General features: G+C 45.7%; 3 protein-coding genes across 3 annotated transcripts; all 3 read right to left on the bottom strand.

The window, feature by feature from the left end:
* Positions 1–9,679: 9,679 nt before the first annotated feature.
* On the bottom strand, positions 9,680–58,681 carry chsy1 (chondroitin sulfate synthase 1). The gene is made up of 3 exons (XM_036544021.1): positions 58,027–58,681; positions 54,736–55,231; positions 9,680–11,349 (listed from the first exon to the last, which is right to left on the bottom strand). Exons 1-3 carry the CDS (start codon positions 58,332–58,334, stop codon positions 9,754–9,756), a joined length of 2,400 nt encoding a protein of 799 aa, XP_036399914.1. The 5' UTR covers positions 58,335–58,681; the 3' UTR covers positions 9,680–9,753.
* Positions 58,682–60,692: 2,011 nt separating this feature from the next.
* On the bottom strand, positions 60,693–65,685 carry snrpa1 (small nuclear ribonucleoprotein polypeptide A'). The gene is made up of 9 exons (XM_036543800.1): positions 65,511–65,685; positions 65,170–65,317; positions 64,894–64,972; positions 64,150–64,196; positions 63,965–64,067; positions 63,502–63,581; positions 63,064–63,139; positions 62,819–62,912; positions 60,693–62,177 (listed from the first exon to the last, which is right to left on the bottom strand). Exons 1-9 carry the CDS (start codon positions 65,590–65,592, stop codon positions 61,936–61,938), a joined length of 951 nt encoding a protein of 316 aa, XP_036399693.1. The 5' UTR covers positions 65,593–65,685; the 3' UTR covers positions 60,693–61,935.
* An 8,287-nt stretch (positions 65,686–73,972) lies between these two features.
* pcsk6 (proprotein convertase subtilisin/kexin type 6) lies at positions 73,973–112,662 on the bottom strand. The gene is made up of 21 exons (XM_036543400.1): positions 112,001–112,662; positions 109,603–109,707; positions 107,764–107,874; positions 104,927–105,070; positions 104,491–104,567; positions 102,530–102,618; positions 99,329–99,501; positions 98,625–98,837; positions 97,402–97,502; positions 95,488–95,591; positions 94,649–94,766; positions 88,858–89,046; positions 86,383–86,519; positions 85,665–85,844; positions 85,247–85,349; positions 84,276–84,472; positions 83,467–83,554; positions 82,071–82,174; positions 81,228–81,357; positions 77,290–77,402; positions 73,973–74,527 (listed from the first exon to the last, which is right to left on the bottom strand). Exons 1-21 carry the CDS (start codon positions 112,157–112,159, stop codon positions 74,430–74,432), a joined length of 2,733 nt encoding a protein of 910 aa, XP_036399293.1. The 5' UTR covers positions 112,160–112,662; the 3' UTR covers positions 73,973–74,429.
* Between the last annotated feature and the right edge of the window lie 1,852 nt (positions 112,663–114,514).

The raw sequence follows: 114,514 nt of genomic DNA, 5'->3' as shown, positions 1-114,514 counted from the left end.
GAGATCGTAAGTCAAGAGCTTTCAAATGTGGTAGTAATTGCAAACCAAACACTTTTGTATTCATGCATTGACCAAAATTCCACAAGCCTGGGTGAATCTGACTGCAAGTCCATCTGCCTCCAGACGTTTCCGGTTTTGGGCTCTCTCTGCGTTGGGCAGATGACTGTGGCTTTGTCTCTCCATGCTGTCATGAAATTAAAATTTGCCTAAAAGTGGTTTAATAAATGGCTATGGTAAAAAGGAGGGAGTTTGTTTGTTATTCCTGCTTCTTGCAAAAACGACGTGTGCCCTGTGTCAGCTTTCAGGGTTGCACGCCAGAGAGGCAACCTGGCCGCCACACCCTCTTTTCTTTTAACTTTGGCTTATAAACAGTGGCTTCCCCAAGACTTGCTACCAAAACAGAGAAAAACAAAGAGGGAGAATAAATATTACGATTTTCGCTCTCACTGGAAAAGACCCGTAAAACAGATTCGACTTGTATGCCGAAGACAGACTTTTCAAGCTGGAGTTTGAGTTCTCCTACAGTGAGTAAATTGCAGTGATGCTCTGTAACATGGCGCATAGATGCTAGGTTACGAGGGCTTCTGATGTTGGCTTGACAGGCCCCTGAACATTCTCTCCACCCTGCGTCGGGCCCTAGGAACAGTGGCTCTACTCAGCTTCTGAACACGAAGACCTCTGTTCACAGATCGCGCAGAGAGATCAAGTTAAGCCCTGTAGCTGAAAGACAATATGCAGGACAACACAATAAGATACGCTTAATCAAAACTGTATCAAAGGATGCTAAATGGCATCCGGAGATATGTGCTGATATTAGTTAGTGGAGGAATGAGCATTAAATGGAATTAATTGAGGCACAGAGGACAATATGCAGCATCATCACAAATGCCCTGCTTTCTGTCACATGATTCTGCTGCAGCACACAGAAACTCGGAGATTAGTGTACGTGAAATCTAGGAGGGTTTCAAAAAGAAACAAACAACAATCTCTTAACTTTGCCTTTTCCTCGGGCCTGGAACAAAGGCTCTGTTGTTCAGTGGCGCTGCATGTGGTTTAATGTCTTAGGGAGATTTGGCCTGCTGCACCGTTCATGTGGGCAAAACTCTGTCGATGTTGATGGGCTGAAAATCGTGTATCTGGCAACCCGCGGAACACTCACAACATCAATTATTCCCTCAAGTTCTTGTGCATTGCCGACAACGCAGTGGGAGAGGATGTAAGTTCTAATTGGTGTTTATCTGCCATCTTGTACTTGGGAAAGGCTATAGCTTGGTAAGGCAATTATTTAACCCCTTTATGGGTAGAAAACAAGGTAACACTGAAATCAGTAATGATTAAGATGTTCAGCGTAAAAAAGCCATTGATTCAGAGATGTTTTTCTTCTCTGAAAGGCTTAACTATTCTGATGTATTATGGACAATTGTGTCAAATTCTTAGAAACAGGTTAAAGGTTAAGCTAATCCTTTACTTTGAGAAAGTTTAAATAGTACATATAAATGTACAAACTAAGACATCAAAGGAATGTTACTAAAATCCTTTGAAGATTATGCTGCTAATATTTTAAATCTAAAGACTGCATGCATAGGTCTTGAAGTGAAAAGCTTGGCATAACATATACACATAACACAGTATGGCATAATGTATAACAAGCAAGTAATGAAGGAAGATATTTTATGTCTGAGAGAAGTAAATGCTTCTGTTTTGGAACTATTACCAATATTCATGGGAAAATGGGGGTGGTAAACAGTACAGCTAACAACCAAAAAGTTGCTGGGTTTAGGGGGGTGTTGAAGTCCCAGTGGGAAAACCACAGATTGAAGCCTCTCAGTGGTAAAAGAGAAGGACTGGGGGAAAATGCCCTGAAAAAAATCTTCCTTTCTAGGGACATACTTGTGCATCGAACTTCATGTCAAACAGAAATTGGGATAAGTGCCAACCCTATAAACCACCCAGTGAAAAGGAGTGGAAAAAAAACGTGTTATTCTGTATTAAGGGAGATGGAAGCCAACTCGCAAGAGATAAACAAATAATTGACAAGCATTTGTTGACGTGGATAAAACCACTGGAGTAAAACTGAGTGCAGGGAAAGGACTTTGGACGGGGGCTATCGGTGTGGCTCCTTACTTTTTTTCCCCAAGCTGTCTCTTTTATATATGGCCTTACTTGTCGTTACCTAATAAGAACGCCACATATGCGGTCATTCCTCCTTGTGTCCCTGCTCAGAAACCAGAGCAAGCACAAATATTGGAACAAAGTGTACCGTTAAGCAGCATGCGGGCCATGTGGTCCCCATATGACAGCAGTGGACCAAGTGAAGTTTCGCTCTCTCCAAGTGGAGGGGAGCAGCTCTGAGCGACCTCAGAGGATGACGAAGGCCACAGGCTCCGTGCTGGTCCCACAGGTGGTTGCGGAGAGCATATTTCCACGGGTTGTTTCGAAAGGAGGCACCGCTCTGTCCACGGAGAGAGGGGCACGACCCCCCTCCCCCCAATCCCCGCAGGAAGCTGGAGGAAGGCTTTCCAGTTCACCCCCAAGGGCTGGCAACGGTTTCCCCTAATCAGAACCTCGTGCGGCCGATGGAGAGGAGAGGGGGACTCTTTTATTCGCCTGGAGTGGAGGGGCTCCAGCACAGCGTGTGCACGGGGGAAGGTTCCAGTCCTTAGGCAGCCATATTTAATAACAAAACAATAACAACGTGGAATGACTATCAGCATCCATGACTAAAACAGCAAACTAACTGGCCACTGTACTGCAGTCATCTGCCTGGTATTATGATTGATATTTGTTTTTATTATTATTTTACTGTTATAATTTTTTTGTTTTCGCATGGAAAGAAGCATACTTATGAAGAGCTACAGGAACAGGGGTGTAGGTACATAATGGAATTAGCCATTTTATCACTAGCATGGATCTTGGATTGCTAAAAACAATACCTTGTGTTCAGCTCCCACCGAGACAGGCATTTCCACCGAAACCGCTGCATCAGGGAAAAAGCAGGGCCACGTGATTTCATGGAGGCCCACATCTTGATATAGCGATGACTTCAATTAAGCTTGTACAGGGGAATAGTGGATTTTTTTAATGCAGTCAAGGTTCAGGGCTAAATTCTGTGCAAGCTGTTTCCATTTGCCGTAATGTGCATTTAGGCAAGTTATTTGCACTGTCAACCTTCTCAAAAGCGCCAAGGACTAGCACTTTCGTATAGCTCACTAACTTTCATTGTTGTGCACATTAATGCCTGCTCTCATTAGGAACGTGAGAAAAAAATTGTAAATCGGCTTTTATAAAGTCACATAAATTCATGCTAATGGAAACATTGCTAGTGATAAATCATCAAGCTGGAAAAAAAACACCACCAACAGTACATGGCTCAAGAAGCCTTGCAGGAAGTGGTGGCAGTGAGAGTTTGGTTATTCATCATTGCACCTGGCCATGGTGTACTTTGCCCAACACTGGTTGCCCAACAACGAGGACGGGATGATCCTGGTCTCGGCTGGTTTGGTACAGAGGGTGGGGTTATGAATGGTGAAGCCCGCCACTTATAGATGCCAGCTGGTTGCCTCTCTAATTTTTGCTGTTGTCAGAAAGAGGAAAGAGGGGGGGCTTTCGCCATCAGTGCACACTTGAGAAAGACGACATTATGCAAACGCCAAAACGAGTAAATACCGTGCCTTTCTGTGTCTGTCCCACAGCGGTTAGGGCTCGAAGGAGGGGAGGAGTGCGAGAGAGAGGAGGTGTGTTGCCCCATCTCCTTAGACACCGTTTCTGAGGGGGGCAGAGAGAGAGAGAGAGAGAGAGACCCTTTCTCCTAGGGGCCAGCCCTGAAGACTTTGAAAACGAAGGTCCCTGCATTCAATTATCGAGCGGTTTGTGCAAATTCGCAACAGATCATGGAGAAGAATGCGCAGATTGTCATGGCTGCTTCTTCGTTTATTAATGCATTTGTTGTTTTGTCAAACGGAGAAAGGCCCCCCTCAGCTTTGTTTGCACTGGTTTAGCAATTTGCTCAAGTTTAGATACGGTGGTGTTGCGTAAGTCCCCACAGAAGTTTTGTTCCTGACTTTTTAATGAAGGGAATGATGTATTGCTGACAAATAAATCTGTATAAACTTTAGTGCCATTACTATCAAGTGAGAGAAAAACAACACCTAAGGCAGACTCTCAAAGTTCCTTTCAGCATGGCACTTTGTGGCCTCTCTGGCACTGGGACGACACTCACGTTCTACACAGGAAAGGCAGACTGCTTTTGAATGGATCTTTTCAAAGGGACGGGGAGGGATGTCGCTGAAAGCAGAGTGTCTCGTTAGACTTATGAAACCCAGATGATGCCAGAGAGCTGTTTCCCATTAAATCCCATTGTGCCTTTTTAGCAAAGGAGTTATGGGACCCAGCCGCGATTAATAATTTGGTATTGTCCTGGTTTGAGGTCCCACGGCCTGCCAGCTCTGTTCTCGTAAACACGCTCCTCTCGCCCCGTTGGTCTTTTTCTTCGAAAACTGCAGGAATTAATTACGCATTACCTGCGGCCTCGAGTCCTAAGAGGGTCAATGAATTGCAGGGCCGGGCAGAAGGTGCCGCTGTGAAAAGCGAGCTGTCAACTTCTAATAGTTCTGCTGGATTCCTGCTCTAGGACGTGCTGTCTTGCACCGCTGTGGCAGACGGGCTGGTGAGAGCAGGCAGAGTAAGCTCTCCAAGAATGCCAGCACCCGGGAAGGGAACAGTCGTGTCCTTGTAATGAGAGCGCAGACCAGGCAAACGGTGCTTTGGTTCCTTGTTAACACGTGGAGAGGACAGTTACAGTTGGTTAAAGTTACCACACATGTTACTCATTGAGGTTCTACTGGTCTTACTTGAAGCAATAAAGCATGTCTCAAGCAGTGTTTGCGGAAGTGGTCTAACCTTTGACCGCTGAGACGCAACTCCACATTGTCATGCACAGCATCTTTTTTTGAAGAGCATTGTGTCTGTCAGCTGTAGATGGAAATGCTACAGGGAATGGCCTACTCTATGCTACCAATTGGTTTAACTACCGTAAACCAATCATATTTTTGGGACAGCTGCTTTCCATTTCCATCGGGGTGGGGGAGATTTTTCCTGGGTGAATGAAGTGGGGTCAGCTTAAGCTGTGGGTGGTGGTGTGGGGGGATTGTGGGTTTAATGAGGTCCCGTGCCTAACAAATGCATTGATCCTGTCTGCTGTCTGACAGGGAGGAGGCAAAGATGATCTGATACTCGGGAAATCCAGGAAACCCATAAAATGGAAATTAGGAAACAACTGGCATCTTGTTTCAAGGTAACAGTCAACAGTCCAGAGGAACATATGGAAAAGGTTTGAAAAGGGAAACAATGAAAGCATTTTGGTGCCCTTGGCTTTTCAATCATTTTAACGGGAAAAATCTGAATGTTTTATATTAATATATTATGTATTTATAATGTAATATATAAGCAATAATGTTATCCCAAATTGTGCTGACCACAAGTAGAAAAGGCTGCTACCGGTCCCGAACCTCGGTTTTTGTCATTAAGAGGCTTGCCAGGTTTTGTAAGGATCCCCTTTCAACAGCTTATACTTTTCTGTAGCACTGTGGCTTATGTGGCAGCATTACCTTTGTGTACCTCATATTGAATCATTTTTATTATAACGAGATCTGAAATATTTTTTAAACCTAAACCAGTGTTGTTTTTCATTATAACTACAGTGGTTTTGTACTGCACCAAGTCATGGCTACCAATATCAGAAACAAATTTGTATACAGGAAATAGGCTGAATCAGGTGATCCTGCATTAAGCTGGCCTGATTTTTTTATCATGGAAAACAATCAAAAACGTTTCAGATTATTCTCAAATAAATGCAAGTTCTCTTCCTCCCCCTATTTGTAGCTCAAGGGCTGCCGCAGAGCCTGTCATCTCCAACAGCCACAGAAAGCACAGGGCTTTGACTCGCACTGTATGAACCCTGTCAACAATACCAGCTAATGCCTCTCTAAACGCTCTCTGTTTTCCCATGCCTAATTTCAAGAAAGAAGATTCCCTTTGTATCCTTTGTGCTGCTGGTAGACAAGCTGACTGCAAACTGGACTGTTCAAATTAGCGTCTGGGGGAAGCATTATTACAGAGCTCCCTCCTACCTGAAAAGCAGTAATTGACTGAGGAAAAGGGAGATTTACCTTATGGATCTATTCTTTCCTACAAAGGCATAATAATTATAGGGAGCTGGCTTGCCGCCAAGACTGATTAATTGCACAGAAGATCATTTAATCAAAATGTGTTCCTGCTAATACAATAAGCAACATTTACACTCTTTGCAAACGGCATGTGTAAAATCTGAGCTGTTGACCAGTTTTAAGAGCGCTTGATTACTGACATGTGTGACTGTTGCTGGTGCTAATTAAAATAAAAGGAGGGGGGGTGTTAGGCCCACATGCTTTCAGTTACACTTCTGGAGGAAACCAAGGGAGAGCGAGGAGCATATTCATATGCATGAAAGGGGATTCCCTGATGTCGCTCCACATATGGAGTCAACCGAGTGACATCACCGTGAGATCTAACGAATCCAGCGAATGCCGCACTGAGCGGGGAAATGCAGAACGAGAAGCTGGAGCAAGCTTACTGAGGAGCTCAACGGCAGTTCTGTCTCTGCGCCAGAGGATTTGGGGTAAGAGCCGCTACCAGCAGGGGGGTTCCCAATTCAGATCTGTCTTTCTGGCGTGCACATGGCAAGACAGCATGGAAAACTCCCCCCCCCACCCCCCGCCGAAAGGGCAATAAATAAGAGACCTCTTAAAGTGCCAGCACCAGGGCAACAGTAGTCCCGTTTCCGCCTTGAGGACCGCGGGTGAAGCCCTGCACCCAAGCTTTTTTTTTTTTTTTACTACTACAATAAGAAAAGCCATAAAGTAAAGAATAACTCACAGGCCTGTGTGTGCCCTGTGCCGTGACACGAAACTGCTAAAAAAAGCCCTGCCTTCTGGGCAGCCGAGCGGAGGGGACAGCGCACCAGGAGAGAACCCTGCGCCCTTTGGGAGGGGGCCACCTCGGTTACTGCCAGTGTGACTTTCTGATCAGGGTCCCCAAAAATAGCAAATAAATGCCATGACATTCACAGAAAGATCAATTCCTTGCCATTCAGTGTCTGTTGGACTGATGATGACAGATTCAAGACGGTGCAAGCCTTGAGGGAGAAATGCCCACGGAATACAGATAAGCTTCCTGAATTCTTGCGGCCACATGTACTGTAGCTCCACTGTAAAAGATGTGCCATTGCATTCCTACTCCTGGGGCCCTGGTATGTTCTCAAATCACTAGTTTATGCTGAAAGCTTGCTTTCTATTCTTTTTCTGGAGAGACTTCTACATTGCTACACACAAGTAATTAGTTGATCATTCATACCCAGGTGTTGTTTTGAGTAGGGGTTGACCGATTATCGGCCTGGCTGATTATCGGATCCGATATTCAGCATTTTTATGATTATCGGAATCACAATCTTATGATCTATTTCTATGATGACAAGCATGCCCAGTTTCCAAGTTACACTGAAAGTGCCTGAATAATGCACTTTGTTGCAGTGATATACAGTTAACTATAATGAGATAAGAGTTTATTTATGTAGCAATAGCTATATCTTTGAGTAACATTGGTTCCAGTGCAACTAGAACTTATTTTAGCTACCATCTTGCGAACGTAATATTACTCGCCTGTATGAGTTGGTGTTTTTACATGTTATAGGTGGCCGATGGTCATGACGTAAGCTAATGTCGAGTCTTTTAGAGCTAACTTGGATGTGATAGCGAACGTCAACAAGTTCATTAGTTGATCCATATTTTAGCCAGCTGACTAGCAAAAAAATTGATAGGCTATAACATTAAGTTTTACTAGTTTTATTTCTTTTTACTTTATTTACTTTATAAGACTTTGGGGAGATATTTTGTTTGTTTATTTATTCATTTATTAATTAAAATTTTCAGCTAACTTTATAAGAAATGCTGCTGGGAGCTCCCTGCACTTTTTGTTTTAAGATGATGTTGAAAAGTTCTCTTTTAATTAAACATATGCTTAAATGCATTTCAAGGAAGTTTTGTGTTGGAGTTTGTATTGTTCTAAATTTTGACACCAAGATTGTCAATTTTACCGCACATGTATAGTGGTTCCAAATATCGGCTGTCAGTCTCCTTGATTACTAATAATCGGTATCGGCCCTGAAAAAACCATATTGGTCGACCCCTAATTTTGAAGGACCTTATTAACTGTCAGCTGTTAAACTGATGGCAGCTTCTGCAGAACACAAAGTTTGTTCTGAAAATACCCTGTAAACGCATTCCTTACAATGGGTAGGTTATGGGTAGGAATAATGAAATGCAAAACGAGTATTCAGCACAAACAGATCACCACAAAGTGTGTAATAAACATTTTTTTCATTTATTTCTTAAATATAAAACCTTTTTCCCAGTTGGACAGGGCTGAAAGAGGACAGCAACATTGAAAGCCCCGGAGATAAGACTGTTGTGGGAGAGCCGTCCGCTTACCCCAGTGTTAGGTAATGACGAAACTCTTACTAAAACCTTCCTCGGAGAAATTTTAGTGATTACGCGACAGCGAGGTGGCTACTTAGTCACGCCCTGGGGTGCACTGGAGGGCTTTCAGAATAGAATCTTGTGGGGGGAGGGTTATCAATTAGTCTGAAACACCAGGCATTAACACTCTCTCCCACATGTGCTCTCCCAAGACTGTACAGCATAGCGCTCATTGCTCCTTCTCTACAGTACAGGTCACGTCATGCCTACACCTCCTCAACACAAGAAAAGACACATACGCACACAATACCTCAAGCAACTGTGCAAAAACTCTTTGGTAATCCAAATAATTTTCAAAATAAAAAATAAAAAATAAAAAAAAAACAAAATACTATCCAGAACTGTGAGATGGTTATACAATCCTTCTAATATACATAATCCGACAATCTGATAACTGATAAAAACATGAATGGATGTTCAATAAATTAGACAGCTGAAATGAATCGCAGACATCAGATCCAGCAGGATTTGTTCAAGGAAGAAAACAGATGAAATTCTACCTACAAAATAAACAACAATCCAAAAAAAACAAAAAAAAAACAAACCAAAACAGTGTTGTTCAGCATTATTAAAAAACATGTAAAAACGAACATGACAAATCAATAGCAAATCTATGGCCCACGATGACGGTTTAGATTGATTTTTGTTCTGAGACGTCAGCCTTTCCATTTGACGCCGCATGTTCGCGCTCCCTCCTGTAAACATTCACAAATTAAAATACGTTTTATCCCAATACCGCTGCTGGAAATCTGAGGCTCGCGTGAACGACAGTGTGGGTCTTGCTTTAATCTAGGACCTTATCTGTGCACTTCACCCAGTCCCAGCCTTACCCTCCACTCCCCCTCATACCGCAGTCTATGCAATACAGAACGGTCATGACTTAGTTCATAAAATAGATTTCCAAAGCTTTATTTTGTTATTCTTCCCATTCTTAGGCTCGCCCTAATGAATGACATGTTTGTTCTTTATTATTATTATTGTTATTTTTTTTATCTTTATGACATCATTTCAAAACCTTGCATTTCAGAAAGTCCAACAAATGCTTTGTGTCTTAAAAAAGTATTTCCAAAATATTTCTGCAATGTCTTTTTCTTTGTTTTTGTTTCTTTTTTTGTAAAAAATAAATTAGGTAGTTAAAAAAAGAACACCGATATGCAGTCGGTCAGGTTACGGTCTTGCTGGTTCATTCTGTCCTCATTGATCCGTTATTGCTACCGCTGATTTTTCGGAAGCCATGGTCATTCTTTTCAAGCCACAGTTCAGCCAGCTGCTGTGTCGACCCATGTGACGAGGCCTTGGACCCCAGGCACATTTTGTACTGTTTCGGATCGAGGTTGGGGTCACATATGACGGGGTGATGAACGTGCACTATGCCAGTGTCTGTGCTTCTGAACAGTCTGATCCCTGATTGGACAAATTTGTTAAAGAGGTCCACGTCCTCCAGGCCCCAGCCCTGGATGGAGACGTCGAACCCTCCGGCTCGGACCAGGTCGCCTTTGTATACGCAGACGATGCCGAAGCCGTAGTGTCTCCACAACCCCGTTTTGGAGGTGAACACGTAGTGGTTGTCGCTGGGGACCTTCCCGGCGTAGACAACCTTGGGGTCGTACTGGCTGAAGATGATGGGGAAGTATGTCTGCTCGCCCAGTATCGTGTTGCCCCTACACCTCTTCAAGAAGTCGGCTGTAAACAGTAAGTCAACGTCACAGTAGAAAAGCAAGGAGTCGTTGGAGAAGCGGGAGGAGCCGACTTCCAGGGCCAGCGCCCGGGAGAAGGAGCCCGACACGGGCTGGATCTCCATCTCCGCCCGGGGGTACTTCATGTGGTACTCCCTCATCAGCTCCGTCTGCTTCACGCGCTCCGTGTTGTTGTCCGTGCTGAAGAGCAAGATCAGCAGCTTGACGTTCTGGTTGGGGATGAGGCAGACCTTCTCAAAGTTGGCCATGAAGCGCACGAAGATGTCGTAGCGGCCCGACAGCGGCACCAGGATGTTGATCCTCTTCTCCTTGGGCTCCTTGGCGTCGGCGCCCGCGCTGCTCAGTTTGAAGGGCACCAGCATCTTGAGGGAGTTGGAGAGGAAGGAGAGCGAGTCCGAGTCCTGGTTGATCCTGGCAGCCAGCTCCGCCGCGTCCATCTCCTCCTCCTCCCGGAACTGGATCCGGCTGAAGGTCTGCTGCAGGTAGGCGTGCCTCCTCACCGGCACCGTCATGGTCTTGCCCTTGTGCTTCTTGTACAGCAGGAGCAGGTCCAGTACGTACTCCGCCCCGTACATGGGGTTGACCCGGCGGTAGCCGTACTGGATCTCCTTGAAGTCGATGACGCGGCCCCGCGTCTTGGCGTTGGCGTTGATCATCTCCATCACTTGCATGATGATGTCGTCCAGCGCCACCCGCTGCGAGGAGTCGATGCCGCGCCGCGGCGGCTGCCCGTCGGCCGCCGAGAAGATGTACTTCCCCGTGAGGAACTCCCACTCCAGCACGTCCTCCCGCTGGTGCGGGTGGAAGCGCATGAAGGAGGGCGCCACGCCCAGCTGCAGGTCCTCCTTGCGCACCTCGGCGCTGCTGTAGCGGCTCATCTGCACGATCTCGCGGTGCAGCTGCACGGTGCGGTGCCGCAGCTCGGCGATCTTGCGGCTCAGCATGTAGCTGTGCAGCCGGTACTGATAGGGCGGGTTCTTGTTGGGGTGCAGCGTGATGGCGCGGTGGATCTTGCTGTTGTGGAGGTCGCGGATGTAGCCCTTCTTGTTGGGCTCGTAGTTCTCATAGAACAGCTGTTGCATCTGAAGAAGAAAAAAAAAAAAAAAAGGAAGACACACTTGTTACTGGACTGCGAACGAAGTTCCATCTGGTTTTATTAGGATCGTGAATTTACGATCTAGGGTTGTCCCTGAAAAATTACTTCCTGCTTGGTTTGTTTGTGACATAAATCATCAACAAATAAATCCCCATAAAACATCCCACCCCTTCTGACACAACCACCATAAAATGATTTTGTCACAGTAAATATATTAATTCATTCCATAAAATTATTCCATCGCCTTAAGATACAGTTCATGCCCCACTACCCCCTTCGCATAAAGTCAACAGTGCTCTGTTGTAACAGGCCTGGCCTTTCCAACCCATCAGGAGTATCAAAACACCCAACAGAGATGCTGTTTATCGCGGGTGCTGCACATTCTCCGTACTGTTCCTTATAATGGGTTCAAGGGACAAACTGTTGCGAGTACCGTGAAAAAGGCCAAATATTGACGAGGATTCAAGTCTTTGGTGGGGAGTGTTTACTCTAAACCTGTTGGAAGTTTTAAAAACCTAATGTTCCCCAAGTCGCTGGGGGACCGAATGTTTAAACTGTGGTACAGCTGTTACGGCCTCCATTGGCAGCAATTCAACCGTGGCCAAGAAGGAGGGTTTTGTGCTGTTGACTTCTAATGAAGAAATTATTAGAGAGCCAGAAGTCTATTTGCAAAAGATGGTTAAGTTTTAAAAAAGGCCAATTTGAGAGGACAGTTTTGGAATGCGGCCACCGGTCCGTTCTCCCCGGGGGGAGAAGGCAGCACACAGAAATGGACAGCGGGAGCAAAGAGCCAGAGCTGGAAAGTGAAACGCAAATTTGTGTACAGTCACAGGAACTGAGCAACTCTAGTTTTCCATCACTGGACACACGTCTCTGCACATATGAGTGGGCAAACGACCAACACACACAGGACCCTCTCCCTGATCAATGGCAGGCTTGAGTCAAAGTGTGCTTTAGCAGTCAAGAAAGGTCACTGTTACTTCCATCAGGACTGGGAGCATTGACACTGCTGCCTTTGGTAGCACTCTATTATACTGTTATTGTACTCAGTATCCTCTACAAAGCAGCTACTGCTATAGGCTACAATAAAAATACATACAGCTTTCTTTGGGTTATTTGAATATTACAAAGGGTCTACTAATTGTTGAACATAAAATGCTAGAAGAACTATTCATTTCTTGTGGGTGCAAATTTTAAACTTCTTGCGTACCATGCCCTGTGCTATGTGGGACTCATAAAAGACAATTATTCAGTAAAGATCTTTCTGGTTGATTATTGTCACGGCTATGTTGAATTATTCACAGTGATCTCATTGCAGCAGTTTGTGACAAACACATTAGATCACATTACTTCCAAAGGGAACCAACAAGTTTCTTTTGGCTTGAAGGGGCGTGCAGTTCACCCGGATTAAAACTGAGTTAAGGGAAGCTATTTACAGGGACCTATCTACAATACACACTCTGGTCCAAAGCAAACACCCAGTGTTGCTATGAAGGAGGCCAGGACAGTGGCTCAGGACGCATAAATACACTCCAGAAAACTCAAACAGCAGTGAAACTTGTCTGTATAAATGATAGAGCATTTTGAGTGAAGGGCAGTGTGGGCTAGTGCAGAAGAGCTCTGATAGACCTACTCACTGCTCCTCACTCTTTCTCTTGGTGCTATTCTTAACCTCAATCTTACTGCTACTGCTATTCCTACTCTCCCTCCTGCTGCTACTCTTATTCCTGCTTTCACAGCCTAGGTAGGTCGTAGCACTACTCTTCCTCATGCTGCTGCTCCTACTCTTCCTCCTCCTCTTCCTCCTGCCACTGCTCTTCTTTTACCCACAACATTGGATGGCCGCAGTGACTCGGTGCAGGGTGTGGCTAGTTACAGCTTGCTCCGCCCGTCTGGCTGAGGTGTTGTACTGCAGTGGCTTTCAAAGCCGAGCACAGCCCTGCTGCTTTAACACAATGCCAGGGCTCAGGGTCCTGTCTTCCCTAGAGCGTTCTTCTCCAGCTGTGAAACGGCACCGAAATCGACAGCCGCCCCGGACGTGCTCCCTACTTTCCCGATGACCGCTCCATCATTAGTGCTCCAGTAATTGTCTGACCTTTGACTGCCTCTCTTTAATTGCCAGTTATAACTCATTATACCAATTTTTTTTACAGCTGTTAACCTGGCCACTGTGTTCGCCTCGCTTTGATCTGATGACCCCCTAGAGTGTCTTATTAAAAAAGGCTTAAGTGCAGAACAATGAATTTAGCCCTGTGTCTGAGCAGGAACTCTTCACATGTTGGCTGCTCTCCACAGAAACACCTGTTGGCTCCATTCATTGATTAAGGGACACCTTCGTTGGAAAAGGCCGTGGCACAAAATGGGTTAAATCTGATCTAGATCAAGTACCTGTGTATGAGATCACATAGAAATGACACAGGATCTTATCCAATATTGTATTGAGCAAATGTGGATGTGAAATACAAAAGTACAGCTCCTGTGAAGCAACTCATAGTAGGGCCCCTGGTCTCCACACTTTGCACAAAAGTAGTTCATGAGTTCATGAAGATTTGAGTCTCTACCATCCACCTTGCTGGAGAAGAATGGTCTTATTTCATCGGTTGCTTAGTGACTGCACGGCTGAGTTATGGGAGCAAATAACAACAATTTATTCACATACAGTGGTAAATTGCCAATATACCCAGGGCAAATGGACCAATACTGTACTCCCTTACTTTGCTATGCCACGCAAATGGAGTCAATTCACTTGACATCAAAACACCCCACCCACCCCGCCAGGTAAACCGAGCCTCACAGTCCTGTGTTACATTACAGAGCAGATGTTTCTTAAAGGTGGATGTCGACACAGCAACCTAAATCTTCCCATGAATCAAAGGGCTGCAGCACAGGGTTTCCATTAGTGCTCTGATAAGACGGCCCTCCAAAGCCCGACAGCCTAAACAAATTACGACAGGACAGAAAGATTTAATGTAAGAGGATAACAGATGGGGCAATAGACTTTAGTAAACAATCAGACCGGTCTGTTTAATGTCAGCGCTAATGAGGGTTTTTCACTGGAGTCGTCTGGGGAGGGGGAAAATCTGTGATAAAAGTCGAGAGTGCGACCAATGGGAGACAAAAGGGCCGTGCCCTTTTCTAATTACAGAGGACATGTTTACACGTTCGTGCTCTCAAGTAAAATTAGATCGGGGCCACAGAAAGGTACACCCCAGAGCTGTTTACATATGACTACTGGTGGGGCGAGTCTCTTTGCCGCGGCGACGCAGCGTTGAGCTTGACGTGCCGCTCGTGAAGGAGCAGAGGGCGAACAGGAGAGTGCGGGGGGTGGGGGGCTGGGGGGATGGGGGGAGTCGGAGGGACAGGGCGTTCAGTCAAGATGTGCGTAGGCGTCGCAGCTGTGACAAACTGCGCTCAGTAATCAAGTACTTCTCTGGAATTACATCAGCCCCCGTGTACGGTGTGTGAAAGTGAAAAAGAACAGCAAAAGAAAACACCCCCTGGCAACACTCAGATGTGGGCTGGATGCGTGTGCACCAGTCAGAGCAAGAAGCCTTGGAATGTGTCCATGAGACCTCTATCCATCGGTACTGGTTATTCCAGTTTGGAAATGGTGAACACACTAACCGCAGATACCTGTGCGTGGGGAGAGACTGATACCTTTGTGCCGCAATATGCGTTTCAGCATCGCCTGGAAAATTACAAACTTTCGGAAAACAAAAGAAATACAGTTGCCTTCGATGTATTTTGACACAGCTCCACTCCACTCAATACTTTAAATGTTTTATGAAACTGAAATGATCTGGTTGAAACCGAATCTTTGAATTTGAACTTGAATCTTGAATTCCGAAAGCTTTAATTTTTACACTTGGGCATAAATGTTTTTTTTTTGTATATGTTATAAAATGTAATATACATAAAAGTGTATATAAAATGTAGCCTTAAATACACTTGCTGTGTCTGAAATGGCTGCCCACTAGCGAGAGGAAGCAAATTATCAATGAGGAAGGAGAGTGATCTGCTCGCGAGGATGCCAGGTTACATCAGCAGCTCTGTGGTTGTCTGCTGGCTTAGCCGACCGGCCCGGCGGTGTGCGCGGCGACGCCTGCCAGCTCCGTTTCACACTGAGGTGGCTTTGTGCTTGCCCCCCCCCCCCCCCCCCCCCTCACTGTTCAGCCACTTATTTTTAAGGCTAATTGAAAGGACACAATCACCTGTGTGTGAACACCGCTCTCGCTCCTGACGGAGTCGCACCTGTCGGGGGACTGCGGCGGCGCGCCAAAGCACCCGCTCCCTCGTAATGCCACGCTGTCGAAAGCTAATCCTGTTATCGGGCGCGCCTCCGCCCCTCGGCTGCGCCTCTGACCGAGCCGGCTCTGTGCTGTGGGGTTACAGCACCGATGTGCCCGCCTCGCAGAGCAGGTAAAAATAATACAGGGGATAATACAGGTTTATTCTGCTCGCCGCCACCGCATTCGGCTCTTTCGTTAAGAGAGGGATGGCACTGTGTGTGTGTGTGTGTGTGTGTGAGAGACTGTGAGAAAGAGACAGCAGTGCCCAGTGCCATTTCCCACTGCTGAGTCAACACCAGTCTTCTCGTAGACTGTGCCATACATCAGTAGACTGAGAATAGAGAAGGAGAGTTTGGGGGAGAGCAGCAAGGAGAAGAGTTTGGGCCACAGAATGGAAGGAAAGAGTTTGGGAGAGAGCAGAGACGGGGAGAGTCTGGCCGAGAGTGGAGCGAGAGAGAGAATGGGGGAGAGCAGACGAGAGGACAGTTTGGGCCACAGAAGACAAGGAAAGTTTGGTGGAGAGTGGGGAAGGAGGTAGTGTGAGGAATGTTTGAGTGAAGAAGTGTGGAGCAAAAGAGCAGTGAGGAAGAATGTGGGGATGGCGTGGTGAGGGAGAGAGGGGGAGGGAGAGAGGGAGCGTTGAGGGAAGGCACGGAGGGAGAGTTTAATCTGGTACACAATGCTGAGTCTCTGCAGCGATGTGCTCCATACAAATCTAATTGGAAACGCTATTATGTTGATCTAATTGGCTCTTTTGTAGCCGAATTTGGTCTGTCCAAACTGATTTTCTCCCCCTCCTCACGCGAGCGCGACCGCTGGGCAGCGGATCTGCGCTCGTCCGGGATTAGAACCCTGAGAAGGAAGTGGCAGATCACAGAATTCATCGGAATTGCTGCTTCTGGGAGAGCGCGGCAGCCTGGGCAAGCACCGCCTCACAGATTTATGGCCAAGCTGCAGAAAATTTCACCTGAACTCAGTGTTGAGATGCGGGATACAACTTCATTAGTTTCGTTGCCCGAGGCAGGAAGACATAATGAGCTGCAATCCGTTTGCTTATGAACAATACCCGGGTGTGCTGGTTGTCCATGTGAATGCAGCACAGGGTACGGCAGTGTCCACTGAACGGAACAGTGACTGCATTTTCACAGACAAACCTGTTCTCAGCCCAAGATTTCCTGCACAGCGTAAGACAGGAACTCTCTTCCCCACCCCAAACGATGGCCCGCTGCCATCCCTATTAAAAGCTGTCATTCTGTAAGATCACAGGAGCATTTTATAAACTACATATTTTCTCGCACACTCAACAAGTCGGCCTGAGAAGGAACATATGGTGTCGTCTGTGAAGTTTCTTAATTCATGGCAAGATGTGAACTCAGCTGGAAATAATTCATCTCCCAGTTTGGTTTGGAAACTGGAGCGCTCCTGGTGTTCAACAAATGCGGTGGCTTCTTTGGTGTTCTGCTGCGTTCTGCTGTGTCACACCTCTGATGGGAAGGGACATGCCCAGCTCCTGTTTTTCTTTGTATCGGCAGACTCAGTGCGACGAATGAGAGTGAGGGAATGTTAATGAGAGTCAGGGCTTGAACAGTGTTATGCTCACTAGTGTTATGGTCTGGGAGTGTTGTTAGTCTGGTCTGACACTCATTCAACTTGAGTGGATTCACCTCTGTTCTTTTGTGCTGAAAGTTGCTCTGGATTCATCTGCTAAATGAATGTAATGTAATGAGAGTATATTAATGACTGTGATCCCGGAGGGCTATGGTTCAGGTTGACTATGGCTAGGGGTTTTGGGGGCGGGGGCATGCACAGGCTTAGATTTAAGCATGACTCTGTCCCACACAGCAACAAAAGTGGTTAATGACCACTCCCATATCCTGTAGGTTTACAAACACAGCTACCAGCAGAAAGTTGCCTACTAACAAGCTTCTTCACGATTTACCTGCCAAACCTCATCTTTCAAAACTCAAACCCCATAAATTTCAGCCGCCTTGAAATGTTCTGACCTCATACCATCTAGAGCGTTACCGGACCTGCCCCTTGAATACAGCCCATACCTCTGAGATTTTCCCAGGAGAGAAGAGGTCGGCTTGGACATGTATGTTTATGACTAATTCACGCCTCTGGAAAGAGTAAGACGTTGCCTAAACACGCTATCAAAATAAAATGACTTCCTCACCACCTCACCTCATGTCCAAGCACTCTGAGGAAACAGTCGGACAGGGAGCGTTCATGAGAGCGTGACTTCAACTGTTGATCATGTTACACACACAAAAAAAATCAAGACTCAAAAAGCATGCGAGTGAATGGTACCACCCTGTTACTTAATGCTGGTAGATGAGGGGGGGCACATATGCACAGGGTCCTTTTGGGGACCAGCTCTTCCATAGGCTGACAGCTGAGAAGGCAAAACTCATTCTGTTTTACAATTAGGAGTTGCTGTTTCCCTTGAATAGCTTCTCCAGCATCTAATGTATTATTTTGTCACAAAAGTGTCAGAATTAGGCTCAGCAGAGGAGCTGATACCTTTGTGGTTGAAAAAGTTCCTGGGTGTAACAATGATGAATGTTCCTTTAAGTAAAGCATACATGCAAATGAGCAGCCGACAGACGATGCTCAAATTCAGGATATTAAAAGAGAACAGAGCAGGATATTAAAACTGAGGTTACACTGCAAGCAATAATACACTCAGTAGACCTCCAAGACACCTGAAAAAGCTCCCACCTAAACAGCATGGCTCACTACCCTGTGTGTTAACAGCCATGATTCATTGCAATCAAAAGGAGGAAAAGAAAACCTGATGGCTCTGTACTGTACTGTGTGAGTGGGGCAGTCCCTACTGTTCTGCATGTCTAGGCTTGTTATGGTTAGCTTGTGTGCTAGTTTAGAGGGCACCCAGGACCTGTCACTGAAAACAGTTACTAAGCCTCCAATTATCAATTTCACATTTATACTGGAGTCTGAAATTACGGTTAATCATTTCAGAAAAAAAGTGTATAGAAAAAGACTCCCTGGGAACATTTTTAGATGGAATTATGACACGCACACCAAGCAAACGGCCCACACATTGATAAACGCCAGGTCCATTTAAGCATGTTTGCCAAGCTTTTAAAATACTCACTGGGTCACACTGGGTGTTTTTCACAAGGATCCAGATCCAATTTTAACCCATGAGACTACACGACATGGAAAAGGATCCGTGCTGAGATTTAAGCTGAAAGTGCTCCTGTTCAGAAACGTTCTGAGCGTTTTATCTGCGAGTTTCGTGTCACTTCCTCTTCGGGAATATGATTATTTTTCAGGTGATTGCCAAAGGAAGTAAAGCACCGGGGGCGGACAGCTGCAGTATAGGAGTGTACCATCCTGGCACAGAGCGAGGCCTGGGCTTGTCTAGACCCATTTCTGTTCAGCTCTCTAAAATTGAAAAAGGGAAATTTCACTGTGAACCAGTCATGCGTGGACCAGATTCCCACAAAACACAGGGATCATCTAACTGGCTGTACTCCGCACAGACGTTCAGCTCATCAGGAGCGAAGGCCGTCGCTGCTGTCCCAGGTTCCACCTGTACCATGTGACTCGGATGGTTCGTCCAGCTCTGGCTGTGGGTAAATTAGCTGGGCACGCAAAACGGATTTAGCTGCCAATGTCTGGGTTTTAATTGGACTACACGGAGCCTCAATCTCTAAGACTAATCCCTCAGCCGTCCCTTTGTCGCTAAACTGGGCCACTTCATCCCCAGGTGGGTTTGGTTACCTTTTAATCAACTCAGCACAGAAGGCCCCAGAGAGAAGAGCGACTTTTAAATGAAAAGCTAACGATAACACCGTCAGTCACGGCAGACGCCGACATCCGATATCGACACCCGTGACCATCTGTGGGGCCTTTAAACAGGTACATGTTCGTCAGCTTCTCCTTTTCTCCCTTGAGTCAGTTAAAGCAACAAGGAAAGAAATTTGTCCCCAAAACCTATCACGGAACTTAAATACCTGGTTGTGAGCATTGATTAGCCATCTCTCCTCTTTAATTAAACATGGAAGCACTGATTAAAAGCAAGAAAAAAGGACAGGGCACCAGACGTCAATGGCCAAGATGGGGTGCTGTGAACCCATGGCATTTAATAATGTTGACGGAGTACTGTTCATGGCAGCAAAAGCCAATAGGAACTGTAGTCTGATGAGCTAAAAAAGCTCTGAAAAGACATAAAGAGAGTTCAGGGTCAGGGAGAATCAAAAGCTACATGGAGGACAGACAGATGGACAGATGATTGCTCCTGAAGAGTCCACCCGTCTTCCGATTCCCCGGACAGAGTGGTAATGGCTGTGAAAAGGAGATCCTGGATTGTCCAGCGGAGACAGGTAAAGGAGCCACTCACGCAGGTGCACTCAGCTGCAGGTACACCCAGTCAGGCATACTAATAACAGGCCTCGTCTGGCACTGCTGCCGTGTGTGAAATCATCTCCCATCACCAGGCCTCGATCACCAGGGCGCAGAGCCCAAAAGGAAAGCGGACATTTTTTATACGTCCATTACTGAAAAGATGAATGAATGAAAACAATAAATCCATCTGTGTTCTGAACCAGACGGCTCATTTAATTCCAGGCAATTTCTCAAGTGAGTAACAGAGGTGGGGCTGACAGTCAACAGCTACATGCAAAGTGCGAGAACAAATGCCCCCGCAGGAGGACTTAAACAAAACACCTAGTGACTCATCTCTTCACAAGGATTTTCCTTTGACTTCAAGTAAGAGTTACAAAGAAAAGGGCCATTTTCAAAAAAAAAAAAAAAAAAAATTGCATCAGTCGATCAGCAAATCGACAGAGTGGAATATTCCATTATTTCAGGGTGCTGTGATAACGTCTCCACGCCCGGCCTGCTGAGTGATCGCACATGCGACCGCAAGCGTGTGGTAACAGGCAGGGCCCATATGCACACGCTGTGTGAAAACCACAGCTGACGCACTCAAAGCCAGAGGACAGACGGAGCAGCGCGGCTCCCCCTTTTCCTGGGACACGTCCTCCCCTGGCCACACCCAGGCGGCCGCAGGGTGGGGCCGCGTGACAGAGGGAGAGAGCGAGTGATCCGCCCGGCCGCCCGGCCCAGCCCTGCCCGGTTCTGGCGCCACCTTGGCCGCTTCAGGCTTCTGTTGCCGTTTCCTGTCCAGCCGCTTTTGGCAAACGGCAAAGACTTGGTTCATTCAATACAGAAAATAAAACGGGGAGCAATATTCAAATCTTCCATCTCACGCCACCACTTCTTTTTGGTGCATTAGTCAGAAGCATATGGTAAACCAATTAACCAGCTGCACATAGACCCTCCGCTTTCCCAGAGAAAGCTTTGGATAAGCAATGGCAACAATATAGCCAAGTAGTGAAGTGCTTAGTCAGGGATACTCCATCCAAGAACCATAAAAAGGCACAATCTAATGGATTATGGTGAGATTCTGAAAGTCTTCATTGACATGGAATATTGAAATCCATTTATTTAACAAACACCCTATCCAAGGCAGCTTAACTAGCTAACATTTTATATATTACCAATTTATGTATCTGGTATGTACTGAGGCCCCCTGGTTGCACCCCCACTTCTTAAACATTCCTCCACACGGCTGACGAATTAGCCAATCCTTTTCTCGCTTTCACAAATATACATTTGAACTATGCTGGCAGGTACTGTAGCTCTATGCTGACATGCAGGTAATGGAGGATCAGCCACAAAAGACATGGGAGGAAGACTAATAATAAATATAAATCTGGTTCCGTGACTGCACACATCCCCTGGGGCCTTAAAGGGGAATTCCAGTAAACATCTCTAATTCCATCAGATTTCTGACACATGTCGGCATTTACATAATTTATAAAGTCACGCCACGCATGCCAGGAAAGGAAGCAGCTTGCATCTGAGACGATACAGATCACTAGCAGTCTACGTAAACTGATGGTGCCAAGACAGAGACACGAGATAGATAGACAGGTAGATATATCTGGTCACCACAGTTCATTGTATTTCCAGGAAAGGACTTCACACACATCCACAGGCATCATAAATCACAGGAAAGATGTGTTTGGTAGGGTTTAACTTGAATGTGGAGACTGAAGTACACTTTTGTTCAGCAGCTAACAGGCAAGCTGAAGAGGACCTGCAGACAGGGTAGCGGACCAGCTGTTCCCCTGGCTCCCAGTCGCAGGTGTGTGGACACTGCTGACTGTCACCTCGCTGGAGAACAGGGGCTGAGCCACTCAAACGCCTACTCCAACAGCCCACTCTCCTCAGCTTAGAGAGCACTGCAGTGCCCTCCACTCAGACACAAAACCCACACAAAGAGTGCTGGTGTTTTTAAGCTTTGAAAAAAAAAAAGGCACCACCATACAGTAGAAAAAAACCCAAGCCAGCAATATCAGATTCCTGCTCCAGTCTAGCCAGATGAACAGGCACCAAATGGCCAGAAAGCCAAAGCAGCTTCTCTGCCTTGAGGTACAGGTTCATCAGTTTTTCCCTGAGCTGTGGAGTCAGATCCATTATCTTTATTTACTTACCCACATTATTACTTGAAATATTACATTAATGCTGATCATAAAATAGGAATTATATGTTTAATTCCAATAGGGGCCTACAGCAATTACAGCACAGACATTCTAATCCATAATCCCAGTGCTCTCTTTTTTCCATTTCAGGGCAAAACTGCTGCGTAAGCTTCCTTAAAACAGAGACACTACACACTGGCTTCAGCAAAGGGGCTTTTGTCTTGGTGCAATTACTTCGAAATGATCATTTTAAGGTCTTTAATAAAGTCGGAATCAATTCTGGAGGGATGTGCTGAAAGCAACCGTCTGCAGGCCCCGGTGTTGGATTTCTGACCTTGGCAGTGCGGCGGCGGCCAGCGGAGGCTGCCAGAGATGGGACAGTAAATCTAATGGGCTGAAAAACCGCCACTTCGGAAAAATCTGAGAAGCCCGTTGGAAATTCCGTTTAGGTCAGCCTATGGACGGCATGGCTCGGCGGACGGAGGGACACGGGGCGCGGAACGGCGGCGGTGACGGGCCGGCCTCGCCGAGGCGCGGGCGTCGGGGGGCCCCCGGACCTCCTGCGTGCGCCGTGGCTTGCAGGCAGTCTTAGCGGAAGAGCGGGAGCTCATTAATCACAGGGCTTATACGTTTCGCGGGGCTTAATAACACGGGTCCTCACTTTAATCACCGCCTGTTGATATATTCCTCCGCGCAGCCGAAACTTTCCATCCTTAAACGTTTGAGGAAAGAGGGCCCGAGTCTCTCTTTCTCTCCCCGTAGGTTTGCTGCACAGGAAGCTCGAGGAAGGCTCTCGCCGCAGGAGCCCGATTATTTCGGGAACGCCGCGAGTGAAATGACAGCGGCTTCTGCAAATGGAATGAGGCATAACTCGCCGCTGAGGATTGAAAACCGATAGGCGCCACACGCGCGACAAAGGGTTCTTCCAAAGGCCGCTCGAGTCATGACTTGACATAATCGCTTCCGTGCCATTTGATGCAATGCCAAACACCTCAGCCGAAAGGCCAAGTCATTAAAAAAAACAAAGCAAAGCCGTCACTTCAACTTCAAAGCTTCTCACTGAAACACTTAGTGCTACATTTGGATGGGGGCCAGTATGGGAAGCATAAGGATGAGCATGCAACATGCATGTGCCTTTGCACTAGAGCCTAGAGACAAGCAACTCAGCTGGAACACAAAGGCATTAGTGAAGGCTCATCTGTTTGTGTTTAATAAAAAAAAAAACTACACAAGTAATCCAAATAACAAATCATCCACATAATGATTGAAGGGGGTGAGGGCTGGCATTACTGCATATGAAGGCCGTAAAGTATGCTTAAGACGACAAAAAGCAACAGAGATAAAAGACAGAGGCATTTTTAGCATTGCTAGCTGCAGAATCCATATACCAGTCCAACCACTTGTCACTGTTATCTGACACTCCTGTGTTATGACATACTTATGGAGGGGGGAAGAAAACAAAGTCATTCAACAGGAGCTGTCTTTCTCAATGTCATGCGCTGTAGGGGAGCTATTAAGTTCACAACCGCAACAAAAGGGCTAAACAAAAGTGACTGAATGAAGAAGTGGTTATGAAAGCGACCGCGGTACATCGTGTGCCTCTCTCCTTCCTCTGTGGCTCTGCGGAGACAAAGCCATTCCATCTGCAATGGATTTAACACGCCGATGCTAATACACTCCCGTCACCAATATCCAAAATCCTGCCAAGCAAAAAAATGCCGCGTTTTTAAAAAACCGAATCGAGGACGCCTGTTCACACTTTGAAGATGGCAGATGAAAGTCTCAAAGCCTGAGTGTGCACGCTGCCAATGACAAGGGCTGTTAAATTGTGCCTACGGATTTCAGCTTAAAAATTTAAAAAAGTTGCGAATCAAAGGAGATATTTAAAAAAGAAGCACACCTTTGAGTTACTCAATCAGAGAATAATACAGAATCACCACCAGACAGCTTGAGAGGGAGGGGAGAGTGTGTTTGTTTTTAGAACTTTAAAGGTGATTTAAGAGCTGTCACAAAGGAGATATACAGAATGAAAAAATTAAAGAAAAACCATAAGCTCATAAAAAAAAAAAATTCAAACAAAACAAAACAATAAACAGTTTAATACAGTAAGCATGTCACAGCAGGTAGAGAGTGGGGGAGTGTGTGGGAGACAGAGACGGAGGGACTGAAAGAGACAGAAAGGAAGTGTGTGAGACAGACACAGAGGGAGTGTGTGAGAGAGTAAGAAAGACAAAAAGAGAAAGGGTCGGAAAGAAAAAGAGGCAGAGAAAGGGAGAGTGTATGTAAGAGACAAAGAGAGAGGGAGTGTGTGTGTGTGTGTGTGTGTGAGAGAGAAAGAACATATGTGTGTGTCAGATAGGGAAAGTGCATGTGTCAAAGAGAGGGAGTGTGTGTATGTGTGTGTGTGTGTGCGTGTGTGTGTGTGTGTGTGTGAGAGAGAAAGAACATATGTGTGTGTCAGATAGGGAAAGTGCATGTGTCAAAGAGAGGGAGTGTGTGTGTGTGTGTGTGTGTGTGTGTGTGTGTGTGTGTGTGTGTGTGTGTGTGTGTGCGCATTTGTGTGTATGAGAGAGACAGAGAGAGAGAGAGAGAGAGAGAGAAAGATAGTGAGGGAGAGTGTATGATAGCAAGAACAAGAGTGAAACAGACAGTGAGAAGGAGAATATGTGAGAGAGAGAAACAGAGAGAGAGTACACAAACTCCCCATGATCCTCTGCTTTGGTAGCGCTCTGACCAAACTCGGCAACACTGCGGCAGTGAGGCGAGGTGAGGCTTCTGTGAGCGCTGCACACGCTCCGCTCTGCCTCTCAGGAAGCAGATGTCTGAGGCAGCTGAGAGGGGCGGCAGCAAGCCGCCACCACGCCGCGCTGCGACAGAGCTGCTGCTCTGACCGCACCGCCAGGGTCTGACGCGTTTCGGCGCCTCCCCGAAGGAGGCTACGCCGCGGTGCATCTGCGTCACGCGGGGACGGCTGAGCTGCTGGGACGCTCGTCCCCAGCTGGGACCAGAAGGCGCAATCAAAGAGACCAGACCGACGCTGCCACATCGCCTGCATAATCCCCGAGCCTGCAGGGGCACTGAGCACAGCAACATTAAAGTGAAACTAAAAGGCTCAGTGACGGGAAACCCTGCCATTAATACAGTACAGTGGGGCAAACATGCTGGACACAGGAGCCTACCATGAGAACTGTGTGTGTATGCTGCTTATATAGAACAGCAGAAAAGCACATGTGACATGACATTATGGCCTTCGCAGAGGAAGATGAGATGATAGCTTCAGGTCATATCTGGGGTGAGAAGACATGTGGCTTCAGTCAGAGTGACAACCATCCACTAGTGGTGGGGGGGGGGGTATTCACATCGCCACAGACAACCTCGGTTTCCAAAGCCCATGAGAAAAATGTGTAGTCTGCGCTGTGCCTTTCACCCTCCCGCCGCTCTGCAACTTTCTGCTAGCAGCTCGGAAAAAAAAGTCAGCTCTGACAGCTTTCCGTGACTACGAGTAAAAAGCAGACAAACATACGAATGCCAAATTAAAGGTTGGGGCTGGAGTCCCATCAGCTTGACTCCGCCGAGGCCTGGCGGTTGAGGCCCGCACAAAACGGCATTGTTCCGGAGGAGAGAGGAGCGAAAGCTCTGAAGACTCCTCCATTATTGTGACAAACGAAGTACAGTGAATCGCATGTCAGAAGCTTCCAAGGAAAGTTTGCCGTCTTACGCCTCTGCCAAAGGGGCCTGGCAGCAGAACAGAGAGATCCTCAACAGGCTCCCTCTCCGCCCTTCTCTCTAAAAATACACCCGGGGACAGACAGGCTTGTCCAGGCTCCGGGAGGAAGAGGCGCACCAACCGGGCGTGCGGGCCTCCAGAGTTTTTCCACTGCAGATGGCGCGCTGTCCTGCCAGCGCCACAACCAGCCGGCGCCGGCGACAAGTGTCCCCCCTCTGAAGAGCTCAGGTGCGGACCTGCTGCACACTGTCTGAGGCGCTAATGAGCGCCTTTCCCCACACACGCGGCAAGCCCGCACGCCCACCATTACTCACACGCTGACAACACTGTTTGGATTCAGGATATTGGCATGTTAGCTGATGTCAGACATGTGTTGGACCCGTTTCACAGAACCGTGGTTGCAGATGTAATCTTTTTTTTCCCTCTTGATAGGAAGGATGTTTCACATGTGCAGAGTATACATTATAACATGATACTTTCTGCGCTTGAGAACAGATTTAAGATCAGTGCGCCCACCAGCAGTTTTAACCTAAACCATTGCGTGTAACATTTTCATTCTGATCTAGGATCAGTTGCTAAAGGAAGAAAATACTCACATCAAATCCCTGTAAATCCACATTCAATTGTTGCTTTATCTGTCTGGGGCTGTTGTCATTTGTGAAAACAAACACACAGAGATACTGATTATATCTACATGAATGTAACAGCATGCGCAACCTAGATAATTCTCCTTTTATGTCCAATAATGGATTATTAGGGAAACAAAACGAAATCTGTAATAAAACCTCAGCCAATATTTTAATAATATCTAGTTGTCTTCTTATTGTTTTTAATGAGTACTTAATTACCCTTGCCTGTCCACTTTTTTTGAATTAGTGGAAACCCTAATCCATAGGGGATCACAAACTTTATCTGCAGCCGTGAGCAAACAAAGTGGCCAAGTGCACACGCAGACACCGTTTATCTGATAGCGTGCACCCGCAATGTCAGCATGACACAATCAGAGAGCATGAATAACTGTGTGCTTTGTTTCAGGCCTGCAGCAATCGTAGAAGGTAAATATGAAATTAGTGCCAATGTTCGATCAAGTGTGATTTAAAAAGAACTGACTGCATGGCAGGCTGCACTCTCAGGCATGGTGTAATTATTTCCAATGGCAAGTAGAAGGTAGGAACTGACAAGTCAGCGATTACTGTCTGTCTGGGTTCCGAAAAGGGCGTAACCGGTGAGGAAAATGCGCCCTGCTTCAAGTGCAAAGGCCAAAATTGAAAACCTCTTTAAAACAAAAGTAAACTTGCCGATATTGGTTTGATTTTTTTTTTTCCCTTTTATTGACAATGGTAATTACGCCCTTGCGGCTGGGAGCGGAATACTTGCGGAATCCTGGTGGTCCGAAGCTCTAGAATTAGGGAGTCCCGCCCTCGGAAGCTGAAGGAGGAGGGAGAGGAGCGGAGATGTGGGTGCGCTGATCCCTGCAGTCGGGTTTATACTTAACTTAAAATTACCGAAAGTGAAAGAAAAACACGGCACCCAGCGCAGACAGAACCTGTAATCATTTCTGCAGCTCGGGCCTAAACAATGCTATATCTGATACTTCCACCCTTGACTCGATTTTACTGTCCCTCACAGCCCTTACAGTCCAAACCTGGAAAGAAGGGCTTTAATTACAGGGACGCCGGAGCGGAGAACATTTGAAACGGAGTCTCCAGCTGTTGCCGTTTCTCACCTTCTAATCCTGAACCGAGCTACCCTGGAGCTCATGGCCACATTGTGAAGTCTAGGGTTTTGCCTCGTGTTCGCAGTCGTAACAGCCCAGCACGTCTCCCAAACCTAGACTTAGCCACGACAATTCGTTTATGAGCGTTTTCCATACCAGAATCGTGTACTACTGGGTTTCCCAATCCTGCTGATTGGAAGTCACCGGGTATGCATGCTTTCTTTCCACCAGAGACCGCAATCAACTGGGTCTGATTGAGTCATTACCTGAACACTGCCTTTCATTTGACAACTCTTCATTTAATTTAAGTAACCTCCTTAACAATGTGTCTTTGGAGGTATACTTATATAGTATACATATGTTATGCTGATACAAAAATGAAGCTGTTTATTCAACAAAGTTCTGTTACAATCTATCCTTCAAGAACATTTATTTAAGATCGTCTCAGACTGAATTAGCTGTTCAATTAATTGTCATACAATGATAATTAATTATTCTTACCAATAATGGATGCCTATCCCAACTGCTATTTCGTTAAGTTGAATGTATAGAAATAGTGCTGTATAGGGCTGAAATGTATAGACATAACTTACAGAATCACCCAAGTATTTTCTAAAACCCATGACTCATGACTTATTTGGCAACTCAGCTATAATGAAGACCAGAACACAGGGCAGGGTTCAAGGATCAGGTTCAGCAAATGCTGGCGAGAAGCATTAACCAAGGTGGGAATCTATTAGGAGCCTTACAAATCCACAGGCCTGCCAATTTTGGGAGAGATCTATGGATTGGTGAAGCCGCTAATGGATTCCCACCCTGGTCAGCTGGAAAGCGACAGGACATAAACTGCACCATGCAGAGTGATCAGGCATGAAGGGAAAAAGTCACATGGTAAAAGCTGTGAGGGACAACATTACCTGCCATGAAATGCAACCTTGTGTTCCACGCCCGTTGGTGTGGATAGCATGTGAGAAGAGGGAGGAGAGGACAGCAAGGGAAAATAAGGAGAAAGAGCTTCATGCTTTGCTGTGAGTGTTCCCCAGGGGAGAGATCTCTCAACTGCACAGAGTGAGGGGAACACTGCAGAAAGATGATTAAGCATTGTTCTCAAAACATACAAATCAATGCAGGCGGCCATTGACTTAAGGTCCCTGACACGGGCATGGAAAAAGCCAACAAGACAGAGTGCAACGGAGTGGTCAGGAAAAACAAGGTCAGCCCCCGAAAGCACTGACCTGGAGTCAGTGGAGCAACACCTAACGACCTGTTAGAGGTCAAAAAAATCCTCCGGGCTGGCGAGAGAAAACAGACATTATCTCGAATTCAGGGGCACAAGCTGAGCAGATCTTAAACAACATGGTTAGAAAAGTGTTTTTCCCAGAGTTTCTGTGTGGCTCGGTGCAGCTACAGCCTTAGATGAAACTGGAATCCGAGCTCTCTCAAGTTAACACCTTAGGCTATGACTGTTTTAATCAAAACACTAAAGCTCTTTCAATAAGGTCAACAGCTTGTATAGAATATATAGGGCATTCAATACATGTACATTCTGTCCATGGGTTCCCGTCCTTAAACTACACAAAAACGCCACAAGACGTCTTTTGTGACTTAAGATCAAAAATATCAAGAGGGTATTTCATTGGACATTGTGTCACTATATTTGCTTAGCAGATGTCCTTAACCAGCACAGCTTACATAGCTTACATTTCTACATATTAGCCATTTATGCATCTGGGTTGCTCGCTGCACCAGTTCAAGGGCCTTGCTAAAGGGTCCAATGGCAGTCCTCCAACCGGACTACGAACATCCAGGAACTTTTTAGTAACAAATCTGCCTTCTTAGCTGCTGTGCTACAGAGTCACTCATTAAGATCGTTATTTCACATTATCTGACAGGGCACGCTTTTTTAACACGGTTAAACTAACCAATTTTAACTTTATGCCACCTCAGCGGCAAGGTCCATGGCTTGTAATGTGAAAGTCTCTGTCCAAAAAACCGTGGGAGAAAGCTGGAATCTGGACCAGTCATACACCTCTGTACGATCCATTAACTGGCTCCAGGCCAGGAGGCAGCAAAACACAACCATGTGTCACAATCAATACAGGGGCCAATGAGAGGACAGCTTCTTTACAAATTCCAGACAGGCGATTGGCTGCATCAACCATGCACCAATGGCCCGCATATATAAATAGCTCACATATATCTTATGCACTGTCTCTTTCAAATGGTTATCTTGTCGAGAAATACAATACAAGTTTATCCCCGCAATGGGAAGGATGGCCTCATGAGTGCCACATATGAAGGCGTTTATGTCTAGAATAATAGATTTAATTTATGGGAAAGCCAGAAATAAAAGCTTTTATAAAGTTTATCGGCCAAGTAAATGAGTCCCGCTTTTGCCTGGATGAGAAAGTATTTTCATAATGCAGGAAGTGAGAGATGCAGCCCAGGCATCGATCAGTCTCTTTCATCTCCGCACCATGAAAAGCCCCGCTGAAGTACTGCAGGCAGCTTTGCCCCGATTCCCCATTCGTTCATATGCGGGGAGGGAGGGTAGCGGTTCCCCCGGTGGAGTGGAAGGCTCACAGCACGCATTCATTAGGAGCCGTGAAACTCCCTCACCTTTCCCTCTGAGTCAATTATACGCCGTTTGACAGCCCCCCGTCTTATTCCACTGATTACCTCAAAATAAATAAATAAAACGGGACAGAAAGCCTCGCAGTCAGAATACCGGCGCCTCTGCGAGGAAAAGAAACTGCCGGGGAGATAAACCCGCTCCGCTTGGTGACCTTTGGGATAATTTCCAAAAGGCCAGCTCAATCAGCTTAGCGGTTTAGCCCCGTGGATGAAATGTGCGCCAATTTACACCACGCAAGGTTCAAAGGTCATCTCTGAGTGCTCTAAGTGGACGGAGGACCATGGGGGGGGGGTGGTGTTCAGAAAGGCACGATCGTGACTTTAGAAGATCTTCTGTTTTAAATGGCGGGGTCCACGAGCGGAACGAGCTCTGACTCGACTCGGGCCTGGAGAACAGACCGGTCCCTGTTTGATCCCGCCGAGTAAATGAGGAGGTGACACGGGTACAGAAATGGCCGCAAGCCCGCAACAAGGTCCAGATGTCACAGCTCCGCACGGCAGCAAAGATTGTACTTCTCTAGCGTCTTCTGTATCCAAGCCTGTCAGCCCTGTTCGGCAGTTTAACAGCAGCAATTATGGCAGGTACGCATGGACACAAACCCGTGAAAGCCTGGCACACTGGCCGCGACCCAACAACATCCGCAGACAGCGGCTTCCGTTCAACCTTTCCAGGAAACGGGGTCAGCGGTGTGAACAGGCCACTGAAATAGGATTTGCAAATCTATCCAACGCACACTTAAAAAAAAAGCATGCATGGCTTCACACACACACACACACACACACACACACATAAATACATACACACAAACGCACACACGAACGCACACACGAACGCACACAAATGGACAGGCGTTGGTAATGACCGTTATTAGCAGCAACGAGGCCAGTAATTAAAGTGCCACGCCAGTTCTGGCATCAGCGGTGCTGCCGATGCCAGAGTCAGGAGAAATTATTTGAAAAGATGGTTTTTCATCTATTAGCTAAGCTTGTGTTAGCGGTAATGATGCTGCCCGCTGTTGGAGCACCTGATTGAAAGCTACGGGAGCTCAACAACCCCTGTGAAGTCTAATTAGTTGTTTACCCCGTCTGGGTTGAGGCCGAGCTGCACGGGGTGAAATGGCGCTTCACATGGTGCGGCCGGTGAACGTCCAGCAGCAGCGTTAGCGCCCACCTTAATAAGCCCAATTATTTTTTGCGGACTTAATCCTTCGGAAAGGTTGCGAATAAAACTGCTATATCACAGAGATGCACAGAGTTTTGGTGAGGGGTGGGGTCAATGCTGGGTGCATGGCATGAGAGGGAGGTGGTCTTGAGAAAACCCCTCCCTTCTTCCGCACACAGTAAAAAGCCTTCCACATCTGAATTCAACATACTGGTCAAATGAACTGTGTTAAAACCTTAAGAAATCCATCTGTGAAACTGGCCACATTCACTAAATTAAGGCGGCACTGAAAACGCCCTCTGATAAAATCCGTAACTTCCCTTCACTTCTAAGCAAACTGCGTGTAAACAAAGAAATACTTACTGGGCTCATTAGCGCTTGGAAGTGAGCTGGACGCCAATATGCATCGACAGATCATTAAATACCGCCAATTACACAAAAAGCTCAGGGAAAGCAAACGTTCTGCTTCAAAGACCTGATGCTGTTTTTAATTTGGGAGGTGACTGCAAGCGCGGCCACATCAGCAACACCCAGAAAGACAATTATGACGTTCCATGACAATCCACGCTAGTAAAACCAAATTCACAGACTGTAAAACGAATGTCATGGCAAAGCGGGTTTCATGCCAGAAAATGTACAACACACACAGTGAACCAGCACACAGGACACACACACACACACACACACACACACACACACACACACACACCAGCATGTCTGAACCACTGCAATAAAATTCAGTGCCTTTTGCTTTACCGAAATCTCGATTTAGTCCTGACATTTAAAGGCGTCAGAAATGCTATTACCTCTCTCTGTCTGTCTGATGTTCAGAATGATTCCCCTGTACCTGCAGTAATAAATGTTTGGATGTGGCCTCAGATGTAGCAACATGTCTTAGCTTCCTGTCATAAAGCAGGCGTCTGGGTTCCATAAATGTCAAAAGTGATATCACAAGCTTTCTAGCTGTAAATGAATCAAATTCATTTGAACAATTCAGGTAGAGAATGTACAATTGTAGGCCCCTGCAGTGGACTAAATCAAGTAAAAAGAGATATTCTGGTTTGTAGAACAGAGCTGTCACTTCTCTTTCTGACAGTCTGCCACGACTGCACTCTAATGTTTTTTTTTTTTTTTTTTTTTTTTTTTTTAAGAAAACCATAATTCAAGGAATAGTGCTGGATTAACGGAAGACAGCTCTCTGTCCATTGGTCAATCCTTTGGAAATGCTTTCCTTTGACATGTTGGTAGCCTGCTGTAGGTAGCTTAGAGCCATGCGGCTATTTCATCGGTCTGTCAGAGACAGCTCACTTGTTGCATCTCACTCACTGACCGGTGGCTTGGTCATCATGTTTGGCTAATCTCCTTCAAAAAAGGCTGTTTCATGCCGTCCACATATGAGTAGGGGCTATGCATTCAACTAGAGGACAAAGTATTTTAATAACAACACGCTGTTATGCGCAAGAAAACGGCAACTAAAAAAAAAAAAAAAAGAAATGTGCTTGTATTGTAGTGGAGGAGGTGAAAAGAAAAACACACAAAATTAAGAGACAGATAGATGGTAGGGTAGATCAAAGAACTAGCAAAAAACTAACAGTGTTTTCCCAATTCACTTTTTAATTTTTTGTACAATTTATTCTAGCCTTTTGTTAATTGCTGGTGCTATAGTAAAACAGCCAATTCCAACTTGCTGAAAAAATGAAACAATATGCTTCTCTTATGCCATCCAGCAAGGCAATACTATAGAGAAAAGGTAACACAGTATGTGAGAAAATAAAGAACCATTCCATCTCCACTTACGCTATGCAGTTAGGACTCAGAAAACCGATGAGTGGCATGGCTGCCAAATACACACACACACACACACACACACATCTATATATATATATATATATATATATATATATATATATATTTATATAAATTAATAGCAGTAACTCGACACCAAAACCTAAATATCCTCCTGACTCAATAGTTCGTAGCCTTCCCTGTGCTTGTAGGCAGTCAAAGGTGTCACGTTTCACTTAGCAAAGTGATTTATGTTCGACCAGATTTATGACAGTTCCTTGGTATTTCCAAAGAATGTGGAGTCTAAAAATGGGCGATCGGGTGGAAGGGCGAAAACACGCACCATTTTTAAACAGTAACTGAAATATAATTGACACATAAATCACACAGTGGCATCAAAAGCCGTGCTGCAGTAAGATTTAAGAAGATTATAAGCTGCCAGGGTTCCCAAAATGCATCTCTCGACTCAAAAATACACCGCCGTAAACAGACGTTGATGGCGAAAATCAAGGATTAATTACAGGGAGAGCAGCCATTCCTTTTGATGTAGAGGCAGATGCACGTTTAGACTCAGTGCAGAGCATTTAAATAGTTTTTTAACCAAATAAAAACACATTTGATGAGCCACTCTTAACCATACTGTGCAGAGCAGTCACACAGCGGTAACGGGAGGGTGCTAACCTCCTTTCTGGGTAAAGTAGTGCGGTTGTGCCCTCCAGCAAGGTACTTAACCTGAACTGCCTCAGTAAATATCAAGCCATATAAAGGGAGACCAGGTCAGATGGTAGATATGCAAGACTTGCCTGGATGAGAAGCAGAACAGAGGAAAAACAGTTCTTATTGATTTTGATCTATACGGTGGCTTTGTATCAACTGCTTCACATCAGTACACATATTGAAGAGTTTCATGGTAATTGTTCATTTTTCAAAAAAAAAACTATGTAGAGGGAGTTGATTTACTGCAATGGAGAGACTGTGTGAGCCCACAAGGCGTGAGGAGCCCACTTGAAGCGTAATCTAAATCTTAAATTATGTCTGTCAAGTGGCTGTCTAAATGAGACGTGTCACTCGATTGTAGTCAATTACCCTACGGCCTACTCCGGCAATGGATGGCCGAAATGAAGAAGGATCCGTTCCGAGGGAACAGCTCACAATCATCTGAAAGCAATATTGTCACTTTGGTTCCATTGTGCCGTCGCCTCCTAAGCGTCCCCCCCTTGCCATCTCTGTTTATCTAATTTCTTTCGGGGGAAGCCAGGAAAAGTGATGCTAATGGAAACGGATAGAAATTACAGGATGCCAGGCATTCCTGGGCCGTTTCGGGTGTCAGCCGGAGCACTCTCATATCCTGGGATTTGGTGGGACGGAGCTTCCCGTCCCGGAGCGGAGGAGGGCAGGGCTGGAAGGAGCCAAGCCGCTCCTGGTTCCCGACGTGCTGGAAAGTTAGGAAAGCTGTCATTTATCAACGCGCTGGCCCCTTCTCTCATTACCCAGTCAGATGCCATGCTGGCAGACTGAGCCTATAATAGGGGGCTTGAATAATTGAACAGCAGGCCATTGAAAGATGTTAATATTTTAAAGTGTTTGATGTAGGTGGTCAGAGGAGAGTAATTTCCGATACCACACAAATGGCGGGGGGGGGGGGGGGGGGGAAGACAGGTCCACGCAGGGATATATCCACAAGACAATCAATCTCTGCTTCATCCGTTTCTGTTCAGTTCTGCCATCTCTGTGCAGTAAAACAAACCGGCTGTACAGTGCCGTCCCACCTGAGAACCTGATAATGAGAATCCTGTACAACCGCAACCCGGGAAGCGTGGTAGACTAACTGTGGTAGAACAATCACTGTGACTCCCCCCCTCCCCCTCCCCCTCCCCCTCTCCATCCATACCAGCTGTTGCGGCGCTGTGCCATGCAGTTTACAGATGTTGCGAGAGGCATTAATGGGAGGTGCGGCGGACGACCGCGGAGCACGCCGCTGAATTCAATATGCGAGCCCCACGCGTGATCAGCGGGGGGATTCTCCAGCAGGCGGGCCGAGTCACAGCCCATTAGCCCTCCTCTACGTGCCGCTAAACTCCGTTCTGCAGAAAGACAATGGAGAATGATGAAAGATCGCTTCAGTGTACGAGGACGGGCTGGGACACGACGCTCAATGCTGCGCCTCGCTCAGCGAAACCTGCGTAGTCACTAACAGACTAAAAAGGGCTTTGAGATGATTGGCTGCCGGAGATGCAAAGCGGCACTGTTAATTGAGCTCAGCGCTTGTGGGGCAAACAAGCCGCCTGCTTACACTCCTGTGTGCCTCTGACGTCATGTGGTTGTCCTGGTAGGGGCCGGAGAGGACGGGGGGCCCAGTGTCTGCTTGCATGTGCACACGCACCAGTTGCTACGAACCTCCACTACCCGTTCTTACAGGAGACCCTTTTTTTCCCAATTGGGTCGTGACCTGCTCCCGATCCACGGCACATGACTGGTGTGGAGACCACACACAAGGATCCATCTCTGACAAAGAACCAGCAGGAGGAGCACAGAAGTTCCCCCCCCAAACACATGTTCACAACAGCATGGGCAATGATAGAGACCTTGAAGCCAGGACCAAGACACTTACACGTTCAGTTCCAAGGTGGGGTCACTTCTGACATAAATCCTGAATGGTAAATTACTGTTACCTGAATTGCGTTGGGTGAATGGGCTAAATATAAGATATACTTGACCTCCTAGATTAAGGTACTTGCTAATTAGACGAATAGGAACTGATGCCCCTAGCCTCATCTACTGCTCCGTCAAAATAAGGGAAATATCTGTTCCACATCAGACCACATCCATTAGCACCCCCGAAATTAAACCGTGCAATCCTTCAAACTTCAAAAAAGAGCCCCGAGCCCCCCAACCCCCGATACACAACAAAGGGACAGTTCTGTCAACAGCCCTGCTGTGACACCAGCTCCCCTCCTGGGCCAGACAAGGTTATCCGTCTAACAGGTGCCCTAAGACTCCGGCTAATCTAAAGAGGAATTTAAGGATAAGCACGGGCTCTGTACAGTGGACCCTAAGACAAAGCGGGAAAAACCCTCGGCAGGCCGAGCATGCACCACAGGGCCTCTCAGCGGTACCACGTTTGTGGCGGCTGCTGCCTTGAGACCGGCGCTAAATATAAACCCGTCGTGTTCTCTCACACAATCATGTGGCTGGCAGGCCCGTCTTTGTCTTCTGTTTGTGGGCAGGGACGAGGAATGCCTTCTATTTTTAGGACCCGTCTTCTAAGGATCCTTCACAGATAACAGGATACTCAGTTAAGCGCTGCTGGAAAAAGCTTTGTGTCCGTTTTCTAGATTGTACTTAGCCGCACAAAGGTGTTTTCTTAAGGCCTGGCATCTTTTTTCCCCCCAATAAACTGACATCCCAAGGCATTTGCCGGGTTCACTTAATAAGATGCAGAGCCGGTCACCGCGAGTGCAAATGCTGCATACTCACATCATGGCAGGACACGTTTATTTATGTTACAAATCAGCACGGGGGCCACATCCATTTACTGAGCACACACACCTCAATGTTTTATGAATCGTATCAAAGGCTTCGGTACTTCGGGTACCCCCGCAGACTCGGTCAGGCTGGCTGATGCCATCAAAGGCATTTCCAGCGCTGGGTTTGTCCAAAGAGAGGCCAGCTGTAAAAGTCTGAACCATATGGGTGAAAGGTAACACCCGGCATAAATACATTTGCTTGTCGCCGGTGCCCCAGAGGGCCGTGTTTGACCAGTGGGTGGGACAGCTGACACAAAGAACACTGGGAAACCACAAGGAGTTTTCGCCCACTTTGCCCAGAGCCAGCTCATGTGTTAGGACCTGTTTCAACTCCACCATCCCCTCTCCACCAAAGTGAGTGTAACGTTCCATTCAACATCGGAAAGATTTTAAGAAAACTCGAGACTTGGGGATTCACTATAAACCTTATTGAATCGTGTGAAGTTCTCATGGAACATTTGCTGAAATTAGCATGGCAAGCCTTCAGCGTTCACAGCAGCCCACTGCTGTTGATGTGTCATTGTGGCTCACCACTTCCCCTAGATATATTTAAACAGGACTCCCTTTACAACACTGTGTGACAAAGCACTGGCACTGGATCAAGCCAGAACTTTATCATGACAGGCCTCATCAGTGTTTGCTTACCTGTCGGTGTGTTTGAAAGCACTACATAGCAATCTTTTTCTCTCCCCTCAAATGACAGCTGCAGCAATTAGGGGCTTAATGTGATGACAGACATGTTTTGTAAACATAAGGGGGAGCGGCTCGCAAGCCATTAATTCTGACTCGGAAACGAAGCGATCGGCCAAACTGTGATCAACTTTTGCACAAAATTTGTGATCTACTGTGGGTAAGGGAGGCACGGTGTGTGTAAGATTCTTAGTGGATAATCTCTGTTAACCGGATGGAAGGGCTTAGTCAATGCTCTGAGACTGCCAGTGCTAAATGTCATGATAGAGCAAACATGCTAGATGTTCAATAGCTCTCTGGACAAGGGTACAATATAGTCTTGACAGTGAGTGTTAATAACCCGGCCCTCACTCTATTCACTGGTTTGTCCCTGAGGGTGCGAGGCCCAGCGCATCCTGAGTCAGCTGTAGATAAATCCAATATACTGTAAGGCAAGACAGAGTCAAATAACGAGGGAGTGATTAACGAGATGGAAGCTCCCACCGAGCATAGTGGGATTATCAGGGGTCAAAGGGCACCCTCCCCCAGAGCAGGTTACAGTGCACCGGGTCAAAGCCTGGCCCCTTGCCCCTCCCTCCCTGCCTCTTCAAAGAGATAAATGGAAACTGAATGAGTTTACGGTCAGGCAGGGGATTCATTGGACCCCGACTCCTCACAGCTCCACAGCTCAAGCTCCTCGAGAGCGCAGCCGTTTTCCGCTGACCCTGACTCACGGGAGTTACGGGTAGGCCCGTAACATTGTAACACTGGCAGCTCATAGCAAAAGGCTACGGCAGAGGAAGTTCAAAAATAAATGGAGCCGCTCAATTTATTTTTGGGAGACATTTTTGGGTTTTCCATCTGCATACAGGTACGGTCGAGTTACACAACACAAGACTCGCCTTTAAGTTTTAATTGGAGTTAAGTCCCTGGAGAGAACAGCACAAAATTTGTGAAAGAACAGATTCTAGCACCAGATTCTTTTTAGAAAGAAAGTCCTCATAGCATTGCGCTGAAACATACTTTGTGGTGAGACAGTAGAGGGACCCTTTGTACCTGCTCCAGCACGGGCGCAAAGGACCGTGACCAATCGGCTAGAATGTGGGACATTCGGCATACAGGTGGAACAATGTGGAGTTGGGCGGTCTGACGGCGACGGCGGGCTGCTCGCTCCGTTTGTCTGAGCCGCGGTTTGGGAAGCTTGGCGGGGGGTTCACGCCTGGGTGTGAGGCGGCGCGGTGCAGCGGGGGGGGACCGACGGATTGCTGCACCGCTGTGTGACGTGAAAGGAATGCAGACACCCCCCCTGACCAGCACCACTGCCTCCCCAAACAGGCTTTATCAGGATGTCACGAAAGCGTGGGCATTCCTCTTGCACGCAAACGCTCCACAGGGCTGGAACAGTCCCAGACACCGGGACAGGAGACTTCCCCTGGCATGTCCACAAGAGCCAAAAAGCAGTGAAACGATGCAGGGGATGAGGAATAAAACCTGTCACATCAACAGATCTGGGACTTAACTAAACTGCTGGGTAATCCTGGTTGGTAATCTGCTGTTCTCCTGCACGCATGGGAAGTCTTCTTTTTTTGTTTTGGAGATATGCTTTTTTTGCCTCCAGGTTGGCTGTGACTGACACTGCCGAGGACCTTCCCAGCGAATCGTTCCGTGGCGGAGACAGTTGCAAGCCGTCGCCGGCGCAGCAGAGCACGACATCCCCGCAGGCGGGTCTGCGCCGTTCGCCATCTGCTAGGCTGCGCTTTAAAGAGCCGCTGCGAGTTCTGACTCATCCTCCTCCATCAGGGTCGTCCTAACCCTTGCCGCAGCCAAGCTGCTCAGGCAGCTCAAGTCTCCTTCAGAGGAGCTGAAGAGAACCAGAGAGTGGCCACAAAGGCTCCAATTTCCCAGAAGCTCACTACAAACGAGCATCCACTCCAAGCGTAAAAAGGCCAGAGAGCTCAAAGCATAATGCTTCAGTCATTCTCTGGCGACCACGTGATACAGGTGGCTGGCTCTAATGGCATTCCTATACAGAGCGTATTTACTTTCATACCGGACACAATTACTGTAGAGGCACAATGGTGAGGAGTGTGAATAGCGGGGAGAGTGTTGAAACCCGGCCATCTTCTGAGGCAACTGCATTCCGGCTGTGTGTGGGCCGAGGGCGGGACGCGTCCATTCCGGCCGACTCCAGATTCACCTTTCAGCTGGCAGCCGGTTACCACCTGGGACGCCGCAGAGGCGGCTTCCTGTCCCAGTGTTGACTTCGCTTAAACCATTAAGAGATGAAGCGGGGAAAAACCCAGCTGACCGCCCGGTGGCCCGGGGAATGACACTCCCAATCCCTGGTGTAGACGGTTTATCCAGGATTATGGGACGGGTCCTAATGGGCTGGGTTTCGCTGCCAGAGACTGGAGCGCTAAGACGAGGAGCCCAGCCCCGGTTACAAAACATATGGTCGGCTCACCGGGTTAACAGTCAGGTTGACACGCAAGGCTGTAATGTTAATACTCCGACACAACAAACACAATTAGCTGAGGTACAAATGGTAATGACTGCATACTACAGAAAAGGGGGCTTTCGTTTTGGTTTGACCGAATAAACACATCCTGGTATAAGCTGCATCACAGTAATTCCTCCAAATCAAAGTTTTCCTTTCACCTTCCTCAAACACCCTTGGTTTTAAAAACCAGCTCCTTGTCACTCTTCCCACGGGTTCAGTCTCTTTTTTGTTGTTCCAAGAGCGGCGGAGAGGAGCAGCAGGGAGAGAGAACAAAGCCCTGCAGGCTCTGAACCCCCCCTCCTCTCCACCCCTCCTCCCCCCCTCCGTCAGCTGTCCAGACATGCTCCAGACCCCCTGTCTCCCTGGTGATCGGGCTGCGTGGAGGTGCGCTACCTTCCCAAACACCACCCTGGGGGTGCAAATCACCTCTCGGCGGTGCCACATCACACCCCAGATCTCTCAGCGGGGAGGCACAGCACAGGAGCAGGGATAACACAGGAGAAGGCACTTGGAGCACCCCCACCCCCCACCACCCGCCCACCCCGCACCTTGCTGACAGACCTGGGGATGCTCTGAAAGCACACACCCTGACAGACAGACAGGAGGGTAAACACAGGGCTCGGGTTTCCCTCTCCCCAGTCCCAGAGCGTCCTCTCATCTGCACCCTCTCTTCCTCTTCTTCATACGACCAACGGCTTCCAGATGCTGATTAAAGGCATGGTCAGCTGGCTGGCCGCTCTGCCCAGAAGTGTTGAGTTCCCCTTCATCTCTGCAGCAGGAATCCCATACAATCTGCCTTTGAATAATTAAGCAGAGCCCAGTAATTGGCAATTAAATAATTAAGCAGGTGGAGGCAGTGACGCACCGTACCAAATGGGGATCTGAAGGAGACTAATTGCTTGTACATCACGCCGGTGTATGATAATGCCCACCTCCCCATAGTCAGGAAAAAGCAGCAGAGGGTCAAGGACATGCTTTGCATTAGCATTTCAAGAAATGACAAATACATCTACAAAGTCATGAGATGAAATGCTGTATGCAGAAAGCCTACAGATTCTGTGTGGAAAAAAACTGCAGTATCTCAGGGCATAGCATGTGATGCTTACGTGAATGTAATCAATCTGTTCCACATTCAACTGGTGATAAAAATACACAGCTTCAAAACGGCAAACTGCGGGAGAATGTTTTATTAATAACGGCGGTTGACGTGTACACTGCGCTGGGAAATTGAAATGTCTAATTCTCTTACAATGCTCAGGTGACATCAGAGACACTCTCCTGCGCTTTCTTTCTCGGTTCATAAACGCTGCGATGACTGCGAAAGCCGGTTGACTTATGAATCATTGAAGAAGCTGTCGATCCAACATCCACAGACAGAGCTTCCTATAAGTGGGGAAAAAAACGTAGTGTGATTTTTTCTGCTGGGAGTGGAGAACTCAAACGACAGGAGTTTGGGGGTGAGGACAAAGGTGAGCTCGGCACTGACGCTCAGTGCTCACAACAGCTGGCATCCTGGATGAGACCCCCGTCCCAATGGGGTGCTTAGCAGGATATATGAATGGCTCCATTTACCGGCTTCTGCTCATCAGACATGTGTTTCCACCCGCGTGGCACGAGGAAAAGGCTCGTAGCAAACCCCCCTTGAAACAATGTTTTTGTTGTTTTTCTTTTCCCAACCAGGACATAACGTTTTCGTTTTTTTTTCAGCAGCACCAGAAATCTACAGGTCTGAGCAGTTGGCCAAAAAAAATAAATAAAATAAGGATTCTGAAAAATGCAATCCATTTAAATGGCATTTGCACCACAGAGCAGATGTTCCATTAACACTGGGGGTGGTGTCCTTGAGGGAGCGAGATAACAGTGCCCCAAAATCCCAGCAAAATTGAAACAGAAAAGGGACAGCACAGACCCCTGGGTAAACCACAGCTTCCCTGCAATTACTGAAGCCACAGCGAAAAACAGGGAGTCTTAAAAAAAAAAAAAAAAAAAAAAGAAGGTCTCCTCATCTGGGCAATGTCTTCACGCTCGCTGAATTAGGATATCGTGTGCAAATGACATTTCTGGGTCTGGTGAGGGGTGTTGGGCCCTGCCCAGACAGACCTGTCGTCTCGGCGGGGGCACGGACGCTCTGAGCCTTAGCCAAACCCTGAATCGGCTGCCGGGGGAAGAAACAGCAGGAGACAAAACAGAGCGACAGACAGACGGTCTGAAGGAGAGAGAGAGGGAGGGAGAGAGAGAGAGATGGAGAGAGACAGACAGAGAGAAAGACAGAGAGAGAGTGAGAGAGAGACAGAGAGAGAGAGAGAGAGAGAGAGAGAGAGAGGGGGAGAGAGAGGGGGAGAGAGAGAGGGAGAGAGAGAGGGGGAGAGAGAGGGGGAGAGAGAGGGGGAGAGAGACAGAGAGAGGGGGAGAGAGAGGGGGAGAGAGAGGGGGAGAGAGAGGGGGAGAGAGAGGGGGAGAGAGCGGGAGAGAGAGAGGGAGAGAGAGAGAGAGAGAGAGAGAGAGAGAGAGAGAGAGAGAGAGAGAGAGAGAGAGAGAGGGAGAGGGAGAGGGAGAGGGAGAGGGAGAGGGAGGGAGGAAGAGGGCCGGCTGAGAGATGCCAGGGATATGCTGGTTGCTGTGGCACAGAGGGGTGCCAGTGGATGCCAGCGCCGCCCGACAGACGGGAGAGGAGACGCGCTGTGGGCTGCGCGGAGCTGAAAAGCTCCTGGCCCCTTTTTTCGCCGTCTGCTGAATGATTACTGGCAGCGCTGGCCGGGGCTCAGCTGCAGAGGAGACAATTAAAGGGAAAAGGAGGACGTAAAAAAAGCAAACCTAAAGGCCCATGACTTGGCAGACCAGCTCACGCTGCAGTGGACTGAGTGCGGTGGGAGGGATGAATAAGAAGGATGAATAAGGCAAATGGGGGAATTATGAATAGGAAACGCCGGCACAGTATTTTCCAACAGATTCAGCAAAATGTCGTCAACATAGGCAGAGTGATGCAACAGTTATGAGTGAATGGATGAAAAGCACAACAGAGCTCCTCAGTCTCCTCACCGCTGAGACTGCAGTGCTGTTAATGTCCTCCTGGAAAAGTGCCTTCTCATTACTGATCTGAATTAGGTTGAGAATAAAAAACAGAACAACAGGCATAAGAAGAATACCACTATGGGGGACAGAGAGAAAGGGTGGCTTGGTAGCAGACAGACACATGAGGACTCGATGCCCAGTCCATGACCAGATGCCATGTTACTTCCACTCTGAGGGCAGCGAATGGAGGATTTTGTGTCTTTAGCATCATTAGATTACAATCTTACATAATGTATTTGATTAACAGATGTCCTTTCCCAAGGCAAATGGCCATGCTTACAATTTTTACGCATCACAATAGGTGACACACCAAGGATGTCCCAAGTGGATGCTGAACACCTGGCACTCAGGTCCAAAGTCCCATGCTATGTCCTTTCCACTACATACAGATACTTAAGATGCCCATTATGTTACATTACATATTTTCATATCCAGAGCAACTTGCATTTTTAATGCTGCATATTTACAGAGGCACTTCTGGTTAAGCACCACCTCTAATGGGGAACTGAACCTGCAACCTTTAGTTTAAAAGTCCACATCCTTACTCACTATAGCACACTGCTTTTTTTATTTACCCATAAGACTCCTCCCATTTTTGAAGCTGTGGCAAATCGTGGGTGATGTCTTTGTGATCACATCCTGCCGCACGCCTCCCGCTGTCCTCTGAAGGCCTTGTCTGTCACAGCACGGGGTCGCTGCTCTAAGCCCAGTCAGCATGGTCGCTGACAGCTGCCTGTTTGCCCTGCCTGCCCGCCTATAGAGAGGAAGGGAAACTCAAGCTGGGTGGTCCTCTAGGGTCTGCTATTCACGCCTTAAAGACAAGGGAACTAAACCAAGCGCCCCAGAACACTGAGCGGAATGACCTTCTGGGGCGCGGGGGGGGGGGGTGGGGGGTCCGTCTGAGGAACACCTCTTTTACCACCCCAGCCAGCTCCCTGGTTGCCATGGCAGCAGCTTTGGCGCGGCGGGCCTAACCCCTGGGTCTTATCCGAGTTGATCTGTGACACGAAGCCCCCGGGGAGCGGCCCGTTTCATTTTTCCGTTCACGGGACAGGGCGCACATCTGATACTCCCCGAACAGCAAGCCAGCACCGCGTGAGCGAAGCACAGTGCCACAGAATGACTGATCCAATAACCTATTTCAGAGGGGTGGAAGCGGCAGCGGTCTGGATTCAATCAATTGGCTCCCTCTCGCTCATCCCCCTCCAAATCCGCTGCGGCAGAAAATAAAAGCAGATCGTGGAAAAGTGGACAAGATTGTCTTAATCACAACTTGTAAATCTTGCAGCCTTTGAAACTACTACAGTCAAAGGTTTCATTTTTCGCATGCGCTAATGGTATGGTATTAAGTTAAATTGCAGGATTTGGAGAAGGTACCAAAATGAGAAGCTCCCCAGGTTGTCACACTCAGCCCTCAGAAGCACAGATTTACAGTCATGCCCTCCAGTTACGGTTGGCTTTGGCAAATTAAACGCAAACATATTTAATTAATCAGTTTTCCAAGGCACATCCAGTACAGAGAACAAACTTTCAGGCAGTTCTCCCAAAGCCATCACAGCTACAAAAAAACCCTATAATTTATCCATTAGCAGCTTACGAGGTTTACAGGCAAGACAAACACATGTTGTAAAATTCACCTTCCAGCGATGGAACCACCAATAACCAAAAGGATGAATGAGATAGAAGGAGGCTCCGTGAAAAACGCAAAGATTCTGCGAATCATGGACCAAACTAAAAAGCCAGTTGGTCACTTTAATCCATGAAGGCCAGGTCTAATTCAATTAAACAGTCTGCAAAATTTCATGCTGTTGAAAAAAGGCTGCTTTCTTGTTTTTTTCTTAATGATTAGCTCATTCTGTGTTAATTAAGAGACTCTTCATTCTCCTCCTGGTCGTCTCCCAGTACCAGTAGTGTGTGCCTTTCCCCTCAGTGGTAGCAACCCTTATGTTACCGGCAGCTGTTTATCTTGCATTAAGTACGTACTTGTTGACTAGATAAAAACAGACCTACTTTCAGCCCTTAAAAGGACAACCACTCACATCAGAAGAGAGGACACAAAAAAGATTTTGGCATGGAAGAGGAAACTGCCATTTAGAGTGACTAATCACATTTGCAGTTACAGGGAAAGGACGTTCAAAGGAATGGCTGTGCGCGGGAACGGTTTCTCACGTGTCTCATCTAGAACGGCGCAGGGGGCGTGTGTCAGCCTAATATTAGCGCTACCGTCCTCCTCAGCATCAGAAACCCTGAGGGAGGAAGTCTAATGGAGGTGTGAAAACAGACGTGTTTTGAGTAATACTCAGTTTCGTTTAGTTTAAATCAAGGAGACGGACCACTACCTCCCATCATCTCAGCAAGGCCATGCTCAAGTGTGCAGGTGAGGTGAAGGCATAGGTGCGCAGGGTTATGTCAGAACACAGTTTAGTCAAGAGGATAATTACCAGCTTGGTGAGGCCTCACTGATAACTGTAAGAGAGTCGTGTGGTTACAATACCATAGAATGATTACATGTTATACTATTGTAACATACTATTATTGTCACCACAAACAACAAATAGCACTTATCCACAGGTAAACATGCTTGTTTGTTGCCACTTGCAATTCAATTTCAAGAGACTGCATCACAGCACAATAGCAATTTTTTTACTAATATGACACAGAGAACCAGAGAGGAGAAGCCTTGACAATCCCTCTGGCCCCTGCCCTGAGATGGGCAAATGGAGAAGTAGTTAGAAAAGTGAAATTACAGTAGGGCTTGTCACCTGGGTCTTGGAAATGGCATTTCCAGACGGACAGCGGAGACCAAAATTACAACAAAATTCGAAAATACGTTTTCTTTGGCGACCGCACCGGCGCTTAAAATAAGTCTGCGCTGAATCACGAGGGACGTGGAAGCAATATCGAGGCCGAACCGGCGTGATCAATTTTCACTCAAATTTCGCAGACGTATTTAGTGGCTGAAAAGCTGGCACCGTGTCGCTCACTCGAGAAGCGGATTTCGCGATTGTTCCGCGTATGACTCAACGGCCGCACGGAACAAGCGAGAGCTGCCGCGGTTCGAGCGACGAAAAGCCTCTCGTCAACCAAAACAGGAAGCTGGCGCTCCACAATTGGTTTCCCCAAGAACTGAGAGAAGCACTTAATGAGACGCCGGGTGGAAATGACGGTTTTGAAAGGCACGTTAATCGCCTTCCTGTAGGCAAACCCCGGTCGAACTGCCAGCGCACGGGCAACGTGGGCTCGGCTTTTAGGACTGGCGCTTGTTGACGGCGCAGCAAATTTGTTTCCTCCATACAGGCGCCTGCGCAGAAATCCCGAAGCACTGCTCATTATGCGCAGTTACCTTGTGACCAATGAAAAGAAGAATAACTGCGTTAAAACATGAAAAAAATAATACTGCGGTGTTTATGAGTGGAACTGAAGCTAAAGCAGTCATTCTGCTCTGAGGTTTACATACGTGTGTTCTGCGCAGTTCACAGATCACACAGGGGAAGTGAAGCCATGACTACCATGGTATTAGTGGTAAAAACTCAGCGGGGTGAACAGGAAGTAAAAAAAAAACCTGCTAAAATGATGACACAGAGCAGAAAAAAGACCCAAGATGCTTTTCATTCCTCCTCCATGATACAGCATGCCTCTGGCCTACCCTGCAGAGAGGCTTGCTGTCATTCTGGTGTTGAAGTGAAGGCACAACTATGTGGCTAGGCTGCTTCTCCACCTCAGCAGAGACAAGTAGCTGGAAACCAACCCCCTCTCCCCACTCCCTGTTCCCTTTCCCCCCAAACTTTCCATCTCCCTCTTTTTTTCCCCCCTCCAAAACCTTGGCCCTCTGGAGGCGGAGCCGGGCGAAGTGACAGGAAAAAGAAATGCGGGAAAAAATGTGGCACCTTGTCATCAAATTAATGCTTTGTTACAGAGCAAGTGGGCTGGGGGTGTAATTACACCCTTTGTCTTTTACGGTTCTGGTTATACCCCCTGTTAGACAGAGGGAGGGGCCTCAACTACACGTGGAATCAGCCTACAACTGGCAGCTTGTGCAACCCTGCAAACTCCATCCCTGTTCTTCAGAGGCACAACACTCTCTGAGGCTGCAGACACACGGGTGCGTGGAGGAACACACATGCAACAGATGCATATACACGTCTTTATGGGGAATCACTTCAGAGGCAAATTACCTGGTAACTGATCCCTGGTGCCCTCTCCCCACTGACAGCAGCATGGTAACACGCACTGACCACTGTAGCCTCTTTGGTCTTCTTTTACATTTCACACAGGGAGCTTTGCGAGACGTGCCAAGACCACCATCATCATTGCAACGGTTATCTCCCTGCACTTGCTGCCAGGGTGATGTGTGCCATCTCAGGTCCTGAAATACAATCTTTGCGCGCTGCCCACCAACACACGCCGGGTAATATCAGGTGTCCCTCCCTAATCTTAAGTGCCAAGACTGCACCCTCAGTGAGAAAACACATTTCGCCTGTTAGCGTTACTGAGGCCCTTAAGTGCATGACGCAAAAAAAAAAAAAAAAAACCCATGATATCCTTTTTCAGAAGGAGCGGCCATCGCTGAGAGGTTCAGAATCAGCAGCTGTGTGTGGCTGGCCTGTTCAGCGTGGCATTCATTTTCAAGCTTCCTGAGCCAGCAGGGATAGGAAAGCAGTTTGACCACCAAATTTGCACGATTAAATATAAACCATGTTAAACCAGCTCTGGGGGGGAAAAAAAAAAGAGAGAGAAAGAGAAAGATTAAGGGAGGCCCTTCGTAGTGAAGGAGGTGGAACGGCAGGACGCAGTGAGGACGAGGAAAGGGTTACTTCGGCTTTAGCACAAAGGACTTCTTGTCCCCGGTCTAAGACACATAGGCATGGTTTGAAACTCTAACCCCATCTGAGATTTGGCAGGCGTGCGACCGCTCTCAAAAGAAATTAGGATTGAGCGTCGGGTTCACGAGAGGATAGGGCAGATGCTTGTGATTTTGATTAGCCCTGTTCTGGCATGTTTGTTGACTGGCATGAGGAAGACCTACGGCATCAACCACAGCACACTTCACTACACACCCTGTTGGGCTCATTCAGGGCCCATTGACAAAGCTAAAGCTCCGCCAGCACCACCACCAAGGCCCAAAGCTTGACCCAGGGCAGCACATGGACTGGATCAGATCTGGCTCTTTAAGTCCTCCATTACATTACACTATTGCCATTTAGCAGACGCTCCTATCCAGAGCGACTTACATTGGTTACAGATTTAAGTGTTATCCATTTATGCAGCTGGATATTCTGGGTTAGGTCCTTTGCCCAAGGGTACAGCGGCAGTGCCCCAGCGGGGAACTGAATCAGCAACCTTTCGGTTACGAGCCCTGCTCCTCACCACTACGCTACACTGCAGCCCATTAATGGGGCATATATGACTGTCTACCTGCCCACCAAACAGTGTGACTGCCTGTGAGACCTATGACAGTGCAAAGTATTCTCACTGGGTTTTTTTTTTAAAAAAAAAAAACAAAAGGCAGAAAACAGCGCACGCTCATTCACAATAACATGCACACAAAGTGTCCCCCATCACTGAATGCGCGCTGCCTACGGAAAGGTCAGCACAAGGGAGGATAAATATGGGGCAGCTTATGGCAGGATGACGTAAAGAAAGCCAGGCAAAGGGAAGCGAAAGACAACCAAAAGAGGCAGAGCACTGCAGTGTGCCACACAGCCCACCTGCTCGGAGATCCTAATGAGCAGTGCTGCAGTCCCTCCTTATGGAGTGTCCAGCCTGTGACTTCTCTCCCAGGTGAAAGATACTGTCTTTTTTTTAAAGGCAAGAAATGCATCCCTCTAGGGCTTTTAAGCAAACGTTAACCCAGTCTGCCCACCCAGGATCCCAGCCAGGGTTCTGGAGGCTTTTAAAGGCAAAGACGCTCCAAGGTATTCACCCCAACAGCCAGATCTGGGCCTGCCTTTTTTTAATTACACTACATATAAACTGAAAGGACATTTAATATCAAAGCCGGAGTTCATCCACCAAGTGGACTCTTGGACTCTTCAGCCTCAGCTTTTATTTATTTATGTTCCAAATGAAAAGTTGTAAACATTTATTTGCTTGTTTTTGGGCTAATTTTAGAATCCTCCCTGGAGAAGGCTGAGTAAAAAAAAAAAAGAAAAAGAAACAGTGGGACACATACATTTCACTAGAGGCCACAGGATATCTAGAAATACATGAGGTTAGCCACACATACGAATGTCTGAAATGCAGAGAAAAACTTATGCTTAATTATATTTTTCTTCTCCTCCTCACAAACAGATTTGCTGCAAAGTTCTCTATTTTTACAGAGAAGTCAGAGAGATATATATGACATTCTTCCTTGAAGATTATATATAAATATCATAAACAGACATTATATTATTTATATATTGCACACACACTCACACAAACACACACACACACACATATATATTATATACATACACATACATACATATAAACGTGTGTGTGTGTGTGTATATTACAAACACATATAAACTCCTGAGCCAAAATCTCACCCAAATTTCTGATGCTTAATTATAATTACTGACTGACTTGCTCCATGAGCAGCCTATTAACACCAATTGGAAAATAAAGGTCAACAATCAGATCAATAGTTCCTTCCCCCAGCAAGGTCTTTAATTATTGAGATTGAGTAAGGTACCCTCCTGGTGTGCAGACGTTCAATTCTGTTCCCGTGAGCGCACCCTCATCAGAGACCGTCAGGTCTCAGAGCTGCCTTTCAATCAGCCGCTGATTAACACCCTGAACACCAGGAGGGCTGACTTAAATCACATTCTGCCACTTGAAGTGCACGGGAATCACCTTTCCACTGCGGGAGTGTGCGTCTATTGCATTATATAACAATCTGGCGCCGTTTTCCCAAGAACCGTGGCCTGTGGATCAGATCAAATTCCCAAAACATCTACACAGACATGCAAATCATATGATTCATCTCCCTCACAAGCGGAAGATGTCCTTTAACCCAAGACAATCGGGCCTATTAGACTACGTGCTGCAAGAGGCCCTGTTTTTATGGTCATACATTTTCCCCCAGGGTAGCGCAGGCTTCACAAAAACTACAAATCACAGTCAAGCTTTCCACAATAGCCACGTTTGCTCTTCGATGAAAGACACTTGAAACCGTGGAGATATGACTCATTCTCACTGTACACAGTGTGTATTTCTCAATTCATTTTAGTCAACTGGAGCCCTGGAATTCTAAAGACTGATTACTACACAAATAAAAACTTGCGTCATTTCTTGTTGAAGACACTGCTGAGTTTCAAAGTTGAACAATCAAATAAAAAGAATGTCTTTACCACACCTAAACTCCACAGTACAAATTCCACACAAAAAGCAGTAAAAATAACTACTTAAAAAGAGTAGCAAGTTTTTCTTTTCTGTAAAGACAAAAAATACCAAGAAAATCATCACTCTACCGCTATGAAATCCCTCTTCTCGTAACCACCCACTGAGTTAAAGCCCTCCCCCAAAAAACCTATACAACCAACACACATCTTCTTCAGCACTATAATAAAACACCTACACCATGTTTAGCGGCGTACTGCTCTATGCCATAGCAAGCCTGTTGTACAGACAGGTCTGAGCCTGACAGCAGGAAGACGGGGGCTGAACACTTCCTGTTAGTTTGGCTGGGCCAAAAAAAAAAAAAAAAAAGCACGTTATCAGGATATATTTCTGACCAGTGATGGGAAAGAATTACAGTGCCACATTAAACTGTCCAGGCCCATTGATGGAGGAAATAAAAGAACTCGGCCCACAATGATATCTCAATGAGCCGCCTCTGCCTTTCCATCCAGATCCGATTCGGGGCGACCCGTGAAACGTGGCAAGATGGCAGACAGACCTTTATGCATTAATGCAGGAGGGGAGCTGGTGGCTTCCCCTCAGACTTTCAGTGGGAGAGCAGAGAGATCCACAGCAATCAGCTCTGACTCAAACAGGGAGTGGTTGGTGACATCTGGTTTTCTCCACCTCCGCCACGCGCTCGGTGAAGACATGCTTCGGGCGCACCGAGGTGCAGGCTCTCGCGGGTGATGTGCGAGCCGCTTACGGACCGGCCTCGCGGAGCCCACAGGAGGAGCGCTTTCATCTTCCTGAGTGCGAGTGTGCCAAACCGATAAGGGAGAAAAGACACCACAGACCCTTTCCTTCTGAGGGGGGCGAATGGATTCACACACAGGAGCTCAGAGCCGTGCGTGAGACAGTACTGTCCTGGCATGTGACCTGCCAGAGATGAGCTGCCTGTTTGCCCCCTGCTTCTGAATAAAGTTTGCCAGCCACGGTTTGGAAGATGGTTTTCAGTGGAAGGAAGAGGGATCTTAAGGGAAAACAATCCAAGACTGTCTTTCCGAACTCTGGTTGTCATGGTTGCTGCATAATGTGTCTGGGCCTAGTCGCAGGCCAGAGCTTTGTATGAATGGGCATTAATATCAAACAGTCAGTGTCAGTATTTTAATTCTGAGAGCATTAAAAGGATATTTCCTTAGGCCCAGATCCAGCTTTATCACAATATACTTCAACTTTTACTTTTGGTAATGAACTGATGCATGTTTTTCTTCAGCGTTGTGTAAGCAACCAAAACATAAAACATGCTAAATTTTGTTTTTGAATGTTGGAGGAGAAAGTCTTCCATGTAAATGCCATCTTTGCTGTTAAAAAAGTAAATAACAAGTACACCCAGGAGTCGCTTGTAATTCAGCAAACATCTATATGCCAGCTTTCACCTCAATAACCATACATCACAATGAGAGCGTGTCTGTGTTAGAGTGATGGCGGCAAGGAAATATCGATTTTCTACAACATTCTCAACAGGATGCCGGCAGTTTAACTACTGCCAACCTAGCAGTCAGCAGAGCGGCCGAAAGGAAAGGACAGCTCTGCGGCTGAAGGCCCACACAAATCTGGGGTGTTTGGTGAAAAAAAACTAACCCATACGCAACAGATAATCTCTCTCGGCATCTAGACAGCCAATGCAGAGAAAGCAGGCCTCAGCTGGTGACGGTCTGCTGCCGTTCTTGGAGGGGGACGCACCCGCGGCGAATTTTTTCCGCTGCACCGCCAAGATAACACGGGCGCGCATCATGGGAGCCGGGTTATCGCAGCACCGCGGCAGCGGGGAAAGAGCCGCCAACGTCCTTGAGAGGCATAAAAGTCTCTCTCCGCTCGGCGGGGCCACTCCTGTGTAATTTATATCAGCGCTGGGATCCCTCCGCCGGTCTCATCTGTGGCCCGTCACCAGAGTCATATCGCTCCAGCCTCTCCAACCTCAGACACAGATTTACTGCCTCCCTGTTTCAGAGCAGAGCCTTTCGTCAGCAGTCTTCCAGGGGTAAACATGGTGTCTCTTCATATATGTAAACGTGACGAAGTCGCAGACCTTAGCTCATCCTGAGGTCAGCCACATGGACAATGTGCAGCCATTCCCTATACAGACATTCTATTTATTATGACCAGATAATCAGTTCTGTCTGCTTCACATTGAACTGTTCTGTCTCTGCCGTTGTTGACGTGTTATGATTTGCTGGCCTGTTATTGTTATTCTTGAACAGGGCTTGGTCTAAAATGGAACATCCACAGCCCACAAAGGAACCCCAACAGAACCAGAACCTCTGGTTACCAAGCAGAACCTCTAAGAAGGAGGACAAAGAAGAACACCAGAGTTGAATATCTGGGCATAATAAATACAACATCTGTGGTACTCTGTCAGGGTCCCACCTTCCCTGTAATGACACATCATAACTCCACATAACCATGACAAGTTGCATTTAATTGTCAACATTGCCAATGGGCTGACTTCAAGGATGTTTTTCCCCCCATTTAATTCCTCACTGCACAAAGTTCATCGTCCTAAGCCTTCCACCACTTCGGGAGACAAAAAAAACATGCCACACTCAAAGCCGAAGCCTGCAGGCAGAACTCACCGACGTAAGTGGAGGCTCCTTTGTTTTAGTCATCTATGATGAACTCCCCTCTGCTGTAATTAAAACTTACATCAATGCAAATTAAAGCTCGCGGAGACTTGAGTCACGAGGGTGGTTTTATAAAGTAGTCTATAATAAAGGGTAGGAGTACCACTTCTGCTCAGCTCTCCCCACTAAAACCACATTTACTGCTGGCTTTGATGTCCTCCCTTTACACAGCATTTTGCCAATTTATGAGCCTAAAAACAAATGTGGCATTAGAATTTCTAAAGTAAAATGATTTCGTCTACACGTGGTGAAGGGAAAACTATAACTCCTGCTAAACAAGGCCACAAAATGAAATGGCCCCATTTGTATCAGTTTTTATGCATAAACCGAACCGTGCACTTTAGCAAAGGACCTATCACAGCTTCCTCAGAGCAAACAATTGCCAGGGGGCCATTCGGAAGCACACTAAAGGATTGGAAATGTGCTGTTAAGCATTAGCTGGTAGTTTGCGCATTGGTTGTAAATGACCGTAGTTTTTATGTGTGGGAAAAAAAAGCGAAACCCTCAGTCACACCCTGCTGCCCACACAGAGCCCCTCTAAATACAGTGTCTGCCTGGTGCAGACCAACCGCAGACCTGAATCAAAAATGCAGTCAATCAGAGGCCAGCATCGCCAATCTGCAATATTCAAAGGGATAAAGGTAAAATAACCGGCCTCTTTGAGCATGTCATCCTGAACTCGGCGGACACACAGCAAGAAGGTTAAAAATGCTGGTCGCTGAAGTGTTTGACTGCATATAGAAGTCCAAGACACGCTGAAGCACTTCAGAGACAAAGCCATTAACTGATGGACAGTCAGACTGGAATTCCACGGTCTTTCTTCCTCTCCTTGCCGGTCTCGAACTAACATGAAAGCCTGGAGGCGATTCAAAGCGGAACATGAAACAAAAGCCTTCGGATGAAAAAAGCTGTCACTTTTCTTTTTTTCACCAACAAGTACAAGCTACAATTTTCAATGTCCCAAATTACGTACCCAAAAAGCACTAAAGGGGCTGCTTTTAGAACAATGCATTAGAAAGCTGCAGGCTAGATGGCAACAGTGGAAAAACCTCAGGTCTCATGTTCCTATTTAAATGGCTGCACTATGACCATTCAGTTGACTTCAGAGCTTTTCGTGACCTCAAGTGAGCGTAGGTGGGACTTTTTTCCCCCCCAAGGTCAAAAGCCTTGTTTCCCCTACTTACTGCACTGCTCACATTTGGGCAACACATACTTTTGCATCTGCATCTTGCATTTCAACTGTGCTATGACAACAGCGCACTGTTATTTTCATACAACTTTACAGACACCTAAGTGCAAGTTCAGGAGGGTGGGGCAAAATTAAAACCCTCCAATGACAAGTACACCTTCAAAAAGGCTTCATTAAACATGATCATGGTGTAGGAATGAAAATTTACCACTGCTGGAGTCTATCATTTTATTTCACCACTTAAGCCTGAATTCGTTTTGGTAAATTCAGGATTTGAATCTCTGAAGGGACAAGTCGTCCACACTCCAGCAACCGCTTCCATCTCACGGAAGAGTTGAGTGAATAATGATCAAATGATACTTGACCGCAGACACATCTCTTTACTTTCGAGCCGAAATATTCTTCAAAGGAGGGGGCCCGCGAGGTCATCTTAGAGGGTTTAGAAGGTTCAAAGCTGGGCCGAAAAAGCCGGCGTCAGCGGCTCAAAGCACTTTAAAGCGGCGCGGTCCAGAGGCGTGTCCCAATCCGACCCCTCCGAAAGATTCCCCTCCCCCCCCCCACCCCACCGTCCCTTACCTCATAGGACCAGACGCACTGCACGCCGGCGAACCTGCGCACGCAGCGGCCCACCTCCACGTCCTCGTGGGTGGTGTACATCTCCTGCAGGCACTGGCGGATGTGGGGCACCATGCGCCGCAGCACCTCCCGGCTCATGATGACGCCGGGCCCACCCATGCAGAAGTTCTCGCCGGGCTCCAGCGCCAGCTTGCCCAGCTCGTCGCGCGCGCCCATGCCCGTCTGGCCCAGGAAGATGGCCTCGCTGCTGTTCAGGCTGCGCAGAAAGCTCTCCAGCCGCTCGCTCTTGATGTAGACGTCGTCGTCGGCGCGCATGAACCACTCGTAGTGGTCCAGGTAGTGGTCGTGCATGTACTTGAGCATCATGAAGGACTTCTTCTGCGGCGGGTACGAGTCGTCCACGTTCTTCAGCGGCACGATGGGGATGGGGATGGAGGTGTCCGAGCCCTCGCTGGAGAAGAACTCCACCTTGCCCGGGATGGTCTGGGCCCAAGTCCTGCATAAAGACCACACAGAGGAGGCCAGTGAGTGGTGCTGAAATGTGGAGCGCTATGCAGGAAGCTGGGCCTGTAACCCAGGTTATATTCCCAAGAGGGACATTGTACACTCGGGAATGATACTTAACCCAAACTGTTTCAGTGAACATCACCTGCGTAAAAGAATCTGTAAACTAGCTATCAAGGTCACCCAGTATCAGCAAATAAAATGAAAAGAATTCAGACCACTTCACTCAAGGAAAAGCAGTGAATGTGAATGGCATTCCTCGCAAATGGCATCAGCAATAAACTCAAACTGATATTAAGGTACAGGAATAACATGCGAGTTTGAGGGAGGGTTTCTTCACTGCAGCTGCCCACAGACATAAATAAGGATGCACAAAGGCTAAACTGTACATTCTGTGCAGCAGAGGAATTTATATTTATCTTAATGGAAAAAAAATCTCTATCTTGATGAAAGATTTCATTTATAGATGAGCTCTGTCCCAGCTGTGAGGTAACAACAAAGGTTAAATACAATCTGACTGGTAAACACGGGGTATACATGCAGCCTATTTGAAAAAGGGGATTTCAAGCAGAGTTTCACATGAATGTTCATGAGGCGAAAAAGACAAGAACTTGGGGAACTTGGAGAACAATCTTGCAAAATCGAAGAGTCACAAACAAGTGTTATTTCCTTTTTTTTTTTATTTGCCATCATTTCAGTAATTCGAGATGGGGGGGGGGGGGGGGGGGGTTGGGGGATGATTAAATCAAATCAGATATGAACAGCATGCTGTTGATGTTTTTCATGTAAATACAATATTGCCTGTATGTCTGCAGATGTTCTTGCCATTTCTCTCTCTCTCTCGCGCTCTCTTTCTCTGATATCTATCTAACCTCCCACATGACCGCCTGCTTGAAAAGATGGCACTGTTCTGTGCACACGCCTTCCTCGCAGTCCAAACCAAAATTTCATCAGACGCTCTTTTAAAGCTCACGCCGTTGGGCTGGGTCAGAGTCATGTCAGGTTAATAGCGCTGTCAATTCAAATATGGCAACCATTCCTGCTTTCATAACTGAATAATAATTGAACTTCCTGTCACCCTATTGGGCAGGATTTGCTCTTTGGAAACAGGAAGGAACAACCTACCTAGGTCTCAATGTTATTTAATGAATAACCAGCATGGTCTTCAGGAGGAAGACATCAGCATATCCTAAAAAGCACCCTTTGACTTTGCATGATTGAATCTCCACACTGGCGCCCCTGGCAAAGACCCCAGCACATGCCATCAGCGATCTGTTACACAACCGCCAGCATTATTTGTCCATACCTACATGTAACTTGTGTAGGAATGGGAACACAATTAAAAGTCTGAGTGGGCACTGCTCTTACGTAACATATAGCAAACAGACAGGAGAAAACTCTGTTTTGGTTTTAAAGGCCATAGTCCCTGGCTGCCCTTGGAATGGTGGTCTAGACTGAAGGATAGCCAGCTGCTTTGCTAAGGGGTGTGGCATTTTTCTTGCATACTTCAGCGAATGCAGCGTCATAACAGCGCTCCATCTGCCATTGAAGGGAAAATTATTTGAATTTGTCCCCTTTGTTTACATTCCTTGCATTCGCTTTAGAGAGGGGAACCTTTTCGTGATTGCCAAAGGCCTGAATCAAAACAACATGTCTTGGTGATGCTTTACAGCCGATAATCTGGCAAAGAGTAGCAGTATGATTAACAGTGATGCAGACGAAATATGACACCAAAAACTGTTTTTATAGTGTTTCAAGGCCAAGGAGATAAATGATAAAATGCCAAGCGCAGGATTACAGGTACTAAGGTGTTTTTTAGAAAAAAATCTTAACACCAAACTAATATTTTGTGATTTGGCATTTGTAGAATAAAGGCCAGACAGTTGGAAAACTTAACAGACACCACACCAGCCAGCTGTCAGAAATAGAGTGGACAATGACATAAACATCAGCAAAAAAATGTAATTGACAGTTCCAAAACAGAAGAACTGATATACTTCAGCACTCCTTCAAATAGGCATTTTTCTCTCGTGTATGCATCGTTTTGAAAATGTCTTTACAATCATGAAAACTACAGGGTGAAAAGTAGTTGAGAGCTTTTCCTCTTCACAAAAATAAAAAACTGGTGCGGCAATAACTCAGATTTGATTTTGTAAAAAAAAAAAAAAAAAACAATATATTGTGTGGTTGAAATTGACTGCACTCTGGAGAATTTGCACATCTTTGACTTTTACAATTATCCACCAGTATCATGAGTAAATTGCATCTATACCTAGCTAGCTAGCTAGGCACTTCGGCAAGTACAGTGAATTAAAAACCACCTTAACTGTACTGCAACTCAAACATGCTCTTAAGTGCAGGATGAATGTCTATATTTTAGAAGTAAAGAACTGCCACTGAACCAATTCATTTGTTCAACAGAATAACTGTTAGGCCTACGACTCCTCTGATGGCAGTTTCTTTCTTTCATCTTTTTTGACACATCGTGGCTACACTGAGACAAAGAAACCTTAAATCTACAATTCGCCCATGACTTCTTTGTTACGTATCGTCCAGTAGTTAGCCAATTCGCTAGAGAGATGGCTATCATGCTTGCTAGCTAAAAATTAAATAAAGGCTCAAGTATAACGCCTACCACAGCTACACAACCTTGATCTGTAATAGAAGCAATTCAGGTTATCTCCTAATGAGCAGCCGACGCATTTGATCGGAAATTACACCTTGAAACTAACGCTATCAGACCTAGGACCAAAGCCGAGACATCGAGATCATGCCTTCTCAACGTACCTGTAAGCAGCCACGGCACGGTTGTTCAGATACTTCTGAGCGGTCATAACGCCGACGAAAAGGAAACTACTGGACCGGGGGACCGGCTTCACAGTTGACAATAATCCGTTATCTTGCGGTTGCCACACCAGCGCGCCGCCGTCTTTTCTTAGACCGTGCAACCCGCAGCCACCGGTGCTTGCCTTGCGCTTCTGACCAGCTTTCTTCAACTCCGTGGCCCTGGGCAAAATAAGTCTGGAAGCCAGAGTAAACCCGACAACCAGTCCCAACAGAACACTGAACCATGCTCTTCGGCTTCTTCCTGCCATTCCCTAAAACTTAACCAACTCTGCACTGTTCCTCCGCGTTTTCCTCGCTGCACAGAGCGTGTCTTTCGGCAACCTTGTCGGCTAGATTGTGGCACCCTCCAGAAAGCTTGGCTCACACTCTCTCATGATAGAAAAGCTTCTCTCTCCGGCTGCTGTTGGTCCCACCGAGGGTCTGCTGCATACGTAGCATCGGAGCCGTCTCCATAAACCCGCCACCTAAACCGTCCTCATCATGTTACGCCTCTAATCATTAAGCAGCACAGTCGTTTCTAGTCAAAGAAAAGAAAATCTTTATCTGATTCCGAGGTTTCTTTGCGCAAAGAGAAGGTCCTCCATTCTCCCGTCCACCGCGCCGTTGTGTGAATGTCCAAAAGCCTTTCACCAACGCGGCTTAAACTGTATAGTTTGACCTAATTGAGTCACCGTAGCGCAACTCTGATTGGCGACAGAGTGTGATTACGTGTGTGCGACACTGATTTTTCTTTTTTTTCATAGGACCAAAGACGTTTCATGTAGTTTGTGCACCAGATAACGGTGGTGAGGAACATCCACACATAAAATATAATATATGAATTAATATCCACGTTTAAAATACTAAAACGATAAATGGCTACCAATAACGCTCGGGGCTACTTTTTGCAGTTAGATTTCTCATTTCATTTTTCGATTTTGTGGAAAGAGTTGAGCTACCATCACATCGCTTTGTGAATAATAGTTTTCCAAAGTAAATGCTTCCCCCCCGCACTGTTTCATTGACAATGGATGCCCATATCCATATTCTGTTTTCAGTCATTTGAAAAGGGGTCAGCAGCAGGATAATTCCACTCTTTTGTTGTATACTTTCCAGGTACAAACTATCAGCTAGAGTTAAATTGCAAAATGGTTAAAACGTACCAGGTTTGCAAACAGTTAAAAACTTAAAAATGTGTTTCTGCGTGTTGGGATCACAGGGGAATAATGACCCAACTTTCCAAACTGCGTGGAGTGGCTGAACGATGAAAAGTATGCTTATTGCTGACATACTGTCGCCATCTCGTGGATCATATTAGAAAAGCACTTGGAAAGTTCATGGTTTCTGTGCGCTACGTCACAATATACGCCTATACTTATGTGGGAAAAGGCCAGGTTGTCTGACCTCATCGAGTGACATCTTAATCCTCTCAGTGTATGCATCCGTGCTTTATTGCTCGACCATCTTAATTCCAGATTTAAGTAAGTTGTAACATATGTCAAAAACTTCAGAAAAGTAACTTTTCTTTGCCAAACCCTCTCAATTTGTATACAATACGATCCTGTGTAGACACAAAATGAGCATTTTACACCATTTTCAGTGCTAATTCCTCGATGAAGCTTTACTTAAACAGCAATATACAATCATCACATAGTTAAGCAGTCTTCAGAACAAGTGTAGGATAGAACATAACTTGTCATATCCACTATCAGACAATATAGCTTTAACTTTTATTGGATGGCAACCTAAACAGAGGGGTATCATCCAGATTCTAATGTCGAACACATGCACAAAAGAAGCAAAAAGTGTAGACCGCAATCCGGGACTTGGATGAAGGATTTCTTTCTTTACAAAAGGCACATTATTCATATAGCGTGTCTCTGGGAAATTGGTAAAAGCATATCAAAAAGTGTCATTTTTGCAGGCAATTCACAGAATACAGTGCACAGTAAAAAACCTCTCTCCTCCATGCAGTGTGAGGATTTTAAAAAGTACCCAATAATTAAAATAAGGTTGGCAACAGCCAAAATGGAGGGAGGAAGGAGTGCATTGTTTAGTTTCCCCAGAAAACAGCCTCTTAAAAATATGACACCAGATTGAATGAACAGGTATTGAAGTTAATTCTACCCTCTTTTCAAAACTAAACAGCATGGTGATAGGTGGAATACATAGCAAAATGTCAAATTCTGTGGCAAACTATATAAATACCATTATGCTCAGGAAGCCAAATGGATATACATGTCGATATAATCTAACAACAAACAAGACTTCTTTATAACTGAACTCATGTAACATTCACCTTACCTTCCCAATAAGACCATCTATATTGGATTTAAAAGTATGACGAAGGTCTATGTATTTGTAAAATGACATGCAATGAAGGTGTATCAGGATCTCAACTGCACAAATCTACAACTACTGTACAACCACTCAAAGTGGCAGTAATAAAGCCATCTTAGTTGGTCATACAACTTTTATCTTCAATAGCTTCTATATGATCCTGCATAATCAGCAGGTGGTTTATAATTACAGCAAATAAGAATTTAAAAATTCACACTTAGATGAAAATCAAGAAACATCTGACAGGAGATAAGACTTTAATATACTGCATTGTATTAATACCTGGGTATAATCAGATGATTCGTTTGAATTTAATTTCAAATTTAATCAACCTTCGGCCAGCTCATAAGGAAGGTAAAAGGTCTGCAGCAATGTACCTCTTGCACTGTCTCCACTAGATGAGGACCGTCCTCTTTCACATCAATGTGTTTGATCCGTTAGATTAAACCGTATAATACACACCATACTGTGAACTTCAACCTTCACAAAGGCTTTGGATACAAACAACATCCACCAATCTTGCAGACGCTGCACATTGAGAATGTGGGTGGTTTTGGAAAGGCTGCTCGTAAGCCACAACCTCTGTACTGTACATCTGGAAAAAGCCTCGTTTCCTCTGTGCTTTTAATTAGCCTTTTATTAACAGACCCTGACTGGCAGTTTTTCCACTGAGCACACTTTAAACCAGTCAAACACTTCAGCAAAAGGTTATACTAACAGTCCATATAAAATATCTAACAGAGAGAGACTCACAAATTCAGCCAGACAAGCAGTGAAACACCCAGCGTTACTTCATTTTGGTCAATCCATTTATCTTTGAAATAGATTAACAAATCATATGTAACCCCACTTCTCCACTTAAAATTGAGTATTTCAACTGGTTATGTCCAACAGGGGGTGATTAGGCTCAACAGAGTGAATCAACACCCACTGAAGTGTTCACTTACATCAAGTCTAGTGTCTCCCAAATAAACACAATGATGGCATTAATGAGAACTGCTCAGATACAGACTTTTACAGGAACTCATAACTAAATACTACCTATATGCTCCATACACATTTGCTGGATGATAACCACTAGTACCTTGTAACCCCCTTGGTAAATGCATTTCAGTTAACAAAAATAAAAATTACCTCTGTACACTTACAGGTGTCATAACAAAAATGTTTTCAAATATCAAATAAGGGAGCATTAAACCCTGCCACTGCTAAACAAGCATGATAATGTTCAAGCTTAACAAAATTACTGGACTATTGCTGTATTAAGGCTTTAACAAGGAACATCAAGCAAACTATATCAATGACGACAGCTGCTGCCAGTTAGTCACTGATCAAGTTTTGATTTCTCAAGCCAAAAGATTTACTTCACATTATGCACAAGCCAAAATAAAAAATAGGTGTAAATCTTGTTTATTTACAAAAATGTTTAATGTCTTTAAAGTTATTTTACAATTCAACATAACATGCTGTGCACAACCAGACAAAAAAAAAAAAGCACAAACTGAAATTAGGGCTCAATGATTTTTGCATCTATGCAGACCCATTGACGGGAGCATCTTCCATTTCCTCCTCTTCGTCTTCCTCCTCGTCATCCTCCTCTTCCTCATCCTCCTCCTCTCCACGTTCTTCCTCCTCTTCCTCTTCCTCCTCCCTTCCATCCTCCATCTCTCCACCTGCAGCTTCTTCCTCCATGTGGACTACCGTTTCAGCCTGAGCAACCTCCTCTTCGTTTTCCTCCTCTTCCTCCTCCTCCTCCTCCACACCCGAAGGGCCTAAAACGCAATTGCCACTTGAGAACTGGGCACCCCCTAATGTGGTACTGTACGTTACCAGTACTGGGCTACAAGGAACTGGACTGGATAGCAAACGGGCTGACACATTCCACATTTGGCACAAGTCTATCATGGCTCAACAATGACTGTAACAAACAGCCTTCAGTGCTAGTGTGTTTGGTTATGTGTACAAATACTACAGAATCCATCTGCATTTCAGGCTACCGTGAGAACTGCACTAGTGCCAAGTCTGCCAATTTGTTTTTCCGCTCTCAAGATGAACACACTCATTAAAAGCAGGATTAGGTATCCATTCTTAAAAATGTTGCTGAGAAATATCATATAATGCTTAAACCGTTTTCAAAAAACAGACTGGGATTTTCAGTTTTGATGTCTGCCGTGCACCTACTGCTAGTAGACAGCCATGCTTCCATGTCATACTCACAAGGTAATAGCTATAAGCATACTACACAGTACAAGCCATTGTTCTCATTACCCTCTTTCAGGAAGACTGATGTCAGGAGCAACAGCTGCAATTATACTGTGTTGCATGTGATCAAATTAGGAACGGAAAGATGAACTTTAAACTTTATTTAGGCGCTGTGTGAGTAAAACCAAATCAATCAAAGACTCCCACATACCTTGCTTAATATCTCTCCCTGGAATTTGACCAGCCTGCAGCAGACCTTTCAACCTCTCCACCTCTGCCAGGGATGTGGCATTAGCAATGGCATTCTGAAGAGAGTGGAAGAGAAAACATTTTCACATCAGAATGGACACTGAAGGAACTTGGACATGTCAGGGCACACATTTTATACAAGAATTACTATAGCACTGTAGGGAGGAATGCTTGTTGGCTGCGCAAGATATGAATCAAGACATGCACCTTAATGGCTTCAACATCTGCCGGGGAAGGCCCAGCTTTCTTCTTCTCAGCCTGCAGTGTGGCACCAGGGGTGAACCTGAAATATAAACAGGACGTCACACACTGAGCCTACGACGGCATCGCCTCTCCAACCCTTTAACGCAACGTCAGAACCATCAGTGTAGTATCTCATCTTTGTCAATATACTGATACATCATACTCCTTGAAACAGCTCTACCTTCGAAACACTGAAGCAGGTTTTTTGGATCATTTATTTCCCCAATGAGATTTGATTTGACCAAAAGTGCTTGAAATTCAAATCAATTCACAGCATTCATCTTTTATTTTTTCCATTTACATGCTGCTCCGGTTTTGAGGATAGTGGAGTGAGCTCAACCCCCACGGGCCAGATTGCAGTGTTTCTGAAGGTCTGTGCTCAATCAAGCGCTTTCATCTTACGTTTTTGTTCGCTTGGCAATATCCTTTGCAAGCTGTGCACCTCGTTTGCCTTTGAACATTTTCTCCGCCTCCTGGCGCTCCTATGGCGATACAGACAGTTAAAGCAAAAGGTTTCCAACGCAGCGAGACTTTCAGTTGAGACCCCACAGGTGTATCGTATGCATGTCCAGTGTGACTGATCTGATTCTAAACTATTTTCCATGTTAAATGAAGAGGCAAATCAAATATGCATAATGAATAATTTGTTTCCAAACCTCAGAAAAAAAGCCCACCTAAAGCCCCAACGGCTAGTACTGAATGTCTCCTTTAAAATACAGCTATGGTGTCAGTGCTGCAATCTAGCAATCTAGGCTCTACTGAAAGGAAACTCAAGGCTTACTTCAGTTTAGTAAACAAAACAGTTAAGAAATCCCATGTATTGAATTCTCCTTAATATGCACTGTCCTTACAAGTCTGTATTTACCTTTAATTTCACCTTCTGAAAATCAAGCACTCGTATTTGAGGAATTTTGTTGATCACATAAAGCCTGTAATGTCTCTTGTTCGTGACAGGGTTCCTTAAAAGGCTGCAAAGAGACAAAAATAAGCACAAGTTACATGTGAAAAAGGCAGAGGAGAGAATAATTATGCACGAGTCAAGGAGGATACCTGAGCAGGGTTAATGTCTTGATTGACGCAAGGGGGTCCAAGTCTCCCTTGAGAGAGGAAAGGAAAAAAATTCAACCTGCACAGTAAACACAACAGGCAACGCACAAACTAGTGATGGGAATTCCGGCTCTTTTTAGTGAGCCGGATCATTTGGCTCAGCTCAGTAATAAGAGCCGGCACTTACGGCTCCCAAAAGGCTCTTCATTCAGTACCACTTCTGGCTTTTATAATTCAGCCAAATTTAGCAATGTTTTGACCTATGATTGGTATGTGTGCACATATAGCCTATCACTTAAATTATTCAATGTAATTATACTAAGCCTTATAATTTCCAGAATAACATCATTTTGCATTATGTTTGGTATAAATCATTAATGTAAAAACATCAAACACTATTACACATGTGTATTGAACGTTTTACACAGTTGAACACAGTGCATCTGGTCCTCGTGCGTAAATGTTATGTTACAATTCTAACATTCAGTCAGTGCATGGAGTGCCTATGGCCGAGCAGTGTGGCGAAAAGATCATGTTATTATGCTGTCTTTTATTAATTAACAAAAAAAAAAAGAGAAATCAGCTCTCAGACAGGAGCCGGCTCATAGAGCCGACTCTTTCGCGACCGACACATCACTAGCACAAACAGGACTCAAGTGTTTGTCTAGATAGAACCTGCAGAGCCAGGATTATGCAGCCTGACTGAGAAACATCGGTAGCAGTACCGAAGTTCATCATTTAACTTACCAGCTCTTGGATGTTGTTGTTGGTAAGTACCAACTCTTTCAAGCTCGGCAGGGAATGCTCAAGACCCTCGCCTATCCGACTAGAGCAGAGAAAGGTAAATCAACAAGTTAACTGAGCAGCAAGCTAACATACCCTCCATTCAAAAATTCCTTGTTTAAGTAGCTCGCTAGCGTGTGTGTACCCGTAGTGACTACGTGCACATCCGTGAAACCACTGTAGTTCTCCATCTTTTAATTATAGTCAAATACGCAGCTAACTACCTAACCGGCTACTTACCATATCCTGTTATTATTCATCAGAAGTGTTTTCAGTCTCTTTAGCAAGGGGAAACCGTCCAGTTTTCGGATTTCATTGTCAGAGAAATCGATTGTATCAAACTGGTCAAGAGTTGCTCCGAGATTTTCCAGAACAGGTATTTTATAACCTAAAAGCATGCACAAAGAAGGGAGAGAACGTTAGTTAAATAGTTAGCAAGGCACGCATTTCATGAAAGCTGCTTTTAGCCTCATCTTGCTGGCCGGTTAGCAGTACAATGCAGTGTCGGTACCCCCAAAACTAGCTTGCTAGCTAGTTGGCTAACTAACGAGGTAGGCCTAGATTAAAACGAGCTGAATTACCTCGGAGATCCAGTTCTCTATCTCGAACAGGGTTCGTATACTGGGCCGCCTGCTCAATAAGCTCCGCTGATAATTTCACCATGTCGATATCTGATTATTTCCAGGGATGCAAGGTCTATCAAGCCAAAGTCGTTACTCTTACGACTGCTTTTTTGCACGCTGCCGCCCGGAAGTATGCGTGTTTCCCGGCATGCACTGCGAGCACGGTAGAATCCTGTAACATCTTTGAAGGTTTAAAGAGAGATCATTTCGAAAAACGTCGCGCGTTTATGTAGTTTTGGATGTGCTTTTTTTTGTGCAATTACAGTAGTTTTTGGTTACCACTCGCCAATGATGGTATTGTAGCTACCTCTAGGTTATGTATACTGAAATTGATTTTTTTTCTATAGATATAAGAGCAGTTGATTAATTTGATTATTTTAGTAATTGTTATTAATTGCAAATAGTATTATTTCCTGTTTATTATTATTACAGCATTATTTTAGTTCACTATCGGGCAACCATGGAGCTAGTAATTTTTGTCGTGAAGTAGCTTTAGGTAATTAGTTTAACTCCAAATTTACGGGTCGATTACGATTACGGGCCGCCTGTAGTCACACAATAGAAGCTAAATACAATGAAAAATCGCAGTTTAGGGGAAATGGTTTATTTAGCGGATCAAGGCTGGGATGAAAGCTAAGGCTAATAAATAATTTTCCTTCTTGCTGCGCTGCCAAGCAAATAGTGAACCTGCCTATATAATTTGGAAACGATTTAAAGAGTTGAAAGTCAGGAATAAAATCTGATGTACTACAGTATTTCAAAATACGATTTACGTGTGTAATGTGTGTAAAGTACTGCATCGGCATCAGCCCTACTGTGCACGCCATCCAAAGGTCTGTGTTGTGTAGCTCATTCCACCACTAGGGGGCCGGTGAGGATGCGAGTTCAGGATGTGGGGCCACAAGAGAGAGTTGCTATATTACCCAACGGTAGGTAGGTACGTCGGAAGAGCCAAGGCAGAAAATAACATGCAGGTTTTCAGGGGGCATAGTTAAATTGAATAAATCCCATTACCTATTCAATTTATTAGATGCACCAATGTCCACAACCACACATCAAATTGCAAGATTATATTGAACCTATTGTTTTTTTAAAGGATGTAAGGAGAAAATGGTTGTTTGAGACCCAGTCAATGACAGCAAAAACAGATATGTGTCCCTCTCTCCTCTGCGGTTGATGTATTTGCACAGGGGTGCAGGAGAGATAAGGGGAGGGGGTGTCTTTTCAGAGAGTCGTTCACACTGTTTGACCTCCAGGCTCTCTCATCTCTTGTTCTCTCTAGCACAGCAGCTGGATCGCTTGTCTCTGACCATTAAAACAGAGCCAGCGCTGCCTCCATACCACCTGCAGTTTGACTATGCTTTGTGTTCCTGTCATCTTCTGGGAGCCGAGAATAAATGAATTCATTGCTTCCAGCAAGGAAATCACTGTGGGGACATTTTGCTTGATGTATAAATTTTGTATTTAACCATACCATCCTCGATAAAAATCTTAAGATTTTTTTTCTGCCATTAATATTCAATGTGAAAATGTTACACCAACACTTTTTCCCCACGGTGAATTCTACAAAGTGGCCTTGCTATTCTCTGAACTCTCTAGAGTTTTGAACCTATCTCAAAGCAGATTAATGTGTCTGAATGATGGATTTTTTCTGTCAGTCTCTTACAGAAGCAGAACGCTTGCACAACCAAATGAAGTTGTATCTCTTTCATTTGGGGCGGTGAGACATCCACTACACTAGATAGCAAACCCACCTGCTTTGCCCCTTTGGCACGGTAACTCCTACCTCCTTGAATGCCTTCCATCTTTGACCTCCTCCTCTCCTCCACTGTCTGATGCTTCTCCCTTTGTTTTCCTGTCCTTATCCCTGGTGCCTCTCTCTACATCCCACCCAACGGCAGACCATTACAAATTGAAAACAGGTACACAATGATGTGATGGATTAATTCCCACATACTGGATATTTATTAGATTAGAAATTTTGCGTAGAAAAAAATTTAATTCCTCATTGCTGTTTGCACAGATGTGTTTCCCCCCCAAATCAATCACTTCAACAGGATTATGTGAAAATCTTTCTTGAGAACACTGTCTTGCCTTTTGCTTTTGGCTTCTCAGTGTCTTAATTGGCAGAAATTCATTAAAATAAAAAAAAAGATATGTTGTAGCAGCAACGAGGAAAAATGTGTCCAGCTTGCCCTGGTGTTCGCAGGGTCACATGCATTTATGATCTGTCTCTTTTGCATTTTGTTTTAATGAACTGTGTCATTGGCGAGACTGAACATAACAGGAGAAAATGGTACTTACTCAGCGGGAGGGCAGTGTATTGCTCATCTGCAGTCATTTGGTTCTGCAACCACAGGCGGGCTGATTTCATGGCCTCATTCTGCCCAACACCTACACTGAGACCCACAAACCAACAAAGAGACCTGGTTGTCCTCCTCTGACATTAGAAGGAAGAACATTATAATTAGAGATGGTGCGAGTCGGGAGGAAATTATATTGGAAAATGTTCCCCCGCTGAATTGGCGAGCAGTGGATGGAGCTGGAGATGATTCTTGATAAATCCTAAATAAGCAATGAAGACACCAGCTGCAGGATCAAATGGCATCATAAAACATTCAAAGACAATTCAGTTGCGATGAGTAAAAAGTCCAATTTTTTGTATGAAAGGTGATTTAGAAGCTCACCGTTCCTTGGCTTTAGTATCTCAGTGGATCTCTGCAGTATCTTTTTATGTCTAAAAATGGTAGCCAACCATCCTTGTTTGAAATGTTGTTTTATTTTATTTCTTTTTATGAACTGGGAAAATAATGTTCTATACAATTAATACATACGGTTGCTGTTAGGATCTCTGGCTTGTATAAAATTGGATTTGTCTATTACTGCTTTCTACAAAGCCATAACAGATTCCTGTGGAGCATTATCAAAGAGTGCTGTGCATGAGACAATACCTCAGGAGTTTTATCCAGATGTAGAAGCATGCCTGGGCGTTTTTATAAGCGACCATTACTCTAAAACTGACAGGCTAATAAAGGAGATGGCAGATGTTGTTTTCCAGCTTTAAGTCTTGCAATGAAGATAGTAAATTACTGAAGGACAGAAAATTCAGCAGTAGACCAGTGGTCAGAAGTCAAGGGTAACTTATACAAAGATAGAAATGAAATATTCATGAGGAGATAAGATGCACACAGTCAAAAAAGGCTCATGACCTGTATGTTTTTATGTAAGAGAAGAGAGGATGAATTGTACAGGTTGGAGTGGGAGAAAGCGTTGGTGTGTCAGAACCAACAGGGCAAACGCTCGTGTAATTTCAACACATTATTGCCGATTAGGATGTAGCACTTGACATCTCAACTTTCAAGACACCCCTTTTCCCAGTTGTCTCACGCTGGAAGCGGGGAGAATTTGCGATGCAGTTCCTCCCCGGGGGAAATCCGTGGCAGCTCTTATCCTCCGGCCGTGTTGGGCCTTTTATCTACGCAGACCTCGTAATTAGATTTGCTCTGAGAAGCAGGTGTCTCCTTGTCCCTTTGGGAGTGAGCGGAGTGAATGAGCAAGTGAGAGAGCAGGGATTCCTCACGGCTACTCCGAAAAGGACTGGGGTTGGCCTGGGGTGAGCACGCTGACAAAGGGGAAAGGGGAATTCAGCCGAGCACGAGCTGAGAACAGAAGCACAGTGCAATGGGTTGGAAGGTTATCGGAGGGCATTGTAAGGGCTGAGGTTGGTCCTGATTCACCTGGACCCCGTTGTAAATCCGGTATCTCCTCCAACCTCGCCTGCACCTTTCCGTGCAGTAACTCTCCACACCTTTCACCACGCTGTCTCTGCACTTGAGTCATGTACCCCTTTGCGAGCGATCAGTGAAGTTCCTTTCAGCTGCCCGTGTGAGATAGCCACACCGGAAAGATAACCTTAGGCTTCCCCTCGATTCTCTCCGGAGATGAGAGGGGCTAATTCCTTTTGACGTTTACTGCAGAGGGCCTCTTAGCATTCTGCGCGGCACGTTCCCTTACCACGGCCTCCTTTTCGCCAGCTTATCTGCCTGTGACTGAGGGTTCACAAAGGGATTGGGAGTGTGGAATTAGTTTGAGCGCCTGCCTTTCACCCTCAAACAAAGTCAAGCCATAAATAAATCTCAGCTGTTGATAACAGACTTCAGGAATCACTGCTTCTGTGACCAAATGTGAATGAGGTGACCCCAGCTTCACCTTCAATACATACTGTCACAGTGTGTAAACCAATCTCCTGCATCTCCTCTCTATGTTGGATTTGACCAGTAAAGTAGTCATAAGAGGAACAAGCTCGGTCACCTGCCCTGAGGTGATATGTCCTGTAGTGTCATGTTTCTGCTTTTGAATGTGTAGTCAGGCTCTTCTAGTGCAATGCTTTCGGTAACGGTTCCAACAGGATTGGCAACTATTCTTCACAGTGTGCTGAACATATTTTCCTGAGAGCAGCAGGTTTAAAGTGTGCCTTTCCATTTATAACCAGAGGGAGGCGCACATTGACAAGAATTTCAGTAAACAAGGGCATAAATGGAAAGTTGAGACGATAACCAAATTAGTTCATAATGCAACAGAAAAGAAGGGACAGATAATTCGGAGGGAATTGATGGCTCGGCTGGTGGAGCAATCCTAATGAGATGCATGAGTGCCAGAAATAAGTAGAAAGAAAACGCTGACGAGACAACTTTCAGTCAGGGAATAAACAAGACAAAATATTCTGAGTTCATTTCCATTTTTGACACTTCACAACTGACACATTTGTGCATATCTTCGTGTTAATGTGCTTTGAAATTTACTGGCTCTTAACACGTCAGAGAGCTGAAAAGGGGTTATGATAGCAAACATACACACACACACACACACAATTCTGAGAAAAAGCATTTGTCAAACTTCCTGTGATTTTGTGTGCCACACTATAGAATGTAGAATTAAACTGTAGAATTAAATTTTTAAAGAAATCTCTCTGCCCTCATGGTGTGGTCTGTATATCTCTGTATCGCTAGTTATGTATCTTTTCCATGTTGTGTCGGCAGGTGTGTCCAGACATTTGAGACATTTTCATATCACCTGTATCACCATATCACCATATGAATACATTTGGTATTCATATTAGGTCCATTGAAAAGTTTTTATTTAAGGAGAAGGTCTGGAAAAAATAATAAATATTTCATGTTTTTTTTTATTTCAGTTTTCTCCTGGAGGGAACTGACCTAAAACAAGAGTCAGATTTCGAAGACTTGTGCATGGACTGTGCTCTGCAGGGGGTTAAAGGGTTCAAGTTTGTTTTTCATATCTGGCTCAGATTCCCAATCATAATTCACAAGATGGTAAATAAACCAGGATATTAAGAAGATGCTTCAAATGCGTCAATAGGTCTGCACGTTCAAATGCACACGTTTGGAGTTGCCAGTTGAGTCGGGACATTTTGACAGTCGAGATGTGTTTAATCAGAGAGCAGCTGTTATCTCTCGGTCCCATGTGTGTGTTGTTAGGCAAGTTATCAAAAACAATAATCTTCAGCCAAGGTATTCACATTTAACAAGATGTGCAGGACTGTCTGAAGGACATAATCTAAACCATTCTAACAGTGTAGCTTTGACTAAGTCCCTTACAATACACATTTATTTTTAGTTTAATGAATGCGTGATTACAATGACTTTTGCAAATGTTTCTTTTAAATGGGACCAATGAAAACATTATCCACCCCAAAGAGCTGTAAACTTCTTATGTTTTGAGAATATGCAAGTATATATTTTTTTAACAAGCACTGATTTTTAAATAAACCAATGCCATGTAAAAGTAGTTGATCTACGCATGCATGCATTAACCTGAGAGCACACCATGCTAGAGACATGTTTCGGGGCAATCTCAGTGTTGATTACAAACCCCAAATTGTTCAAGAAAACAGGTCATTTCGGCATAAACACAGAGCAAGGAACCATGTGTTGCCGTCTGTTTCCGTGTCTGCAGTCCCGGTGATGAGAAACCAGCAATCTTCCCAACGAGCGGATCTGGAATGTCGGTCCTTCCAGTAAAGTTCATGTTCCAAACATTTGGCAGATGCAGAGCTCGTGCGATGAGGGCCAAGAGGAGACGGATTACCGCTGAGAATACACATCCACAATCTCGGGTACGAAAGGTCACAGAAAAAATACTTTAAGAATGAGGAGATGATGCCTTTTTACAAGTGGGGGTGGGGGGCTGGGGGATAATGACTCCCAAACAATTTAAACAGTTGTGTCAAAATTAAATGCACATGGGCACATGACAAAAAGCAAAAGTTCCAATAAGAGCTGTCCAGAAGAATGCACTGAAGACATTCCTTTTACGATGTTTCAACAAATGTCATACTTTTGAGCACTCTCAGTTCTGAATCATCAGATTATATTTTGTGGCATTTGCAATTATTGTTGTACAAAAATTGCAATCATATGCCGTTATTATTGTCGCAGACAAGGGCAGTTTACTTTTCCTCATGGTTTTCCTCCTTTTCCCCACCCTGTTTGGAATTGGCAATCGTACTTTAGGCTTGTCTCACTGTGCAGGACTGCTGGAAGGCAGCAAATGCAATCCTCCAACACACTCACATAACCAACATAGAGTCCCATAGAGCACCATGACAGCAAGCAGCACATGGGGCATAGCTGCATCTTCCCGACTACACCTGAGCAACCCTTAGGTGCCTAAAAAGTGGCAGGGTGTTGAGAGTGGTGCACAGAGGGAGCCCTGGCCAAGGAAACCACCCCACCCTGACAGAATGAGGCTGGCTGTGTTCTAACACTACAGACTCCGGGATATTGTTGGCAAATGACACAGCTCAAACTCAAACCCTTTGAAACCCACACTGAGTATTTTCCAGAGGGACTCAAAACGGGGCGGAAAAGAAATTAATTTTAAAATGTACAAAAAATAAATTTTAACTCATAAAGGAAAGGCAGGGGATTTTTTGTTAACCCCTTGTTAGGTGATTAAATTATGTTAAAACTCTTGAAAAATAGAAAAGTTAGGGGATTCATATCTCAGTAACTGCTGGGAACATCACTTGAAGAGGAAAAAAAATGAAAATAATGATTAGTACTTTTCGTTTTGGTTGTGGCCTAAAGGGTAACTCAGTTTTACCTACAATAATTTTAATGAACACCAAGCTTTTCAGTCTAGTCAGGTCTTCAGGAACAGAGAGGTGAGAATGTGAAATCAGGCTTTCAGAATTTCAGAGCAAATTCATTTCTCACAAGAGCTGAGTGGCATATTTTTCAAAAGTTGCAGGTGAACAATTATGACAAAATCTATCCAACTAATACAATCACAAAATGGGTTAACATTACTCCAGTGTTTGTCTTGCAGGGATATGGAAGCAAAGACACATGATGTACCCATTTGTCCCCAGAACTCATTCTTCTAATTCTCCCACACTGACGGCTTAAAAAACAAACTCAGTGGTTATCGCTGAGAAATGGAGAGTAGATACTAGTGAATGTCATTCAGCATTTCCAGCATTTCTCCAGTTTTAAGAAATCAACTGGGTGTCTGTCATAAACAACAAGCCAAAAAATAACATACAATTTCAAGTCATTTTTAGATTTCAAATGTGGAGACTGAGTCATCATCTCTTGGGGCTTTGGTGACAGATGAAGCATTTGCACACCATGATATTCCAAGATAAATATCAAAATGTCACTGCAGTTAATAAGAGGTGAAAAGGAAAAAGTCAAAAGCACCTGAAAGGATGTCAGCATATTGGACACTGTCTATACGCAAAACATACATTTACTACATATCTGGTTAAAGTGAATAATGTTGTCAGCCACTTTTCTTGACATCAGTCCATTTCTGTTGACCGTTTTGTCCTCAGATGGTACCACTAAGCTAAAGCCGAACCTGGCAGAGACGATGCGCAGCCATCCAGGACCGCTCCCTGATCGGGATGGCGGGGCCATCCCAGAGCACTGCACATAAACACGCAGGGGACAATTTAACAATGTTAATTAACCTTGACAGCAGTGTTTGGACTGTGGGAGGAAACCGCAGGTCTGGGGCAAGAGGAAACGCTCACTGACAGAAGGGATGGCAAACAAATGGCTCACAGACACAGCCAGATTCTGAGGCACAAGGCTGTGTAGGAGCGTGGATTCCCACAGCACCACCGTGTCGCCCTATTTTCTATACAATTAATCTCTAACAAACTATTTTTACTGAGCTGCACTGTACTCAATCTAACCGAGTGGTTCCCAACCCAATGTCTTACAGCTATAGGAATCAATGAGAGACTGCTGAAATGTGTTTATTAAAAAAATATATAATAAAAAAATTGATAACCTAAACTGCATGTTTTTATTTGGTCTTATGAATATTTTACAGAAATAAAATAAAAAATGGCAAATAAAATCTCTAAAATTTACAACAGCATTAACCTTGTATATTTAACTGCTTCCTACATTTTTTTCTTACAAAAAACTACAACCCCTTTTACAAAGTTGTTTTTTTCAAGGAAATACAATGATCAATTTTCAAAGTATGAAAAGGCCTACTTTACAAGCAATACTGTATATTCATAAACCTGTTCATACCGCTATATTAGGTCATCAATTCACATCTGAAAACAGTGGTTCGGGTATTCATATACTGCCATATACAGTCATACAAAGCACCATATTTTATAATAATGCAGCTTTTTGAATAAAAAATAAACACTTTGTACATGTTATGTGTGCAGTTTATAAAAAAACAGACAACCTTAATGTATCTTTACTAAAATCAAATATGCACCTCGAAGGGTTCATCATAATTAAGCGATTTTTAAGAGATGTAAACTATTTTAAAAATGTACAATGGAGAGAGAGGCCAGCGTGCGAGCGCCGTCCCTCCCGTTCTTCATCCTGCCATGAGACACGTCCTACAGCAGAACTGCCTGAAGAGCTTCTTCTCGCAGAGGCGGTTGGACTTCACCATCTCGCAGAAGACCTCGTCCGCTGCAGGCCCGGGAGTCAGGGAAAGAGAGAGGGATCGGGTGAGTTCTCCATTCCACGCCACAACATCTCTCTATCCACTCCCAGAGTGTTTTCACAGCCAGGGGTTGAGTTGCTGGGCTGGAGCTAGAGTGCGGCTCGGGCCGCATATTTGTCAGAACCCGACCCGCGTCCGAGAGAGTAGAAACCGAGCCCGACCCGAACCCAACAGGCATTGTTTTTTATGTCCGAACCCGACCCGAGCCTGACGCAGTTAGCGAAGCCAGTAATAGTATTCTGCAGTAGCTCTAAACCGCCCGCAGCCTGCATCCTGCACCCTCTGTCCGCATGTCCCTGCAATGCAGAATTCTCAGTCTTCTTGCTGTCATATCTCATCAGAACCCCACATGTACATAACCAACTGCTTAGTTATTATCTGTATGAGGACTAAATCAAAATGCCTCCATACTGTCGATTTCCCTGCATGTTTTTTGGTAGTTTTAAACTTCATCGATGACAAATTTTGTTTGACGTCCTCCATCTTTAGCCTATGAATATTTGTCGCCTGAAATAGCCTATGTGTTGCGTTGTCATGTAAATAAACAAACCACAGCACTGAACAGAAGGTAGCCCAACACAGACAGTAGGTCCATCATTTTTATTTATTTTTACACTATATTTTCACTAAAAAGAACTTGAAGCACCATGGCAACTAGGCTAGCCCATCCGAATAGGTAGTTCAAAAATCAAATGTTCAGCCGACGTGACCAAACCCGACCCGAACATCATTTCTAAATTTTTGTCCGAACTGGGTCCCATTGGGCTCGGGTCGGGCATCCACCCTCTAGCTGGAGCTGATCCAGCTTCACCCGGTCTGGTTTCTTTTAATTTCACACCGATTTGTCACCACATTTGGGCGGACTCCAGAGACAAATAGTGGTGGCGGGACGCATTGTTAATGTGTAGGCGAAGATCATTCATGCCTTTTTCCGTGTCAGATGGGTTTGCTAATCCTAATAGACTCCCCTCAGGACCTGGCCCCAAGCTAGACCAGATCAGTACCGCTACATATCTGGTGCTGTAGGCTTTTCGATTTCACACAGACAGCAAAATGGATGGATGTGCATCAGACCAATATCTGTTTGCCAATGTAAAAGACACTCCAGTCTCCCATCTCACGCTCATTTGCTTCCCTGTGTCTTTTGTGTGGCAGAATTCCTTTGCATTGAAGTCGGACTGCCGATCGCCCTGGAAACCAGGCCCTTTTAGGCATTATGTAATGGGATGAGGGCACGGTGAAGGCATGCAGGGTGCTGTTTACTCTTGGCAACACTGTTCGGTCGCCCTGCCAGTCACTCCTCTCTGCAATTCACTGTGACTGCGACATGGTTCCATTCCAGCCCCATATTCTGTCTTCTCTCTCAAACATGCAACTGCAGAGCACCCATCAGTGCTGAAGTCCTTTTGGCTTCTGTCAATGGCTGCACATCTGATTTTGCTGTGAGGGTGCCAATCTGAAAATCTCTATCAACCCTCACCAAATAACAATCCCAAAAAAGCAATTCCACAGTGTGTTAGTATGATAATATAGCGTCAGCTATTTAATCATTTGTTGCCTATATTTTACACCCCTATCAAAGGTGTGAACTGTGCACTTAGGAGATAAGGAGATAGATGGGAGCACTGTACTGTGTCTGAATCCTTAAAGCCCACTACAAAGTGAGCAATGGTTTTCCTCAGCATCGGTGATTGAACAGAATGTCCTCTGCTTTGTAGAGAGCAGATTCAGTGCGGTAAAAGGCCATGTCCCACGTGGCACACACCAATCTCTCTCACAGCGGGACTTTTCACTCGCCGCTCGCCAACACAGAGATACTGACAGAAGGAGAACCTCACAGGAAAAGCCACCTCTGTGAGCACAGGACTTAACTTCCATGGCTCAGCCAAAACAGAAGCCTCAAAAGATGGATGAAACTGATTTTTTTTTTCCACTTTGGCTTCAAGAAAACAATCTTAAAAGATAAATACCCTCCCCTTTATATCCTTTACAACACTTGCCAGCTACTATGAAGCCATTTTCCATTAAGAAGGAACAGAAAGCAATGCACAGCAGTACAAGGAGGCTAATGTCCCTCATGCCGGTCTGGATGTATCCCTTGCTGCATTTAAACAGAAAGAGAAAATGGCCCCGTAATCTAGTTTCAAAGTAACACAGTTACAAAAAACATCCAGCTACTCAAAAGCCAACTGGTGTTAACAGCCCCTTCATATTCATTAGTAATCCGTTCAACTCTCAACCCACACCCCCTCCAGATGCATGCACGGGCATGCAGACACACACACACACGCGCGCGCGCACACGCACGCACACACACAGCTTCATACTGTAACAGCAGATCCTGGCTGCCGCTTCCTGTCCAGCTATGACATAATACCCACTTTATGGCCCTGCACAGAACCGCCAACAATCATTTATCTGTTCTGCAGCATTATAAAAATGGCAGCTGTTTCGATGCCTAATAGCGCAGAGCCCAACGGGTTTCTCAGTAGCAATTAGAAGGTTTTATCTGCAGCATTTTCCCCGTTCTGGAAGTGATGCAGTATGAACTGTATCATTGTCACAGCAGGTATTTTTTCAGTGCTCTGAGCTTCTTATTTTTTGTACAGTGCCTACAGAGCCTGTATGTTTCTAAACCAAGCTCGTCTGGTTTTTTAGTCAGCTTCCCTGGCAACCATTGAGTGGGCTAGACCGGGTCACACACTGATGGGCCACTAGTCAAACCTACCGTTGTTGCAGGTGGCGTTGACAATGCACATCTTGCTCACTAGGCTGTATCCGTCTCTGCACCTCGTGCAGGTTGCCCCCGGGCCTTGGCAGCTCAGGCAGTTCTCCTCACATCTGGAAACCACAAACAAAAATGATGAAGAAAGGGAAAACCCGGGGAAAAAAGCCAATCTGCATTTTTAGCGTGCTCGAACTTGGAGGGGAAGCGATTCAGAGATAAGGCTGTCCTGCTGCGCTGCCCTATTCCCCCATCAAATTAAAGCGAGCCGATTCGACAGACTCGAGTCTGGTTACTGTGCTACGTGGCGCTTCGCGTGCTGTGCCGTTCAACTCCCTCCACAAAGTCTGAAACAAAGGCATCTCCGGCACTAAAAGATAAATGCACTCCTCAGAAAACAGGAAAAATTCAGGTTAGGTGGTCTGCTTTAATAAGACGGTGTCAACAACATTTCACTTCTGAAAAAGAACACCAAAAGCGGCATGCTAGTAAGGAATTCTAAATTGTACGCACTTAACTTGTTGCTCCAAGCATTGACTTATTATGTTAACATTTTGCCATAATAAGGTTTGCTACATTCATTAGAAATTGCACAAACCTTCATAGATGACTTAAAATAGAAACATAAACTAGCGTGTATAATTAGATTAAACTGTGCCAATCAATGAATACTCTAACTTATACTGCATATTGCACATGAGGCACTGATGTTAAAATTAGATCATACCTAATTAGATCATTTAAAGATACAGAACAACAGCTTGAAAATGTTCCATGCTCTTGATCCTAAACATTTAAAACACTAGCAGGTCTGGCAAAAAAACAAGACATTGAGACAGAATGTTCTTGAGAAAAATGTTTTGTCTCAGGGGAAAATATTTTAAAATTCACCTGCAATGCAAGGATGCTGAAAATAATTAATGGTGTGATATGTCTGCAAAAACAGCAACATCATCAGATCTCTGACAGTTAAGGAGAGAGGAGGAAAAGCTGGGTCATTTTAAACACAGAGCAATAACACTGGGTGGGTGTAGGGGTATTCCTTTAAAAAAATCCTTTAAAAAATAAATCACCACAAAATGTTACATCGGATGGAGAAGTCATTAGCATGTTAGCTCTAAATCTGAAGGTCAATAAAGCATGATGCTCCACGTTTTAAAGCAGCATGCCAACACATCAGACTCACTCCTCACTGTTCCTCTATTCCTGCTCTCCTGCTGATGAAGTTAACTCAATGACAAACTTGTATGCCCATGCAGACTTCACCTTGACTGCCACCTTCTGAAAAAGGACCCACTGATAGTTTGGTAATTTGTCTTTAGATGATGCTGGCCGGTTTCAGATATCAATCGCATTCTGTGGTCATTCACACGTTGGGACACTAGTTAAGGGATAACTATTGTGTCCACTCAAAAAAAAAAAAAACAAGCGGATTGCATGCTGAAGCTGTAATGGACAGAGGACGAAATCCACATTGAGACGCAGGACCAGATATCAGCTTAGAGAGCGTAATTAATTGCAACAATAAACTGACCATCTGCACCGCACAGGGAATTAGGGAAATTGATGTGGCACTGAGTGACACCGGCTAAACACACATTTTTCTTATTTTACATAAAGATCATGGGGAATTAAAAGCAAAGCAAAGATGACAGCAGCCCAAGCATTTGCACCAAAACCCCTCCCAGCCACACACACCCGATCCATTAAGACCAAACAGAATCATTAAAAGTAAGGCATAAAATAAAGACATTGATGAAATACTTGTCACCTCAGCTGGATGGAAATGAAGACATCTGCAGGCGCTCCATATAGGGCAGTGTGCGTGCACACGCACGCATGCACACACACCCTCACACACTCACACCCTCACACACTCACACACTCACACACTCACACACTCACACACTCACACACTCACACACTCACACTCTGCCTCCACATCTCGTTCATCACTGTCACTGTATTGGAGGCGGCCAGGTTTTCTGTTCACACAATGGTATGCGGAGTTGCCCCCGCCCATATCCAAACGCCAAACCCTGCCTCTCATGTCTCAGATCCTGCAGGGACGCAACAGCATGGTTCACACATCCCCATTCATTCACACCACATGGGTGTTTGCAATCTAACCCCATTGGTCTGTCCTCAACTGATTGAAGAATGAAGAATGAAGAATTAAAGCAACATCATATTGCTTTTTTCATCCCACATTTTGCAGTCACTTTGGCAAAACAGAAAAATGTAAGAGTGAGAAAAAAATATATGATATGGTATGATATGGTATGCTTGTAATCCGTCGAATACAAGAGCAGAGGCGCAGTAGCAGTAACTGCTGAATACCCCATTAAAAGATTCAGCTCATGCCCTTCAAAATCCACTCACTTTGAATGCAGTCAGAACCGTCATGTGGTGAAATGATGCTGACATCAGTTTATTGACAGACTAAGTAATTATGTTAGTCGCGTAAGGGTGATAAGGGTAAGGTTCTTGTCAAAAATGGCCCGACTGAATGATTAAAAGTCAAGGAGAAGGACAGCGTGAGGCGGTTCAGGTCTTCAAATGGTTGAGACCTTTCTGTCCCAGGTTTAGCTACCGCCCTTGGCTCAGTGCCCTGGAGGGGTGACGGCTTTCCCTCCCCTTGTACAACAGCTTCCTGACCTCCCCTCCGGCTGCCCGCTTTGCCGCGCAACCTCCCAGAAATCCCCCTGTTGCTTCCCAAGGCGAGATGTGAACTCATTCAAACCGCGATCGCAAACCATGACTTCCTTTAAAAGCCTCTATTTGGCTTTGAGCTTCCCCATAAACTAAAGCACTGATTTATAAAATGCGGGCATGAAACCCGAAAAAAAAAAAGGAAAACGGAGAAGAAGCTGCCACCCTTCCTTTCGACGCAGGCTTCAGTCGCACCCATTACAGTGATCTAAAGTGCTCTGATGCGACCATAAATTTTTAGTTGCGGTGCAGGTGAGAGATTTATGCCACCGTCATCCCCGCTGTTCCTCTTAAATTGCAGGGCGGCTCTGATTTATAGGCAATTATGGACATGAAAAAAAGAGGCAAAACAAACAAAAGAAGAATAAAACGAGGAGTAAAAAAAGGCACCAGGCAATCCCACGTGAAAAGGTTACCTAGATATACTGCCTCATCCATCTATGCACCAGATCCAATGAAATGCCAGGGCTCAGCTCCGCTGAAGCTTGCGCCCACGTGCTGAACAGCCACAGCAGTAGTTAAAAAAACGCTGTGGATGCACCACTCCTCACTCCTATGCAGGACAGCCACCTCCATCCCACCAGAGTGACATCATCACCTACATCCTCGGGGTCGGCCAGCACACGCTGCTCGCTTATTGGACACAGATGGGCGGTGATTTCGTCCCAAATTCTCCAGGGGAGGGAGGAAGAGAGGAGGGGAAAGAGGGGGAGAAAAAAAAAAAGAGTGAGAGTGACAGACGCAGCAAGGAGGCGAAGGAAGACAGCGGGTGGCTGCGTGACATCAGAACTGGCGCCATCGCGGTGTGATTGACACTTCAGAGTTTGTGGATGCCCAGAGGTCTGCTTCATTCCAGGGGGGCCGGCCTGATTTTACAGCCACACCCACCAACACCAGCAGGCATAAAAACTTTCTTCACTAGAAAATGCACTCAAAAAATGGACTTATAAAGTGATGGTCACATCTAGCAACACCAACGTAAAAAGGCAGCAAACACCACCCTTGAATGACTTCAGCCTGTGGTGGCTTTGTCTGGTTGTTCAATGGCGCAATTCAGATAGTCGACAAAGGCAGCCCATCGGACTCCATTCTCAGCAGCTGTGTGCACAGAGTAGAGACAGTAGCGGCTTCGCTGTGAACGCAAGGGCAGGTGAACAGTGCATGAAGAGCAAAAGAGCACAGCGTGAGCAGCTGGGAGAAGCAGCGCGCGGAGAGGCGAGAGGACCCACCTGCGGCACATCTTCTGAGGCAGCCCCGCGGCTTCCCCCGGGTAGTATCCCTCGGTGCATGCTGGGACACACTTCCACTCCTGCTGCAGGAAGTCTCTGGCACACTGGATGCATTCCTCCTTCCCAGGCCCTGAGCGGGGGGGGGAACGGCACAAGGAGCGCTTACTGAACCACACGCCCGGCTCTGCCAATAACCGGGCCCACACCTCTCCCTCCTCTCATTAAATCTGACGCAGGCCTCGGCAGCAGATGAACTAATTAAGCCGTACAGTTATAAACACCCATCTCAAGAGCCCTGATATTGTGCGTGACCCTCCACAGTCAGGGTTTTTTTTTTTTCTTTTCTAAACCCATTCTTCCCAATCCCATAAGCACTTAAGTGTGCTCGACTGCGTAATAATAACCGCAAAATCCCAATCTACAGTCTTTCCAGCAAATGTCAACTACGTGGGATTTCATTAAATCCACAGGCTGCTGATCCTCTGCAAACAACACTCTGTTCATGCCTTATGTGACTCGGTTTATCCTGACTGAACAGTAGGCCCAATTGTAATTACTTTTCCTCTGATGGTTTGTAATGAATGCGAGTATCAAATGTCACTGATATCATCAGATGTCTTGTCAATGGGGGAAGGATTGTTTGCTTGTCTTTTTACCCTGCAAATCCCAACACTTGCCTTCAACTAAAAACTGTGCGTATAGCTTCTACTGTTAAAAGCCATACTCACCCCTGCAGAGGTGTATTGTGGGAGAGCTTCACTGCCCTGTGCAGGCAGTGCATTGTCTGACAAAGCTGGAATAACCTGTGAAGCAGTGCATTTTGGGACAGACTGCTCTACTGACCTGTGCAGGTGGCACAGGAGTGGTGACAGGCGATGCATTTCATCTCCTCCAAGTTGAAGAACGTGCCGTCAGCGCACTCAGGCACACAGGTCATACCTGCCAGGCTATACACACACACACACACTTTAGAAAACTGGAAAGAATAAGCAAATCATAAAAGCCCCATCATAAAAAGACAGCACAATGAAATATAAGAAACCTAACCAACTCTACCAACTTTATTCACTTTACCAGCTGAGCCCGTGTTACAAAAAGCCATTATATTGTTTCAACTTGTGTCCACAAAACTTTGCTAACTTTAATTGACAGAGTTGTGTCAGTTTTAGGCATTAATACCGGAGGACAGTCCAGACTGTGGTGAGACATGCTGCATATCTTTAATAGCCCGAGGGGCACCCACACACTCAAACCCGACTGTGAGAAACGGGACTCACTGAGCAGCCTCTCGCCCTTCGCTACGAGCAGACTGTGTCCCTCTGCACTATGTGGAATGGTGACTGTGGAATGGGGGATGAAACCCTCACAGACTCTCCTTTCTTTATTCTTTTAGCATTTTTCTTTTTTTTGTTTTGTTTTTGAACAGCTAAAATGAAAAAGCGAGCCAATGCCAAAAAACATTCAAAAGAGAGGCATGCGGTCCAAATGCACAGAGAGGGCCAGAAGACTCCCAAATCCCAAACAGATAATGAGAGAGGGTCCAAAAAAAAGAGAAAACCCTCAAATCCCTCCTTCCGTGTTCAGCTTATCAATTAATGCAGCTCCAAACTGTGGTGGCTCCACAGAGTCAGCTCTTAAAGTGGCATCCGGGGCTAAACAAATTAGAGCACTTCCACCAAATACCTTCCACCTCGAGACACGCACATCAATATAAAAAAAAAAAAAAAAAAAAAAAAAAAAAAACCTGCAGACCGTCCCAAATAAGACGCCAATATATTCCAGTTTTCTCCCACAGTCAAATATTTCTTCCTTTCTTCCAGCTCATCACTGCTTTTATGCCAGTGCATCTAAGTAGCCCATGCAGTAATGAAGTACTATAATGTAACATGATTAGGCTGGTTATGCTTGGCGAGTCCCACTAGAACAACTCATATATTCACTTAGGCATGACACACACAGAGCTTTGTTATTATCACTTATTTGCCAGCAGATGCCATTATCTGGGGCCACTTACATATTCAGGAGAAGTAGGTCATTAAAAAGTACAACAGCAGTGTCTCAGCTGGGACCTGGGATTCTAACCTACTTCCCCGGCCTCGGCTTTATGCTGCTGCCTGTTGCTGGCAGTTTGTCAGGCTCTCTCATTCTCAGGCTCCCACCCACATTCCACTGCTCAGAGACTCCCGGCTGAAGGGCCCCTACCATTCACAGAGCGGATGGCGGCGCTCGCCCCGCTTACCTGTAGCCTTCATTGCAGGCGGTGCACCGGTCCGCGTCGCGCACACACTTCATGCAGTTCTCATGGCACTTCAGGCACTGTCTCTGCGCTGTTGGGGGGCCGGGGGGGAGAGGTGGCATTAGCCAAGTATGAAGTCAGTTTTGGCAAACCGCGTTATGGGCGGCAGACCTCAAAGCGCACGCTGAGTTTTCAGAGGGATATTATGTCACGAGGGGAGCGCCGCGTTCCCCTCCAACCGGAGGGGCGAAACACACAAACAGAAATGAAGCGACGCATCAACTCTTAATGGCTTTCCAAAAGTTATTCTGCTTTTTCTGCAAAAAGCGGTTGAGCGAGCTAACTACGGCCCCCGTCTAGTGCCCGTGTGGACAAGGGGGCGGGAGGGTGTACTGGTGCACGCTGAGTGACGGCACTTCAGCAATCTGCCTGCCAGCAGAAAACGGCTTTGTTAATGGCCTTCCTGCGGCACCAACTCTTTCCATTTCACACATTCTTAGGCATAATCACTAATAAGTTACTTGAGAGTAAAAAAAAAAAAAAAAAAAAATAGTACAATATTAAAATGAGCCAGATGTGTGTGTGGGTTTTTATTCTGCGGAAGTTAATTACTGACCACGCAAATATAAATATAACCCTCAACACAGCCCCACAAGCAGGTTCCTGTCCTGGGCCTTGTGCATTGTCCCCAGCAGAGACGGCGATTAAGCCAGTAAAACCCACATCCCACTTTGCAGGTGTACAGGGCTGGACATTTATCTCTGTGGCACTGTTGTACTGTGAAGGGGGGGCAAGGTCCTGCCGTGACTCACTGTCGTCTGCGAAGTAGCCCGTGGGACAGGTGTCCACGCAGGTGCTGTGGTCAACGTGGAGGTAGAGACCTCGGCGGCAGGTCAGGCACTCGCTGGGCGCCCGGCCCATGCAGGTCTCACAGCCCCGGAAGCAGCGGCGGCAGCGGCGGGCCTCCGCGTCCTCGTAATACCCCAGCGGACAGTGGCTGACACAGGTCCTGCAGCGGGGAGGGGAGACGTTACACCACGCCGCCATGGGGGCAGAGAGAGGGGAACCCAGCCTCAACATGGGGCAACCATGCAGACACGTGTTCAGATTCTGTCTATTCTCACTGGGAAGGGAAAGAGCCCTACAGCAGTCCTGTCAAATCTGTCCCCAAAGCTGACACTAACAGGCGGGTGTTTTGATGGTCAGTTAACATCTAACCCAAGATTTTCTGCAAAGTTTCAACAGGCGTCACGAGGGAGATGGGGCTGTAGTTCGGCAGCTTGGTTTCAGCCACTGTGTGTTATTGCACAGATGAAGATGAATTCATCTTCTTGCACCATTTCCCAGATGAGATGTTAAATCGTGGTCCTGACTCACTGTGGTCATTAAAGATCCCATCGCACTTGTGTGCGCTGGCTAAATTCCCAACCTGGCTCTCTAAAACCTTTAGGCATCTAAATCACCCCCCTCCCCTCTTTCCAGTTCAACTAGCAAAATAAATCACTCCCCCACCACCTCAGCTAATGTGCAGTTAGCATTCTGGTGCAAAATAGCAGCCATGCATCACCCAGATGGAAACACACTGGTGACAGCTGAGGTGCACTGTCAGCCAATCACTTTAAAGCACTATAGGATCCTTGAAAGGGATGAAAGGTTGTATAAATGCAATTCACTAGCATTGTGAGAGAGGCAGCACCACCTGGCACCACGAGAAGCAGGCAGGGGGATATTAGGATAGTAGGGTAAATGCCCAGACGTCCAGCCAGCCAATCAGATTCTTTACCTGCCTGTCTTGAGGCTGCCCAGGCTGAAATGGATGCAGTTCAGACAGTGGTCGGCGTCGGGGCCGTCACAGCCCTGGTCTCCACATTCAGTGTGGCATGGCCCTGCAAAGGGTTCACCCCAGTCAATTTCACATCTTCACTACATTGACTGCATCCTTCCAAGCAGTGAGGCTAGTGAGTGTAGCTGTGAGGCAATTTTAGCAGAGGCGTGGCTGAAAATATACTTAAATATTCAATAATTTAGTTAATTTTATTTATTTTATATATATTTATATACTTTCCCCTGAGACAAAAATATATGTATGTACTGAAACCATCCCAGCACTGCAAGCTTACACAGAATGAGCACGCTGTCAACGGTATGTTGCTATTTATGGGGTTCACACAAAGAGGCGAGAGCCCCATCACACCTCCTACCATTGTACTCTTCCTCCTCCTCCTCTTCCTCTGGGATCTCCTGCTGTGGCTCGTGGCCTTTGTGCTCACGGCCTGTGCTGGGGATCTCCAGCATCCGGGAGCGGGAGTGGTGGGGGCCGTGCGAGTGGTAGGGGTGCTCCGCGGTCCCGTGCAGGATTAGGGTCCACTCCTTCAGTTTACCTGGAGGGGAGGAAGGGAAAGAGAGCAGAGGGGGTTCAGCGCCACTTCACAGTCTGCACTGCATTTCTATAGCATAGCTACAAGAACGCACGGCGTAAGATGTGAGAGGCAGTCGTGCCAGGGTTCCTCGACAAGCCTGATGAGGATAACTAACCGATTCATCTGGAGTCATTGCAACACTTCTCTAAATTACAGGGGTTTCTGAGTCCTGAGGAAAACCATTTTACAGCATCTTATAAAACTCAGCAGTTTACACTTCAGTTATCACTTGACATTTATGCCTAATGGGAAATGTGGAATTAATTTGAAATTTTCCTGAAAAAAAGTCAACAAGCATATGAAAAAGAAGCCCAGAGAAAGTGTCTAATTGGATGTAAATGGCCCTGGCAAGGTGGATTTATGAACGAGTGCTACATGCCACCAAACACTCTTCCCAGAGTGCTACCATCTTGGGTGTTTTCTTAAAGAGAAATGACTTATCAACTGAACAGGGCCCATGAGAGGTAGGGGGAGGGACAACAACACGACAATCCCTTACCGAGCACCTCAGGGTTACGCTGCTGTGAGGGAGAGTCCAAGACTTCCAGGGTCCACAGTCCTTCAGACTTCTCCCCCCAGCAATGCACCGTCATGAACTCCCAGTTCCTAAAGCCCTCATTGGAGTTATCATACAGTCTGCAAGAGGAGATTTAGAAAGAGCAAGAGAGAGAAAGAGAGAGAGAGAGATTCAGAGAGTGAGAGTGGGAAAAAAATAGTAAATGCTTATAAAACAGAAAACAGCGAGCCCTCATTTGAGTTTTATTATCATTCGCTGGGAACAGTTCCATCTTCTTTCAATTGGTGTTCTAATACTGAAGCAATTACCCAATTCTGCAAACCAACACAAAATCCGTCTGCTTTGAACTCGCAAGCGTCTCCCCAACAACATCTCATTTTGAAATTTCAACTTTTTTCCCCTGTGTGATAACTTCCAAATAACTAACAAGATCAAATTTAATAAAGGTTTGATGCCTTGAGATTTGAGCTATCGAAGATTTAAAAAAAAAAAAAAAAAAAAAAAAACATCAGTACTTCACTACACTAGACTGCAAAGCAATCAGTTTTGGTTCTGAGGGTTTGTTAATCTTATATGACTCCAATTTTGTGGTAAAATGTCAGAGGGGAAAGACACAGTGAGTTTGCTTATAACACACAAATAATTACACACAGATTCCTTAATAATCATCTTCAGAAGCTAAGGTACTCCAGTCCAACATCTGTTTCCACCCTGACAGAAGAGTATGGGGAGGTGCAAAGTGGACAGGGAATATGTAAACAAAAAAAAAAAAAAAAAAAAACAGAAAGCTAAGCCCTCTAAACAAGCAGTGCCACCTTTGCACAGCCGGCAAACTACGCCAACCAAAATTCTTACGTTCAATCATTTTCAATAGAGCAAGCCGCGCGAGGGAGGGAGAGTGATGTTTTCCCTTTTGTGTTTTAGAGTGAGCGACTGAGGATTTCCTTTGAACTTCTCAGCTTGATTAGAGAGAAACTTTTTCTTCCGCACCGCCACAAAGGATAATCAGCTCCCATGCCAACATTACCTCCTTCCTGGCGCGCGGCCCCCGCCGCAAATTAGCTCCACGGATTTCCAATTATGCCGTATGTAAAATAGTAAATATGCCTGGCGTGTTTTTTCTTTGAAAAATTGAACCATTCCTGATCACCGGGAGAAAATTAAATAGTAAATCTCCCTGTCCACTGCAGCGGTGGTAAACGGTTTTAAGGTACGTGGCCACGAGGCCCTGGTCACAGTTTCCCCCACCTCTACACTAATTCAAGGCAAATGTCTGCTCTGGCAGCTTCCTGACATTCTGATGAGGATATTTTATCAGCTCAAAACCTTCTTTTTTCCTGTGCAGTGAGAGACTGGAGATTTTAAAAACATAACGCTGCAATCCGCTCCTTGTTCAAAGCAGAGCGAAGAAATCTGAAAATGTGGTCTTAATATGGTGGAGCCTTAAATACAGACATCACACATCGAGCATCTGATCCAGAGGAGGAACCGTTTAAACAAAGTCAGCTAAGTGGAGAGTTATTTTTTCTTTTCTTAAAAAAAAAAATAAAAAACAGTTGTAATTCGACTACGCTAAAAACCCAGACTGAAGGCTTGCCCAAAGATGTCAAAACAAAGTGTGCTTTGGAAAGAAAGGGAAGGAGAGAGCGTAGGGACACTGAGTGTGCTACTCAGCACTGACTAACATCATTAAGGAGACAATGAAATAAAAGCAGTGCGGCGTTCATCTTTTTCACATTTACATTTGGTGTCAGAGCCAGAGATTTCCCCTGATAAAAATCAAATGAACTAAAAGGTTTATCTACAAACTGAAAACCCTTTCTTGTTTTATTCATGAGGATCTGAGAATAGCAATCATTTATCTCTTCAATGCATATAGCAGCGGTCTAGATAGCATTAGAAGAATGCAGACTGTGTGAGTAGTGGAGCTGTGTGTGCATGTCTGTGCATGTGTGTGTGTATGCAAGGAGAACTAAAGTAGAAACTAAAAATATTAGTTTTGTCCTTGATGGATTGGGAGGGAAAAACCCTTTGTGATGAAAGAGAGCTCCTGACATTGACAGAGACAGCTGAAATGACATCACTGCCTTCTGGAATCCATCTGAGTGACTCTCTCTGCAGATATTCTATTTACAGAATGGATATCCAGTTCCGTGTTCTCAACATTCAGTCTACACTGTTGAAGCTAAATGTGCTCTGCTTTGCTGCCTCTTTATGAATATTCATGAGGAGGTGTGGCATGACAGAGGACATCTGCAGCCAGCACCCCAGCGTGGACAGAGCTGGAATCTCGCAGTAGCAACCAGCGCCTCCCACACATGGTGCAACGGAGCGTAGATGGAACGCAGAGCTGAGAAACTCCTGTTTAATGGTCTCAGCTTCTGCTCCAGACCCTGTGGAGATCTCCTCTGGTGGTTTTATTTTTTTTTTTGGGGGGGGGGGGGGGGGGATCCTAACCTCTTGGCCAGCAGCTGGGAGCGTGTTCCGGAGGGAGAGATGAGGTTGATCTGCAGGTCTCCGCGGCGCGGGTGCACGATGAGGACTCTCACCACCACGTGCTCCAGGTACAGCACGCGCTGGTCCGCTTGCTCCGCACAGCCCGTGGTGCTGATGCTGGCGTTCAGGTACTGGTCCGGGCGGATGTACCTGCCAGGAAAGCCGAGGGGATGAGGGCAAAGGTAATTTTCGACTGTGTCTATACACGTCCCCACTTGATGCTGTCAGAACAGCCTAAGCCACAACCATGCCCACACAATACACACTGTAAAAATAGCAGGGAAAATAAGAATGCCACTACTATGATATGACTAGGTTTTTAATAGGTGCAGATTTTATGTAACAAAGGCTATCATATCACATGTAAGATAGACACATGCACAATGATGGAGCAATCAGGATTGCCCTGGTGATGCACATGACAGCAATATGTGAGACCTGGAATGACAAAATTCTGTATCACCGGGCAATACATAATATATCTGTATGTATCTATATAAGGAGTATGTATCTGTATCAGGGGCAATTGTGACATAAACAATATTTTATACAATGCTTCACCAGAGTGATGGGAAACCGGAGCAAGCATAAAAGCAACCTTAAATATTTATATAGTATCTTCCATAGATCTTGAAGAGCTTTACAGTGAAATGGTGGGGTTGTAGCTCACCTTAACCACTACCTATATGAACTACCCACCCTGATGGCGCACTGCAGCCATTTTGCACCACAGCACTCACCATTCACTAGCTGAGGTGGGGAGGGACAAAACTATGGACTTCTCCCTGTGACATGGTTGGAAAGCCTTGCTCAATGTTTGCCTATGGAGGTCACCCAGGGAGCACTCCTCACTCGTGGAGTCCAACGTGCGGACGTTAAGGGCAAGCCAGATTGCGGTGGGCGGGCACAACAGCGTTTCCCGTCTCCCCAGGTTGACATTTCGACATCACACTTCCCCGCTGCAATATTGCAGGGGAGGGATCGAGCTCGCTAATCAATTCATCCTGGCTGGCTCCTCGCTAATGAAAATCAAACCACAGGCTGGCACCCTCTCTCTGGCCTAATTCCACTCTCGCATCGGCTCCCTGCAAGGACACAGCGTCTCTGGGAAAATACAGCTGCCAATCAATATTTCAACTGTCACTTCGCGAGCAGCGCTGACAGGGCCTGTTAAAATGTCAATTAGAGAGACCCGTGTAGCCCGGGCTCTCCACGATGCCCCAGACAGTCAGCCGGGTGCCAGACGGGGAGCGAAGAGGCGCTCGCCAACATGCCGAAGATGCACGTTGCCATGCCGCTGCATGAAAGCAGAACAATTTCAAAAGTTCAAGATGTGCAGTGAGCAAATACAAGCATTTCATATCTTATTCATTGCCTGTCTCAAAGCATTAGGGCGAGCTGGGAGAGGCGCATCTTCGCATGAAGTGCGCCGCCGGTGCTTTACTATCGATTTTCATATTTACCATATTTGTAATTGCACGGCCACAGACTGCAGGATGTGGGTGGATGGATAAATTATTTCGGTTGAATATTCCAAAGATTTGTTTGTTTTTTTTTTGTTTTTTTTTAAACGTACCTATTGCAAAGAACGCTATGTTCGGGACGTGTACGAGATGAAAGCAGAATCCATTTTCCTGGCGTGTTTACCTGATTGTGTCGGCGGGCAGGCAATCCGATTCCCTCTGGGGTTTCCAAAACTGCTCAACTCCACCGCTACATGTCTTCCCCCCCAGAATTTCATTTCTGCACACTCCAAAAAGCTGTCAGCACTTCCCTAGCACCATTGTAAGGTAAATGCCCCATCTGTCTCTTTATTTAAAAGGGGATAACGGACAACAAATAAACACCTCTTCCTGTTGCATAGCGCAGTGTACCTCAGATCATCTACAGTACTGTCGTCCTCAGAGAAATGGGTACAAGGCAACTACAGTGCTGACTAACTGACAGGAAGCTTTCTCCAAACACAGACTTCTGACTGTATCACTTGTGTGATTGATCGCGTATTTGAAGACCAAAAGCACTAGAGGTGAATTTTAAGCTCCCTCGTGCACTTCACTTCACGTGGAAATGTTCAGTTTTTTTTTTTTTTTGTGAGAAATCAAGGAGCGAACTGAGGATTCAAAGTGTTGAGATAGTTTGTAGTCAAGACCATCCATCTCACAAAAATGCCCCCTTCCCCTTCATCTTTTTTTTTTCCCCCGACTACATTTTGTGATGATGAAGGATCGCCTCAGCTTACAGACAGAGGAACTGTGCATGACAGCCTGGGGCCTCACGCCCACCAGAAAATCAAACTCCAGACCCCAGGCGAAGGAGAGAGGCTGACCCGCAGCAGGCCTTCGTGAACCTACTTTTCTGATACTCACTCATTCATCACTGCTAAGTCTGTGTCTTTTTGCAGTATGGTCTTGAGAAAGGGGAACATTTCAGAGGTTTGGTCATTTGTTCCAGCTTCTGATTGGATCTCATCAACGCGGTCACGGTCATCAACTTCTCAACCTCTCCCGTTGTAGTCAGCCAGCAAAAAACACGGCACAAATTATAACAGCCCTGTTTCACACAGCGGTGTTTGAGCAAAGATACAAACGCTGTTGTCTGTGAGGGTGCCACAAACACCAGGGGCATTTTCACAGCCAATCCTACTACAGACCATAAACCAGACCAGGGATGGAAAATTCCAGTCCCAGGGGGGTTTGGAATCCTGCAGTTTTTTAAAGTTCCATTTCCATTTAGCAAGTGATTACACATGGAACACCAGATGAGTTGACCGATCATTCCAAGTTCTGTGGAATGACTAAAAGCTGATGAAGGATGAAAACCAGCAGACATGGTAGATCTGTGCATGCATCTGAAGATCGGCACTTCCAAATGATTGCCTAAATTCAGTTTCTGAAGCAAACAGTGCTGAATTACTGCAGTTTTCTCTGGACATTTTTTGTCTATTTCATTACCATGGAGCATCTCACCATGCATAGCTAAATATTTATGGACTAATCAATGAGGGATAAAATGTAAATCCTTCCAGAGAATGGGCTGTCTCTCTTTATATATACAATTCATTAAACGAATATTAAGATTTTTTTTTTCCTTCGGGCCAGTCAAGACCCGAGACTCCAATGGGAAATTAAAAAAGCAAAGAGTTCAAATCCATCTAACTCCTGGTTCATTCCCCGAAACGAAAGAAAATGACAATCTATGAAGAGACACAACATTATTCCAGTCAAAAAGCCCTCTTCCCTCAGCCAGTCATATGGCTGTTCATATAAATTATTACTTTGAATTATAGTTTGTGCAGGGACAGAGCCAAACTGGTAACAAACAATAAACAAGACAAGACAATCCATGCATTTAATATGAGCGTCAGAAATGGGTGATCAATACAGTAACTACTGATTCATTACAGGGTCTCTGACAGGTAATTATCAAACTCCTTGTTTATCATCATCCTGCCTATCACAGGCCCTCTTCAGGTTCCTCTAATGAATTGATCCAAAGCTCTGTGAGGTGACCATTTACTAATGGACAGTAAAAGAAAAATAATGAAGGCATGCAGCTGGGCACTGAAAAGTCGGGCCAGAACCTTAATGAAATAGCACAATGGCAATCATCCGACCCAAGATCCGCCGTACAAATTAGCTTTCGATTTTCAGAGCTTATCAGAGAAAACTGCCAGCGCCTGTCAAAACCCCACACAACAATGGCAGTGTCACATTCACGGGGGAAAAAAAAAAAACTGGGACAGAAAGCGATCAATCGCACCAGCTCTTTTCGCCCCTCTGTTGATGCAGTTCGAGCTACGCTGAGCACACCACGGAGCGCTCGATATGAGCGTGTGCGCGGCGTGTCCGTGTGTGTGCGTGCGCGAGTGTGTGCGTCCGTTTCGTCAGGTTCAAAAACACTAGAAGTAACTGAAGTAGGCCACATGAGCCGCGTCCCCAGGTGACCCTTAGCATTGATGCACTACTGCCATCAGCCATTCCAGGCCACCACACTCCACTTCCTAGCCCAGAGGGATGGGGGGAGGGGAAAAGAAAAAGTCTCCTGATTGTATATTCCCCCCACTCTGATGCACGACTCAATTTGTTTCGGGGTTCTGCAACGCAGGCCCCCTCCGACATCTCGGAGCTCCAAAAGAAATCACCTCAGCTTTTGGGGGAATAAAACCCGACACTGCTCACACCGTCTCGGTCCTCCATTGCCCTTCCTCGCCAAAGAGAGGCGATAAGCAGCTCCAACGTGCGCCGCGTTCCAACCGACACCCGGGCGGCCCTCCCCCCCCCCGGTTCTCATGTGCATCCCAGCTGCTCCTCCGCCCTTATCTCCCGTCCCTCAGCAGCCCCACGCCCCCCCCCCACCCCACCCCACATCAGAGGAGAGACCTGCCTCCTTTGTAATACAATCACAGCCCGGCGTCCCCCTCTGTCCCCGCTGCTCAGGGAAGATAATTCACACAGCGGTCCACACCGCTCATGAGGGGGGTCTGCAAGTCTGTCTCAGGCACAAAGCAGCCGGGGACAACGTGATTGCCGCTGGACCGCTGCAAACCACAGCAAGGCATTCAAATAGAGCCATGCAGGGAAAAAGAGGTACACTTTACGATTATTCTCTCTGAAGAAATAAAGCAAAAAAAAAATACACACACAAAACACAAAAAAACTCCAATAATAAAAACAGGCGGAGTGGGAAACTCAGTGTGGCATGCATGAACAGATCTGGCTTTTGTTTACTCTTTTCATTTCTCTGGGTAGTTGTTTAATAGCGCATTTTTATGACGGTGCATAAACAGAGAGCTGGGAAGTTTCGCTGTATCTTAATCACCTAAAGGCCTTCGACCCAGCCGAGTGTTTTGCAACCGAGGGAGACGGCTTGCCCGAGCTGTTTGACTTGGGCGCTTCAGATCTGGTCATTAATAAAGATGGGACTGTCAGGATGTGTGGTGTTCTTTGTGATGCAGGTGAAGGTAGGATTACAAGGAATCCATGCCCAGGGACTCTGAACATACTGTACATTTCCACAGCTTCTCAAATAAATCACCCCTTGCCTTTCGGTGAGACAGAAGAGGGGAAAATGCAAGTTTTATTGTTATACAATGCGATTTGCACAGCTGCGTACATTTCAACACGTTCAATGCTTTTATGTGCCAAGATGCATAAATAAACATCAGGTCACGCCCTCTTTGAAGCGGTTACCGCTTCACAATAAAGGTATGCACCCATAATGCTTAGACATGCTCCAATTACTGGCAATGTTCTCCTGATGAAACTAGATGGGTCTAATTACAGACCATTATCATCAGATACCTTTTTAAAACACCGGCAGCGGATTTATTATGAATACAGCAGAATAAAGTTATGTGTGTTTTAGCAGCGTAAACATGCCTGCTGCCACCAAGCTGCGGGAGTGAAGAGAATTAATTACACCCGTGATTGATTACAGTAGCACAGAATGCTTAATTATGTTTCATTAAGGCATTTTTGGACGGTGTTTGTTTCAGATAAAAGGGTGGCGCAGACTATGAATAAGAATTTAATTTGTACCATATTACTTTCTGGAGATACTAAAGCACTCTGGCAAACGAAGACAATAAAGCCATGTGCGGAGACAGCAAAAGCGTTTGATTCAAAGCTGCGGCAGGGGAGAGAGCCGCGGAATCCGCAGCTGCGGCATTCTGTACTCGCACGGCGGTTTGAATGTCGTTTCCTCTCCTGGCGGAGAGGAACGGGAGCCGGCCGGGGCGGCGCTCTCTCCTCACCTGGTCCTGCGGTCGGAGATCCTGGTGCAGGTGTGCTGGGGCGGGACGCTTCGCCATTTCTTGGCCTCCGTCACCATGGCCTCGGCATCCACCAGCCCGAAGCCGTACAAGTGGCTGACTGAGGAGACACCAGCGCAGGTCAGCAGCAGAGAAACTCTTCTTCTCACAGCTCACTTCTACAGTGGCTTATGGCTTCTTCCATTACATTATATTATTGACACTTAGCAGACACTCTTATTCATAGCAATGTATGTAGGTTACAATTTTTTTAACATGTTACCCATTTATACAGCCGGATATTTACTGAGGCAATTGTGTGTGTAGACAACTGCAGTGCCCCGGCGGGGAACTGAACTGGCAACCTTTTAGCTACAAGTCCTGCTCCTTACCACTATGCTACACTGCTGGTCCCCCACCCCCCTGGCTACTGTGACATTATGGGTTTTGAACAGGTTCCTGCATTGTTCTCACACTCATGTTGCCAAAGGCAGATTTAGGAGGGCAGCACCGCTCCTCGTTTCTGCGTCATGTCCCTCGCCAGGAGTGGAAGGAGGCCATGACAGCCTGTGGCGGCGTAATAATATGCACAGGCCCCAATTAGAAAGGCAGCCATACGCCTGCAAAAAGGGAGTTCCATTCTGTGGTGGAACCAAAGTATACATGCAGATCAAAGGAGCGGGGCACTGCGATCAAAGGAAATGCACAAACGAGCACTGGGGCCCAATCGAGACTGTTATGAGGTTTAAATCTTCCACTGCCGGTCTGGAATCCACTTTAGGCACACAGTGTTTGGTAGCGCTCGGAGACGCAGGGGCCGACACCGTCCGCATGCCACTGACCTCTGTGTCCTGCTGCGTTGGTCTTCCAGTCGTTGGCCTTCAGGTGGGCGGGCCGTGACGTCTTCACCAGGAGGTGCTGGACGTCTCTCCAGGTTATGAGCGGACTGCAAACAAACAGGAAGTGCTTGTTTGTCAGTGACGCTCTGCTCTCAGAGAGACTCTCCCCTGCTTTCCCCATTCCCTAGTATTCTGACAGCAGTCGGAAGAGGACTTATAAACCCTGCATTCAGAGGGAAAAAAAAACACAGTTTACATGCGTCTGAATGCTATAAAAACCATTATAAATAAAAATGATAAACAGAAATGGTAAACGGCTCATGTGGGATTTTGAGAGATTGGGGTGGGGGGCTGTAAACATAATGTGACTGTGATTTGTTTTTGTTTTGTGACTGCAGAGTCATTTCATTCTGCAGGAATCCTTTTACTGTTAAACTAATTATTTTTAAGTCCCACTGGAGTAGGGCAGATGCTAAAGCGTTCAACAGCATCAACAACAATAACAATAAATCTTTGCTACCAGTAATGTGAAAAGTTCTTAGTGTCCCAGGGCTACAGCACCCCGAGCAGGGGTCAGTCAGCACACCATGTTTCCTGTTCCATTTCATTCTGAAGACACTTTGTCCAATTCGGCACAATTGTTTGATGACACAGTCAAATGAACACGTGCAGAACTCCATTACCCAGGAGGGCGAGCTGTTTGCATTGAACAGATGAAAGCTTTAATTATGTCAGACTGGAAAACAAACAAGAACTGAAGAGGCACTGTTCATACTGGCTGTGACTCCTCAGCTGACCCCTTGTTGCTCTAGCGCCTCTAGAGGTGAAATCCGGTTAATGCGGTGACTTCATTCAGAAAGCCAGCTGCAAAAATTCTGAAGTATTTTTATACTTAAAAAAATGGGTGCAAGAGTGAGGTGAAAGTCTAGATTTAACAGCAATGCCTCAAAATGTGGGAGCAATATTATATCATCCAAATATGCTCCCAAGTCCTGCAAATTTTTATGAATACATTTCCACAAAAAGAAATGAAGCACCTTCAGCTCTGGGCTATCTTTGCTCCCTTCCCATGTTTTATGTGGGCCATTGGCTATTGATGGTTCCAGACATGGCTGCAGGGGACTTGCCTGGCAATCTGCACCAGCCAAAACATCCGATGCTGCTGTGGCCCATGAGCTATTAAGGTTACAAATCATCTGCATTCAGAAACGTACCATCCATTCAACTTCACTTCTAATCCCAGTCACCTAGGATACCAAGTTCAGAGAAGGGTCACTGGGGAAATGAACGTATGAGCATCTGACCATCCACCAGAACAGCCAGGAACTCATGCTAGGTTTTTCCACAGCACGTCCTGTCCAGTAGTTTCACCACATTCCAGTACCATAGCCACAGGCACGTTAGAACTGAACAGGGCTGTGCGGAGCAGTGCGCATGTAAAAAGCAGAGGTCAGTCTTATTGGGAACAGGAGAGCGATTACTCAGCGTGTCCCCTTTCACGGTCCAAGAGCATTTGCTGTCGTTAAACCACTCCAATGTTTTGATACGCACGAAAACCAGCGCATCACGCAAGAACTCCAATTTCATAACCAGGCCTGGAACGATGATCATCCTAATTCATTCTGTCCAGTGCTAACCACGCCTGGGGGAACTGACCTCACCATGTTTACTATGCAACAAAGAGAGCTGTCTATAAAATTCACCCAAAAAAACTGACCGTGAAGTTCATGTTTTGATAATTTTCCCAGTTTGGCCCCCTCGGAGAGCAGATTGTTTTCTGCGATTCGAAATCCAAAGGTTTGCTTGACTTCAGAGTGCCTTGGCTGTGTCTTTGGGCCCTCCTATGCCAAAGCAGTGGTGTTAATCCCAGCGGGGAGCAGAGAGAGCTCTGAAGAGCTGTGACATGGAAACACTCACTTGGCCTCCAGAGCCAGCGCGATGACCCCGGCCACCATGGGGGCGGAGACGGAGGTGCCCGTGTGCCCGTCCGTGCAGCGCTGCCGGAGGTCCGTCGTCACCTGGGGGACAGAGAGAGAGACAGAGACATCAGCGTGACACGATCACCGTGACATGGTCAACCGAGAGGGGTCTCCATGACAACGCACTAGAGCCCCGTTCCCGATGCTTGCACAGAGGATGAAGTGATTACACAGCTGAACGTCCCAGACTTTCTGTGCTGAAGAACAAACACGTTTTGCGAGCCCCGAACTCGGCCTACCCACCCCCCCCAAACCAGCGGTAATCCTAACAGCCGCGATGAGGACCTGAGCGTTGGCGTTCTGCAACGTTGAGTAAATATTTTTTTTTTGCCCCTCTCAAACAAACCAGGACACCCACAGAGCCGGAGTAAGCCACAGGCAGCGCCTGCCAGATCACAACCTGTAAATAATTACTCTGGCCTCTTAAATCGGGCGCAGCTGCGTGTCAGAACCACCAACCCGGCGGCGAGCAAACAGACCCTGCGGAACCGCTACGTGATCCCGGGCCCGATCCGCCTGCCCGCACCCCGGGAAGCCGGCATTCTGGGAAGGCGACTGAGCACGCTTCACTTTGTGTCACTCTCACCACACCGCAGTCAGAAGAGAGGGCAGAGAGGACACTCCAGAGATACCTCTAACCCCTTCCCTTGAAGGAACGGAGAGTTCCCTGCGCATACTGAACCAAACCGGGAGAGATGAGGCTTCCTCCACTGGTGCAAATTGTATTTTAGGATGCCTCACAACTGAATTCTACTCTGAAGCCTCAAAGAGTTGAACATGCCATTTTCGCTGATTTGTATTGAAGCACTAGCCAGTCCAAACACTATGACCGACCTACTTCAAGTTCTCACAGTCTTTCTGATAAATATTCCTTTAAACAAACAAACAGACAGACCAGACATCCACAGTATTTATGTTGCATTTAATCCAGTGGAGAAAGGATACTTCTTAGTAGCGAAAAACAGCACAGAGTTGATGGATGGGAGAGGTCTGTGCCTTGGCATGGCCGGGTCATTCCTGGTTCTCTTCAGAGTGGTGTGAAAAGCAGTTACGAGTTGGGTGATGGCGAGCAGAGGAATGTGTGTGTATGTGTGTGGGTGTATGTACTGGTGTACCGATGACCTTCAAAACGACCACAGGGGCGTGACATCAGTACTCAACTATTTTCCGATCGTAAAACTCCCCGCTGCTGTAGGTGGTGGCGAGGGTGGAGGAGCAGACCTCCAGGTACCAGGGCTTGTTGCCGTTCTCGGTGGTGCTGCTGACGGAGATGGTGTAGATGCTGTTGGTGTAGCCGTCGCAGGAGCAGTGGTCCCCCTGTCGGCCGCCGTTCCCCGAGGCCCACACGAAGATGGAGCCCAGCCCTTTCCGGCCCTGCATTTCCAGGACAAAAAAAAAAAAAAAAACAGGACAGCCGGCGGCACGTTAAGAGGCCAGGCAGGAAGCCAGACCTCCGAAACCCCCATTGTTCCTGACTGGCGACCTCCTGGGCACCCAAGCGAGGGACATAATCGTGTCCTTTGTGCCTCTCGCATTGCTGCGCCCATTGTAACCTACTTTCTTGCATTGTCCGGCCGCCGCTTCCGGAACCTTCTCCCAGTAGCAGCAGCCGACGCTTCGCCTTCTCCCCCATTCATTCTCATGCCACATCCTTAACCTCCCCGCGCCCCACCCCTCCGCCCCAGCCTCCCACTGGAAGCATTCCTCACATTACGACCTTCAGATGCTCTTAAAACCGTTGAGCGATGTACGGTTCGCAAACAGGGCCAACACACCAATTAACACAAAACAAAACAAATTGGTACCAAGTGCTACTGAAAACGTCTGCGGAAACTTTCTAACAAATACAGATACTACGTGCGGACCTTTTTGATGCCCAGCTCGAAGGCCTGCTTGGCAAGCGGACCGGGCCCGTCCACCGTCTTGCCATCGTCGTCCGGACCCCAGCTGGCGCTGTAGATGTCGATGTAGTCCGGCCGGATGCCAAGAGACTTCGCCTCCACCACATCTGTTACATCGCCGTCCAACATCCGAATGCCTGCGAGCACAAGAGCACCGGAAAGTGCGGGTGTGTGTGCGTGTTTGTGTGTGGGGTGGTGGGAAGGAGGGGGGAGGGGTGCTTGAGCTTGTTACAGTATCGTAATTGCAATCAGAGATCTTTGTTACACAGCTACTGTTGGGAGCTAAAAGGTCTTCACTGAAGAATTTTAACAAATGCTGTCAGGGAGTGGGGAGAGGAGTCATTTTAGAGAAGCACAATAAACTGCTGCAATTCTTTTTTTTTTTAATGTTGTTTGTTTTTTCTTTTTTGTTCACCAGCCTCTCTCACACATGCGGCGTACACAGTATCTGTACTCCAAACGCACAGCATAAGGGAGCCCAAGGCAGGCCTCTTGCAGCTGTGCCCATCACAAAGCCCCCCTCCCCCCTTTCTCTGCTCCCAATTTCAAAATTAACGAGCAAGTTCCCTGAAAAGGAAAAAAAAAGCTCTGGATGAAGTTCTGAGCATTGGCCTAATTGAAATTGTTGCTCACAGTGTGTTTCGCAAAACCGTCAGCTACAGACTTGCAAATCTGTTCAAATGAATTTGATTAGTTATTTTGGACTGTGCAGGTGGCTTACTCTTCCCAATCTATTTTTGGCAAAAACCATCTGGCAGTTTATTTGATCTCCTCGTACAGAAAAAAAGCTGTTGTGCTAATGAGAGGCTAGGCCAGTTGAAGTAACAGAAACACACCTGCAGTTCCATGGTACAGGGCAATAACACTACTACACACTGCATTACTGCATCTCTGGCAAGATGCCTTTGTGACTGGAATTTTTTTTTTTTTTTTTTTTGCTTTAAAAATATGTGAGTAGAAACCTGATTCGGGGCTAAACAATTCAGAACATACTGGATTTAGCTTGTTGTTTGGCTTGAAACACCTCGAGTGTTCAAACAAAACGAGTGAGGGTTAACGGCTATCTACTGAAGATGCTAACCTAACACACATAATTTCACTGCAAATAGATTTTTTTGCTTCAAAAACAAAGCCCAGTGTGTTTATAGAGTGTGTGATGGGGCGCCATATCACAGTGGTGGTGACTGCAATCGAAACATGTACATTTTCCCAGTCATAGCAGGCATAGACTATCTGCAACGCGAGAGGCAGGCCTGAACTGGGCCTGTTCAAAGAGGTTACGCAGCGACATGGGCAATGATGTCACCAGGGGGAATCAACCTCAACTACGTTTACTTTGGCCCCCATCCCAGGCACTTCCAGTCATTTTCTTCAGGCCACAAAACTCCACCGACTTTCCCTATTCTTACGGTAATGCCACTAAAAGCTACAACCACGGAGTTTCACAATACATGTGTGCCGCCCGCAAAAAAAAGACATCATCTGCTATGAATGTTTACCAAAAAAAATGCAAATATTCCCAAAGTGCTTCATAGGAGACCATGAAGACAATGAGAAATGCAGAGTTTTTTGTTTGTATGATTTTTTTGTTTTCATACACAAGTACATTCAGAGCTTGACAAATCAGATTCGTGCCTTGAAAATGTTCTGTTTTGATACAGTAGGCAGCAATTGGATTAAAGAAGTCACGCAACAGATACACAGCCTCTTTGTAACACAGACTGCAAAAATACAGAAATATACAATTTAACCATTTCATGCCTGTGTACGCCTTGGGTCTGGGGACCAAATAAGATTGTAATGGTGCTTTAAGCTGCTTTAAAAGATTGTCTTGAATGCATATACTCCTGCCTTAGACCTCTTTTCAATAAGAATGAGTGCACTGTAATATAAACCACCATGTGCTCCAACAGTGATTGTACTATTAAAGGGATGATAGAGAATACAGGTACACCTACTCCCACCTAACCATAAACAGTTATTACCGTGCCTGGAAATACTTGGGGGTGCACAAGCACCTGTGACAGGAGTTTGCAAAACGAATCATAAAGAGCAAGAATATATAGCTCAGTGGAGCCTGCGTGAGTTGTGAATCAATAACCTCTCTTGTAAGAGTCAAATTTCCTTTCAGCAAAGTGAGGTGAAATGATTGGCTTTACAGGTCTGCAAGACAAACTATAAGCACAGGGACCTTAGGAGCAGTGGGCCAAAAGACACTGCTATATATAGCTGGATATAGCGAAGCTTGTCACCATCATAAAAGGTGTGCTACAGGAGTGTCACTGACATCTCTAAAATTTACGAGAGTGAGGAGAGCAGCCAGCAATAAAGACAGCTTCTGGTAAAAACTCTGTGCAACCAGTGACCTTCTGAGTTCTGAGAGGCGGGAAGAGGTCAGAGAAATCTCTCTCCCATCTGGCCAACCTTAGCCTGTCTCCCGCAATTCCAGTAAACCACCAAGAATTTCTTAAGTGAGGCCATTTAATAAAATCACCCTGCATAACAAATACTATCACTGTTCAGTGAATATGTATTTGAAAACAGTCAAAATGGCTGTTGTTGCTGTGGGTATAGTGCTACTTGTATTTCTCTTGGAGTGTGACAAAGAGCTCGCACCTGGCAAATCATAAACGGGAGAAAGGGGGCAGATGGTGTGGAAGAGGGATGCCGGGACCCAGTATGTTCTGAATGCCGGGAAATGGTTAGCAGGATTTTTATGGATGTGGATGGGACCAGTTTGTCCTAGTTTGGTTAGTTGCGTAGGGTTTGTCTAAGAATTCTCCCGAATCTTTGTTTTGAACTTCAACAAATCCAAGTCCTGGCATTGGCTGAGGTGCTGATGGCATTCTTTAATATGTGAAAAGGGGGGGAAAAACTTCGCATGCGAGTTTCAAAAGAACAGCTGCAAATTGAACAGAGAGAGGGAGAAAATATGCAGGGTGGGCGATATATGCTTGGATTCTCCTTTTTGATTAAAGCAGCCCCGGTCTCCATCGCGGACTCTTCCAGGGAATTAATGGTTTGTGAACGCATGAATGTACACCCACTTGCAGGGCACCACATTAGCAAGTGGGAGGGGGAAAAAAAAGCCCTTTCACAGTACCAGCTTCACCGCAGGGTTAATGCTGTGCACACATGCAGAATAATTCCATCTGAGGATCCTACCTCCGATCCGGGCGTTGTACGCGATGCCAACGATGCAGTGAGAGTTATTGGCCACAGCTGCGACCTCGCCCGCGCACCGCGTCCCGTGCCTACAGAGAGGGAAGAGAAGAGCCTCACAGGCCTCTGCCCTCAACCTTGGATGCCAGCTGGTTAGTCAATATGCACCTTTCAGGACAGCGGACACATGCACAGTAAACAGGCTAATGTTTGTCTACACAATGCAATCTGACCACAATGTACCTGCAATGCAATCTGAGACTTTTGCATCATACGGCAATCAAACACAACCCACCGATGATCCAGAGCGGAAAAAGGCATGGTGTCATTTAAAACGGTCCAATCTCATTTAGTGTCTACTAAAACAAACACGTGATATAATGCTCTGCTCCCTGAACAGATAAACAACAACGTCTGCATGACAGTGAAGTAAAGGTTCTCCATCGCTTTCAGACACAGTTAGTTCATAGCCATGTAAGGTCTGCACACGTAGCTCTTCAAAGCCTGCCTTATCACAACATGCACTGCACCTGGTGCTGGATTTGGTACCTGGCGAGACACCACAGAGGATAATAATGAATCAAGATTTTAAAAACCCCAGATAAATCACAAGCCCTGCCACAATAAATGGTCTGCTCACCCAAGTATGTAATGAATCTAATGAATTTTTAACCATATCTGTAAAAATAAAGAAGGAAAAAAGACAATGGACGCATAAAATATAGATATATTAAACCCTATTGTACAAAGGTGAAATGGCCTTTATTTGGAGAGGTTGGAATGACAGTAGGCAGTGGGCAAAAGTGATTAGAGTGGCACCTGTTTCAGTCTCCAGTTATCCCTCAGGACTGCGGGGTTCCATACTGGGACCAATCACCTGCCCCTTTCAAAATTAATGTGCTGCCAAATGCAGACGCCACACTGTGGAATTCAAAGTGTTTCATCAGATCTCGTCCCATTAGCTCTGTGCTAATGAACAGAATGTGGAAAGGGAGTGGAACTGAATGTAAAAAGCACTGTGGTAACCCCAGGCCAGGTGATTCAGAAAGAAGCCTTTGCCATGGCACATCTCGGCGGGCCCTTTTCACAAACTTGGATAAAAAGCTTTCTTTCTTAATGGGTTTTTTTTTGGACCCCCTCCTCCCCCTCTCCCCCTTTCTGGTCCCTGGCCCATCTTCTCTTCCAAAGGGAAAATTACACTGCTCAACTTCAACCTTTAAAAAAAAATTAATCAGACCTTTTTGCATAATTGTCAGGCTCAAACAATCGAGACAGGGGAATAGAATCATGCTGCTTTGAAGTTCAACATGGCGCTCCATTACAATGAAGACAATGGAGGAATGCATTAAGGAACATCTGACTGGAGATTAGTGTGGCTCATCAGAATAAATCATTTCCTATGCTAGCTGTCACACTTTGAAACTTGATTTCCTCTTTATAATTGTTTGGTAAAGCAGTATCACAAAGCAGGACTGAAAAGGGCCTTTAGTCTTCCAAACTGAGGAACATGAATACTAAATCCATTTTTTATTAAATGTGAATGTGAAGGATAGTCCACTAGAACAAAACAGCATTTTAATTACAAATAATGACCATAATAAAGCTACTCTACTTCATGAATATGAAAATGATTACAGAAGTTCATGTTCACATTTAAATTAGGCTACACTCACACTTGCGTCAAAATAACCACACAAGCAATGTGATGTCATTTTTAACGTTAGAACTCCAACAGCCATACTGAATGCACCCACGGCATTCACTAATTTTATGGGCCTGAAGATGCAAAGGGGGGTCAAGTGTTGGACAAACACACACCGCGCCTGACACCACATGAAAGCAGTCCAGATGTTTAATTAAAGGGATGTATTATTCAAGCGCATTGCATCACATGACTTTTGCACTGGCCCGCTCAGGTTGACAAGTCGTCGATGGCAAGGGCCACCTCGGGAACAGGTGCTTACTTGTTCTCATTGCTCGAATCGTAGCGCGGGGTGGGGTCGTGGTCGTTCCCGTTGACGTCGTAACTTGCAAGCTGATCCTGAAAAAACAGAGGGTCCGGGAAAAAAGACAAAACAAATCACTGCTGGTGCTGGGGAAAAAAAAAAAAGAAAAAAAGACAGTCCTCTACTTTCTTCACCTTTCAGTCATATCTCATCTACTGCAGTGTTATTAGGGAACAAGCAATAAATTGGCACCAACGCTGGCTATAACTGTAATCCAAACTGTCCAGTGAAGAAATTAAATTTATTTACAGCAAGGTTGCGTCCTTAAAATGGATGCTGTCAGACGGAACACTGGGAGCAGTGGTGGAGTCTTCCTTTCACGCCACCTGGCGTTCTCCGGGGTCAGCGACGCTGGTATGGGGGATTTAATGAACAGAGGGGTTAACGGACTCACGTAGTTCTGCGCCAGGTCGGGGTGGTTCCTCTCGATTCCGTCGTCCAGGATAGTGACGACCACATTCTTGCCCGTGTACCCCCTCTGCCACGCCGCCAGGATGTTCATCTCGGAGCGGCAGCGGCCGTTCCTGTCACCGCAGTGCTGGGGGAGCAAGAAGAGGGGCGGGGGTGGGGGTCAGCTTCATTGCAATGTGGGCACACTTTCATTCCTACACATTACCTGCACTCTATACCCGTGTGACCTCTCAGCAGAGTCAGAACCAATGAACCACACAATAGGGCCTAGGTGAATTTAAACCTCCAATTTATTTTAAAAAAGGCAACTGATTTATTCCATGGTATGGACTTTGAACGTCCTTGAGCATCCCATTTCAGCATCCTGGGAACTCCAGACCATCTGTGAACTAACCAGTGCTCTCGCTGGATTGCAGAAAAATGAAATTACTTTCACCTGTCACACAGAGCTGGAATTACTTTGGATAGCTTAGGGTTTATAGATGGAATCCCTCTTCAGATGAAATGGCTTACCGTCCCCCTATTACAGCAATCCTATTAGGGAAAAAAATCTGTCTGGTTTACAGAGACAACTAAAGGCACTGTAGCGTGGTCACCTCTGAGGCCACCTCTACAAGCACCTTTCAACATTCAAAGTGTTCATTCCAAGCTGGTGGAACTATGAGAGAGTACACTGTCGTCACTTTCTTGAGGGCAATGCTGCTTTATAGTTCTTATGATCAGTTAGGGTTAGGGGGGTTTGTACTGTAAGTTGGGGGGGGGGGCTGGGGGATGATGTACTGTGTACTGTAAGGGTATGTGGTCGGGGGGTGTGATGTACTACAAGCGTATGTGGTGGGGGAGCCGGGGGTTGGGGGGTTGGGTTGATGTACTGAGCGTGTCTGAGGTGGTGGTGCTTGGTGGGTGGGGGGGGGGGGGGGGGGGGGGGTGTTGATGTATGTGCTGAATGCCAGGGATACACGCTAAGAGATTACAGCTGTTGGCTGCAGTCCGAGGTTTGATTCTAATCTCCAAACAAAAAACAACGGCCTGCGACTGAGTGGCGTGCTGGCGCATGCAGTTATCTGTGTTCGCCTCATGAGTTTCGACGTTTAATGATGAGATTTCATCGGGAAAGAGAGGCCCTATTTGCATCCGCTTACACTCGCTGTGGCCAAAAGAAAACAGCCCCCCTCTGCCCCCCCTTATCAACTGCAGACCTTCTTTAGCATGAGCAGTGCTGTGTGCTGTTTTGTCAAAACTCATTTTTCTCCTGCATTCAATAACCTCACATGTCTGTGGTATCACAACCAGGCTCCCCAGGGCAGGAGATGTGGTCATGAAAATAAAGAGGCTTTTTTGGTGGGGGGGAGGGGGCAAGACATTTGCCTCAGAGCTTAAATTTTTCCAGGGCCTGAGACCATACCACTGTGGGCCTTGCCAGGTTCCTTCTCCTATGGTTGAGTATGTTCAGAAGGCAGAGATAAAGTGTTCTGCTCAGCTGTTTGTGGTATAATTTTGCACCAGTGCATAAAACGTGTATTTATAGCATGGATGTGTCATGTTATTAATGAAGCAAGAGACACTTTCCAACCGAATGTGAAGATTGACGGAATCCCAGCCATAAATACTCAGACAGTTGATAATTTTCTTTCAGCATCTCTTCTTAATGGGGAGTGGGGGGTTGGGGTTAATCCATTCAGCCGCAGATTTACTGGGTTTTGCCCCGCACATAAAGGCCATTGCAGTCGGAACAATTTCACACATGAGTTATTATAAAAACCTCTTATCACACACTCATTTAATTAGAAAATCTGTCAGCAGGTACATTTGCGAAGGACCCGCTTTTATTAAATATTCTCAGGCCAGACGGCCGAAGCTGAGCGGGCGCTTGAGACAGAGGAAAATCAACAAATTGAAATGCCGCGTGCGCTCAGCTCGTGTTTACTCTGCTGGGAGGAGAGGAGTGCAGCCCAAGGTGCTGAGAAATGGGGGGCCAATACTCGAGAAAAAGGGCTTTTAAAGGGGAAATAATGCTCCACCACTACAAGGTACCAGCATCTAATGCCTCGCATCTAATGGGCACATGCCACCAGCACATATTCGTGTGCACTTAAACGTGACCGTGCTAAAAAGGCTGGTTACACTTACAGTCAGGTATTGCTGAAAGCAGCCTACTCTAGGTGGAGTTGGCTACCTGGAGTTGGTACTGGATGTGGCCAGGGTTACATTATAGTACAGCTTACAGCTTATGCGCTATATTAGGCAGAGGTAGGCGTGTTCACGGAACTGATAAAAGAGGAAGCGGACTAGCACAATAGCAGGTAAATCGGACATTTCCCCATCTTTTAAAGCAAGGTGGAAACACTGTTCGCTGCAAGAGAGAACATTTTGTTATTGTTTTAATCACACTAAGGTCTTTGCTGCATTTACTAGGTAGCTAGCTGCATGTCAATGAAACTGGCAAAACACAGGAGCAGAGCTGATTTGATGATGAAGTGAGGGGTTCTGATTTCTAACAGACCATCTTTCCACCCAGCTAGCTACCCTGTAACCGGGTGCTAGTTGTTTACCGCTGTGATAGAGCTGGGTGTAAAAGGAGCGGACATCTGATGTTGTTTCCAACGCTAACAGCACCCTGAAGTAATGTAAGGAAGCACTGTTTATTTTTAGGCTGACCCGTGTCCTCTGAGGCCATCGACCTACAGGTCAATGTGGCTAATGGAAGCGCAGCTTAAGAGCACATCGCCCTGAAACCACCGTTTAAGGGGTCAGAACGCAATGAAGAATTAAAGAACAACAACAACAAAAACAACAACTGAAAACTGGACATTAACTTACAATATACCACATGCTTGACCACTTGGGATCGTTGAAGTGCACAAAGTTGAGGTCGTTCCTGGCGTATCGCTTCACACGCGTTTTCACCACCTGCTGCTGGGCCCACTGAACCTGAAGGGTTTTCACAGAACACAGGTGAGTGTCCGCGGCTCCAAACACACCCAGTTTGCCTTAGCTCTGGACCCTGTGCATCTCCGTTTGGCACCTTCACACCTGGCTCCTGTCAGGCATTTCTACTCCATGAAAGTACGGCTGAAGACAGCTGGTTTGAAACATAACGTGACGTCCTGACACGTTTTCCTTTCAGAGTTACAGGCCTTCCCTGGGTATGTTAAACAATGCCCACTCCATCTCGCTGAGATAACACAGTGCTGCGTGGTATGCTGTTTTCATCATGCAGAGCAGCAGATGAGGTTTATCTTAAAGTATACATTGGATTAAATGGCTGGAGACATCTCATTTAACAGGCAGAGTTTGATATATTACAACTCACTTCTTCCCCACATCCCACTTGCCTTGTTAGATACATTTTTGCACAGTTCTATTAAACAGATTTATCAGTGGCTGTAAATAAAAGACAATGCTCATTTCCCTAACTGTAAAAAGTTATCCAAGCGCAAGGAACTACCAAAAAAAATGCCCAGAGAGAGAATCTAATTGTAGATCACCACAAATTACTATTCTGAAGCCTCCTATATATTCCAGTGTGCTCAGAGAGCAGTTTGCTACACTCCTCTTGCCTTGCTTAAGGGATCTGGATGTACCAGGGCAGATTAATAATTGACAATGTGAATTCCTCTGCCATTAGCTTTCAAAGGCTCTTTACAGTTAACTTTTTCCCCCAACCCCAAAATAAACCTAATTTCTCTTCACAGTGTCCGCTCTCCTTTTTGGCTTCCAAGTGCAGCCCGAGCAGTTGTTTCAAAGGTACCACAGCAAAAAAAAAAAAAAAAAGCCTACCACTATGAAAATCCATTGCGCGGATACAAAGCACTTAGAGGCTGTCTGTGTGACGAATGGTCAAGTCTGAATAATACGATGCTACTCGTATCATGTGGAGCCAAATGGTGGCTCTGGTGTTGAGCTGATCGGTTTTGTGGCAAGAGCAGGAAATAACATTGAAGGCACCGGGCGAATCAACAGCACTGTGACACCGATAAAGGCGGTTATTGAGCATTTGGCCCAGTCTGCCATTTGTACACGTCCTGGGACGTGATCTAATCGGTGTGACTCTAGGCCAGCCCTCTGAGAGGCCTGGGGCCTGCGTTTTTTATTTCTCCTGAGATCCAAGCTGTCTAAGGGAGATAATCGTAGCATGGAGGCCAGGTTTCAGGCCAAGGAAACAGCTTGAATTTGTCTTGAACCTGCCTGAACGCTTACACCGACAATGTACAAAAACAGCCTCTGTAATATTAATGTACTGAACGAGTGCCCCTGGAAACTAGATTTCTAGACATTTTCACAAACTCTACAAAATTCCATTCAAAAGACACAGGATGGCATGAATGCATGGATTTCTAAATTATTCTAAGCACAAGAAAATGCAATCTGCATTTTAAGAGCAAAGACCAAAAACTCACATCTTTACCAAACATTCCCCAGATGCATTCTTGAATAAGTCCAGCAAAGGAGGTACATTAATTTGAGGGCTGTTATAGGAGCTTATCAAAAAGGAAGCTCATAGTGAATTTGGATTTGTAGGGAGCTGGATCTTTAAGGAAGGTATTTATTGTAACCCATAAGCAGACAGATGGATAAACTACTCTACTGCATACACAAGAAATAAAAAGATCCTTTAAACTTGGAAACTGAGCCAGAGGGTATCGACTGGATTCTTACCTTTGGATCCATGTGAATGAAACTGTGAGCACCCCTGGCAGAGAAGGCAGATCTTTTCACAACCTTGCTGTGATGAAAATGATAATGATCCTCCAAGTTTCCTATCTGAGTGGCATGAAAACAGAATGAAAGTCACAGGAAAAAGACTCTTGGGGACCATGATGCAGACACAACAGGATCAAACATTTCAAAATTTACATGATCACCCCTCTGAATAAGCCTGCCAATATCTGCTGATAAAAACCTATGATCAGCAACAACTGAGCACAACATCATGCTCCCAATACCATTCTCTTGATTCTACAGGAGGTACAATGTAACTAGTGCCCTGTCACCTGCAAGGCTGGGGAAAAAGGAACACAATCAAGTGACTTTCAGTTTTACATCTACAGGTTTGCTCACTTTCTTCTCATCTGCCCACCAGTGTGAGCATTTTGTGTGAGATCTTGCATTCGCTATCCACATGCAGTACAGCATTCATAATCGAAGTGAAAGCATGTGTTATAAATGAAATACGCCTTTGTCGCCATAACTTTGCCTTGAAAAATATGTGCTGGAAACTGAGAACACAAGGTTTCTGGCAGAGAGCCCCAAAGACTTAACAACACAGACTCCTCTTTCTCCAAGTATCTCTACTCAGATCTGAGACAGAGCAATAGCTGATATATATGTATCTACATGTGTGCACGCACACACACACACACACACACACACACACACACACACACACACACACACACACACACACACACACACACACACACACACAGACACACTCACAGACACACACACATATATGTACGGGTGTGTGTGTGTGTGTGTGTGTGTGTGTGTGTTTTGGGGGGGGGGGGGGGATGTTTGGAAGACAACCATGGTCGTAATCCTTCATTAACAGTTCTCAGTTAATGCACAAACGGTTTAAGCTTCATTTGTTCACGTAACCACTGGGACATGAAGTCAGCCTCAAACACAGGTGCACACCAGCGACAGACTGCACTAGAAATAATCAAACAATAGGCTGTGCCATTGTCCTGGCAGGGATCCCAGGACTCAATAACAGTCCCAAAGCTATTGAGGAGAAATGCATTGACACAAACATCCACTTCATTGACTGTTAACATTGTTACAGAACCCTAAAGCAACTGCATCAAATGTCCCTGGCAAATCTATCTGCTTATTGGAAGAACAAACATGCAAGCATTTTTTTCCTTTCTTCAGTTTCTGAATAATTCAAGAAAAAGAAACTATAAAACAGAATGCACAACAAATTTGCGTTCCACTTGAAACTGTAACATGTCACCAGAGGTCCCTTGCTCGAGTTTAGCGACTGACAATATGTGAGTATGTTTGAAGGGGGGAAAAAGCCATGGGGGAACAGCTATTTATTGAAAACACAAACTTGTTAGGGAGATAAGGGGAGTACTTGTACACACGCTGATTACAGCCTCACGGTAGCCCAATGAACTTTGCTGCGGATACATGAAAACGTTTTTTTCAATTGGTCTGAATTAGACCCATATCACGTTCTGCTATCCCTCAGAGGTTAATGAGATAATGAGATCTCAAAATAACCTCCTTGGTAATCCACGTCCTGTGATTGCCCAATGTTGTTGATATTATGTACCCTGTATTTTGTACTTAATCGATTGTTTTACAGAAAACACGCATAATCGTGTTTAAAGACGTCATTGTTTCCATCCCGACTACAACAAAAGATACACACATTCTTGTCGACATGTCAGCCAGTGATTCGTTTAAAAAAAAAAACCAAACGTAGTTTCGACATAATCTGATCGAGCGAGTGAACTGCCTTTTAATCACTGTGCTCTGAGCTTGAAAATGAAGTCTGAATTATTTCAAACAATGAAAACACAGTGTTTTTCACAAACACAGTAAACAGCTATCTTCCCACGATATGATAAAACACATCGGGACATGCTCCTTTCCCGACCTGTAACAAATTACAGTGGAATAATAATGACATGAAGTTGCAAAGATTCTCCATCTTAGCGTCTCGGATATACATAAAGTTTATCAAAGCATTTTCCAACACAAAAATCAAACGGTTATGATAGGAAATATAAATACATTTGAGGAAAAACAACTGATATTGGCAATATCTGACGTGACAGTATCATGAATTTAAATTTGATTACATCGTCTAGCGCGCTACCTTCAGAGCTGCGTTTATACATTTAATATTATCTAAGAGTGATATAAGGATATCACGCTCAAGCCACTTTCTAACAAACATCCAGAATCGCGTCAAAATAATGCTACCACACATGGGATTCGCAGAACTCGCAGCACATTGACCAAAACAATCTGAAAATTCAAAGCGAACGTCCAAAACGCTACTGCGAACGCTTCCGATTTCAACCCAAATAATGTATCTTACCTGCCCCAAATTAATATAGCCATATTTTGAAGCAAGTTTGTCAGCTTCCTCGCGTCCTCCTGAAATTCGCACAGCCCAGTGGTTTGTATAAACGTTTCGAGAAGGCAACGTCTGGCAGAGAACAAAAGTTAAAGATAAAAAAATAAAAACCAAATGCATGTTGTCATGGAGTTGGTTGACCCTGGTCCTGTAACGTCTAGCTTTAAGGAATATACGTTACAAATAAAAATACCAAAAATACCAGAAAAATATATATAAAAAAATTAGTGCGAGATGCGCTGTTTTAATCTATATTAAAACAATAGTACCAGACCTAAGTCGTTCCTAATCATACATCGTGTATCGTTCATTCACATTAACCGACTGAAGCACACAGATGAATAGATATACATTTAAATGTATAGAAAAAAAAGTTGCAATGGAGAGAAGTGGCTAGGGGTGCCGTGCTAACGCTCCACTATATGTCAATACAGCAACCAATCGCAAGCCGCACTACCACTCAGCCTATAGCAGCAGAAAGTGGAAGGTAGAACTGAAGCTGGCGTCAGGCTTGCGGAGCGGAGGATCAAAGTGACTGATACAAAATCAGTCGCACACCTACAAACTACCAACACGACCCTGGGCGAGCGGTTCTTTTGGTACAGATGTGAAAACTCGATATGGAAGGAAATCACTGCCCAACGCATAACACGTTCTAACACTGTCGCTGTTATAGTGATTGTAGCCATGGATGAAGGTGGGGTATATGCATACTTATTAACTGTGAGTGTAGCACACCGGCCGTGCTCGTTGGAGCACACTGGCATTGTGCTAGTATTCACCGCGTTCTCTAAGGTGAGTGAGCCAGGTGTGTGATGTTAATTTGCATTGAAACACCTGTGAACTGAAAGTCTGCGTTTATATATGGCGAGACGACGAGAGACCATTTAACAGAAACTTTTACACCTGCAGGAAAAGCTGGTAGGTAGCTTTAATGGTTTCCCATCCTGAAAAACGCATTCATTCTGGTTATACCTTGCTGGGTCACAAACAGGCCATGTATTTCACAAAGTGAATTTTTAAACGTGTGAGCCTGATATCACGCAAAATGCACATGACTTGAACAGATTGTCAATGTTTGGGTGCTTTGAGGGCTGTGTGCCTTAATAGTCGATGTTAGAATCACCGGTGCCAAGGTTATGGTGCTCTGCACCGCAGGGCGCTTTCACAAGTTTTCTTGCAAGTTATTCGCATCCTGGTGCGATTACGTCACTATCTCCAATCGAATCGAACCACGCGTTTTCACAGTCAGACCAAGTCGGTGTGAAAGTGGCCTTAGAATAAAATGATGTCCTATCTGAAATAACGAATATATCGCATACATTTTATCATCAGCATGGTGGTGGTGCATTGTTGAACAGTCAACAACCCCTATATGATTAAATCGAAGAAATGCGCATCCCAGTCACACTCGAGTTATCCGGACTACACGTCCCATTTCTGTGCGCTTATGTTTAATGCGTGTGTAATTGTGAAATGTGTTCATAATTTTTTTTTTATGACAATTTTCCCATTCCATGAAAACAAATAAAACCAACTCAGTAATAACATCAAAAAACTATACAAAGACATTCGGATTTAGTGGCAGTATCTTATTCTGTGCGGGCTCTTGCATCCGCTGTCAGATGGAGAAGACCCCCTGGAATGGGTGGTTGTAATACCCGTTCTCGACACAGGATGGCACTAAAGAAGATTTACAATGGCCTCAAATACATGTGGAAGATAGATTCACCTAAGTCAGTTTGTGTGGGGTGGAGTTTTGTGTGTGTGTGTGTGTGGTTGTGTGTGTGTGTTGCGGGGTGGAGCAGGGATAAGGACTGCTATCTTGTTGTAGCTCGGTTATCTAATAAGGCTTATTTCACCAATTCTGTTCAGTTCTATTCAATCGTCTTCTTGACATCATAAATATGTTTGGGAGACATCTTCCCCATTATGTAGTGTTTAACAAGGATATTCCCATGACCGGTTATTACAAATCAGTATTTTTTTTTCTTCAAATCAAGTAACGATTCCAGGGGTGGGAGTGGCACTCCCGAAGTGAATAACCTCAGCCACTCCATGTTTTAATACTTACAGTTGAGTGTATTGAGTGAAATTCACCTGTTAGTGGCTACACAATTGTCATACTTTGAAAACCTGGAATGGCTCAAATTTCTAGGCACTGGAAGAGCAATATAATATAATAGTTTTATTATATAATAACAAAACAAATGGATTAAAGAGGCCTATTTGGCATCCTCTTTCATATTTTTTGCATGCCAGTGGTGCAATCTGTAATGCTAAAGAGTCAAAAAGTAATTTCTTTCAGTCATTTTTTTTACCACATCTGCTGTCAGTCAAAGGGACCTAAACTGAAATATTCAGGGGAATAGTATCCTGGAGAGATCAGTCAGATCCAATAAGGTACAATCTCTCAGATTAATGCTTGCACAAATCAATGAGAAATGACTGATTTGGCTTTGTCACCATAAAACT

Source organism: Megalops cyprinoides, chromosome 13 (genome assembly GCF_013368585.1).
Source record: "Megalops cyprinoides isolate fMegCyp1 chromosome 13, fMegCyp1.pri, whole genome shotgun sequence".
In the NCBI taxonomy this organism is placed as follows: domain Eukaryota; kingdom Metazoa; phylum Chordata; class Actinopteri; order Elopiformes; family Megalopidae; genus Megalops; species Megalops cyprinoides.
This window is presented reverse-complemented; position numbering and strand designations above follow the sequence as displayed.

What these genes read in the sequence shown, in the direction of transcription:
- chsy1 (XM_036544021.1), bottom strand. Translation starts at nt 58,334, where the DNA reads ATGGCAGGAAGAAGCCGAAGAGCATGGTTCAGTGTTCTGTTGGGACTG. An exon ending in CGTGCCGTGGCTGCTTACAG is followed by an intron (nt 55,232 to 58,026) that starts GTACGTTGAGAA and finishes GTCTTTATGCAG; the next exon opens with GACTTGGGCCCAGACCATCC. An exon ending in AGTGCGTCTGGTCCTATGAG is followed by an intron (nt 11,350 to 54,735) that starts GTAAGGGACGGT and finishes TTTCTTCTTCAG; the next exon opens with ATGCAACAGCTGTTCTATGA.
- pcsk6 (XM_036543400.1), bottom strand. Translation starts at nt 112,159, where the DNA reads ATGCATTTGGTTTTTATTTTTTTATCTTTAACTTTTGTTCTCTGCCAG. An exon ending in GTACAACGCCCGGATCGGAG is followed by an intron (nt 99,502 to 102,529) that starts GTAGGATCCTCA and finishes TTGTGCTCGCAG; the next exon opens with GCATTCGGATGTTGGACGGC. An exon ending in GGAGGAGGAAGAGTACAATG is followed by an intron (nt 85,350 to 85,664) that starts GTAGGAGGTGTG and finishes AACCCTTTGCAG; the next exon opens with GGCCATGCCACACTGAATGT.
- snrpa1 (XM_036543800.1), bottom strand. Translation starts at nt 65,592, where the DNA reads ATGGTGAAATTATCAGCGGAGCTTATTGAGCAGGCGGCCCAGTATACG. An exon ending in ATGAATAATAACAGGATATG is followed by an intron (nt 64,973 to 65,169) that starts GTAAGTAGCCGG and finishes TCTCTGCTCTAG; the next exon opens with TCGGATAGGCGAGGGTCTTG. An exon ending in AGGGAGAGATATTAAGCAAG is followed by an intron (nt 62,178 to 62,818) that starts GTATGTGGGAGT and finishes ATTGCGTTTTAG; the next exon opens with GCCCTTCGGGTGTGGAGGAG.